We start from the raw sequence: 144,179 nt of genomic DNA on the forward strand, positions 1-144,179 counted from the left end.
TGTGTTCGGATTCAGCGGGTTAGAAAATGGATGGATGGATGGATAGTTAAGATCCTAGCAGCTGCATTCTGCACTAGTTGCAATCGATTGATGTCTTTTTTGGGTAGTCCTGAGAGGAGTGCGTTACAGTAATCTAGTTGACTGAAAACAAAAGCGTGAAGTAAATTCTCAGCATCTTACAATGTTATAAGAGGTCTAACTTTTGTTGTATTTCTTAAGTGAAAAAATGCTATTCTAGTAATCTAATTAATAGGTGATTTAAAATTCAGGTCAGAGTCAATAGTTACCCCTAAATTCTTTGCCTCTGTCTTGACTTTAATCCAAATGCATCAAGTTTATTTCTAATAACCTCATTATATCCATTATTGACAATCACCAAAATTTCTGTTTTCTCTTATTTTGTTTGTGAAAATTACTACTCATCCATTCAGAAACACAAGAAAGACATTGTGTCAATGAATCATCAGGCGCTATTGATAAATACAGTTGTATCTCTTTAGAGTAAATGTATCCAGTAACTCTTAAACAGGACATTATGTGATGACAGTGCAAAGCCAAACAGCGCTAAATTGTCATCTCCTGCTGGTGCAACGAATAATCCAGACACATATCTTTAGGTTCCCTTGAATGCGGGCATGACTGGCTTCAACATAAAACCAAACTTGTCATACCAGGCGTTTCGTGGGCACATCCAGCACGGTTCAGGTCTCACAACGTTTATCCCTTAAAAACATGTAGGAACGCATAGCTTCCGTAATAGATTTCACAGTAAAAACTAAGCACTTAATTAAGAGGAGTCATGTTGGTCAACACAAGGAAAGAGTTTATTTATTTCAGGGATGAAGTTCTTTAGAGTGAACGTGGCCATTATCTCTTACAAAATACAGCATGTGATGAGTGGCCAATGCCACACAACACTAAATGGTCTCCTCCTGCTGGTACAATGAAAGAGCCAGACACATGTCTTTAGGATGCCTTGAATGCAGTAATGACTGGCTTCGAAATAAAAATAAACACATCTTGCCCGGTGTTTCATGGACACTTCAAGCCTAAATAAAATAGCAATTGAGACAAACGTTTCAAGTCTCACTTAATTTATCCCTTAGAAATGTCTAGAAACGCACAACATCCATAATAGACTTGACAGGTAAAACTAAGCACTTAACCAAGAGGAGACATGTTGATCAACACAAGGAATGGGTTCATATACCTCTGGATTCAAGCTATTTAGAATGAACGCGGCCATTAACTCTTAAACTGGAAAGTAAGTGACGAATAGCCAAAGCCACACAGCCCTAAATGGTCTCCTCCTGTTGATACATTAAAACAGCCAGACATGTATCTTGATTTTCACTTGAATGAAGTCATGACTGGATTCAAAATAAAACCAAATGCATCATTCCCGGTGTTTTGTGGGCCGTTGTAGACTCGCGTTTCAACTCTCACAGCACTTATTCCTTAAACACTTCTAGGATAGCTTCGCTTCTCAATTCAACTGCACAGTTAAAACTAAGCATTTAATTGAGAGGAGATGTGTTGCTCAACAGCAGGAATGGGCTTGTTTAGCTCTGGATTCTGGCTCTTTAAAGTAAACGTGGACATTAATGCTTAAACAGGATGGCATGTGATGGGAGTGCAAAACAAAATAGCCCCCTATAGTCACATCCTGCTGGAGAACCAAAACAACCACAAGCATATCTTTGGGTTTGATTAAAGCAGGCATGACTGGCTTCAAAATAAAACAAAAAGTGTCATCCCCGCTGTCTTGTGGGCCATTCTAGACTCCGTAAAATAGCAATGGACACTCACGTTTCAACTCTCACAGCACTTATCCCTTAAACACTTCTAGGATGGCTCTGCTTCTGTAATCGACTTCACAGTTAAAACTAAGCGTTTAATTGAGAGGAGATGTGTTGGTAAACTGCAGGAATGGGTTAATTTAACTCTGGGTTCTGGATGTTTAGAGTAAATGCGGACATTAATGCTTAAAACAGGACGGCATGTGACGGGAGTGCAAAACAAAATAGCCCAATATAGTCTCATCCTGCTGGTGAACCAAAACAGCCTCAAACCTATCTTTGGGTTCGATTTAATGCAGGCATCACTGGCTTCAAAATAAAACCAAACGCGTCATCCCCGGTGTTTTGTGGGCCATTCTAGACTCAGAGAAACAGCTTTTGACAGTCGCGTTTCAAGTGTCACAGCACTTATCCCTTAAACACTTCTAGGAAGGCTCAACTTCTGTAATCGACTTCACAGTTAAAACAATGCATTTAATTGAGAGACGATGTGTTGGTCAACAGCAGGAATGGGTTCGTTTAGCTCTGGGTTCTAGCTGTTTAGAGTAAACGCGGACATTATTGCTTGAATCAAGACGGCATATGAATGGAGTGCAAAATAAAATAGCCCTATATAGTCTCATCCTGCTGGAAAACCTAAACAGCCAAAAACCTATCTTTGGGTTTGATTTGAAGCAGGCATAACTGGCTTCAAAATAAAACCAAACGCGTCATCCCCGCTGTCTTGTGGGCCATTGTAGACTCTGTGAAATAGCAATGGACACTCGCATTTCTACTCTCACAGAACTTATCACTTAAACACTTCTAGGATGACTCCGCTTCTGTAATCAACTTCACAGTTAAAACTAAGCATTTAATTGAGAGGAGATGTATTGATCAAAAGCAGGAATGGGTTCGTTTAGCTCTGGGTTCTGTCTCTTTAGAGTAAATGCGGACATTAATGCTTTAAACAGGACGGCATGTTATGGGAGTGTAAAACAAAATAGCCCTATATAGTCACATCCTGCTGTTGAACCGAAAAAGGAACAAACCTGTCTTTGGGTTCAATTTAACTCAGGCATGACTGGCTTCAAAATAAAACCAAACGCGTCATCCCCACTGTTTTGTGGGCCATTCTAGACTCGGCGAAATAGCAATAGACATTTCGCATTTGAAGTCTCACAGCACTTATCCCTTAAACACTTCTAGGAAGGCTTCGCTTTTGTAATCGACTTCACAGTTAAAACTAAGCCTTTACTTGAGAGGAGATGTGTGTGCTCAACAGCAGGGATGACTCCAATGTTCGCTTGGTATTGCCTTGAGACCATCATTTCTAAAGGGTCTTGGTCCAGTTGCTAAATTAAATTATGATTTCAATTCGCTCCAGAGTTAAATAAAAAAAACTCTTTAAACAAACAAGAGTATGATAACACCTTAAATAAATTATGTCGTATGCTTTGCTTTTTTTGACTATTCCAGTAACCTACTCAAAAGGAAGCATCTTCTTCTCATTAATCCATGCTGGCTCTTATTTACCATACCATAATAGTACCATACAGGTACTATTTTCGTTTATTTCTTAATTTGATTTCCATAATCTTACATGTTATAGAAGCAGAACTTATTTGTCTGTAATAACTAGGATCCATTTAATCTCTTGTCTTGTAGAATAGCATTAGATTTAGATAAATTTCAGTTATTTGGTACATCTCCTGTCTGAATTGACTGCTCAGATATTCTTAATAAAAGTTTATAAATTATGTCTTTTCATTTCTTTCAGTACAATTGGTTTTATTAGTCTGAGATCCCTTAAGATATCTAGATTAACAGGAAAGACTGGGAATGCAGTGATGCAGCCAGTGCCCCACACCAAGCTAACAACAACAATTAGGTGACAGCACAAAATTGCATCACTGTCCTCTAGTGGCAGCCTACTCTGGCCAGATAGTAGGAAACATGTTTCTCTGACCTGACACTCACAAACTATTAGAGTGTGCCTCCTAGTATCACTCCCTGAATCCTGTCACCAAAAATGTAAGTATAAGGTCTGTTAGCATTCGATCTTCTCCTTCTGACTTCTGAAAACATTTAACATAACGTAACATAACATGCTCACTATGCTTAATCCAAATAATAATAATAATAATTATTATTATTATTATTAGTTTTCAAGGTCACCATAGCCTATGAATGCAACACTGTGCAAGATAGATAGATAGACCGTAGCCAGCTCTGGAAAGAGCACCAGTCCATCACAGATCATGCTCACACATTGCCGAGTTGAAATCACCAGGTAATTTGCTCTGAGCATTACCTTTGAACTGAACAAAAAGGATTTGTGAGGGGACAGTACTCTGCCGAAAGTGAAAACATTCACTACATTATTCAGCCACAACATTAAAACCATTAAAACCACCTACCCAATATTGTGTAGGTCCCCCCCTTGGGCCACCAAAACACCTCTGGCCCATTGAGGCATGGACTCCATAATACCACTGAAGGTGTCCTGTAGCATCTGGCAATGATAGGAGCAGATACTTTAAGTTCTGCAAGCTGCGAGGTTGGGCCTCCATGGATTGAACTTGTTTTTCCAGCACATCCCACTGATACTCAAGATTTGAGGAATTTGGAGGCCAAGTCAACACCTTGAACTCTTTGTCATGTTCCTCACATCATTCCTAAACAATGTTTACAGTGTGGCTGTGTGTATGATCCTGCAAAAAGAGGCCACTGCCATTAGGAGAGATGAAAATCTGAAGTGGAGCTCCGTTGCAGCGGCTTTATTTTTTCTCTTACTTCTTATTATCCTGAGGTATCCTGTATTTACACAAACCCGAGGATTTTCTACTACAGTATATAAACATAAGTTACAAGAAAGGGGGTCAGAAAGAAACGGAATAGAAACTTAAAGCTACACCCAAGTCTAGACAGGCATCAAGCCCAAATGCAAGGTCCGGCCTTTCAGAGACTGACCTGGAACAGGCAGGCAAAAGCACAGACTTCCCAGGACCCCACTCCACTGCATCATCTCCAGTCGAGAGCAAAAATGGGAGCGAAGGTGCAAGTGATGCAGGTCATGATAGCTCGCCAATTCCAGATAATCAATTGAAACTAGAAATGGCCTTGCAGTCCGCGCTTTCATCTACTCCTCGCGAGCCAGAGGCATCGGCTGTAACTGGGGTTGCCACTTCACCCGCAGAGCATGGAAGTCAAAACGATTTGCCCGAACTGAAGGAAATGATCGCAACATTGGCCACGGCCATAAGTGAGCTCAAGAAAGACATTCAGAAAAATATAAAGAAAGAAATAAATGGCTTGCTCAAGACAAATGAGAAGCTGTGGTTGGAGATGCAAGAGGTGCGGCAGGATAATAAAGACTTGGAAAAACGTATATTTAATCGTTTTGATGCAACCTTTAAAAGTATGCTGGGAAAAATTGAGGAACACATTCAGGAAAATGCGTCTAAACTGAGAGAACTTGCTGAACAGCTGGAAGACGTTAAGCAGACATTCACGAATCGAATTGAAACAGCGGAACATTTTGCATCTACCGCTGATGGAAAAGCTACAGCTGTGAATTCCGAATGCAAAAAACTCGGAGACAGACTTGCAACTCTGGAAGATGGATGCAGAAGGAATAATATTAGAATCGAAGGTCTACCTGAGAATCATGAAAGTCCAAACGCAGTGAAACTCGTAGCTGAACTATTCTCAAAAATAATTGGAGAGGACTTTAAATCAGATACCGAGATAGCAGCAGCTTATCGCATACGTGGATCAAATACCTCTAAACCTAGGACTGTAATTGTCCGCTTCAAAAGATTACAATTTAATTTTAATGTAATGGCACTTCTCAGACAGAAACAAGAGATTCTTCTTCTTCTTTCGGCTGCTCCAGATAGGGGTTGCCACAGCACATCATCTTCTTCCATATTTTTCTGTCCTCTGCATCTTGATCTGTTACACCCATGATCTGCATGTCCTCTCTCACCACATCCATAAACCTTATGCTTAGGCCTTCCTCTTTTCCTCTTCCCTGGCAGCTCTATCCTTAGCATTCTTCTCCCAATATACCCAGCATCTCCCCTCTGCACATGTCCAAACCAACGCAATCTCGCCTCTTTGAATTTGTCTCCGAACATTCCAACTTGAGCTGACCCTCTAATGTACTCATTTCTAATCCTATCCATCCTCGTCACACCCAGTGCAAATCTTAACATCATTAACTCTGTCTAGCTCCAGCTCTGTCTCCTGCTTTCTGGTCAGTGCCACCGTCTCCAACCCATATAACATATCTGGTCTCACTACCGTCCTTTTACTCTTGCCGATACCCATCTGTTGCAAATCACTCCTGACACTCTTCTCCACCCATTCTATTCTGCCTGTACTCTCTTTTTCAACTCTCTTCCACAATCCCTATTACTCTGTACTGTTGATCCCAAGTATTTAAACTCATCCACCTTCGCCAACTGTACTCCCTGCATCCTCACCATTCCACTGACCTCCCTCTCATTTACACACATATATTCTGTATTGTTCCTACTGAGCTTCATACCCTTCCTCTCTAGAGCATATCTTCACCTCTCCAGGGTCTCCTCAACCTGCTCCCTACTTTCGCTACAGATCACAATGTCATCAGCAAACATCATAGTCCAAGGGGACTCCTGTCTAATCTCGTCTGTGAACCTGTCCATCACCATTGCAAATAAGAAAGGGCTCAGAGCCGATCCCTGATGTATTCCCACCTCCAAATTGAATGCATCTGTCACTCCTACCGCAGACCTCACCACTGTCACACTTCGCTCGTACATATCCTGTACAACTCTTACGTGCTTCTCTGCCACTCCCGACTTCCTCATACAATAGCACAGCTCCTCTTGAGGCACCCTGTCATATGCTTTCTCCAGGTCCACAAAGACGCAATGCAACTCCTTCTGGCCTTCTCTAAACTTCTCCATCAACACCCTCAGAGCAAACATTGCATCTGTGGTGCTCTTTCTTGGCATGAAACCATACTGCTGCTCAATAATCATCACCTCACTTCTTAATCTAGCTTCCACTACTCTTTCCCATAACTTCATACTATGGCTCAACAATTTTATTCACCTGTAGTTATTGCAGTCCTGCACATCCCCCTTATTCTTAAATATTGGCACCAGTACGCTTCTCCACTCCTCAGGCATCCTCTCACTTTCCAAGATTCCATTAAACAATCTTAAAAACTCCACTGCCATCTCTCCTAAACACCTCCATGCTTCCATAGGTATGTCATCTGGACCAACGGCCTTTCCATTTTTCATCCTCTTCATAGCTGTCCTTACTTCCACCTTGCTAATCCGTTGCACTTCCTGATTCACTATCTCCACATCATCCAACCTCTTCTCTCTCTCTCATTCTCTTCATTCATCAGCCTCTCAAAGTACTCTTTCCATCTGCTCAACACACTCTCCTCGCTTGTGAGTATGTTTCCATCTTTATCCTTCATCACCCTAACCTGCTTTCCCAGCTCGGTCCCTCCGTCTAGCTAATCAGTACAGGTCCTTTTCTCCCTCCTTGGTGTCCAACCTCTCATACAACTCATCATATGCCTTTTCTTTAGTCTTTGCTACCTCTCTCTTCACCTTGCGCCTTATCTCCTTGTACTCTTGTCTACTTTCTGCATTTCTCTGACTATCCCACGTCTTCTTTGCCATCCTCTTCCTCTGTATACTCTCCTGTATTTCCTCATTCCACCACCAAGTTTCCTTTTCCTCCTTCCAGATGTCATGCCAAGCACCCTTCTTGCTGTCACCCTTATTACATCTGCTGTAGTTTCCCAGCTGTCTGGTAACTCTTCACTGCCACCCAGTGCATGTCTCACCCTAAACTCAAACTTGCAGTCTTTCTTTTTCAACTTCCACCATTTGATCCTTGGCTCTGCCCTCACTCTCTTCCTCTTCTTGATCTCCAACGTCATCCTACAGACCACCATCCTATGCTGCTTAACTACAATTTCCCCTGCCACCACTTTGCAGTCTTCAATCTCCTTCAGATCAACTCTTCTGCATAGGATGTAATCTACCTGTATGCATCTCCCTCCACTCTTGTACGTAACCTTATGTTCCTCCCTCTTCTTAAAATACGTAAACAAGAGATTATATTTGAAAATAACCACATTCGTATTTTCCTTGATTACTCACCCTCAACAGCTGCCAAACGTGCAGCTTTTTACAACATTAAACAGCGGTTATGGAAAGCCGATATCAGATACAGCCTCTTGTATCCTGCCAAACTGAAAGTGCATATTCAAGACAAATATTACATCTTCTCCACCAAGGAAGAAGCAGAAAAGGAGTTAAGAAAGCTTATCCCGACACTTTTTTGAAATACGATAGTGAGTCACATCCTGTTATGTCATGTCAAGAAGATATTACCTGCTGTCTGATCCGCTTGCAACAATACGGGTACCATAATTATACATCCTTTTCTCTTCTCGGACACTTTTTGTTTATGTTGTAATTACAGTTATAGGCGTACGTGTAGAAAAAAAATACGTATTTTTTATTTTAGTAATCTTTTTTTTTTCTTTTTACTATTCTAAAGGAGACTGTTTAACATTATACCCTTGGTTTATTGTTATTGTTATTATTGCAGTAGGGTTCACTATGCTTATCTTGGGCCACTTTTTAACACCATTCCCTGGGTTTACTGTCTTGATATTTCAAGACTGTTGAAGACTATATTTTCTGCTTATAGTATTTAGACTTTATCGGCAATAGATATCTCTACTTTGTAATCCTCAAACGCCACTGCTGGGGGGCTTGTTTTGTTTTGGACGTGCTCTGTCTCTAGGTTTGTCAGAGGACTGGGACTTTGTGAAGTGGGGTCCAGCTTCACGTGGGGAGGCAAAATGGGGGGCTGGGGGAATAAGAGGGGGAGAGAAAGAGAGCAAGCTATATCTAATCTATCATTTTAATCCTTATAATTATAACTACCAACATAACAATAGGCTGCATGGCAATAACTTGTGGGAAAATTGGAAATTAAGGTTAAAGCGGTGTCACTTCCAGTTAAGACTGCAAAATGACATCAAAAATTCAGAATCAATGTGTCCATGATGGGACAGTTAACTTTCTCAGTTGGAATGTTAAAGGCCTGAATCACGAATTAAAGAGAAAGAAAGTATTCTCTCACCTAACAGGTCTAAATGCTAAAATAGTATTTTTACATGAGACCTACTTACTAAGCAAGGATCATTTCCGGCTGCAAAAAGACTGGACTGGCCAAATGTTCCATTCCAGCTTTACAAAGAAAACTAGAGGTGTGGGAATTCTCATACATAGAACAGTCTCATTTGTAGCATTGTCATGGGCAATTTATTTAACCGTAAAGTGATTTTGATAAATGTTTAGGCACCCAATGTCGATGATAGGGAATTCATGCAAAACGTATTTGCATCCATTCCCAATGTGAACACTCATAAAATTATAATGGCTGGGGACTTTAATTGTGTTTTAAATCCACTCTTAGATAGGTCTCCTGTCACAGGGGGGATGAAATCTAACAATTCAATGATAATTACACAGTTTTTAACTGACGCCTGGAGGTTTCTAAACCCAAACTCAAGAAAATATTCCTTCTTCTCACCAGTGCATCATTGCTACTCAAGAATTGATTATTTCTTTATAGATAATAATTTCTTGCCTACTATTAAATCTTGCAAGTACAACGTTATTGTTATTTCTGACCATGCCCCTCTGATCTTGGAGCTAAAATCATTATGCCCCACACACTCATCTCGCAGATGGCGTCTTAACCCACTTCTATTAGCAGATGAGAACTGTACAGAATTTATATCAAAACAAATTAGTTTCTTCCTAGAGACAAATACATCCTCAGAGATCTCTGCAGGAATACTCTGGGAAACTTTAAAGGCTTTCTTAAGAGGACAGATTATTTCATATCTTTCCCATAGAAATAAATTAGAAACCAAGAAGGTATCAGAGCTAACCAGCGAAATTACTAGAATAAATCAAGAACATTTCAAGTGTCCCAGTGAGGCTCTTCATAGGAAAAGGCAGGCTCTGCATTCAGAACTCAACCTCTTAACAACCAAAGAAGCTGAACAACTCATTTTCAAATCAAGACATCATTACAATGAACACGGAGAGAAAGCTAATAAGCTCTTAGCTCAACAAATCCACAAGCAAGAAGTTCGCAATACAATCCCAGTAATCTCCAACATGAACGAAGATAAAATCATTGACCATAAAAATATAATTCACACATTTAGAGACTACCATAAATCCTTATATTCTACTGAGTTTAAAGAAGACAACACACAATCTAATGCATTTCTGGTTACATTACAGAATACCACAAATAGATACTTTTAGTGCAGAGGAACTGAATAAACCTCTGGCGCTATCAGAATTACTAGATGCTATAAAGTCACTTCAGAGCTGGAAAGCAGTAGGCCCTGATGGCTACCCTGTCGAATTTTATAAGAAATTCTCCACTCAGCTAGCTCCCCTCTTATTAGCAACATTTACAGAAGCTAGAGACAATCAAATTCTACCTCAAACCTTTCGCCAAGCATTAATCACCATCTTTCCTAAACAAAATAAGGACTTATTACAATGTGCATCATACAGACCAATTTCTCTTCTGAATAATGATGTTAAGATACTCTCCAAAGTCCTCGCTAGAAGGATGGAGAAAGTGCTGCCTTTGGTAATATCACAAGATCAAACTGGATTTATTAAAGGCAGATACTTAGCTTCCAATCTTCGACACCTGTTTAATGTAATATATTCATCTGCAAAGTCAAACACCCTGAAGATATTATTATCGTTGGTTGCAGAAAAAGCATTGGATATGATTGAATGGAACTACCTTTTCACTACATTAGAGGAATTTGGGTTTGGCCCGAACATTTGTGCATGGATCAAACTACTGTATACCAATCCAGAAGCTTCAGTTTGTATTAACAACATTTGTTCAGACTACTTTAAACTAGAACGTGGTACCAGACAAGGATGCCCCTTGTCACCACTGCTATTAGCAATCGCCATTGAACCACTGGAAGTTCACTGTCGAAATGCTTATCAGATAAAGGGGATTATCAGAGAAGGACTTGAACAGAAAATGTCTCTATATGCAGATGATATGGTACTGTATATATCAGATCCACAAAATTCTGTGCCTGCAGTCTTAACAGCACTTACAGATTTTCAAAAGATCTCTGGTCTCAGAGTTAATTTGAATGAAAGTGTGCTCTTTCCAGTGAATTCTCAAGCATACAATATTAGATTGGACACCCTACCTTTTATTATTACATATCAGTTTAAATACCTAGGGGTAAATATCACAAGTAAACATAAAGCTCTTTATCAACAAAATTTCGCCGTATGTATGTAAAAAATTAAGCAAGACTTGCATAGATGGTCAACCCTTCATCTCACTCTAGCTGGAATAATTAACATTGTTAAGATTAATAGCCGAGTGTGAAGCGGCTGGGATGAGAATCAGCACCTCCAAATCCGAGACCATGGTCCTCAGCCGGAAAAGGGTGGAGTGCCCTCTCAGGGTTGGTAGCGAGATCCTGCCCCAAGTGGAGGAGTTCAAGTATCTCGGGATCTTGTTCACGAGTGAGGGAAGAATGGAGCGTGAGATCGACAGGCGGATCGGTGCGGCATCCGTAGTAATGCGGGCGCTGCATCGGTCTGTCGTGGTGAAAAAGGAGCTGAGCCGCAAGGCGAAGCTCTCAATTTACCAGTCGATCTATGTTCCTACCCTCACCTATGGTCATGAACTATGGGTAGTGACCGAAAGAACGAGATCGCGAATACAAGTGGCTGAAATGAGTTTCCTCCGCAGGGTGTCTGGGCTTTCCCTTAAAGATAGGGTGAGAAGCTCAGTCATCCGGGAGGGGCTCAGAGTAGAGCCGCTGCTCCTCCGCATCGAGAGGAGTCAGATGAGGTGGCTCGGGCATCTGATCAGGATGCCTCCTGGACGCCTCCCTGGTGAGGTGTTCCGGGCACGTCCAACCGGGAGGAGGCCCCAGGGAAGACCCAGGACACGTTGGAGGGACTATGTCTCTCGACTGGCCTGGGAACGCCTTGGGATTCTCCCGGAAGAGCTAGAAGAAGTGGCCGGGGAGAGGGAAGTCTGGGCATCTCTGCTCAAGCTGCTGCCCCCGCGACCCGACCTCGGATAAGCGGGAGACAATGGATGGATGGATGGATGAAGATTAATATCCTTCCTAAGCTTCTCTTTTTATTTCAAAACATTCCAATATACATCAATAAGTCATTTTTTAAGCAACTAGATTCAACCATAACCTCATTTATTTGGAACTTAAAACATCCACGTACCCAAAGAGCGACCCTACAAAGACCTAAGGCAGAAGGTGGTATGGCTCTTCCTAACTTTCAGTTTTATTACTCGGCAGCAAACTTACAAGCTATAAAAATCTGGACACAAATAGATGAACATACACAGGCTTGGTCCGCAATAGAAATAAAATCCTGCAGTACTTCTTTATATTCCCTGCTTTGTGCCCCAATAAATTCAAGTTATCGCCAATATACTAATAACCCAATTGTGCTTCACTCACTCAGAATATGGAACCAATGTAGAAAGCATTTTAAGATGGAGAATCTTTTATCTGTGGCACCTCTGCATGAGAACCACCTTTTTCAACCCTTGCAAACATATGCAGTTTTTAATATCTGGAAAACATTTGTGATTAAATTGCTTAGAGATCTTTATATAGACAACATCTTTGCATCCTTTGAACAATTATATTCCAAATTTAACTTTCCAGCAACACATTTCTTTCACTATCTTCAAATTAGAAACTTTGTTAAACAGAACCTGCCCGATTTTCCTTATCTCCCACCTTCCTCTATGCTGGAAAAAATATTTCTAAGTTTTGAGGACTCAGAGAGCATTTCTGCAATATATAAAATTATTGTTCACTCAACACATCAGAAAAGGAGTGGAAGGTATCAATGCAGAGAATTCACTTGAGCTCCATATGCACAAAGCATATAATTATTCAACTGAAAATTATATATCGAGCACATCTGTCTCGCTTAAAACTGTCCAAAATGTTTCCAGGGCAAGATCCAACTTGTGAAAGCTGCAATCAACTTCCAGCCTCCCTAGGTCACATGTTTTGAGCCTGCACCAAATTAACATCATTCTGGACAAAAATCTTTTAAGTGTCTTTCAGACAGCCTTGGTGTCACAATCCCTCCTAATCCATTAACAGGTGTGTTTGGTGTTCTTCCAGATGGGCTTAAAGTGGAGAAGGACAAACAAACTGTGATTACCTTTACTTCACTATTGGCACGTAGACTTATCTTGCTCAGCTGGAAGAATCCTAACTCTCCTCTGTTAAGTCAGAGGGTTACTGATGTTTTATACTATTTGAAATTGATAAAATCAAATTCTCAGTTAGAGGATCTATGCAGAGCGTTTTCAAAACCTGGCAGGATCTAATCAATAATATTTTAGAATAAGCTCTTAAAGCACTGAGGAAGTAGATTCTCTTCCCATTTCTTTTTCTTCTCCATTTATCTTTATCAGCCTATTAAACTCATCAGTTTATTTATTTTTACTAGCTTTAAGTTTTGCTCCATTGGCCTTGCTCTCTTTCTCAGGGGTGGGGGTTGATTTGTTTTCAATCCTATTTTTTGTAAAAATGTATCTATTTGTATGGAATGATGACAATAAAAATCAATAAAATTAAAAACAAATAAAAATAAAAAAGGAATACCTTTTCCAAGAAGGGGTGCACGTGGTCTGCAACTATCTTTAGATAGATGGTATATGTCAAAGTAACATCCACATGAATGCAAGGTCCCAAGGTTTCCAAGCAGAATATTGCCCAGAGCATCACACTGCCTCCACCGACTTGCCTTCTGCACAAAGTGCATGATGCTGCCATCAATTCCGCAGGTAAACGATACACATGCTCCTGGCCATCCACATGATCTAAAAGAAAATGTGATTCATCAGACAAAGCTACCTTCTAATTGCTCCATAGTTGAGTTCTGACATTCACTTGCTCATTGTGGGTGCTTTTGGCAGTGAACAGGGGTCAGCATTGGGCACTTTGATGGTCTGCCACTATACAGATTCATATGCAGCAACCTGTATTGCACTGTGTGTGCTGATATCTTTTTCTCATGGCCAGCATTAAGTTTATCAGCAATTTGTGCTGCAGTAGCTCTTCTGTGGGACTGGATCAGATGGGCTAGCATTTGCTCCCCATGCGCATCACTGACCCTTGGGAACTCCATTGCTCGTCTACCAGTTGTCCTTCGTTGGACCATTTTTGGTAGGTACTAACCACTGCATACTGAGGACACTCCACAAGACCTGCTGTTTTAGAGATGCTCTGACCCAGTCATCTAGCCATCTGTTTGTCCCTTTTCAAAGTCACTCAGATCCTCTTTTTTTCCTATTCCCAACACATTTTCTTTAAGGACAGACTGTTCAGTTGCTGTCTAATATATCCCGTCTTGTGGTAGGTGCCATTACAACGAGATAATCAATGTTGTTTTCTTTAAAATGCAAACTGAACGGAATGGTCAGACAGAAACAAGGGTCAAAACACTAATATCTTGATCTAATACTTGTTCTGAGGGGGAACAAACTTGAAGTTGTAGTTGACAGCTTGGTCAAAAACTTAATTAATCTCCAGATTTCATTCAGTGATTTTTTTATTCTTTCATTAATTTGTAAACAAAATATCCTTTAATATGAGGCTTTGTCTTAAATAATCAGTAACCATGACATCACAACTAAAACAGTCTATGATTCATGTCCCAAACAGCATAAGTGCCAAAGCAGCCAGCACACAAAATAGAGGCATTTGTGACTATCACAAATTAAAACACTAAAATAACACAAAAAGGACACAACACCCCAATCCTGGCATCAACCAGGTTGGGTGGCTCACCCACTTGCCCATTTCTCCAGCATGTCCCCCTTCCTCTCCTTCCATTTCTCTCTCTCTGTAGATCTTACCCATTAAGGTTTCATCCCAACACTCCAGGCCAAGCATTCAATTCACTCCAAGGTCAAAGGTGAAAATAGGATCACCAGACTAGACTGCTCTCTAGTGTCCTGTGGTGTCCCCTCATTTGCTTTTATATGGTCTGGTCTCTAAAACAATTCACCCACTTCTTATTCCACTAAAGGTGTAACTTGATCTACTTCCACTACATTGCTGTGGACCACCCTTGGCATTCAGGTAACAGACTGCTGGCCTCCTGCTGATTTCTACTGATCTCAGCCTTGGGTGACAAAAATGGCTTAAACCCTTTAGGCAGCAACCCAGCTGCCACCTGTTGGCCAGAAAGTCTTATGGCTTTTTGTAAGCCATCTCTGGCTACTGTTTCACTCCGAGAAATTAGTCAGAAGCCCCAGCATCTCCTGAGTCACCCATCTTCTGGTATCCTAAGGACTTGTTTCCATGCAGAATGTCACTCTGTCCCTGAAATTCCTACACATTTCATGTGTAATGCACCATGCAGGACAGGATTAGCCGCTGTCTTCCCATATTTATGCATATGAGTTGCTGTTTCATTGTCAGTCTGTGGTCTGTCTTTTACTCACTTTTGTAAGGTTTTGTGCATGACTGTCTTTCAATAACTAATAATGGGACTCTAGTAACCAAGCGCTCTACACATATTCATATTTATTGTGGCCCACAGGGATAACTCAGAATGATGCTTAGAAACACCAAAGTTGAAACAAAATTGTATTTTATTGACAGAAGCTGAGTGTTCTATTAACAGCAAGTAACATATATGTTTATTTAAAATAAAAAATAAAAAAAAACTAAGCCCCACGTGAACCTCTTCAAATCACTTCAGACCTCTGGCCTGTTTTTTCTCCTCCTTGCAAACTGAGCCAGTGTCTACTTCTCTCTCCCAATTCCAAGATCACCTGCCTGAGGAGTTTGAGCTTATTTTAAAAAGGGACCTTGGAAGACTCCCAGGGTACTAACCAACCAGCCAGGAAATACTTCTGGGTTAAAGCAATGCCCTTGGGAGACACGTGACTATCCTCTAAAAGGAGCAGGTGCCCAAAACCGTGGTCTGACTATAGCGGAAGCACCCTGCTGCTTCCAACAGGCCCAGAAGACTAAACACTGACCTAATGTCCTCCTCCAGCAACCGTCAGGGCTCCATCTGGGGTCTGGCCTCCTCCAACCACTGGACAACCTTTTGGTATCTCATTTGGTCAAAGGTTGGACCAACTCTTCGATGGTTTTTTAACAACCTTTCCAGGCAGCAGTTCATGCCAACCCCTGAACAGGATGAAAAAACACTTGTAGTGTGTCTCACCTTTTAACTTAAATATACATACAGATATATATAAATGTATCTTGTAAATGCATACAATACTTGTATATACACTAGATAGTGTCACACACGTGTGATTGGGAGGCAGCTAAAGCTTACCAAGGAGGCAAGCTACACTTGAGTAAGTGTAATACTACATCAGATCAGGGGGTGGCGGAGTGTGCTGACTGTCTCTCTCAGTTCCTTGCAGACCATTCCTGAGAAATCGCGCCATGTTCTAGCGCCTCTGATAACGTCATTTTTAGTTCTGGCACCTCTGACAACGGTACTTCCAGTTCTGGTGCCTCTGATGACGTCACGTCCAGTCCCCGAAGACGACACTTCCGGTTCTGGAATAGACATCATTTCCTCTACCAGCCCTTAAAACTGCCATCTTACCTCCACGTAGGCACTTCTGTTTTGAACTGAGTCTTGTAAACAACTTAATCATTTTTCAATCTTTTGCAGCCAGGATCATAATATATGGGTGGCTGCCCCAAACCTTTTTTTGACTGTCTGGAGTCTTTTTGTGACAATAGATAGATAGATAGATAGATAGATAGATAGATAGATAGATAGATAGATAGATAGATAGATAGATAGATAGATAGATAGATAGATAGATAGATAGATAGTGACTAATAACAGACAAATAGAACTTTATTTATAAGCTCACTAAATATTTAAAGAAATAAATAATTTTATTATATTACAGCAAACACATCAGAATGACTAAAAGAAAGCAAAGCTTCTGATTTGGCAGTCACAGTCACACTGAGGCATTATGCAGGCATAATGTCATTGTTATATAGGAGCCTCAGTGGCATTTCTTGACACACTTCTGCTGAACAATTTGTTGCCTGAAAGCACTTAGTGTTAGTGTGTCAGAGAGAGGACATGCAGCATTGTTCATAATGGCTCTAGAAATTATACCATTAATTTAAAATCTGCCCATTTTAATTATGGGCTGGAGGAAAAGTGCAGCAGATAGAGTTGATATTGTAACTTGGTTCAAATCTCAGGCCTGAATGTTGATCTGGTGGAGTTCACTCTTCTCTAAATATTTGTATGGTGTTCATTGGGGTGATCCAGTTTTCTTAGTTATTATCCGAGGATGGACTAAAAAATGAGGACACAAACAACAAGTTTTGGTGCAAAAGTTCATAGTACATTTATTAAAGGCAAAGCAAACAGTGTACAAAGAGTGGTGCAGTTCTAATTTGTCTAATATGTAATCCATAAAATAGTGTGGCGATGATAAAAAAACAATAAATAAATAGATCCATTAAATAGTTAAAACCAGGAGAAAAATCAGTGACAGGACTGGTTCTTTTCTTTTGCTTCTCTAAGTGCACTTTATCGCCTGTCTCCCCTGCTTAACCAACAAGCATATTGAGCAGGGCTGAGATGCTGCCAAACAAGATCACCTTCCAGCTCTTGTCCCAATTACCTATATTGGTCATAACTGGGATGCATGAAGCCCGACTCCACCAACCTGCTGTCTGCTATTGATGTCTGCAGGTCTTCATGCCCACAATTGCTCCTGCGCTCAGTAGAGGTGAACTGCCCCTCGAGCACCGTTCCTCTCACTCCCCATGGGGCCTCCTGAACGCTTTGCATCCTCTCCTCAGGACTTGATCAAACACCCAGTTCTGTTCTCGATCTGATCTATTCAGACGTTTTACATTTTTGTGTGAGTAGAGGGAACTCAACAATCTGTGGAGCATTAATGAGGAATGGATGAGCTGATTTGCCTTGAACACGTGCAAACCATTCTCCACTAAGCACTCTGTGGTTCTCCACTTAACTCAGACACACCTATCATCATGAGCTGTGTGCTGTTCAATTTTAAACAACATCTTGCACCTTAACTAATTGGCCATAGACCCGGACACACTTTACCACATACAACACCACCAGCATGTTTGAGAATGTCATGTTGTGAGTCACCATAAAAGTTAAAGACCAATAAATGTGCATTAAATAATTATGGTATGCCACTGCAAATGAAAAAAAATCATTAAAATTGTTGCCATGATATGTTTATAATTTTCAAGCTGCCTTTTAATTGGGCATACAGTAATTTCCAAAAGTACAGATAGTAAGTTATTTGTTTGAAGGTGAATAATGATTAAACGTGAGAAAACACCTAACAATGTGATACTTTAAAAGCATTGCCCTGTTTGTATTTCATTCTTTGCAGGCACTGTCCTGTTTACTTACCTGTTTGTTCTCCGAGTGCACACAAGGATTAGCTGCGTGTTGTCAGGCTTGGGGTGGTGCGTGTTTCCATTCAGAAGGGCACTCGAGTGTAGACCCATGTCTACTGCTCATCATACTTCTTCCCGATGTTCTTCTGGTGCGACCATGGTGTTTAGGAAATTAAGTGTGCATAGGAAGTAACTGGGGTATGGCAGATGCCGGCTGCAAACAAGACAGGCTTGATGCGGCATACTGAGGATGGTCGGCTAATATTAACGAAGAGGAGATGTCCATTTTTAAATTTCAGTTCAACATCATAAATATATTGGCCAATGAATGTAACATACATACAGATTGACGTGAGAAGTTATAAGGTCTGAGAATATAGTGGGTGTTACGGCCTTTCAGCAGACTTTATATTGGAAATGAAAGGTGCCAGCATTGACTTCAGTGACATAAAGACACAAGGTGTGGTTTGAAATCACTAAATAAAAAGTATAGTTCATAGTCGAGACAAAGAACCCTAAACATATTGGAAATTAATTCTCAGAATTGTCCACTTTATTTGATCTTGTTTGTGTTGTATTACTTTAACATTAGGAAGAATCATATCAAAGGCCAGAGAAATTTTAAATGATCGACATTCCACTAAACATGTTCAAAGCCTTCTAAGCAGTATTGAGATAGTGTTATAGTAAATCGATAATAACAGACCTGGGAAATTAAGGACCCATTGGATAAAAGATGAAAACAGAGAAATAAACCTTTTTTATGTGTATGCTGGGGTGTATAAACAATGACAAAACTTTCCAGAGTGAAGGTACTAATACAGTCTACTGTATCAACTAAGATTTAGAACATAATGTTTCTGGCCTGTGCCATAGCAATGGATTGTGCAGATTGTGCAAAGCACAAGGGCCTACGAGCTTGGGGGGACCATTCGAGGTCATATAGATTTTTTTAAAAGTTTTAATAACTTAAATTACTTGCACAGTTCATTGCATTAATAATTCCGACTTTCAGTAACATATTTCCACCATCACCAGGCAAGTCCAGTCCAATCCATGATGATATGATGTATCTGGCAGGCCTACAGTTTACACAAATTTAACTTCAGGAGTTCGGAGGCTCTGAGCCTTACAGAGAAATGCCCAAATTTGGTGACCTCATAGCAGACATGAACAGAAGACGTTTTGAAGGACGTAAAATGAATAATGTAAATATACATTATTATCATAAATTATTGTTACTTTTGTACTTTGTTACTTTTGTACATTTTTTGAAGTTCAAACTTGTAAAAGGCATATTATAGCAATTCTGTTGTTAAGTTATGGTCACTGTTAGTCGGCAAATGCCAAATATTTCAAAAATTTGACACTTTTATTCTCTCACCATATGACGCCATGTCGGCTAGTAGCAGTGGATCCAGCAAACATTATAAGAGTGGTGCTACTAAACATAAGGCATGCCTGCAACAGGATTGAAAAATGCAAAGCTTACCAAGATTTCTACCTTTCTGAAAACTGAGCAAGGGCCAGCAGTAGTAACTGAGAATGCTGAGGCTTTTGAATCGTCGCAACGGCCGCAAGTAGATTATGCGGACAGTGCAGTGAGTGAGATTGTTGTAACTATTGAGTCTGGAAGTAGTGGTACAATGGCTTCAGATCAGGTGCTATCTGCTGAAACTGTTAGAAATGGAAAAACTGCTAAAGACAAACAAGCAACATATATGACAAAGCAATTTCCTACTGACAAGGTACATTTCTTGGAACCATTGACATCTGACTTTATGATGTCCATTTTCTCAGAAGTTGTGTAAAACAGGTCGATTGTGTAGTAGTATCCTGTCAGCCGGTGTTGTTGTTTTAATTTGTCACAAATTGAAATTGCTTCATTTGTGAAAAGTCAATAATTTTAAACAGATGTTACGTTGCCTTCTTGGAAAAGCAGTAGTTTATAACAATGTGGATAATTCTGATCTATGTGTTGTATATCTTTTTATTTTGAGCATGATCCAAAAGAATGTGATTGCTTTGATAGTAATATGATTAATGTGTCAAAAGAGCATAAAGCATCAAACAGGTTCAGTACCATATCAATAAAACATATAAAATATATTGTGAAATCCATAAAGGATAAAATTTTCAGGTTTTAGGAGCCATGGTTTAGGTGTAGTTGTTAATTTTAGAATACTGCTGATGGACAAAATACAGTGAGAACAGCAGTGACTGGGAAGTAAAAATGTCTACATTTTAAAGATGAGCTCAAGACACTTGTTTTGTTTCTGTACTCATTGTTGTAACCTTTTTTGTAGAACGTTGTGCTTATTTATGTTGGATCTAGTTGTGACAAATTTTATTATTATCAGAGACAATATGCTTACAGTGCTTAGTTTCTATTGATTTGTTTTGCTTTTCCAAGTTGTATATAAAAATACACTTGTCAATTTTTATAGTAGAGTGGTATGTTCACGAAGCATACCTATGGCCATTCAGCACTTTCAGAATGTTTTAACTTCAACCCGTGTCTCAGAAAAATGTTGATCAGCACATCTTCAGTCTTTGTTGTTTGTGATTCAGTTTTAAAGTTGAAAATGTAAATATTTTAAACAAATTTAAGTTTCACATTTATTTATATGAAAAATTAACATTTTTATTTTTAGTATATCTTAAAATGAGACAGCATGGTGGCTTAATATTTAGTCTCACTGCCTTGCGGATCTGGGAACCTTAGATTTATTCAGTGTATTGGTAAAATCCTCATATACTTCCTGATTCTACTTTTGTAGCAAGCATGAAACCATGTATCTCAATCTATTGTTTTGAATTGGGGTTATGAAAAATGTGCTTGTTAATATATGAGAAAATACAAATATTTTAAAATGTCATATATTCAGGCAAACATTACTTTCACTTTCACATCAGTATTATAAAGTTCTAGACTTCTTTGTTATGCACTATTCATTAAAGAATCATACAAATCTTGACCATATTTATTCTAAGCAAAAACATTGCCTCCTGTTGCTCTTGCTTTAGTAGCTATTAGTTAAAATGTTAAATATGGCTGTTACCTGGAAATTATGGCTATTTATTAATCTGTGCAGCTTCTTTAAGTTTACTGCAGACTGTTGCATCTTTGACTGTGCTTCTTTTCCTAATGGCAAGTGAATAATAGAAAATAATACATATAGTAGAAGATTATGAGCATTTCAGTAGATTTCACTGGTCAACAAGCATTTTGCTACTTTGATTCTTTCATCTGTACTTTAACAAATTGCACTTGCTGACTCCAAATCTGAAAACCGTTTTCACCAAGCACGTCCCATTTTTTAGTCATGATGTTCCAGGTCTTGGACAACTAGGGTGACTGGACAGTAAAGGCAATGTGTTTCAGCATTTAAGAAATAAGTTTGGTCTCCAGAAAAGTGAAGCCAAAATTAAGGAAGGTGTTTTTGTTGGTCCTGAAATACGTGAACTGATGCTTGTCAATGAGTTTAAAAGGAAACTGAAGCCAACTGAATCAGCACCCTCATTCATGAAGGTTGTCCAGAATTTTCTTGACAGTCACAGAGCAGAGAATTATACTGAGCTTGTGGAGAATATGCTGAAAGTATATTAGCTTACGGGACCCAGAATGTCACTGAAGATGCATTTTTTACATTCTCATCTCGACTTTTTTCCACCAAATCTAAGCGATGTCAGAGAGGAGCATGGGGAAAGATTTCATCAAGATATAAAGGTGATGGAAAACTGATATTGGGAAAAATTCACTCCAAGCCTGATGGGTGACTACTGTTGGTTCTTGCAAAGAGAGACGGATGTGCAGTACAAGCACAAAAGCGAGTGCCTCCAAAATTTTTGGGCATGCTAATCTCACTTTTATATTGAGGTAAATTGACATAGATATGCTTTAACGTGTCTCTGGTATCATCTTCTGGTTTGTTTTCAGAATAAACACATCAAAAAAATTTTGGTGGGACATATTCCAAATTCCAGATATCGTGTTGATATATTATATTGATATTCAAAAGTTTTCAAATATTCAGATGTGTATTTCAAAAACCTGACGTGCTGGCTTAATTCAGATTTCATATATGAAATCAGTGTAATAAACTTAATAAAGAGATGCTCTGAAGTTCCCAGAAGCAAACAAATAATATTTTTTTGTAGACCAGTGATTTTCCAGTGTCTTCTTTGCTCCTTTGCATTTTTCATTTTATGACTCCTAAGGGTATAAAAATCTCAGTGATTTTTTTTAATCATAGCTAAAGCAACTGCCTTATGCAATCTTTGTGTAGCACAATTTTCGTCCTGAAAGTCATAGAGGATAGGAAAGCACTGGCATATTTTTACAGTGGGTCAGTTTAATATCTCTATCCAAATATATAATTGGGTGGCATGGTGGCGCAGTGGGTAGCGCTGCTGCCTCGCAGTTAGGAGACTCGGGTCCCAGGTCCTCCCTGCATGGAGTTTGCATGTTCTCCCCGTGTCTGCGTGGGTTTCCTCCGGGTACTCCGGTTTCCTCCCACAGTCCAAAGACATGCAGGTTAGGTGGATTGGCATTTCTAAATTGTCCCTAGTATGTGCTTGGTGTGTGTGTGTGTGTGCGTGTGTGTGTGTGTGTGTGTGTGTGTGTGCGTGCGCGCACCCTGCGGTGGGCTGGCGCCCTGCCTGGGGTTTAATTCCTGCCTTGCACCCTGTGTTGGCTGGGATTGGCTCCAGCAGACCCCCGTGACCCTGTAGTTAGGATATAGCAGATTGGATAATGGATAGATGGAAATATATAATTTAAGAAACCAAAATGCAGGCCTCAAAGCAACAACAACATTTATTTCTATAGCAAATTTTCATAACAACAATGTAGCTCAAAGTGCTTTACAAGATGACAAAGAGGATTAATAAAGTATCTATCTATCTATCTATCTATCTATCTATCTATCTATCTATCTATCTATCTATCTATCTATCTATCTATCTATCTATCTATCTATCTATCTATCTATCTATCTATCTATCTATCTATCTATCTAAGAGAATGTTACAAGTGAAGAAAACAATTAACGTGTTTAAGACAATAATATTAAAGAATAAGCAACAACAAAACAAAGTAAGGTCAAATGGCCGGTTGGACAGAAAGAAGAAAAAAAAAAAAAAACTTTGGTTAGGTTGGAGAAAAAAACAAAATCTGCTGGGATTCCAAGGCCAAAAGGTTGTCCAGCCCCCACTGGCCATTCTACCTAACAGAAATGTTCCTAAATCAGTATTCTTTGTTTTCATACTTCACAAGATAGGATTTGATGAAGTTGGTTTCATGGACAGATGAGATGCTCACTTTCATTCTATCATCTCAAAAGTCAGCATGGTGCCTTGATAGGTGGTTGTGGCACAGATCTCCACCACAGAAGAACCAGAAAAGACAGCAGAGAATAGTGGGGATTAGTCCAAATTACAGATCCCTGATGAATATGATTATTCTGTACCCTTGTAGTGTATAAGGAATACAACTGAAATGTTTCTACAAATAAGCCATATTAAAATAATAGATTTTTTACCAGTTTTTTAAAATGCCCCACAGTATTAGCCTGTGAATTTCTATACTCTAATAACCAATCTCAATGCACGTAGAAAATCTAGGCAATACGGCATAAACACCAATAATTTAATTAAAATTACTACTTTAGATGAACAATGTATTAAAACTATAAAAACAGACTATAGGTTAAACAAAAAATACACACAGAGCGGCGCTAATAAAAATAACTTAGTTCCTTTTCCAAATATCAATAACACACAGAGTATTCATCTCTGCCCCTCCAAAACATTAAATATGGCACTATTAAATGTTAGAGCTTTAACTAACAAGACGTTTTTTATCAACGATCTTATTAGTGATAGAAAAATTGATTTTATTGCACTAAGTGAAACGTGGCTTGGCTCTGATGGCGCGGCTATTTTAATCGAATCTGCACCTCCGGATTGCAGATTTACTCGTGCGGATCGCCGAGGAAAAAGAGGCGGTGGCCTAGCAAACATTTACTCAAGCCGGTTAAAGTGTAAAGATGTCAGTTTTGGTAAATTTAAGTCCTTTGAGTATCTCACCGTTGTTTTTCATGGAGATTCTCACGTTCTAGTATTATCCGTGTATAGACCTCCTAAATTTAACGCGTCTTTCTTTGAGGAATTCTCTGACTTAATGTCAATTTTTATTATGAACTATGGCACACTCTTAATAGTTGGCGACTTTAATTTTCATATAGATAATCAGTGTGTGACCAAAAAGTGAAATTATTTATGAACCTCCTGGAGTCTTTTGATTTGAGACAACTCTTTAATCAGCCTACACATAAAGCAGGTCATACGTTAGACTTAGTGATTACTAAAGGACTAAAAGTTGATATAAAGCAGGTCATTGATATTGGTCTATCAGACCATTTTCTTCTACTTTTTAATATAGAAATAATGATAGGAAACACTCATGAGAAGCATATTGTTAAAAAACGCTTCTTTGACTCATCAGCAGCTTTAAAACTTACAAACATTCTAAGCAATCAGTCCGTTTATAGTGCCAACTATAATAGCGAGGATAATGTAAATAGTAAGGTGGAAAGATTTAATACTAAAGTGAGAGCTGCTGTTGACATAGTTACACCTGAAAAGACAGTTAAAAAATCTTCTAGCATTGTTATACCATGGAAGGCCCAAAGAGTGTCTGATTTAAAGAGAACATGCCGTAGAGCTGAGCGTAAATGGAGGAAGACTAAACTAACTATCCACTATGAAATATTAAAAGTTAAAATAACAAATACAATAACACAGTCCGTCTTGAGAGGCACTGCTATTTCTCTAAGATTATAAATAACAATGCTAGTAATCCCAGAGTTTTATTCTCGACGATTGATCGTCTGCTAAACCCAGGTAACTCAAAGGAATGCCTCCTAAGTACTTCCAGTAAAACCTGTGAGGCTATTGCTGTATTTTTCAATCAAAAAATTAATGATATTAGAAATAACATAGTATATCTCCCCAACACTAAGGATCCTCCTAAACCCCAGTATTCCATTATAAACAAATTAAACTCTTTCACCAGGATAGATTTACCTGATTTACATAAAATAATTTCTCAATTGAAACCCTCCACCTGCGTCCTTGACCCAATACCAACAAATTTTTTCAAAGAAGTATCGGGTGTGCTAATCGATAATATTCTTGACATAGTAAATTCGTCATTAGATACGGGGGTCTTCCCAGACTGTCTTAAGACTGCTGTAGTTAAACCCCTACCTAAGAAAAATAATCTTGACCCCTCTGCTCTTGAAAATTTTAAACCCATCTCTAACCTGCCTTTCTTAAATAAAATTTTACACTGTCCATCCTGGTGCTTGGGATGATTTATGTTTGCATCACAGATTATGTTATTTGTTTAGGGTTTTCTTGTAGTACGTAATTTGTATATTTTGTATTTTTATTCTAGTTTATTGGATCATATTCTAATTCAAAGCTTTCTGTTTTCTGTATTTATCTTTATTTAGTTTTTAATGTGGGTATTACTAGGTTTCCAATGTTTCATATGCCCTGTTATTCATTTTAAACTTTTGTGAAGAGTTTTGAGCATGGAAAAGGTGCTATATAAATAAAATGTATTATTATTATTGTTATTATTAATTATATACTGCTCAAAAAAATTTAAGGAACACTTTTTAATCAGAGAATATCATCAAGTCACTGAAACCTCTGGAATATTAATCTGGTCAGTTAAGTAGCAGAGGGAGTTGTTAATCAGTTTCAGCTGCTTTGGTGTTAATGAAATTAACAACAGGTGCACTAGAGGGGCAACAATGAGATGACCCCCAAAACAGGAATGGTTTAACAGGTGGAGGCCACTAATATTTTCCCTCCTCATCCTTTCCAGGCCTTTAATGACCTCTTGGGCACAGCCATCAGCAGTGTGTCTGTTTTCGGAGAGAGTGTTGACCTTGTTGAGAGGTTTACTTACCTTGGCAGTGATATTCATGTCTCTGGTGACTCTTCCTATGAAGTCAGTAGATGGATTGGGAGAGCATGGGGGGTCATGAGGTCGTTGGAAAGGGGTGTGTGGCACTCCCGATATCTATGCAAAAGGACGAAGGTCCATGTCTTTAGAGTCCTGGGGCTTCCTGTCTTGCTATATGGTTGCGAGACATGGATGCTATCCAGTGACCTGAGATGAAGACTGGACTCCTTTGGTACTGTGTCTCTCTGGAAAATCCTTGGGTACCGTTGGTTTGACTTTGTGTCGAATGAGCGATTGCTCATGGAGTCCAGAATGAGGCACATTACCTGCATTGTAAGGAAGCGTCAGTTATGGCACTACGGCCATGTGGCGCATTTGCCAGAGGGTGATCCGGCTCGTAAGATCCTCATTATTGGGGACCCGAGTGGCTGGACCAGGCCAAGAGGTCACCCACGTAATACCTGGCTGTGGCAGATAGAGGGTGTGGACGAAATACTCAGACTGAAAGCAGGCAAAATAAAGTTTTATTACACACGGAGTCACAGAAAGTAAAGATTCAAACGGAGCTCAGCCTGTCGCAGCAGCTCTTCATTTGAACCTCGAACAATAGCTAAGGGGAGCTTTAAATACCCCTCTATCTTATGATTCTGTAAATGATGTAATATCTGAACCAGACATTATCTAAGTTCCCCTTAAAACAGGACAGGCGCCATACACGTACCCCTGAAATCTTGTGATCTTTCTTGTCTCCTGAGTCATTTTACTTTGAGGAAGTTAAGCAATGGGTAACATTTTTTTGTCAGTTCAATAAATCAAGCTTCCCTAAATGTTAGAGCTACAAGCATCTGTTATAAAATAAACACACAGGATACATGGTGCCGGGGAGAACATTCTTCTTCTACAAGGGTAATTTCCAGAGGGTGGGACTGGACGCGTGTCTGCTTGGGGGGTTGCAAACCAGGATCCCGAGTTGTTTTGTCGTGTAGTGGGTGCGGCAACGCACTGTACCAGTGCATGCTCCCCAACTTGACTTGACTTGACTTGATCCTTTCTGACTGTTTTCTCACTAGTTTTGCGTTTAACTACAGTCAGTGTCACTACTGGTAGCATGAGGCGATGCCTGGACCCTACAGAGGTTGCACAGGTAGTCCAGCTTCTCCAGGATAGCACATCAATACGTACCATTTCCAGAAGGTTTGCTGTGTCTCCCAGCACAGTGTCAAGGGCATGGAGGAGATTCCAGGAGACAGGCAGCTACTCTAGGAGAGGTGGACAGGACCGTAGAAGGTCCTTAACCCATCAGCAGGACCGGAAACTGCTCCTTTGAGCAAGGAGGAACAGGATGAGCACTGCCAGAGCCCTACAAAATGACCTCCAGCAGGCCACTGGTGTGAATGTCTCTGACCAAACAATGAGAAACAGACTTCACAAGGTTGGCCTGAGGGCCCGACGTCCTCTACTAGGCCCTGTGCTCACTTTGATTTTCAAGGTGTCTTTGAATTCAGCACTCTGTAGGTTGATGATTTTCATTTCCATCAAACAATGTGACATCCTTTCGTTGCTAACACATTACCTAGTCCATATCAGTATAGATATCCAGAATGATTTTTTCCCATTGAGATCTGATGTGTTTTCAAAGTGTTCCTTTAATTTTTTTGAGCAGTTTATTAATGAGTTTATGCCAAGTCGTGAAAAAATTTAGAACAGATTCTTAGAAATGAACTTAGATTTTTTCCAATTTGAAATAATGCAGAAAATCACTTTACCGCTAAGCTATAGATGTAGGACTAAAATTCTTCCAATCCCAGTCCATTTTCACAGTTTTATTTATTCTGGTATTACTCCAAATATTACTGTTAATGCATTAGTAGTTATTTTAAATACAAGGCTGTCTGAGAAATTTAGAAATGTTTTTGTGTAAAATTCTCTAATTGTAGAACATTCCCTGAAAATGTGGGGTACTGATGCAGGAACTTGATTGTCCACAGTTTGGATCTTACCCTGGGTACATTTTAGATGAGATAAAGGAGAGTGATTGATGAATAATTAATAAATGAAATACTTGGTACTTATTAAACTAGAATGTATTTTATGATTGGTCAAAATCTTTTCCTTTACTAAAATGTTAATAGACAGACCTCTTTCCTTTAATTCCTTTATATCATTAACGGTTAATTTCCTTAATTCTTTTTTAGCTGTAACCTGTAGATGCTGTCTAAATCCTCCTTATCCAGACTAACCATTTTTTCCTCAGGGATGGATATAGGTGAAAGATAAGGAAAGAAGAGTATCTTGCTTTTAGCAACTTTTCTAATTTGTATATAAAAATAGTCCCTGGAGGCTTACATTTAAAGCTTAATACTTGAAGTAAATGAATGTAGACACAAATGAATACTAGCTGACAGCTAACCACACAGTGATGCCCATCATGGCCCCTTGGTGTTAGAGGTACATACCTAATTAATGTAGCCATTCAACAAATCTCCACTGGACTCATGCATGACCATTACTCATTCCCAGGCAATATCTTCTTTCATCAGTACAGACAATAGAGTTAAATTCCACCCTCCAATCATTCCATCTGGGAAATGAGTGCTCAGAGCTCTATTTAATGAAGACCATTACAAATGGTCAAAGTGGATGCTTTTGGTGCAATAGTAGGTCTGGTGCTTGCCACTGTGATCATTCAGTTTGCCACAGGCTCCATTTTGATTCCCTGTTCTTGATGTGCATCCATACATCTGGGCTGGGGTAACCTAAACATTGCATCATCAGCAAAACCAATGCGCACTAGTCACCTGTCCAAATTGTTCAACATCTTGAGGGAAGTACCATCCTACTTTTGTTAAGGTCTTAAATTTGACTTTGCTCAAACTCTGTTAATTGCATTCACAGTACATGTTGACATCTGCCAGACAAGAAAAACAATTCACAGAATAATGCATGGCACATGGTAGCACAAGTGACTGTTTCCTTAATGCTGTGAGTGCCACCTATTGAGAGCAGTGGTGTGACTCTCACAATACCCTGTAGCAATGGATGGGGTGCCCTACTGACTCTGGGACTTTGACCACAATAACATCTGCCTTGTCTTTACCATATTGCATTTGAATATTCCAAACTGTATTTCCTGTGGGTGTTCTTGATTCACTTTCCACCAGTGTTTATTGGGTTGCAATGATCCTAGGAGCTATAGGGGTTGAGGGGGCATTGTGGTCTGATAGTTTCTGTATTTTAGATTGATAAAATTTTGGAGTTTGCCCACAAGTGACATCAAACAAAAAATAAAAGGGTGCTCTTGCTCACAAGAAAAGCTCAATGAACCTGGAAGAAATAAAAGCTTTATGTCAGATACAGGACAGGCAAAAGACAATGAAAGGAGTTGAAAGGGAGATGTTATCAAGAATAAGCAGGCAAATTGCTTATATTTCTAAGCAAGATCCCCAGCATAGGTTAAGGTAAGCCTTCTAGGTAGTATTTTGTTTTGTGTGTGTGTTTCGTACATAATGTTAATTCTTTATTTATAACAACTCTAAGTTAAGGTGGCAGATACAGGTTGACAGCTGTCACTGAATTTAAAAGTCACATTCACAGTGTCCTGTGAAGAGCAACTGTGCAAATGTAGTACATGATGTGTATAGGCAAATACAAACCAGATCACTCTTCAGGATAGTATAGACTGAACAAGAAATGTGAAGTATTTGTTGATACTTCATTTAGTCTACATATCAGAAAATGTAGCTGAAGTAATAATAAAGGTGCCTCTCTTAACATTTCAGTAGCAAATCCAGGCTGAAGTTTAAAAGAGTTCCAGGCAGACATGGAGCGTTCAATATTGAAGGCTGGGAGGGCATTGTTTGAGCTGCATCTAAGATGACAAGCAGTTAGAGGGCTGAACTAGAGAAATCAGTGTTCTTTCTAAAAGTAATGACTGCTCAAAAGTGCAGGAACACCAGAGAACTCTAGTCCAGGCAGTTTGGAAAAATTAGAACTGTCCCCTACCCTGGAAGTAATTCTATTATTTGACTGAAAGTGGCTCCAGCATGGAGTTTAAAAACTCTTTGAATTTAGGGGCTCAATGAGTACAGTGTATGGAAGTGAACTGGAACAAGGGCTAGCCTGGTGGGAGAAGGAAACATCACGTTATACAGAGAGAGAGAGAGAGAGAGAGAGAGAGAGAGAGAGAGAGACAGACAGACAGACAGACAGAACAGACAGACTGGAACTCAGATAAGTTAGTGATGTATGCTGTGGTTAGCAAATGGGTGGGCAGCCAAAGCAGCATTATTCATTAATTCTGTTTGGTCTTCCTTTGTTTGTTCCTATGTTGTATTTGGTGTTTAATACATATATACTTTTGGCATCACTTATAGGCTACAACAGTGGCTCTGCTTTTTTATGCTTGATAGACATGCATAGACAGATAGGGAAAGTTATTATAGACAGATGCAAAGTGATTACAGAGGAATGTACTCGACGCCAATCCATGTGCACATTATAGATAACTGGATAGATAGACATTGTGATTACAAATCGAAAGTGATTACATATAGATATACAGTATTAGATGCTGCTACAGGCACACAGTACCCAATCACTCAGGCTGGTCTAGTTTGTTAGGATTTATTTCAGGTAATTCAAGTGTGTGCTTATGCTGCCATCTGACGATAATTTTTTGAAGTACAGATGTATTTGGAATGTTTTAATGCTTCTAAACGTGGCATATCCCGTCCATCCATCCATCCATTTTCCAACCCGGGGGTCTGCTGGAGCCAATCCCAGCCAACACAGGGCACAAGGCAGGGAACCAATCCTGGGCAGGGTGCCAACCCACCGCAGGACACACACAAACACACCCACACACCAAGCACACACTAGGGCCAATTTAGAATCGCCAATCCACCTAACCTGCATGTCTGTGGACTGTGGGAGGAAACCGGAGCACCCGGAGGAAACCCACGCAGACACGGGGAGAACATGCAAACTCCACGCAGGGAGGACCCGGGAAGCGAACCCGGGTCCCCAGGTCTCCCAACTGCGAGGCAGCAGCGCTACCCACTGCGCCACCGTGCCGCCCGCATATCCCGTCGTTTTTATTATTAAATCGAAAGAGGTCTGATTCATATTATTGATAAACAGGAATGAGAAACATTCTAAATTCAGAAACTAACCGAGTCCATTTATTTATGTATTATTATAATATTTGTGTAATCCGAAGTCTGTCTCGAACACACTATGGGCAAGTTATGAACCAACTCCTGACGGGGTGGCAGTTCATCGTAGGGCTCAATACAAAAACACCAACATCAGGGCCGTTCTTAGGCATGGGCGAGCAGGGCAGTTGCCCGGGGCCCTGAGACAAAAAGGGCCTCATCATTCGAGGGCTTTTTTTTTTTTTTTTTTTTAAGATCGACGCAAGCTACATATCTGTACTACGAAGTTTAATGCTAAGCTTACTGCCCTTTCCTGGGGCAAGGACGCTGCAACAGGGAGCTGGGGCTTGGGGCGTTCGCAATGGCCATGGCCCTGCGCAGGTGCAGGCAGAGCCCTATTATGACACGCCTCCACAAAAGGCAATAAATAGAGTGCTCTCGTCAGAGGAGACCATTCCGTTCCAGACCACGGTTGCATCGTAAGCGTGGGCACGGACTTCTCCCGTGTTTTTCTGTCGTGTATAACGCTTTCTTCCCTTTTTCGCCTTGGCATTGGCCTTATCTCACTACGCTCGTAACTGTGTCTTATTCACGTTAGCAGTTTCGCACATACCATATTAATATGAAACGCAGTTATCCATCTGGTGCTGCTAAACGAAAGAAAAAGGCAGACGATGTAGCCTTTATTGAGACACAAAAAGGAGCTTTGCTGAAATTTGTCGTGGCCAAAAAGGTGCATTATCCTACTGATTCCTTTCAAAACCAACCAGCAGTAAGCAACAAGCAACACTCATATCACATCCAACAAGAAAATGAGCAGCCATATGATGATGTTCAGCCAGCAGTTGCTGAAAGTGAAAATGACGAGACAATCATTGAAAATGATGTTCGCTGTGTTGACTGGAACGATCCAAGTATGTGGCCCTCATCCCTCACTGATTCAGAGCAAACCTTCTTGGTCAAAAAGGGTCCTTTTAGAGATGTTCTTGCAAAACATGCAGCAAACGAAGAAAGTCGTCATTTTTCTAACAGTTTGTACTCAAGAAAACTAAAGAATGAGGAAGTTTCGTACATGGTTAGTTTATTCAAAACACAAAAATTCACAATTTTGTTTTTGTTGCAAACTTTTCTCTGACACTAAAATTAAGTTGACTAGTGCCGATGGAAATAGCGACTGGAAACATATACATAATATTCTCTCCAAGCCTAAATCTTCTACAAAACACATGATTGCTATTAAGTCTTGGTATGAACTTGCGGTCAGGCTGAACAAAGGAGAAACAATTGATAAGCAAAGTCAGCAGATAATGGAGCAGGAGTGTGAGCATTGGAACAATGTACTACAAAGAATCCTTTCCATTGTGCAGTTTCTTGCGGAAAGAAACATGGCATTTTGCGGCACAAGCAATCACTTATGGGAGCATAACAATGGTAATTTTTTTAGGCCTTGTTGAATTACTAGCGCGATTCGATCCATGCTTAAAAGAGCACTTACACCGGATCAAAAATTCTGAGATACACGACCACTATCTGGGTAACCATATCCAAAATGAGCTTATTCATATAATGGGAAATGCTGTTTTGAAAAAAATAGTGGCAGATGTGCAAAGTGCCAAATATTTCTCGATAATTTTGACTGTACTCCCGACGCCGGTCATCATGAACAGATGACAATGATAATCAAAACCATTATGTAGGAGTCACACCTGTGGAAATTCAGGAATGTTTTGTCGGCTTTTTGCCCGTGGAAAGCAGCACGGGTCAAAGTCTCGCTGAAGCGTGTCTAACTAAACTCAAGGAATTGGAGCTGTGTCTGCAAAATTGCAGGGGCCAAGGGTACAACAATGGCTCTAATATGAAAGGCTGGAATAGCGGAGTTCAGAAACGCTTGCCAGATCTAAATCTGAAGGCATTTTACGCCCTGTGTGGTTGCCACAGTGCAAATCTTGTTCTTTGTGACATGGCAAAATCATCAAAAACGGCCATGACGCTTTTTGGTATATTACACCAGATTTACACACTTTTTGGTGCTTCCACACAGCAGTGGCAAATTCTGAAAAACCACGTGACAAATTTTACTGTAAAGCCCATCTCGGACACTCACTGGGAGTGTTGTGTAGATTCGGTTAAGGTTGTGCAATTCCAAGTTGCATCAATTTACGATGCATTGATAGACATTTCTGAAAGCTCAAACGACCCAAAGGCTAGAACTGAAGCAACCGCGTTAGCCAAACAACTAAAAAGTTATCCGTTCTTGGTATCACTCGTTATCTGGTACGATCTTCTGTCACAGATCAACGTGGTAAGCAAAATACTGCAAACAAAGGACATACAGTTTGACGTTGCTTTGAAGAGCATTGAAAAGACAATTGACTTTTTGAAATCCTACAAGGAAACTGGGTTTTCTGGCTCTCAGGTTACAGCTTAAGAATTAGCTGAAGAATTGGAAATGAATCCACAAGAAATTAGCTTACCTGCACCAGAAAGCTTACACAGAAGAAGAATGCGCAGACAATTTGAGTCAAATTTTGACTATGAAGTGCAAGATCAACCAATACTTGATCCAAAGGATAAATATCGCATTGAGTTTTTTAATGTATTGCTTGACCAAGCAATATCGTCAATGACTGAGTGCTTTGACCAAATGAAAGGTCATTATGATTACTTTGGTTTTCTTTATAATTATGAGAGAATAAAATGACTAAGTGATACGAATTTGATTAAATCCTGTCAGGATCTCAATGCGATATTAACAGATGAAACGACTGGTTCCGATATTGATGCTCAGGACTTATTCTCTGAATTACGTATTTTGGCAAATGTGGTGCCTCCTAATGCTTCTGCTCTTGAAACATTGCAGTTTATATACCAAAACAGCTTGCAAGATTCTGTTCCAAATGTCGCAATTGCGCTACGTATCGCCTTGACCATACCAGTTACTGTCGCTGCTGGGGAACTCTGCGATCGTGCACTACATTAGTGTTATTGTGTACAATAGAAAAGCACTATAGCAATGCAGTTAATATTTGAAGTCGCTTTAAAAGGAGCACCAGAGCGTTTATTGGAGAGTGAGGCTGTGCGATCGCACTCGTGCAAAGAGTCCACTGTAAAGGCATTATAAAACACCAATACTTGTCAGTACTGCAAACCTAAAACCACATTTGACGAAGAATTAAGCGAATTAGTTTACCTGTTCATTTTGTGCCACTTCTCGAATTTCAGCATTAGGGCAGACAGTGTGGTAGTAATTAGCACTAATGTCCACGTACTGTGAATCTAGCTGCCCAAGTGGAAACCACCCTTCCTAATGTTTAAATTAGACTGTAATTAGACAGACTTTAAAATAAACACATCTGTTAATGAAACATATTGATACAGGTCACCACGAGGGGGTTCCAGGTAGTTGATGATTAAGACATTCATTTATTAATTACAATCGAACTAATTCCAATATTGGGATACTGGTAACAGGGACCCATGGCAGCAACCAATACAGGACAACTAACTTAACTTTTATTCCCTGTGACAGATTGCTCAAGCAGATCAAATATCCCTCAGTAAGGGACAGTACTGTATATAGCAGACTATCATTTATCTATTCTGTGATAATCATCCAAATCATCTCACAAACACAATGTATATTCCTGATCTTTTTTCATTTTATTAAAAAAAATGAATGCTTTGAAATAATATTTTTTTGATACACTATTCAGCTCATCTTGATTTCTAATTATGCAAGATGTCAAGCTGTTTGGGGTTCTCAGAATATTTGGCCCTCTAAACCCGAAAAACCTTAATTATTTGGCCATTTTCAAATCATATTTTGTGCAGGAAGCTACATCCTTACAATAAAGAGTAAACCAATAGGTGTCTTAAGCAAAAATGATCAGAAGGAGTTGAAGTTGTGCATGCCACATCAACCAATTTTTATACTGTATATATTTAGCCTATTTGCAAAGGATCAGTGAGAAAATATTATGAAAGTAAGGTGAACGTGTGGAGTTTACACAACCTAGAAATAACACATGACTGGAAATTTTAAAAGCATTGTGAGTAGTAGGTTGAGTATAGAAGTGTATACTGACAATTGAAAAATTTTCAGTTCCATGGCCAATTTGTCACTTTTGCCTTTTTTCCCTAGACAGTATTCTACCATGAGGCCATTTTCTTAGTAGACGTTTGCTCTTTAAGTAAATGGGCCTTGCAAAGTGAAGGGCAGCAGTACTGTATGGAATTTTATACAATGTGCTGTCTTTAGAGAATCTGGGAAGACCCCACTATCTAATGGAGGAGTGTACTACATCAAGTGCACTATCAATGAGCATATCAGAAACTTCTTTAAAAAAGCATGCTGGGACTAAATCAACACAGGGCGCAAGGCAGGAAACAAACCCTGGGCAGGGCGCCAGCCCACCGCAGTGCACACACGGGACAATTTAGAATTGCCAATGCACCTAACCTTCATGTCTTTGGACTGTGGGAGGAAACCCACGCAGACATGGGGAGAACATGCAAACTCCACGCAGGGAGGACCCGGGAAGTGAACCCGGGTCTCCTAACTGCAAGATCAGCAGCACTACCACTGTGCCACCATGACACACCTTATAGCTAATGAAAATCCAAAATTCAGTATCCCAGAAAATTAGAATATTGTGAAAAAGTTCAATGCTATAGACTCATGGTGTCACACTCCACTCAGCTAATTAACCCAAACCACATGCAAATGTGCCCTGAGCCTTTAAATGGTCTCTCAGTCTGGTTCAGTAGGCCACACAATCATGGGGAAGACTACTGACTTGACAGTTGTTCTGAAGACAGTCATTGGCACCCTCCAGTTGAGTGGAAGGAAAAAATATGGCAGAATAAGGTGCACAAGCAACAAGGATAACCGCAGACTTGAGAGGATTATGAAGCACAGCCCATTCAAGAATTTGTTTGCAATGAATGATCTAAAATGGTGTAAAGGTAAGCAGTAAATTGCCAGATGTTAACATTTCAGGAAACAACTAATGGGTTATATCCTACAGGTGGTTTACAGCAAATAAAGTAAATTTAGCCTTGCAAGTTGAAGCAAACAATTTGCACAGGTGTACCAACTTCTTTTGATTACTTAAAACCCTCTGTCTGTCTTAACGCAGAGTTGGATCAGACTGTGTTACTATACTGCGGTGGGTTGGCACCCTGCCCAGGATTGGTTCCTGCCTTGTGCCCTGTGTTGGCTGGGATTGGCTCCAGCAGACCCCCGTGACCCTGTGTTTGGATTCAGCGGGTTGGAAAATGGATGGATGGATGGATGGATGTGTTACTATACCCTGTGAAGTAAAATATGGACAATATTACACTGGCAAATAAAAAATAAGTCAAGGAATCATTAAGTGTACAAAATATTATTAGGGTATAATAGGGTTCCATTCTATTCAAGGGCAGACTCATGCACACACCCACACTGACATTGAGCAAATTTAGTGTCACTATTTAACCTAAAATTCATGATGTGGGAGCAACATCAAATTTCCTGAGCAGTAAAGTCCATGCAGATACAAGTGCCTCGAGAGACACCAAACAGATAGTGCCCTATGTAAGATAAAAATAAAGATAGACTGATGAATCAAAGTAATTTTTTCTAAAGACAAAAACTTACACTGCTGGGTGCTGTGAATGCAGAAATATCTGTGTTGGAAGCAGGACCAGATTTTCCTATAGGCTAACTAGGCTTCAGCCTAGGGCCTCAAGATCAAGAGGGGCCTACATTCAAATTGTTAGCAAAATTTTATTATCTCTCATGTAATTTACAAACTTAAAAATGGAAGGTGAAAGGGCCTCATAAGTGGAATAGCCTAGGGCCTCTTTTCATATAAATCCGGCCCTGGTTGGAAGTCTTAAGAAGAACATATTTACAACATTAAAAAAATGTGGACAGGAACAGGACATTCAGCCCAACAAAACTCACCAGTTTTATCCACCTAATGTCTCCAAAATAATATCATTTTCAGATTTGAAGGTCCCTAATATCCTGGTCTCTACCACATGAATTGAAAATTTATTTTATGGGTCTATTGTTCTCAGTGTGAAGAAAACATTTCTAACATTTGCACAACATTTAACCATAACAATTTTTCAACTGTGTCCCTGTGTTCTTGTTGAACTCATTTTAAAGTAACTGCCATGATTCACTATACTAATTCCTTTCATAATTTTGATCAATGATGCCACCCTTAATCTCTATCTGCTTAAATTTAAGAGTTTAACTCCTTCAGTCTTTCCTCATGGCTCATACCTCCCAGTCCCTGAATCAGTTTAGTTGATCTTCTCTGGACTTCTTCTAGGACTGCTATGTCTTTTTTTGTAGTTTGGGAACCAAAGCAACAAGAAGTACACCAGGTGAGGACTCATCATTGTGTTATGAAACTTAAACGTTGCCTCCTTTGACTTGTACATATTATGGTATATAAACTAAATTTCTATCAAGCTTCTTAATGGCTTTGGTACATTGTCTAGATGTTGAAGGTGACTAGTCCATTGTGACTTCCAGGTCATCATCCAAAGAGGTACTTCCAAGTTTCAGACCTCCCACTGTGGATTCACATCTAGCATTTCTAGTTCCTATGTATAATACCTTAAATTTACTTACATTGAATTTCATCTGCTACAAATCTGCCCAAGCCTGTATTTTGTACAGTCCCTCTGTAATGAGTTAGCTGATTCTAGATTATCTGCCATTCTACGTAAGTTGATAACCTCTGAAAATGTAACTAGTTTGTTATTTATATTCCTGTCTAGATCATGGATATACAGTGTATTAAAAAGCAGGATCCTTAGCACTGACCCCTGAGAAACACCACATTTAACATCAACCAATTCTGATAACCCTTTGGTTCCTGTGTGTTAGCCAATTTAGCACCATCTATGCTCCACACCCTGAATATCCACTTGTTTTAGTTTTATGTCCAACCTCTCATGTGGGACACTACCAAGTGCTCATTAAAAATCAAGATGACTAATATCACTAATAGCACCTCTCGTACTATATCTTTTTCTAGCTTCCTCATAGAGTTCCAGATTATTGGTAAAACATGACCTACCTCGCCTGAACCCATACTGCCTCTTCAGTAAAACTCCTGTTCTTCCCATGTGCAATTCAATATTTCCCTTGGTAATTCTTTCCATTTATTTGCCCCTAATGAAAATTAACCTTACTGGTATATAGTTATTTGAATGTACCCCATCAGAGGATAATATTTGCTATTATCCAGTCCTTAGGAATTTCATCCAGTACACAGTTACTTTTACTGTGTCAAAGGTTTATTACAGTGTATATACATTGACAAATCTCCTCAAGTACTCAAGGATAACCTTTATCTGGCCCTGGTGATTTATTTGACTTCAGCCTGCTTAATCTAATCAGCAATCAGTAGTTCTGCCTCTGTAATTTCTAAATTATTAGCTACCTACATAATAATCTCTATTAATTCTGAGAGGTTATCCAACCCAGGGATGCACAAACCAGTATGTTTCTTTGTGCAGGTCCCAAGCCCGGATAAATGGTGAGGGTTACGTCAGGAAGGCAATCCGGTGTAAAATTTTGCCAAATCAATATGCGGACAAAGATGATCTGCTGTAGCAACCCCTAACGAGAGCAGCCGAAAGAAGAAGAATTCTGAGAGGTTATCCACTTCCTCAAATTGAAAGTTTTTAGTATTCACTATTTCACTGTGTATTTTAATTTCCTTACTATTCCTGATATACTTCAGATCCTCCTTTACTGTTTTCTTTAATTTCTCACTGCTTCCAAATTTTGGAATAAACTTGTTTCTCGTCATATGTAAAACATTTTTAAACCTGTTTCACTGCTCTTAGACTAATTTTACACTTAGAAGCTTAGTTTATTATTTTTAGGCTAGCTTCATCTGTTCAGTTTTATTTTATTTTATTTGTAACAGTTTTGTTCTTTGCTTCTCTGCTCTGCCAAAACAATGGGAATCTTTCACTATATAAAGCGATTAAACATCAGTCTGTTCAGAATCCATGCCTTTGCCTAGGCGTAATGTCATCTGGCATCCACAAGAGGGTGGCAATGTCTAATAAACAAAAGAAAGTGACCAGTGATAGAAAGTGTACCATGTGGCGTACATTCATGTGTCACATTGTCTGGTGTCCACAACAGCGCTGGAAGAAAGTCAGCAAGAAGCAAAAAGAAAGAGTGGTGTAAGAGGAAAAAAATGCAACAAGACGTACAAAGACAGAGGGATGTAAGCAGGGCTTTTTTTGTGATGGTATGTGCCAGTACAGTGTTCCGGCACCTTCGCTGCAACAACTGGTCGTGATGTCGACTAGTAGATATTAAATGATTCTATAATCAATTGTGCCTTGTCCAAATTTGTTTATTTTTACCCATCGCTATGTGTTCTATGTTAACTGGTTCTTGTACATACTACATTTGTCCATACTGCTTTATAACCTTGTTGGTCTTTTTATTGTTTTATTAAAATGCTGTTCTTCCTTAATAATTTCAAGGTGACATCACTGGACTGCAATTGTTGTTTATGTTGCGGTGCTGTCAGCAGTCAAAGTGTAATAGTAATTTAATAATACCGCCTACCTTTTTCTTTATAATAAACAGCACTGGATGTAAGACATATCCAGAAATAGAATTACCATTGTACCATTAAGCCAATTTTAATAATTTGGCATTTTGCTGTGCTAGTTGTATTATATTATAGTCACTTGACTATAGTGGTTCAATCACCTTTATGCCCTGAATTCTGTTTTGGTCATTACAAAATACTAAATTAAATCTGAACAGGCTTCCCCTCTCGTTAATGTTTTAGCATACTGTATTGGAAAACAGTCACCGATTATGTCTAAAAATGTCTTCTCTTGTACTCCACTATTTGTTAAATTAGCTCAGCTAACATCTGGGTAATTAAAGCACTCCATGACTATAATAACTATCTCTGAAATTGAATTTTTAATATTATTAAAATGATGCACATTGAACTGTCCACATTGGGAAGTCTACAACACACTCCTAAAATAAGATATCTATCTCTAATGCTTTCTAGTTGAATCTAGATGTCCTCACTTAAGAACTGGCTGATTATCCAGTTGGAGAAGACTTGCATTTGAATTCTGTTTTACATAAATGATAACCTCCTGCCCATTCTTCCTTGTCTATCCTTACTAAAAGAGATGTAACCATCTATGTTATACTCATCTTGGTATAACATTTAGCACATTTATTAATGATTTTGTTTTTTTTTTCTTCTTTTTAACCAAGTTTAATTTTGTTCTTGTCCCATTTTGTCCATTATTTATATGACATGGTAGAATATGTCATGTGATCACGATCATCACGTCAATGATGTCTCTAGGGGTGATGGTATAAATAAGGCAGTGATTTCTTTTTGCATTATCCCTGAGTGAATTCATGTCTTGATAACTCTTGTTAGTGATAGTTAGCTTCTATTTTAAGTATTATTAGGTTTTGTTTTTGGTTTTTGAACTTCTTTTCATCCTTGACTTTTGATTCTCATTTTGTCCTTGTGTTTTGTTTGTCTGGTACTATTCAGTTCCCTCAGCTCTGACCTTACTTTCCCTGACTAAGATTTTTGCCTCATGTTTGTCATCTACATTGGTTATGTTCTCTCATCTCACAATAATTCTCTGACAACTCATGTCTCATAACACTTTGGTTTGGAGGGCTTTTACACTTTTCTAGTTCAGCAAGTCAAAGGTAATTTGTATATCTGATAGTGTAAATGGTATCATAGCGTGATATAAGGCAGAGACCATAGAGAATGTATGATTTGTCCTAAAACTAAAGAGTGAGGGGTATAAAATCTAAATTCATACCAAAATTATGGAATGATATCTTCAAGAAACAGTTCTCTATTATTCAGCACTTAAGAACAATGCATAATAAACCAATATAATTTTGAAGCCCATGTAACAGAATTTTCTGGTCAATTATATCATCAATTGTGCTTATGTCTAAAGGTTTAAGTATAATATTGAAATACCAGTAACGGCGGACTGCACGATAATGTGCAGTGAATACACTTGACTTATAGTTTTCATACTCTTTCTCTGTATGTTTAGCATTCGTTTGCTCACTTGCTGCTGCTTCCTGAGCAGTTCGTTTTCTCCACACTAGCGGCCCGCTTCTTCTCTTCTTCCATCGGCATCTTTTTGTGTTAAAACTGATTAAGTCCGTTTTTGTGTTGCAATTACTTAGTACATTTTTCTTAAAGATGAGGTAAGACCTGCTTGGATTGTGCCACAGGTTTATAATTAAAAGACATTAATATTTGGATAGAGCAGTGTCCACGAATGGGACAAGCCTAAAACACACTCAATTCCTTGTTTGAAGTCACCAGCATTAAGAATTATTCAACAAAAAGACATTGGTACAGAGTAAATCATTTCTGTTGCTGAGTCAGCCAGGATGACATAACTTACTTTCCCAGGCAGTGGCATGGACTAATTCAGTCCACATTGGAGAGTCTTTTGTATTTTCTTATGTTATAGACATAGGCAGGCATGAGATCTTTTTCTTTTTTGGGCATTTCTTAAGTTTGCAGCTTGTCTGAAAGGAAGTTGAGATGGGCAAGTACACAGGTCTGTGTTGATAATCAACGTCTCTTCAGTTTAGCTTAACAATTCATTTAAAATTTATATTAATAAGCCAGAGACCAAATCTTGGCATTACTAATAAATAACATCAGTTAATTACATTAACACCATTAATAATTCTAAATAAAATTTAAAAAGAGAAATGAAAGCAATGCTGCAACTAAATGTTTTGGTGCTACATTGTGTACCCTTGATATCAAGTTAATAAAATTAAGTAAAATTTTAAATCTGCTGGGTGAAAAATGTACCATTTTCATTGCTTTTAGACACATTTACAAGGAATTCATAAATTTCTTTTAACATATATTTTTATGTCTTCCTTGTTAAAATATATATTGTTACTATTTTAGCCATTATTTTGTCTTTTAATGCTATATTTGGATAATTTAAACATGTATAGTTTGATACAAAATGTCTTGCTGATTGATCAATTGTTTGTAATGTTTGTGTGGCTCTCTGCACTTTGACCTACTTTTTGTATGAAAATGTGCTATATAAATAAATGTTGTTGTTGTTGTTCTTCTGTCTCAATGTGAGAATTTATATTCAAAAGAAGATCTATTCTTTTTTTAATCCATAACACATCACGTAGAAGATGTAAGCGCTGATGCTTGTGCACTAGATTTTTCAAACTATTTGCACATCAGCTGGAGTGGGGTTGTCTCTGTTCCTGTCTCTATGTGTTTTTAGTTGGGCCTCCCCTTCTGCTTTTCCGATGGAGGCATTTTTGGCTGGAACATGCTCAAGCTCCCTATGAAATCCAACAGCCTTGGGTACAAGCAGGAGAAGGCTGCTTGAGTAAGTCTGCTAACCTGTCATTAAGGAGAGTGGAAGCTTCCATCCACACATGCCATAAGTGGAAGGCAAAGGATACAACACTGAGATGTGATGAGGATAATCCAGACTTGCTGCACTGACCCTGGCTGGAGCAAACCTCAAAAATTCTGGTCAAAAGCCACCAAGAAGAAATGAAAGGCCATGGTTATGGGCAAAGTCACCAGACTAGAGCAGGTAGGTTTTCGAATAAAGGTAGTATTCAAGAAGCCATAGTAAATACTCTAGACACATCAGCTAAGCAGAAATCTGGAGGACACCACAATCCAGACTAAGTTTTTTGATCAGGACAATCAATGGCACCCTCCCATGCTCCTCAGGAATCTGCCTCAGTGTTTTGGAAATGAAATAGGCTTTAGTAGTTGGGTGCTGGGGATTTGCGAGAAAAATAGTGGTTCAGATAGTTCATGTTGCTGGCGCAATGTTCTCAAACATACAGATAATGACAAAAGAGCTAGGAGAGGAGGCAGAGGAAGTTAGCTACTGGTTTTGGCTTCAAAAGAGTGATAGTTTTTGAGGAATAACACCACTGAAAGGGCAGCTGCAGGCGGTTCCAGGGAAATATTCCCAGTGTGCCATTGCCCTCCAACCACCCCACCCTTTTACTGAGAGATGTATTGGAGTATGTCGTGAAACATCTGTGAAAGGCAGTCTCCAGCTGACAGCTCTGAAGCTGACCCAGTGGCACCGGATGAGGTGTAACAGGAAGAAGTGTCTAAGCAGGAAGTAAAATCTTAACTACACAATAGATTGTGTAAGTAAGGCTAGAGTCTCATACTTTGTTGTTTCAAGTAATGTAATCTGTGGCAGATCTCCAGTGTAAGCTCATTTTTGTTGGTGGCTTAACTCTAAGACCCATAGCAGTTCACCAGCTACTGTACCAAACCCCAAAGTATTTTAAACAGTTGTTTAATGAAATGTCTCTCTTTCTTAATTTTAATTAACTCACATACTTTAAAGAGTAAGTTCTATTCTTTTAAATAATTTTTTTTCCTTCCCATGGGCTCACCACCTATGGGAGGGGCCAAGGAGGTCGGGTGCAGTATGAGTTGGGTGGTGGCTGAAGGCGGGGACCATGGCAGACCGATCCTCGGCTACAGAAACTGGCTCTTGGGACATGAAATGTCACCTCTCTGAAGGGGAAGGAGCCTGAGCTAGTGCGCGAGGTCAAGAGGTTCCGGCTAGATATAGTCGGGCTCACCTCGACGCACAGCTTGGACTCTGGAACCAATCTCCTTGAGAGGGGCCAGACTCTCTACCACTCTGGAGTTACCCCCGGTGAGAGTCGCTGAGCGGGTGTGGGCATACTTATTGCCCCCCGACTTGGAGCCTGTTCATTGGGGTATACCCTGGTGGACAGAGGGTAGCCTCCCTCCGCCTTCGGGGGGGGGGACAGGTCCTAACTGTTGTTTGTGCGTAAGCTCCGAACAGCAGTTTGGAGTACCCACCCTTTTTGGAGCCCCTGTAGGGGGTGCTATAGGGCATACCTTCTGGAGACTCCCTTGTTCTGCTGGGAGACTTCAATGCTCACGTGGGCAATGACAGTGAGACCAGGAAGGGCATGATTGGGAAGAATGGCCCCCCCGATCTGAACCCGAGCGGTGTTTTGTTATTGGACTTCTGTGCTTATGACGGATTGTCCATAACAAACACCATGTTCAAGCATAGGGGTGTTCATATGTGCACTAGGCACCAGGACACCCTAGGCCTCAGTTCGATGATCAACTTTGTGGTTGTGTTGTCGGACCTGCGGCCACATGTCTTGGACACTCGGGTGAAGAGAGGGTTGGAGCTGTCAACTGATCACCACCTGGTGGTGAGTAGGTTTCGATGGTGGGGGTGGATGGCAGTCAGGCCTGGTAGGCCCAAACGTGTTGTGAGGGTCTGCTGGGAATGTCTGGCAGAGTCCCCTGTCAGAAGAAGCTTCAACTCCCACCTCCGGCAGACCTTCGACCACATCCTGAGGGAGGTGGGGGACATTGAGTCCAAATGGGCCATGTTCCGTGCCTCTATTGTTGAGGCGGCTGACCGGAGCTGTGGCTGTAAGGTGGTTGGTGCCTGTCGTGGCGGCAATCCCCGAACCCGTTGGTGGACACCGGCGGTGATGGATGCCATCAAGCTGAAGAAGGAGTCCTACAGGACCTTTTTGTCCTGTGGGACTCTGGAGGCAGCTGATATGTACCGGCAGGCCAAGCGGAATGCGGCTTTGGTGGTTGCTGAGGCAAAAACTCGGGAGTGGGAGGAGTTTGGGGAGGCCATGGAGAACGGCTTTTGGATGGCTTCGAGGAGATTCTGGTCCACCATCCGGCGTCTCATGAGGGGGAAGCAGTGCAGTGTCAACACCATATATGGTGGGGATGGTGCGCTGCTGACCTCGACTCGGGACATTGTGGGTCAGTGGGGGGAGTACTTCGAAGACCTCCTCAATCCCACTAACATGCCTTCCAATGAGGAAGCAAAGCCTGAGGACTCGGAGGTGGGCTCCCCCATCTCTGGGACTGAGGTCACTGAGGTGGTCAAAAAACTCCTTGGTGGCAGAGCCCCAGGGGTGGATGAGATACGCCCGGAGTTCCTCAAGGCTCTGGATGTTCTAGGACTGTCTTGGTTGACACGCCTCTGCAACATCGCATGGACATCAGGGACAGTGCCTCTGGATTGGCAGACTGGGGTAAAAAGGGGGACCAGAGGGTGTGTTCCAACTACAGAGGGATCACATTCCTCAGCCTCCCTGGAAAAGTCAATTCGGGAGTCCTGGAGAGAAGGATCCGTCGTATAGTCGAACCTCGGATTCAGGAGGAACAGTGTGGTTTTCGTCCTGGTCGTGGAACAGTGGACCAGCTCTACACCCTTAGTAGGGTCCTGGAGGGTGCATGAGAGTTTGCCCAACCAGTCTACATGTGTTTTGTGGACTTGGAAAAGGCGTTCAACCATGTCCCTCAGGGAATCCTGTGGGGGGTACTCCGAGAGTATGGGGTACTGGACCCCCTGATAAGGGCTGTTCGGTCCCTGTACGATCGGTGTCAGAGCTTGGTCTGCATTGCCGGCAGTAAGTCAAACCCATTTCCAGTGAGAGTTGGACTCCGCCAGGGCTGCCCTTTGTCACTGATTCTGTTCATAACTTTTATGGACAGAATTTCTAGGCGCAGCCAGGGCATTGAAGGGGTCCTGTTTGGTGGATTCAGGATTGGGTCACTGCTTTTTGCAGATGATGTTGTCCTGTTTGCTTCATCAGGCCGTGATCTTCAGCTCTCTCTGGATCGGTTCACAGCTGAGTGTCAAGCGGCTGGGATGGGAATCAGCTCCTCCAAATCCGAGACCATGGTCCTCAGCCGAAAAAGGGTGGAATGCCCTCTCAGGGTTGGGAGTGAAATCCTCCCCAAGTGGAAGAGTTCAAGTATCTTGGGATCTTGTTCACGAGTGAGGGAAGAATAGAGCGGGAGATCGACGGGCGTATCAGTGCGGCATCCGCAGTGATGCGGGCTCTGCATCGGTCTGTCGTGGTGAAAAAGGAGCTGAGTCGCAAGGCAAAGCTCTCAATTTACCAGTCGATCTACGTTCCTACCCTCACCTATGGTCATGAGCTATGGGTAGTGACCGAAAGAATGAGATCGCGAATACAAGCGGCTGAAATGAGTTTCTTCCGTAGGTTGTCTGGGCTTTTCCTTAAAGATAGGGTGAGAAGCTCAGTCATCTGGGAGGGGCTCAGAGTAGAGCTGCTGCTCCTCTGCATCGAGAGGAGTCAGATGAGGTGGCTCGGGCATCTGATCAGGATGCCTCCTGGACGCCTCCCTGGTGAGGTGTTCCGGGCACGTCTAACCGGGAGGATGCCCCGGGGAAGACCCAGGACACGCTGGAGGGACTATGTCTCTCGGCTGGCCTGGGAACGCCTAGGGATTCTCCTGGAAGAGCAAGAAGAAGTGGCCGGAGGGAGGGAAGTCTGGGCATCTATTCTCAAGCTGCTGCCCCTGCGACCCGATCTCGGATAAGCGGAAGAGGATGGATGAATGGATTATTTTTTTCTCACAATTGTGGCATATAATTATTAACTGCAGAAACTTTATTTTTTAAATTTAACCCTTTTTTCATAAACAAACAAAAAAGCACACACACACCCCACCACCTCATGGATTAAAACAACATTCAAAAGGCTAACAGAACAAAATTTTAAACTTATTACTTCAACTTTAAATCAGTAAATGTTTCTGCATGTTCCTCAAGTTTTGCCCACATATTATGAAAGTGTGTGTCCATATTGTTTTTGAAAAAAATATAACAACTTGTTAGACTCCAATCACATTTTTTTTAAAAAAGTTCAGTTTCTCACTACAGTTCATTCCTTCTTTACATACATGATGGTCATCCCCCATCCAGGGTTTGGATACCACCAGCTAGTTTTGAGAATCATGAAGTGGTAATTGTACTTTGTTAACGACGGCAACTATAGACATTTCATGTTTCAATTTTAATTTCACATCCTGGTATACACTTTTCCAAATAATTTTAGATTAAAGGAAACGTAATGCTAAGCAACTATAGGCATGTAATTAACTTTGATATTCTAGTAGTAGCTGTTACATAAAACTCTGAACCATTACATGTACTATTGTTTATGTGAAAACACCCCCACACCAGTTGCTTTGAAATGAGAGGTAAATGCATATACATCCTTCAGGAAGGATAGTGCCAATATTACATGATACAAGCTAAATTATTTATAGCTTCGTTGTTTTGTCATTAACAGTTTTTTGAAATGCAGGAGGCAGATTTTCTGAAACTGAAACATAGCCTACTTCATCGATGACATATTCAGTAAATTGTTCTATTGGCTGCAGTTATAAGCTACTGAAAAAAGTTTTCTTTTTCTTTTTTTTTAGTAATAACAGCTTCACTTAAACACACACATTTCTGGGGAAAATGATTATATCGCCACCATTTGTGAAAAAAATAACTGACTTTAAAAATACTGATTATATGAGAGGAGCATTGAAACTAAGAGAATTCCATTCAACTCTTAGTTTTCCTAGTCCTTTAAATCTGCAGCCATCCCATCTCCAGAATGCAATGCAGTAAAATTGTTTGGGTGATGACGGAAAATGTTTAGCATGACCTGGTTGAAAATCAGCTGTTGCAATTAGTATGAGACATGATGCTCAAAAGTTGGAGAAGCTGCTGTGAAGCTATTATCAGGTCTTTCCGTCTCCTTTTAATTTTACTATTGCATCAATGCTTGCAACACAAGGATCAGTTTAAATCTGGGAGAGGGAAGTCTGGGCATCTCTGCTCAAGCTGCTGCCCCCGCGACCCGACCTCGGATAAGCGGGAGACAATGGACGGATGGATGTGTCAGTCAATTGTTCTTTACACATTTTCTGTACCACTCACTGTGACCCTATTTGAAAGTTAAATCACAACAGGATTCTCGCAGGCACATACAACAAGCTGCACCGCTCTATAATTATTGATGTGTCAGACGCATCTGACAGTGGAAAGTATGTGCGTACATTGGCCTGTGTGGGGTGTATGTGTGTGGCAGATTGTTCACCCTCCTCTAGGCCATGAGTGACACTGGTACCTCTGTAATGGAAATATTAAAAGCTGCCCCAGCTCTTTTCTTATCCTAAATAGATGACAGAGGATTAGCTTATGTAATGACTGCCTTTGACAATCATCATTAAATAACAGCCACCTCCATACAAACACGCCACATTATTTTGAGCTCAAAAAGGCCTCTCAGTCTTTGGGGAAACTCCTCTTTCTTCATTGCCTAATCTACTCTCTTACATCCCACACTGGCACACCCACAATTAAAACTCTTTCACTCTCTGTACATGGACCATGATGAAGATGAGGATGTTAACTTTGCAAAGTGGATGAGCAGTTTCTGGGGGCACAGCCTTTCAGAAGACACGGACAAGGATCGTCGAACAAGCAGAAAAAGGCAGTCCAGATCTTTCTGTGAGAGGCGAGCATCTCTGCCATGTCCGGTAAGAAAATCTTAAAAATCTACTTGAGGTTACTAGTGGGGGATTTTATAAGTGAACCATCTTAAAAGGTGGTTAGGTGGGAAATACCCTCAGCAGACGCCCCTTTTGTGCTAAAGTTAAAAAGTTACTTTTGAAGCTTTTTTATGTTCATGTCATATTTGCAGTCCACGACAGGCCATTTCACAAACCCTGTTAGCATGTGTACAGCTTAGATTTGCCACAACACAGAGACATAGCATTTAGGTGAGAACTGCACCCATCATTTGTGACTCTTCAATGTAGTGTCTCATTTACATACTGCATACCATGTCAAATATTTACATTTCAAGTGAAAAATCAACATATTGTGTTATACCACAAATGTTAATGCAAATCCACAAGTCTTTCTGTTATAGGAATGTTCCTCTCTCTGGCACTAACACTGAGTACTTTCAGGCAACAGATTATTTAGCAGAAGTGTGTCAAGAAATAGTACTAGGGCTACTTTTTACCAACAGCAATACATTAGCATTATGTCTCACTGTGATTGTAGCTGCTAAATTAGAAGTTTTCTTTCTTTTTAATTTTCTTACTTTATAGTCATTCTGGTATGTGTTCAGACCAAACTTTGGGTGTGTATTTATTTATTAACTTTTACATCTATCTATCTATCTATCTATCTATCTATCTATCTATCTATCTATCTATCTATCTATCTATCTATCTATCTATCTATCTATCTATCTATCTATCTATCTATCTATCTATCTATCTATCTATCTATCTATCTATCTATCTATCTATCTATCTATCTATCTATCTATCTATCTATCTATCTATCTATCTATCTGGCAGTACCCCCAAAGACATGCTAGTCAGGTAAATTAGTGATTAAAAATCCACCCTTGTGAGTGTGTATGTGAGTGGGCCAATGTGATGGATTGGTGTCCTGCCCAAGGCTTCTTCTTGCCTTGCATCCAGTGTTGCCAAAACAGATTCCACCTCCCTGTGACTCTAAATTGGATTAAGTGAGTTTGAGAATGTTATGTTATACCTTCAAAATATATGGATGCTACCAGAGATATTGAGGATTTGATTGTCTAAACGATATTAGCTCTAGTCTGGTTTATTCAGCTATGTGGTTAATCTAGAACTGCCCTGGATATTTGGGTACTTGTTTCAGTGCTTGTCCATCTAGTTGAGTGAATGCCACAAAATTAGCCTAACTATTTAGGCGATTCCACCCATGGCTAATTAGACCATTAAATTAGCAGAAAGTATAATGGCTTAACTGTTGGTATGCTTAGCTAAGTAACAGCTAACCACTTTAGTTACTGATGTAATGATACCTGCTCAGTGATGGACTGATCTCTTGTATGTGGTGGGTCCTGCCTTCTGACCCTGTGTTGCTGGGAATGAGCACAGCCTGCTCAAGACCCTGAATTGGATGAGCAAGAGATGTAGAAAATGCATGCATTTAACATAAGGGTTTGCTTTTTTTTGTGGAGAACATTTGCTGCAAGCTAGTTTGAGCATTTGGATGATTGATTCACACTTTATAACTGGATAGATGAATGGACATAATTTTAGCATGAGAATCAGATTAGTTCTGACTTTTATTAGTGACTAACATAATGTTAATTCTGAATACTTAGCTGGCTGGCACAGTGCTGGGCTGAACAGTTGATGACAATTTTCCTGAGATTAGTAGTATTAGCTTCATATTGATTAAACTTTTGACATGCATTATTTTTTTAACCCTTTGTGTGACACTGGTTGTCAGGATATCTGACCCTATAAGTATCATTAGGGCAAATCCTTTTCATCTTAACTGTGCAGAATGGGTGGTAAAATATAACTGGAAAAAATATCATTTTTTAAATGGTGGAGGGGTCTAAGTGAGTGGATAAGCAGGTTTGGAGACCTGCATGGCAACATGTCCAAGTATGTATCTCTCGGGTTTTACAAATTTATAAATTAGTGATGTTCTATTCTGAATACATAGCAACAAACACCTATAAGTGTATTACATTATGTTTTTGCATCTGTGGATCTGATGATTTAAAAGTGGACCCAACAGGAGCAAGAAAGTGGCAGAAGTGAAGTTTTTACTCTGGTAAAACACTCGTTCATTGTTTAGGTGTAAATTAATAAAAATGTTTTTATATTTTAATAGAATAAAATACGGATTTACAGCTCAATGTGTGGCTTAATGGTTAATTACAAATGTAATAGGTCATATTTTCAAAAACCAAAAAGGCAAACTGCAATAAATATCCTTGAACATTCCAAAACTCAAGTTCTTCAGTTCTATTGTGGTAAATAATGTTCAGAAAGAGAATGTCTATAGCCCATGAAATAGTGACCACAATCTCACACTCTATGTCAATGTGATGACTTGCCAATAATAATAATAATAATAATAATAATAATATATATTTTTAGAAAATCCCTGTTTGTAAAGTATAAATAATGACATTGGGACTATGGAGGATTATCCATGCTAAATTAAACGTAATCCATCATGTAAAATACTCTGAAATGCAAAGCATATTGTACTAAGCATTTTATTGTGTCATTTTTTTGTGTCATAATTAATAAGAAAAAATGAAATGATTAATTGTTTTTCTATAGGACACGCATATTAATGCCTTGGATTTCTTTCCACAATTGTTAATCATGCTAAAATTGAAAAAATAATCAAAACACCAATCACCATCAAGAGGTGAGGCAGTGGGGTCAATAAGCATTCCAATCTTTTCTCAATCAGTATGAAAGCATACATGATCTAAAATAAATAAATAAATAATATCTCATACCCCATACCGTGTTATTAGCAAAAAGATGAGCTCTTGATAAGTTAAGACTACTGACTCCACCAGTAGATGGTCTTATTGTGGAGCTGCTGCTGGTTTTGAGTGTTCACAATAATCTACAGCTACCATCCTGTTATATATTTGTTTAAAATTATGTTTCAGATAAATCTGAGTTATTATTTTTTATGTTCTGTTTTTTTGTTGCTGATTTTATATGTGATTTTGAAATAGTTTGTTATACCATTAAATATTCTGATGTTCCTTGCTCTTTGCAAACATGTGGGAAACATTGATGTTCACCAATCTTGAGGTCTTCCTTGGCCTATTTAAACTGAGTACCAAGGCCTAGAAGTGGGAAACATTTGTTTAAGTTCTGCGTGGGCTTTCTGCTCCTGGATTCTGCTTTCTGAACTGTGATTTGGACTTGTTTATTTTAGGAATGCCTTTTAGGCAACTCATTTGTGTTTCTTTCCTTGATTTGTGTTTTACTTTGTATTTTAAAAATTTTGTCAATAAATCTTCATTTTATAAAGATTCTTTATTGCCCCTTTTGTGCATAAGCCAGAGGTTGACAGGGACCCTCCTCCTTGTTGGGGCATTTGCTTTTATTTTGAGGTATTTATAGTTGTTTTGCCAGCTCCTCTTTATTCGTCCTATACTAGCTGGAGCAAGCAGAGTGCCTTGGGACCTGGCTGAAGTCAAGGTTGCCTCTTCTGGGCAGACCAAGCAGGATTCAGGTCTGCTGCCTAGCTTCTTTTTGGAGGTCTCACTTTATTTTTGCCTTGGAGGAAGCTCCCTTCATAACACATTCACTGCTGCTTGGCATGGTAGATAAACAAAAGCAGTTGTGGTCATTTTACTTTTCAGCATCAACATCCATGAAATGTTTAGCAAAGTGCAGAAGAATAAGAAATAACACATCACCATCCCCCAAGATCTAATGTAAGTATATCACCATGCTCAAGACTCCAAGAGAGACCCCTGCTCCACCCCCTTTATACATTCTAAAGGAAGCATATCTCTGTTCTTGAAACTACACTGCACTATTAAGATATCAGACTTAAATAGAGAGTACTTGTGCATCTTCATTTCAAACACTAAGACAAACTCATGCTTGGTGAACACATTAACACAAAATGTTTGCTATATTCAGTAATTAAAAGTTAAAATAGATAACTAGCCAAACCTCTACAATTTGTCTGTATTGACAATTACCAACAAGCTACTTACAGTAAGCTAACATTAAACCTTTTATTTGAGACCAGAATTACACGTCTTACTGTTTCATTGGGAATACCATTTGTCACTTCTGTAAAGGCCTCTTGCAGCACTTTGCTGATTGGTCATTAGATTTCATTTGTCATATAATTTCATTTAACTTTAACATGATTAACATACGGCAATGGAAAGAAATTCAATGTGTGGACAATAAGTGAAATATAAAGACTTTGTTTTGGTTTTAATTAAAGCATGTTAAGTGCAAAATGTAACAGACATGAATGAAGATACATTTTCTTTTGAATTTCACATTGACATGAGTATTGCGTGTATTGAAAAGAAATAAATTAAAGATTTTTGTTCTTTTTAATAATGACATGAAAAAATCATGTTGAAATTCAGTGTAGAACACAAATATTCATTGCATGTCAGTCTGCTTTAGGTAGATTGGATTTAATTTTGTCATGGATAATTCTCAATACAGGACATTCTATTACTGATTTTTTTGGAATAACAGCATTTTGATTAGAAAAGGCTAATTTGTCCAATAGGACATTATTAGGCCTGTAAAAATGTCATTTATTAAAAATGTATTTATTCCAATACTCCATTCAGTTTTCAATGTCATGGGAATGGGAAGTTGAAACCTGTTCTGGCAGAATTGGGTACAAGGCAAGAATTAACCATGGATGAGGCTTTAGTCTGTCACAAATCACATTGACATATTGAGACACACATACACACTCTCCCACAATATGTAGTAACCACTAGGAAAAGTCACTAAAACATAGAGAGAATGTGCGTGCTAAATGCAAGTGGGAACCAGGGCCTGCCCTTCCATTTACGCAAACTAGGTGGTCAACCAGGGCAGCAAAATTTGGGGGGGTTATCATTTTTGTAACAAATCCAGACTCTGTCTTACAAACATCCTGATTCAATACAACTGTCCAGTTCCCATTTAACCAATTACATGTATATTGTTTTATATAATTTTCACACCCTAGCGATGTTTGGTCTTAAAGTACTACACTAGCCTATTTTGGGTTGTCTGCCAAATCCTAAAATGGACCGTACTGAGCTTTTCAGAGGTTTTATTTTTTTTCTGGAGCAGATTTGTAGTTTTAGTTTTGTTTTCATGGGGATGGAGTAATGAGCAAAATCCTAGGCAACAACAAGATAATAATAACAATAATGTTCCTCAAACTGACATAGCATAGGGCACCAAGATGAGTGCAAAATAAAATTGAATGACCATAGCAGCAACAGGACTGCAGCTCTTGAACGCATCACTAAAGGTTGATTTAATTCAAACTATAATCACCTTCCAAATTGGCTTACATTAAAACTGTCATTAAAACTTGGCACAAATTATTCTCCTTTGTTAACCACCATCTAGGATATTCTTAATTTTTGAAGTAGCGAAACTGTGTTAACTGTTCTTGACCACTTCTAAAGAAAAGTAGTTTAAGCAAAGGAGAGAGAGAAAGAAAGAGAGCCCAGAAGCAGAAAGGATGGACTTCTGAAGTAGGCAATATAAATGGATAAATTGTGCTATCTTGTAGATGGGACACAAAACCTGTACATTGGGACCCAGAAGGATTTATTTTATTTCTTTGCATTCACCCTTGGTGTATATAGCGATGCTTGTCTCATTTTATACTTTTAGCCTTCTTCATTTCATCCTGGGTGATTAAAGTGATTTCAAAACATTCCCTCCTGTTTCAGTAATCCATACAGTAAATGGAGTGGGAGGTGGTGGGAAGTTTGATTTGGGCAGAAGTGTATTGAAGATCATTCTAAAACAATGGGGATAATGGAGACAGGTTGGAGTACAGGAGCTTTGTGGAGGACTTCATCTTGTGATGCAGGGAGAACCATTGGCACCTAAAACATTAGCAAGATAAAAGTGTTGGTAGTGGACTTCCGGAGTGCCAACGAGCCTCTGAGACCAGTCACCATTTAGAGTGAGGACACAGAATGGTGCAGAACTACAAGTACCTGGAGTTTCATATGATGCTGTTATGATGGAAACCAGGACATCAGTGAGCCCCAAACCCCGAAACATGCTCACACAGAGAGTTTCAGGTTCAAATAATGGATGGTTTATTCACCAATTTCTCCACAAATTAACATAAGCACAAAGACGGATTGTCTCTCTCCACAAAACACAATACTTCTTCCGAATTCCTCTCATCACTGCACTTCCCTTCTCCTCCAGTCAAGTGTTGTCTTATATTCTCCCAGCTCTGACTCTCCTGGACAAGGGAGTGCGGCCCCTTTAATTAAAGACCCAGTAGTTCCAGTGCCAGGGCCTTCCTGGAAGACCACATCATGGAAGACCTGTCCTGGGGTGTGAACACAGCTGAGCTGGTGAAGAAGGCTCAGCAGAGACTTTATTTCCTGAGAGTCCACAGGAAAAATAACATCCCCCAAAAACTGCTGGTGTCCTTCTATCGCTACTCTATTGAGAGTATCCTGTGCTACTGCCTATGTGTGTGGTTTTCCAGCTGCACAACAGCGCAGAGGAAAATACTTTAGCTGATTGTAAAGACTGCCCAGCAGGTCATCAGCTGCTCTTTACCCTTTCTGGATGAACTGCACAGCTCTCACTGCCTCAGGAAAGCAGAAAACATCTTAAAAGACTCCTCACACTCCGCTCATGACATGTTCCAACTGTTGCCAATCAGGCAAAAGATATAGGAGCATCAAAACAAAGACTAATAGACTGAAAAACAGTTTCTACCCTGTTGCTATTAGGGCACTGAATGCCACCTTATCACCTCCAATGCAACAGTGCAATAGATGACATCTTGTGCAGTAGAGTTCATGTGCAATTAAGGTCTTATGTTGAATGTTTGTGTTCTACCTTATTTGTTCTTATCCTTTCTTATCCTTTTGTAATTATATTTATTTATATTTTGACACCACAGGGACTGCACCGAATTTCGTTGTATTTGTTACAATGACAATAAAGATATTCTGATTCACTGCTAGATGGAAGTACTTCCGGGTCATATGGAAGTCCCACTTATTAGGGAGCTCATCTCCCTAAAGCTCCCCCTTGTGGCACCCATGGTCCCCAGCAGGGCTGTGTTGCCAGACTACATCTCCCAGCATTCCGTACTTTTCCAAAATGGACACCAATATGGAGGGCTGCTGCCATCTAGCGTTGTGGGGGAATAACACATCCACTACCGTGTTTTCTGGTGGGCTGTCCATCCATCCACTCCAGCCATCACTTCTGGGCCTGGCTCCTTCCTTTCCTCTGGTCAGGAAGCCCATCTGTCTCCTCAGAGCCTCCTGTCCGGGTAAGGAACCATCCCCTTCCCTGGTCAGGATGCCTGTCCAACTCCTGTGGCATTTACACTGTATAAGAAGGGCTAGAGCAGACTGGACTTACTGAGGAGATTCAGGTCTATTGTTTAATACAACAAGCTTTGGAAATGATTTACCAGTCCATAATGGCCAGTGTATTGTTCTGTGCTTTAGTTCAAAAGACACAAAATGCCTAAAGAAACTTATGAAGAAAGCATGCTCTATCACTAGGCTAAACCTGGACACACTGAAAGCCATTGTGGAAAACAGAATGGTGACAAACTTGGATACCATCAGAAAAACATCCACTTCATTCCTTTACAGTGTGCTAAGAAGCACCTTAGGGAAAGTTTTCTACCCACTGCTATCAGGCTATTCAGTGGTCCCTCCAGATATCCCAAACTAAATGCTTATATTCCTTATTATTATTATTATATTGCTTATTCTATTTATTTATTAATTTAGTGATTGTATTATTTGTACTGTAAGTCTGTATTTTTTTTATGTTACTGCTGCTGTATGTATCTAAATTTCACTTTGGGATTAATGTATGTTAATCTAATCTAATGTTCATTAAACTAAGACAATGAAGCCATGCTCATTTTGTGTGGTATGTGAGGAAAATATAATATGTCAAAGTCAGTCCTATTAACAGCTGAGCTCTCTGAGTGATCCAACTGCATGATAAGAAAGATATCTAATAGCATTTGTCATCTTAGACAGAAACATCAACCTCAGATAAAATAAAGCAGTTGACAGAATGACATTTTAAGTGCTACTATGATGTGTGAATTAAAGTTCAGGCTGCTATGAAGAAGGAATTAATGGCTATGGAAGAGGACGATTCAACACATAAAGCCTATTTTCTCTTTACAGGAAAGGCATTCTTAGTCTCTGTAGTTATAGCTATAGGTAATCAGCTGCAGGGATAGATTTTTTGGGGGCTGTGAGGTCCCAAACTCAAATACTGGGTGCCAAGGAATAACTGGATTAGTGGGAGCAAAACTGATAAAGTGATCTCTCACAAAACAAAGCCGTCTCCCATGATTTTTTATTTTTTAAAACATTAGCAGTGCCATCCAGCCTTTCTCCCCGAAAAGCTGTTGGTGTCAGTGACATATTTTATAGAGTTCTCTTTTTATAGTTTCAGAGCAAGAAGCAATACTTAAGCAAGGTTCCATGCATTCAATGTTCAAATTGTACTCTTCAATAAATATTGTGGTGGACGGCCAAGACCCATGCCAAGTCGGGACACCCCTTTGACACTAGATCTGGGGGAGCAGCCATGGGATCCACGCTACGTCCCCGGAACACTTGGTAGCAGCCCCGCTGGGTTGCATCGGGGCCACTATCCTGGAGCACCGGAGCTCATCCCTGTTGGGCTCCGTGGCCAGCACCAGGGGAAGCCGCAAGGCTTCCTGAGCCAGTGTGGGTGGTAATGCAGTCACACCCAGAAGTACAGCCTAATTTATGTTAATTGCCACCTAAAGCACTTCCGGGTGGGCTATAAAGGGAACCTGCGGCCACTACTCAGGGCGGAGGAGGACAAAGCTGCCTGAGAGGAGTAGTGGAGGAAGAAGAGTGTGTTGGTGTTTTTGTTTGGTGTGTTTTGGGGACTGTGTAGGGCCTGTGGGACACAGGGAAGACGTGCCACACAGCTGAAGACAAAATAAATCTTTATTTTAATTTTCACCTGTGCCTCTGGTGTCAGTCTGTGTTGGGTCGGCGCCAACCAAGCGCTTCTGCCACAATATGTAATCCCTGTTTTGAAACAGGTGCTACACTGATCCCTCCATGTGTTTGGTTGCATTGAGTCACAATTATATCATTAATGTGACATCATCTTCCTAATCTATATTCTCTTTGCCCACATCAAACTCTTCTTAAGGTAAGCACACCCAGTGAATGTATATTTTAAAAAGGTCATGGACAGGAGCACTGGAAACAGAAATAAAACTAGTTATTGGGAAACCTGGGCTCCTCAACAACATTAGGAAACAAAACAACAGAAGATTATACCTGCATCTTAGAAAATAGGAGCCTGTGGGAATCCAGAGCATATCAACACCATTAGGAAATAATTAAAGAAAAGACTAGAATCGAGTTGAAGAAAATTGGCGCATGTGTGACAAATTTACAAGTTTTGTTTCCTTTATAGAATCATTCTTGTCATCTTCAAGACTGAAGTATTGGCTTTGTGTCAGCATAAAACAGAACTGTCATTTATTTCTTGCAACAAGATGCTATTACAATATTTGAAGGGGTAAGGTTAAAATTGTTTTACCTGCATGTGATGAGGGAATGGTCATTACAGATTTTCATACTAGTATACAAACATGTTAAAAAAACTCATGCTCCTAGTAATGGGGTAAAGATTTCTTGGGAATTTACATTTCACATCCCAGAATAAAGTGTTCAATGAAGCTGAGCAAGCAGGATCAAGTAGTTAGAAGACAAGGTTAATTTGGTGACAGGGTGTATGTATAAGGTAAGAGGTTACATCAGGAGTGCGGTGAAAGGTGAAACAGCATGGTACCTTCAGGAATACTCCAGTGAACTCTTGTCCACCGATCCCAGTAATGCCTTTAAATTCAGAGTGACAAATGAGGATGAGCAGGTCTAGTGCATATAAATCTGGCCAGGGATGGATACATTCTGCTCTTAACTAGCAAGTTAGGAAGATCTTGACTGGAGACATTAATTTGCATCTTCTTGAACACAAGTTGGTAAGCCACTGCACAAGCCACTCTAAAACCTTAGATCAGGATTTTACTAAGCTTATCTGAATTATTTTGCCTGTTTTTTCAGAGAACCAGAAATTATGATCAGATTAATTAATTAATCAGTCTCTAAAGTGATGAAAATGCAGCTGAGTAGCAAGATGAGTGTTTCATATTTGTTAGTTTTTAAGTAATCATTCAAAGAGAGTTGGCCACCAGAGGGCACTCACTTCCCCTTCAAATCTTCTGTAATGCTGTGTGACGTCTGAAAGACAAATTGTGCCGAGTGGAAGAAAAAATGAGTTGCGAAAAGTTAAGGGAAATGCCAAAGGAGAAGTCATGTGGGCCAGATCAGTATTAGCAAATTAAGCATGGGAATAAAAGAAAATGAGCAAATTTATGAGCAGCATTATTATATTTTTTCCTCAAACAGGGAAGCAAAAACCACAAACAAATTCTTGACCAAAATAATACGTATAATTAAATTAATTTATTACATTACATTTATCAAAATGCAAAATGCAAATGCAAAATTTAACATTTAGAATTTAAAAAATTATATAATTACAAACATAGCAAAGAATATAATACAACCAAATCGACTCAGAGTCCAAAAAATTCACAAATACTTAAAATCCAGAGTCAAAATCCAGAAAAATGCAAAACACTGAAGTCAAAAGACTGAGTTTTTTCCCTAGCTTGTATTTATCCTCTATTTTTCTGCTGTTATTTTATTTTATAATTGTTATTTTCACATTTTATGTAATTTATGTTATTTTTGCCTATGATTTAGTAATTATATACTGTTATTTTAAGTTGGCTGCTCTTCTGTGTACTTTGTGGGTGGAGGTTTGGGAAGCGAAGCCACCATGATGTCACTGCAGCACTGAAGTGTAGAGGAGTCCATTGGGAGTATTTTTTTCATGTGGATTTACTGGTTCTTCTAATATGTTTTGCCCTGTCTTTGGATTTTTGGTATTTAATCATTTATGTGGATTTAGTCACTTTAGATTGCCTTTCTGCTCTTTCAAGTTGCCACAGTTTGATGGTTATCTTCTTAAATATTTTGGGACATGTCTTGTATTTTGAACATTTAAAGCCAGTTCCACTTATAGTATTTGGCCGGTGTTGGCATATGTCAGCAGGTAATGGCTGATTTAAGGTGCGCCTCTTCTGAGTAGGTTAGGAAAGGTCCAGGTTTAAATAGTGGACATTTTGGAAGCCTCACACATCCTTTTGCCATATTCCTGACTTTGTATTGTGAGAACTGTAAACCTTAATATAAAGGGAGAACTACAAAAATGGAGCAAAAGAACACTTTTACACAAAGCAGACTAATGTCACTGGAAAATGGCTGTGTTAGCTGGTGCCTTAAATAGCCCTAATGACCACAGGTCCTTTCCCGTTGAACAAAAAATGCAATATAGGCTAAAGGATTGGGAGAAAAAGCATCATGAGAAAGAGATTGACAAAATTACACTAGCATTAACAACACTTACTGAACCTATAAAAACTATATGAAGAGAAACAAAATGGCAGCTTTATTTAATTCTTAACAAGTGTGTCTCGCATCATGAAATGGAGTCCTTTGCTATATGATCTGAAATATGAACAACTGGGGCGGAGTGGTGTCTCTGAGGCTAAGGATCTGTGCCGGGATCTCGAAGGTTGCCGGTTCAAATCCCCATCACTGCCAAAAGAGATCCTACTCTGTAAGGCCCTTAACCTGTAATTGCTCCAGGAGCGCTGTACAATGGCTGACCCGGCGCTCTGACCCAAGGGGTATGCGAAAACTAACAAATTCCTAATACAAGAAATTGTATAAGGCGAAATAAAGAACAAAAAAAAACTGCTAGGAAGACGTAAACACTGAAAATGAGAAAGCCTAGAGTCTTACATTTTGGAAAAGAAGTGTGAGAACTATTCCTGTTTTCCGATGTGGGATTTAGTAATGAAATCTAGTAAGAAATAAGATATCTGTCTGAAATATGTATGGATAGGCACCTGAGGAATATTCTTGCGTCTTTAAATGTCTAACAATTCAGTCTCGCAAACCAAAAAAAAAAAATAAAAGTTATGTTTTCCTTAAGTCCACTGGATCTTGGATCTTTAAGGGAGTAGAACATATTAAGTGCCACACAAGTCAAGGAGTCTAAACAATGGGGATACCAGAATCTTAGTTACATAGAGCAGAGGCCATTTGGACTGACAACAAGAATAGGAAATTATTCTCTCTGAAGTCGACTGAATCTTGGAGTTAGTGTAGAACTGGATCAACAAGCATCTGCAAAGGAAAAAAGTTAAAAATTATTTCCATGCTGAAAAAGAAAGAAAGTAAAAGACACATTGATTCAACTGTATAATCTTTATTAGGCCTTTATTCCTATCACCACTTGAAACACTGCCTGTCTTTCTTCCTAAGTTTCATTGCTTCTGGCCATAGGGACTTTTTTAAACCCCAGCATATGACCACTTACTAGATCACTTCTGATCCCTCTGGAATCACCCCCAGGTCAGGCCTGACTTCTACTTGGACCAAGAACACTAAGCTAGCGTTTCACCTACTGCTTACTGATGCTCCTCCAAACCCCACATAATACTGGCCTTTAAGAACCAGAACACTTCAGCGATCCCTTTCTTATGGGAGTAAGCATCTTTATTTTTGTTTTTAGTTACTGAGGATTAGTTGTTTGCTTGTTAACATGCCAGTAGTTGTCATCTAAGGTGGAGAAAAAAACTGAGAGAATCACCTTTATAATAACTGAGCACATGAAAACTTCAGGATTTAAATTAATGCAAATGCCTTTCCTTCAAAGCAAAGTTTCAGTAAATTTGTTTTCCATTTTACGCCGAGTACAACACCTGGTATGCAAAGCAAGTTCCATGGATTCTGGGGCCCTTTAGACTTACTGTGTGAACCACAGTAACTGGTAATGCAAGGTCTAGCAAACAGATGGGCAATATAAAATCTACTGGTAATGCTGACTTCATCGGAAGGTTCAACATCCACCAGGACTCTCTACCAATTCTCAAACCTTTTGGGGTGTTAAGGTTGCCCTAAGCAATTCCAATCCATGAAGCCATAACAGAGCCTAACAAAACATTCTCATGCTAACTTAATCAAATTCAGGCTGCAGCGGGCTGAAGCCTACCCTTCAATTAGTTTCATAAATAGAGTATAAAAAAACAATTAAGTTATAGAGTAAAAAAACAACACATAATAGAATATAAAAAGCCAGAATCAGGGGAAAAAAATCATAAATACAGGTGGCACTGTGCCCCACAGTAAGGAGATTAGGGTTCACATCCTGGGTGCATCGTGAATGGAGGTTGCATGCTCTTCCTGTGTTTGTGTGGGTTTACTCTTGGTGCTCCAGTTTCCTTTCAGTCCAAAGACGTGCATCTTAGGTGGATTGACAATGCTAAATTAGCCCTTGTGTGTTTGTTGGTGTGTGTGTATGTGTGCAAGTGTGGTCCTGAATGGATTGATGTCCTGTCTGGGGGATTGTTTCTGCCTTGTACTCAGTGATTGCTGGGGTGGGTTCCAGTCCCCTGTGGACCTACTCAGGATTATGCTGGCTTAGATAATGGTATGGTATGTCATAAATGCTAGAGTCCTAAGTACAGAAGCAAACTTAACTAGTCATGAAGCCTCTGTTCATGCAAAAAATATATATTTTTGGAAAATGTGGAAACAGATAAGAGTGTCCATTATCATCAAAGATTTTTGTGATTACTATAGAATTCCATGTTCTCCATCTGCGGAAGAAATAAAATGAATCATTCAAGAAGGACTTCAGAAAATATCTATTAATGTCAAGGTCATGCAAAAAGACAGATTCCCTTTGGGGATTAACAAAATATATCAAAATAAAAAATGAAAAAATAAAAAAATCACATGGCGTTCTACATCTCAGACTTATTGTATATTTAGCTTTGCCATCAGTATTAAATTTGCTTTAAGATTTTCATAAGTGTGCTATTTCAAGAGAATTCTCTTGTATACCAGACCAAGTCAAATCACTTCTCAATGACTGTGTCAGAACAGTTCAAATACCTGAGAATTACATTACTATTACAAGAAAACAAAAAGATCTTGTTTTGTTATGTTATCAGAACTAACCTTTTAGGTTGTTTTCTTAATAGGAAGAATAGGAAGAAATGTCAAAAGCAGCTATTTAACTGTTAACTGTATCCTCTTAGGGCGGCACGGTGGCACAGTGGTAGCACTGCTTCCTCACAGTAAGGAGGCCTGGGTTCGCTTCCCGGGTCCTCCCTGCATGGAGTTTGCATGTTCTCCCTGTGTCTGCGTGGGTTTCTTCCGGATGCTCCGGTTTCCTCCCACAGTCCAAAGACATGCAGGTTAGGTGCACTGGCGATCCTAAATTGTCCCTAGTGTGTGCTTGGTGTGTATGTGTGTGTGTGTGTGTGTGTGTGTGTCCTGTGGTGAGTTGGCACCCTGCCCGGGATTTGTTTCTGCCTTGTGCCCTGCGCTGACTGGGTCTGGCTCCAGCAGACCCCCGTGACCCTGTGTTAGGATATAGCGGGTTGGACGATGACTAACTGACTGACTGTATCCTCTTACTTGTAGCAATGGCTGTATTGTACCTGCAAATTCAACTGTAGGGACCTCTAATGGCAGATGAACTGGGTTGAAGTAAAAGTTTGGAAATTAAAACAGCCCAAGTCAGCAAGATATCTGCCATCAGAGGTCCCTACAGTTGAATATGCAGGTACAATACAGCCATTGCTACAAGTAAGAGGATACAGTCAGTCAGTCAGTCATTGTACAACCCGCTAATTACCATTAATTTTCCAGAAATGCAGTGGTTCACTATTTATTAAATATATGGAACCAAATCAAGATAGCTTTTACGTTGGAGGAAATTTATTCTGGTACCCCTATAACAAATTTCATCCTTTTTTAACCTACGTAGTATTCAATCTACGGAAGTCACTAGCTCTCATAACATTTACAGTCACCTATCTATATGGACAATGTATTTACATGCTTTAAACTATTACATATCTACACATGTAAAGGAAATTATCCTTTAATTTTCTTAGGGGACAATGGGAAATTAATCATTCAATAAAAAAAATTCAGAAAAGGAATTCACAATATACACACAATAATTCAACTGAAAACTATTAATCATTCACATACTGAACATGTTGTCTAAAATTGCCTAATATGTTCCCAAGACAAAATCCATTCTATGAATGATGCCATCAAGCACTACATTTCCAAGTTACATGTTTTGGGAATGTTCTTCACTAAAAACATTTTTTGCAACAATGTTTGTATGTCTCTCAGATAGCCTTGGTTTTTAAATCATTCTTTATACTTTAGAAGCAATATTTAGCAGTAACATCGGATGGGTTGACACAATGCAATAAAAAAATCCACACTATACTGTTAAAATAAAGGTTCCATAGCAGTTCTTCAGAACAATGCCATAGCGGAATAATTTTTTTGGTTCCAGTCATTTTTTTGGTTCCCAAAAGACACATCCACATAAATGTCCTAGAAAGAACATTTTCTAAATTTCGATCTATTGCAGGGTTACAGTACATAAACAAGAACAGATGGTAAGAGATTTATGAAATTCCCATTGATCATGATTTTTAAAGGACTGTTGCTGCATACAATAACACGGGCTAAGTCCTGATTTTCCTAATCTTTTTGTGTAGTGCTAAGTCGCCTACCATACATTAAATATTTCATTTTTTCTACATATTTGGATTTTTTTCAAATCACAAAGAACTAATTTATATGCAAAGGACCCTTCCCAGAAAATGGTGGTTTGTCAAGCAGTAGTCCTGCGAGGAACCAGTAAAAAATCATAAAGTGCCATTAAAGAACCATTATTTTTAAGAGTGTACTCGCACAAGGACTTAGTTTCCTGAATTGGAAGATTCCTTATCCTTATTATATAACTCACTTTCAAAGTGATTTTCTATGTAATTGAAAAATGGAGAGAATCTAATTTCTTTACAAGGATCTCTTCTCATTTTTTTCAGAATTTGGCAGGGGCTCTTTAATGTAATTTTAAAGTAACTATACCAGGTCTGAGCTAAACGTCCTTGTTTTATTGACTGTTTTATTCCATGTATTGAACCACTTTAGATGGGATTCTCTTGTCATAAAGATCTTTGAATCTTATAGGGCGGTGCTTTCTGGTATTGGAATGCATTACTGTACTTGGTGTATTATTTTCTGTTTTCTGATTGGATTGCATTTCATTATTGCATTTTGTACTTTAAGAGAAGAAGAAGAACAATGATAAAGCAAAGAGGTTAAGCCAGGCTCCCTTTTTTATTTGTGTTAATTGACTTCACCATATTAAATGTTACTAAGCACTAATGGGGAAAATGGGGACCAACGTAGAACCATATGTGAAATGGAAGATTAGGAATGTAATCCAAATCTATTTCCAATTATATATTTGCCCAAATCTATATGCAACAGGAAAGAAGACACATTTTCAAAAGCCTACACTGTATCAGTAGATAGTGGACACTTAAGTCAGCTTTTTATTTTTACTTCATTTCTTTTAGATATCTCTGAATTAAATTCTTCTAGAAAAGGTTTCTATGTTACGAATATGATCATTTTTTTTTAACAAGTAACAAAAAGAAGCTAAAATTAAAACAGAAAGTACTCTGTTTGGTCTTTCAATAACAAAAACAACACAATTGGGATGGCTCCCATGAGAATAAACAGGTCTTGATGAGCCTGACGTCACAGTCAACAAAGGAAGCAGAGAACATACTGTATGTCATACCTAGTTCCAGCCCCACTCCAAGTCTATTTGATAGCCATGCTTCATTTCCATGTTCTGAGGTTTACTTATCATTATCATCTTTGACTCCAACATGAGATGAGAATATAATATGGTAGTTATAAAAGAATATATGAAATTCCATTAACTTCCTCTTGTGTTAGGGTCTGCACCGACCCGTTTTAAATTTTAAATGCATACAAGAATCACATAAATTTGTTTATTGCATCAAGGCTTTTTGACTTTGTCAGGAGCCTCTATTTCAACAAAATAAAGCAAAAAAAAATATTTTTACTAAATTATGAAATGCTCTAGTTGAAATTATGACCTTTGTGTTGTTAGGGTCGGTTTCGACCCAGTTATGATAATACGATGATAAAGCAATAATTAGAGCCAAAACTGAAATCCTAAGTGCACTGTCAGCTGACACACTGACAACCAGCTCCTCTCCTAATCATGTGAACTTTCTCATTTTGCGTGGCTTTCCAGTATACCTGCACAAAAACAAAACAAACAAAGACGGGCATGTCCAGACATGTGAGGTGAATTCACTCATTTGAGTGGCCATTTGACTTGCAGAGTGCACATTTACAATTTGCAGCATGCAAAAATGAGAAGAAGATTTACAGTGAGCCAAGTTCTGGATCATATTTTTGGTGAAAATGAAGGAGAGGACACAGAGCAGCATAGCGAATCAGATAAGCAGGTTTCTGAGGAGGAAGACAATGTGGAGTATCATCCAGAAGACACAGACACATCTGATGAGTCAGATGAGGAGGTCACTGGTGCTGAAGCTGCTCCTGCTGAAAGATTCAAGTCCAAAAATGGTAAGATCTTTTGGAGCTCAGTACCTCATGATGTACATGGCAGGGCAGCTGCTGCAAATGTCATCAAAATGACCCCTGGAATCACAAGGTTTGCTCTGACCAGAGTCAGTGACATCAAAACATGTTTTGAGCTATTTATGCCATTGTCACTAAAAAGAATCATCGTTACTATGACGAACCTTGAAGGAAAAAAAGTCCATGGTGACATGTGGAGAGACATTGATAAGGAATACCTGGATGCTTTCATTGGTGTTCTTCTTCTTGCTGGAGTGTACAGATCCTGCAATGAGGCCACTGATAGTCTATGGGACGCATCAACAGGCAGAAATATTTTCCGGGCAATAATGTCACTTCAGACATTTCAAATGATATCAAGAGTCCTCAGATTTGACAACAGAGAGACCAGAGTGAGATCTGACAAGCTTGGTCCCATCAGGGATGTCTGGGAGAGATGGGTGCAGCTCCTTCCGCTGATGTTCAACCCAGGGCCAGAGGTGACAGTGGATGAACGTCTTGTCCCTTTTCGAGGAAAATGCCACTTCCGGCAATACATACCCAGTAAGCCAGGGAAATACGGCATAAAAATCCGGGCAGCCTGTGATGCAAGAACCAGCTATGTCTGGAATCTACAGATTTACACAGGCAAAGATGCGTGTGGCATCCCTGAGAAAAACCAAGGAAAACGTGTGGCCCTCGATATGACCACTGGACCGCAGGGTCACAATATCACTTGTGACAATTTTTTTACCAGCTATGACCTCGGACAAGAACTTCTCAAGAGGAAACTTACCATGGTGGGAACAGTGAAGAAAAATAAACCTGAGTTGCCCACTGAAATCTTGCAGGTGAAGGGCAGGGCTCCACTTTCCTCAAAGTTTGCTTTTACAGACACCACCACTGTTGGGAAATTCCCTTGTCAAGCCACACATTAGGCGAAGGGAATGGGTGCCCCGAGACCCAGACGCTGCAGCCTTTGTCAGACAGCTGCAGAGCTCACCCAGCACTCCATCCTCACCATCAGCAACACAGAGAGAATCTGCATCAGCATCCTCCTCAGCCAGCCCTGCCTCAACACCAACCGAAACAGCCCCAACCCCAGTCAGGCCGCCTGATTCGAAAAGAAAGAGGTGTCAGGTCTGCCCAAGCAGTAAGGACAGAAAGACAAATGTATTGTGTTTCAACTGCAAGAAATATCTCTGCAAAGAACACTCAAAAAGTGTCACTTTTTGCTACACATGCCTCTAAACACACACATACACAAGCATGTTCTTGCACACAGAGGTTTTTACTCTGATTTAGCTTTGTATTAGTTTTGGAACTTGTAATTGATTTCTATTTGTTTGATTTTCTTGATTGGTTTTTGTTTATTTGACCATGCAAATATATATTTTGTGTCATGACCTGTTCTGCTTTTCATTTTTTTCAGTTTATATTAAAGTTCTATTGCTGAAAAAAATATTGTTTTGCCTTTTCTTGATGTAAATATCTATGGGTCGAAATTGACCCGTAACACCATAGATGTCACTTTAGTTATTAATATTAAAATGAAAAAATAAATAAAACAAATTTATTTAAGAGATGTGTTCTATACCCCTCAGTATTAGTCAGGTAACACAAGAACCTTTTATTTATTAATATGATTCTCTTGAGGTTCATTTTACTATTTTTTAAAATTGAAATCAAAGGGGTATACTGACAAAAAAAGGTCCAGAGGCCCACACCAAAAATATTTAAACCAACATTTTCATGGATAAGGAAGCCTAACAAGGTAACCAAGAGATGAGAAACAAATTGGATGATAGCTTATTGTTTTTAGTGTATTTTATAGTTGATTTAATACATGGGTCAAACCCGACGATAACAGATGATAACAGAAAGCTAACACAAGAGGAAGGTTAAATTCACGTGTGGGTTCCTTGAAAACACTAATAAATACATAGAAAGAAAAAGACACATAGCTTACCTGGACAAGATGTCCAAGAATTTACATTGTTAAATTTATAAACTTTCAAATCAAATAAAGTTTGCTTCTCTATTCTATGAAAAAAGGCATGCTTTATATTGTTCTATCTTAATGAAGAAATGGCAGACTAAAAAAAATTCTGAACTAGGAGAGTTAAAGTTAAATTGAAAAAATGAAGAGGGGTGAAAAAATCAAAGAATCAAAAGAAAACAGGCTGCCAAAAACTCAATACATAAATCGAAAATCTGTGTCAGAAAATCACATGTTAAAGTCCCAACTGCTTTAAAAAATTTTAATTCTAACTAACACACATATTTGCTTTCACTTTCAGTCTAAAAAAATTCAACAAATAGCATAACATCATCTTACATAAAGTCAGCACACTGACATCACACAATATGATTTTAGGTCATCACCTCGTGCCAACGGGGGTCCCTCATATGTTGGTACCCATAATTGAAAACTGAAACCAAAATGGTGTTGTGTAAAACAATATAAAAGTAATACATAAAATTAAAAAGGTCTAAATGATTTTAGAATCAGAAAATAATCCCAGAATTACAAAAAAACAACCTTTTCAATGAAAAAATCATGACATATGTGATTTTAATCAGATGAGTATTTTTCTTAATTCAGTGCTGAGATCACAAATGAAAGAGCATCTTACAATGGCATTAAGCACCAACTACTGTATTATGCTATGGCCATATATTATGTGTCCAGCTAAACTTCAAATGATAATAATATGAAAAGATAAAACATGCCTACTTTACAATACAAAACTTGCTAACTGAACAAAGTATGAATGGCAATGTAGGGATAGGTCTTTAACATTTTTTTTGTGGCAGAAAGGCAAAGAAAATTAACTAATTTATTTATTTTTGTCAGTTTATTTGTGTCTTTGTGGCTAACAAAATGCTACTGATGTCATAGATAATAGAGCTGTCAATATCAAACAAATTAACTGTACAATATTGATCACTGCTGTTGATTTTGTAACTATTTTCATTATGAGAGGAGCCCAGAATCATTGTGAGACGAAGTTTGAGTGAGAGATGATTGCCAGGCAATGCAAGAGTGAAAAAAGGTCAAGAACTGGTAAAGGCAAAAACAGAAACCAGATGATAGATGTTTAAAGGACAAAACAAAAGGAAGTCAGAACTAACAAACACCTGAAGGACTCTACTTTTCTACTAATTATATATCCATGTTATGGAAGCTTGTATTGATTCATTTTTGCTTATTACTTATTCGTTATTATTGTTGCCTAATTTAATTTGTTCTTTTCCTTGTGACAGTTTCCTTGACATCTTGTAAAGCACTTTTAGCTCCATTTTATGAATGGAAATGTGCTATAAAAATAGAAATAAATGTTGTTGTTGTTGTTGAAGCAAACCTCTTTGAAATGAACTAACGTTAAGATTCTTTTTTAAGTTATTCATCTACCAAAAGGTGGCAAACATGACCATGGCAAGCCTTTTTATACCAGAAGGTGTGTCATAAACAGCAGCAGTCATAATCACGTGAACCACGGAGAAAAGTAAAGAACATGGGAAGTAGCTGTATATAAAATGGTGACATGGTAAACAATCAACATGATGAAATAAATTAACTAGTCCAGTCTGCTTTGAAAATACAAAATTAAAGTAAAACTAGAATCCATAAAGTCATCAAATTAACGTTATAATATTCAAATAAACATAAACATACAGTAGGTGCATAATCATTAATTAATAATCTGATTCATATTATTTACAGTGTGTAAAAGGAGACACAACAATACGAAAGGGTTGGAACATCACCCTGGTGACCCCATATAAGTGAAGGTTTGCATAAAAAGCATGTAACAAGTTGTAGAAATAATTTTCCAGATGTGAGTTCAAAACAGAACTAACTCAAAGATGCCTGAACTGGTTTCCACCAGGTGGCAGTGAGAAAAATCATCACAGTAAGAAAGCAATGTCTGGTTTTTGCTGTGTTGTGAGTTGAGGGAAGATAGATTTTAAAGATAAAAATTCTTTGCTTTCCAAAATATGGTAACAGCGACACAGAAGATGGTAAGTGAGACCATCATGCGTTGTTACAATGGAGTATATGTGATTTTTCTATTGACTATGCAAGAAATAGATGAGGAAAACCACAATAAAGACATTTGCATGTATGCAATTAAGATTGATGATTTCAAACCATTCATCAAACTTCGAGGCACACAGGTTGGCCCTGTTGGAGCTCTCACTGCAGCTTGCCATCACATTTTCATAAGTAACAATGATGCTGACGTCACATACCAAAACTTGAACACACATGCCACCTAAATTTTAGTTGCAGCCATGATGTATGCGCATCAGTGTTCTGAGCATGAAATATAAACTGGCCCTAACATATCTTTGAAGGTATCTGCCACAACTCTGTTGATAGCACCTAAAGGAGAGAAGACAAAAAAAATCTTATGTTTTCATACAAAAATAAATTAAAAAGCAGAGGGGCAACAGAATTACCAGCAATTAATCACATCTCCAAATCAGAAGTAGAAAATGGTAGATTATCTAACTACCAAACTCTACAAAAAAGACTGGATTCACAAATTTGAATGTAATTTATTGAGTATGAGAGAAATGGAGTAATTATTATTTATACAACATCATTCTTACTATACTCATGGAGGAAGGCTTAATAGGATGCCAGCATGGCAACAATGTTATCAAAAACAAAACTATTCAACATAGATTAACAATGTATATAAAGAATATTATAAAATGCTTTACTTAATAAAATGTAAATAAAATTATGCTTTATTTAAAGATTTTTTCAAATATAATTGAAATGTATAAATGGCTGGAAAAATCTTTAATTTTTATAGATTTGCAAATGAAAAGGTGTAGACCTAGACAACTGTCCATTAGAATTTTTGTAATGAAAAATGCTAATGTTATGTATTTTCATCAAAGAAAGGAAGGAAAAATCCCTACCTAATACACTACATCAAGTGGATTTCACCAAGGAAAATAAAAACTAGAATTAGTATTCTATAGACAAAATTTCTCAGTAAACTCTGATGTTAAGATTCTGGCTAAAATTCTTGAAATAGGTAGGGACATTTCTTCCTTGTGATATATCTGGATTTTTTTAAAGCAGGCAGTGACCCTATCCTAAAACATAGATACTTTTATTCCAGTATTCTTTGTTATGTAGACCCACTCAAATATGCTTCACCTCTGCTCCGGTTCTCTTATTCTTGCACTAACCTACCCTGGAAGGAGACATAGCCTGAAGTCATGACATACTAGCAGCTGGGTCTATGGATCCATCTTCACCTAATACTGACTGCTACTGTACTTCACTTCTCCTATTAGAGGATGTCTCCTCTTTTCCCTATACCCTAGATGGCAAGATAGAGCAAATAATAAAGAGTATATCACAAACTTTATTCACTCATTATATGTTTAACATTCCTAGTATGACAAAAACATAAGTAAAATGGCAGGTAATAAATCTGGCAAAATCACATTGTTCAGGGTAGAAGGGAAAAATGCAGACAAAATAAACAGCACACAAAGATGTAAAACAAGAAAAGAATACACTATTTCTTAATGATCCTTCTCAGCTCACGGTTAGTCAACAAACTGACTGCCTCCTTCCAGTTTTGTAGCACTGATTCCTGGAAGGGAATGATGTAAACTTGGAAGTGACGTCACTTGCCTTCCATTCAAGGTTTCTCTGAACAGTGGATGGAAAGAGAGATTGTGTTAACAAGAGCACCCCCACTCTACTCGGGGTGGTAGTGCTTACATAGAGCCTTGAGGATGCATCTTAAACACATGCGCCTGACACTATATATATATATTGTAAGAGATTAGACAGACCATATTAAAGAGTTGGGGCACCACCCGGAGACCATGTATAATTGAAAAGCAGGGAGCTGTGGGTAATTACAATCACCAGAGCTCTTAAGCTGTCCCCAGTGCGCACACTTGTGATATGATATATATATATATATATATATATATATATATATATATATATATATATATATATATATATATATGTTGCATAGTTTATTGTCAAATAATGCAAAGAGTACATGACACGTGTTTCACCCTTATTTAGGCTCATCAGGCGTACACACTCACTGCACCCCTCGGACATCAGCGGCAAAGCCTCTTTATGTTGCACCACGGCATGTGGTTCATTTATTTGACAGCCTGGAGATCAGGGTAATTACATTCATAGCATTCGTAGTCTGAATCACAATCTGATTGTATGGGTGGTTACCTACCAGGTAACGCTTGTGGTTGGTCTGCAACTCGGCAAACATCCGCCACAATGCCCCCTCAGTTGCGAGAAGCAGACAGACCAACCACAAGCGTTACCTGGTAGGTAACCACCCATACAATCAGATTGTGATTCAGACTAAGAATGCTATGAATATACAGTATATATATATATATATATATATATATATATATATATATATATATATATATATATATATATTTATATATTGTCATGGGTGGCTGGGTGCCATACCCAGCCGTGATGCCTGGAAGGACCGGGAGAGTGATTGTACCTACCCCGGGGGGCATTTACTGGATCCTAGAGCCCTGGAAGCCAGCACTTCCGCCACACCAGGAAGTGACAGTGGAGGGTCATCAAGGGGCACCTGGAGCATATCTGGGGAAGTATAAAAGGAGCCACCTTCCAACAATCGAGGAGCTGGTGTTGGGAGGAAGAAAGCAAGGCTTTGGAGAGTGGAGAGAAGGCGGCCCGTAGAGGACCAGTGAGAAGCCCGAGAGAGTGGAGTTTAGTGCTGGAGCACTGTGTGCTGTGCGGGACTGTGTTGAACATTGTAAATAAATTGTGTGTGGTGGACTTGAGAACGGTGTCTGTCTGTCTGTGGTCAGGCAGGATTTCACATGTACAGTACAGGGTGGGCCATAAGTTTCCATACATAGGAAAATAAACATTTTTTTATGAAAAAACATTTTTATTTATATAATATGCTCTACATGACTGCCATTGTTTTGAAAATACATTTCAATACGTGTCCGCCACTGCTGATGAACACGTATTAACACAGCTGGAGTTATGCTTATAATGGTGCTGGTGATACATTCCCTAAGATGATTTATGTTTCTTATCTTTTCCTGATACACCATGGCGTTCAAATGCCCCAAAAGATAAAAATCAAGTGGGGTGAGATCTGGGGATCTGGGAGGTCACTCCACAGGACCATGGCAACCAATCCAAGCATCCAGAAATTGCTGATCTAACCATTGACGCATGTGAATACCATAATGAGATGGAGCTCCATCTTGCTGGAAGTATACTGGGAAGTTACCATCCTCGTTTAGCAGGGATGGAAAAAGATACTTTTCGGCATTAAGATTTCCATCGACAAAAATTGGTCCAATAATTCTGTCACCCCCATATCCCAGCCCACACCATCAATTTACCGGCACCTTACATCTTCGTCGGACTCATCCAGTGAGGGTTAACATTACTCCAATAACGTATGTTTTACTGATTAACCTCTCCATTGACGTAAACATTTGCTTCATCAGTAAACAAGATCTTGGTTGAAATGTTTGCATCCTCGTTCAATTTGCTCATTCACAGAATTCCATCCATCTATCCAGGTCGTCTTCACTCATATGCTGTGCCATATGCAATTCGTATGGATGCCATTTATTTGCTTTCAAAATGCGCCTGATACTCAATCTGCTGACACCACTTTCTGCAGACAACCATCGTGTATTTTTTGTGGGACTCCGTGTAACCGCTGAGAGTATCGTAGCTGTTGTGTCTTCATTGGTGGCTGTACATCTTCGACCACATCTTGGCTGATCTGTAACACTTCCAGTGTTTTGAAACTTTCTAATGAGTTTTGCCACAGTGTTGTGTGTAATGTTTGTTCCATGTTTTCTGTTAAATTTGATTGCAACCATGCGACTGCTTCCTGAACCAGCCATCAGTATGATTTCAATTCGTTGCTCTTTATTCAAATGCATTTTTTAGGGTATCTGAAATATAAAAAATAAAATGTTAAAAACCATATGTATGGAAACTTATGGCCCATCCATCCATTGTCCAACCCGCTGAATCCGAACACAGGGTCACAGGAGTCTGCTGGAGCCAATCCCAGCCAACACGGGGCACAAGGCAGGAACCAGTCCCAGGCAGGGTGCCAACCCACCACAGGACACACACACACCCACACACCAAGTACACACTAGGGCCAATTTAGAATCACCAATCCACCTAACCTGCACTTCTTTGTACTGTGGGAGGAAACTGGATCGCCTGGAGGAAACCTACACAGACACGGGAAGAACATGCAAACTCCACGCAGGGAGGACCCGGGAAGCGAAACCAGGTCTCCTAACTGCGAGGAAGCAGTGCTACCACTGCGCCACCGTGCCGCCCAACTTATGGCCCACCCTGACTAATCATGTCTTACATTAGCAAAATATTTGTCTTTTTCAGAGAACTTTAATATGCATTATATTCACAAATCATTCTCTGAAAATTGTAGTTTGTATATTTAGAGGCCATAGATAAAAAATAAAAATGTTCAGAGATCCAGTGAGAGGCTTGGAATTACCTAACTTTCAGTTCTATTACTGGGTTCTGTACAATTTATATGGTCTAAGAAGGTAATTAATTTTCAAGCACTTCATTACCCATTGAGAATAAATCCTGCAGTAAACCCTTCTTGTATACAGTATTTTGTTCTGTGCCTCAGTTGCCTTTAATTACTGCAAGCTATGTAGTAATATGGTGACTCAATGCTCTCTTAAAATATTGACAAGAACAAGAGTCACTAGAAGGTTGTGATGTTTCTCTTGTGAAATGAACAGCCTTGACACACACAAAAGGGTTTGGGGCAGCCATCCATATATTGTCCCATGGCTGCAAAAGAGTTTTGAAATAGTACTCATGTGTACTGTTTTGAGTCCTGAACTGAACTAAGGAGTTGAGAAAAGATGGTGGCTTTATAAGCCGAAAGGCAGAAGTGATGTCATCTGGCTGACACCGGAAGTGACGTCATTCTGGGGGCCGGAACTGGAAGTGACGTCAATCTGGGCGCTGGAACTGGAAGTGATGTTGAATCAGGCAGGTTTTTTTTTCTTTTAAAGTAGTTACCTTCGTTAGATTCAAAGCACTCAGAAGTCCTCCTCTCCAGGACCCTGCAGCATGATAGTAAAGCTACTTAGACTTAATTTTAGATTCTGCATGTTCCAAGAAGTTGAACACAACAGTGCTGTCTTAGATTATTTCCTTATTTTACCCCCACAAGAGCCCATAGAAGGGAAGCCTTTAATTCAGCTCTCTCAACAGCTAAACAGAGAGACCCTAAGCCACAGGTGTCGAATTCCAGGCCTGGAGGGCCTAAGTGGCTGCCGGTTTTCATTCTAACCCTTTTCTTAATCAGTGACCAGTTTTCACTGCTAATTCACTTTTTTCCCTTCATTTTAATAGCCTTGTTTTTAAGGATCCAGTACTCTGAATTGATTTGTTTCCTCATTAAATGACAGACAAACAGAAATGAGATGTGAAATGAGCCAACAGATGACCAGCTAAACTGGGGCTTCAAACTCCAACCAGTTTCTTAATGAGAAGCCAATGCTTGCTGTTAATTAAACCTGTTATTTAATTATTCTTTCTGCCACAGCAGACATTTCTAAAACTGATGATTTTATGTTTTTTTCTAAGAACACCATCAAGATGTTTTGATGACCTGAGAGATCAGCCTTACTGAGACCTCCACCTTTCTCTGTTTTCAGATATTGTGTAATGGCCACAGGTGAGCTGGTTATGTGGCCGCTTGTTTCATGTCTCATTATTGTTTGGCCGCTAATTAAGGAAAAAGAAACAACTAAGGGGCCTGAGTCAAGTTAATTAAAAGAAGTAATTAGCAGTAAAAACTGGTCACTAATTAAGAAGATGATTAGAATGAAAACCTGCAGCCACTGCGGCCCTCCAGGACTGGAGTTCGACACCCCTGCTAAGCCATTGTTTCTCTACCCTGCATGGTTGAATCACATCACATTTACAATTCTCTGAGTCTGCAGTTAATGCCATTGATGAATATATTTACACTGGAACATTATGTTAATTTGATACGTTTACATTTATATGTGTTAAAATTTTAATGTGTACATTATTTAGACTCTTTTTAATTCTTTAGATACTCACTTTCTATTTCTGTATGTAATCCATTTTATATTAATCTTATGATTTATTTAGTGGCTTCCATATTATAATATAAGCTATTTGGCTTGTCTTTTAGCTTTTCATTGGATTACAGTTATTGGTTGGGGCGGTCTGTTTGGGCTTCATCTCTGTGGTGGCTATTTTCCCATAATGTCAAGAACACAGTAAAAGGCTGAACGCTAAATATAATTTGAAATTTATTGATATGGTATATGAAATAGGTGTGTGTGTAAGGGGGCAAGTTAGAGTAGGGTTTGCCTCAAAGGTAAGGATGTGAGTTGTGGCACGTGGCTGGGGGTGGCACCCAGCCGGGACGCCCAGGAAGACAGGAGGAGGGCTCATTCCTCCTCCAGACCGTGAGGGGTGTCCGCCCTGGTTGTGTTGGGGGCCACGGGTACAGGGCTTGGAAGCCCAACCCTGTAGGGGCCATTGGCCACCGCCAGGTGGCATCCCCCTGCCTGAAGGACCCGGGCCCCCAGCACTTCTGCCACACCAGGAAGTGCTGGGAGGAAGAAGACTGGGGACACCCGGAGGGCTTCCGGGAGCACAGCCGGCACTTCCGCCACACAGGGGAGTGTCTGCAGAGAAGTGTCGGGAAAGCACCTGGAGCCCATCCGGGCATGTATAAAAGGGGCCACCTCCCTACAAACGATGACTGGAGTTGGGCGAGGAGTGGACAAGGTTCTGAGTGAAGGAGAGTGGAGGTGGCCTGAAGGAAGCAGGCACTGGAAGAGAGGCCTGGACTTTGGGGAGATTGGTGCTGGAAGCACTGGGGTTGTGCACTTATGGACAATGTAAATATGGATAATAAACGTGTGGTGGACTTTAAAATGGTGTCCGTCTGTCTGTGTCCGGGCTACTTCTCACAGAGTGAGTGTGGAATGTGCCCTGGGGATGTCATTTTCCTCTTTTAGTTTTGCTATTGGACTCTTTAATCCAATATCCAAGTGCAATTTACTCATCATTAAATTATGTTATTGTTTAAAATTTATTTCATGGAATGGACATGGCCTCAACATGTCTCCAGTTTCTGCAGCTTGAGTATGATAGTACTGTACATGCAGACTCAAAGCACCTGAAGCTCTACTTTACATAGAATTAATTTCATAAAATGTCTGTGGTATGTTGCTTACATATTTTACATTGCACTTAAATAGACATTTCCCTCTTGTGAAATAAACTTAGTTAAAGATACAGAATTTGAATAGAATTTGGAAAATTCATATTTTCTGCAACTACTTTGGATAATCTCACATTACCATTTTTTTTCTTCAGTTGCCAAAAATCTCAAACACAGATTGATTATATTTTTATTTTTGATTATTAATATTAAACTAAAATGATTTCAGTGGCTGTTTCTGACGGCAGGTATAATATTGCTAAATTTAGCTTCCTTTTCTTAGTTGTATTTATGCTTCAAAATGGAGACCTGACACTGCCTTATTGAATAACAAACACTTTTGCTCTCAGTTTAATGCTGCCTCTGCAGCTGGTCCAATCCTCACATCCTATGGGAGATTAGTAAAATACACATCAAAAACAACTTGCTTGTTTTTGCACCTAATGTAATGAGAATTTTTAAAAATCAGAACTAATGGGTCTGCATTTGCATGATCTTATCATAAAGTAGGTGTGTCAGATGCAAATCTAAAGTTAATGCTCTGAGTTTCAAGTGTAAAGAGTATGTAAGTTATTATACACAAGCAGCACCAACACCTCAACACCAGCCAGTCTTTTTTTCAATGTGCAGAAATTAAACCTCTTAAATAAAAGAAAATACAACACATGAAAATTGCACAAAACAAAAAAGATAATGCTGAAAAAATGCAGTAAAATCCTTGTTTTATTCCACTTCACCTTCTGTGCAAGCTGATGAATCTTTGGATACTACTGTATCATTCATACCTGGTCTGAAATCACTATGCCCATCAAATAAGGATACAAATGACCTTGATGCATCCAATATTACTCAGCTGCTTGCATCTCTAATAATGTATAAATGATGCATACGCACAAAAATGTTGTTTACTCCCATTTCCACGCACACTTTGAGATGTATAAAAACTAAACTTGGCCTAAAGCCACACACATTTTCACAGCAGCCTCACTCCGTGCGTTTTGCAAATTGGCGGCACCCAGGGTCAAAGCAGTGCTACTGTTTCTGTGTGGTCTCCCTTTTTTCAGATTTGCATCAAGTACACCAAAATTAATTGCATAACATTTACAAATTTAATTAATTTAATAATAATCATTCAGTAACAATATAATGGTACATGGAATGGCCAAACTACTCCAACTACCATAGCTGCTTTAGTGTTGTGAGAAGACATCGCAAATGGAAGAGTTAGAAGAGAGCACATATTTAGAGATAATGATGACTGGCTTCTAAGTTGATTTTGATTTTTAGGAGCTATCCTCTTGGGGATGTGCGCTGAACTGGTGCTGACTTTACAAAGACAGGCTTTGAGGAATTGTGCTCTACCTGATCCTTTGCAAGTTCTGTTCACCTTTGGGTTTTTGGCCACAGGAGATTTTCAACGTGATCTTGCTGACCAATCAGGTATTTCACAAACATCACTGAATCGAACCATGCCAGCTGTATAGGATGATATTATCCACTTGTCATCCAGATACATAAGATTTCCTTTCACTGTGGCTGAACTGGGAAACATCAAAGCGCAATTTGCAAAAACGTCTGGTTTTCCAGAGGTGTGTGAGCAGCTAGTGCCTGAAAATGTGCCCGGCACAGTAACACCATCATTGCACCCTCAGCACAAGCATCAGCTTTTGTAATATTGTCTGAAACAGTATAAACGTTTTTATTTTGGACACTGTGCGACTTTTTGAAATTGAACTCTCAAGTGTGTAAACCATGCTGTATCTCTCCATAACTTCCTTTTATTGCTTATACTACTGCTTAAGCCAATAAATAGTACATTTTTCCTTGCCTCCACTGTGCTTTTGCTGAAATTCTTTTCTCCATGTGCTTTTGTCATTGTCTTTTAACAAAGCACCGAACAGAAGGTGCTATTTATATTGATTTGCATATTCAGGCCCTAGTGTGTGCTTGGTGTGTGGGTGTGTTTGTGTGTGTCCTGCGGTGGGTTGGCACCCTGCCCAGGATTGGTTCCTGCCTTGTGCCCTGTGTTGGCTGGGATTGGCTCCAGCAGACCCCCGTGACCCTGTGTTCGGATTCAGCGGGTTGGAAAATGGATGGATGGATGGATATTCAAATATGTAGAATTTTGGGAGGAGTTGGGGTGCACTTGCATTAAATTTCATGTTCATTGGGATTTATAGAGGTGAGTTGTGTGAAAATTGGCATATGTACAATTTTATGAATCTGGATTTTTTTGTGTGTACACACATTTCCAGTTTTGTCCTTACACCATGTTTTAGTGTGAATTCTATGCACAGCATTTATAAATGAGGCCAGAGGTCTTGGTAGTAGTCAGCCTGAGCTGCTAGTTTACTCTTTATATCAGCTTGGTGCCATTCCATGTCTCATAACTCAGATGATATGCTTTTGTATTCTAATAATTCACCATCTGACATCTTCTCCATTCTATTCAGAAGTTTTTTTAATAGATTTAGTTAAATTATAGGTTATGGGATTGTCTACATCAGTGTTAATCCTTGGTAAAACCTCTGCAAGTCAACCGACCTTCTCATTAATATTGTCATTGAATTGCCAAAATATTTTTAAAGAATTTAAAAACACTCTAAATTTATGGACCACTTACACCTCTTCTTCTAAACACGTTTCATCTACAGTATTAAGATAAATATAGCTCCCAGTTTTAACTTTACTAGCTTAATGATTCTTTTCCATGCCTCCTTTATCTTACTGGAAGAGAAAGTTCTTTAACTTTTAAATTTATCTGCGAGGGTAGAAAGCCATTTGTCAAATTTACCATTCTAGCCTGTTCCAGAGTTAATACTGGGTTTTATTTTCCATATTTCTAGTTATATCATTGTCAACCCATTCTTTTTTTGGATTTACCCATACTTTTAACCCAGGTAAATTCCCACTAAATCTTCTCTGGAGGCCATTATTGTTTACAACCTCTCCACAAGATACTGTAAATTTTCTTTTGGTCCCATCATATCTTACATTACACTGATTTTGCGGTTGGTTAAAGAAGAATGTGAAATACTTGGAGTCCACTGTTTAGTAATTTCCTTCTTTGTATATTGGTGCCTAGATTATTATTAATTTATTAGTATATTAACATTGGCAACACTGATTTTTTTTAAAATTCCACTACAGATCTACCCCTGTCCCAAGTTTTGTATTCTTGCTTACTCTTTTTACTTTACCTCCAGGAATGCTTTGATTTAAAAGCTGTAGGTGTCTGTGTGTTATTATAACCTCCACACCATTCAATGCACTGTCCTCTTTCCTTTTCTTCCCCCGTAAAGGTCCCCGTAAATGATCATTACATACCAATGGAAGTGTTAAATTAAAAACATGCCCACTGGCTATGCTTTACAACATTTAAACTGTTCGCAATAAGTTTATCTCAGAAATGTTATTGTCATTTTTTTCAGAAATGGTTCATTGGACATGTTGTGGTTTTGCATTGATTTTTAAAACATTTTACCCTATTCACTTTTTTCTGTACATTCCACAACCTTTTTTTTGTGTACACTTCTGATTCCTTCTCATCCCATTATCAGGACTGGTTGATTTTCTTAAATTTGCTTACAGTAGCTGCTGAACTTCTAATTTTCATTGGAGGAGAGAAAAGCAAAACCATAGTCTCCTCAGGTTCCAGAAAAAAGCCCCTGGGTCTTGCAATCCTTAGAAACAGGCAAATGTAAGTCTATCTGACACTAGCAACTTGACTACACTTTCTTTTACCTGGTCATTTTATAATACACTGCTTTCTATGATACTGGAAGAATATGTTGAGTGTCAGATTTTTTTCCTGATTCCACTAATACTATTGTCTCCTATCTACTCTGAGATCTTGTTTTGGGATAAGGAGAGTGTAACTTGCTCAAACAAAGCTAAGTGCCATCACATGGCACAGAAGAAAAAGAAAATCTGTTTATGAATAGTGATGTTCTAATTACATGCAATACTACTACTACTACTCCTAGTACTACTACTAATAATAATAAAATCGCAGTTACACCATATTCAATTATAAGGTGAGACTGAAAACTGTGAATTATTTAATTAAAGGATGGTTAAAAGACAGTTACTGACACGTTTCTTACATTTAATTCTATAATCCTTTTTTCCAGTATCTTGGACTGGGAACTTCTACCAAATGCCTGATGCTGCCAGAATAGGCTTCAGCTTGTGTGGGTTCAATAATGAATGGATAGATGACCAGACATTACTTAACAGAAAATAAAAAGATAAATGCACTAAATGTGTTTTTACCTTTCAATAAGCCACCCAAACCAGCTTTATAAATGGGATTATTTGGTCTAATGTTACATTAAGCAATTTGGATGAATATTGTCAGACTGAAAGGGGTCATTTTCTACTTGATTTTAGGTCTTGTAATTAAGTTCTTTATGTCAATAAATAAAGTCAGTGGGGAATGATTATACACATTATTGTCATTGCCATATTGTTGAGAACTTGTGCAAATACCCTGAGCCCAAATTCAGTGAAACGTGTAACAGAAAACAAAACTAAATTGAATTTGGGTACATAGATAATCTATGTTGGAGTTTTTTATTTTTTTGCACTGCACAGTAACAGTCATTACTGGACAGCCTGACAAAGGCCTTCAAGTTACCAATGTCTTTATTTAAGTTAGATTATCCCCAAAAAGTTTGAGTCTGAGGGTATGATCACAGTAAATCCAATAGGTTCACCTCCTCCATGGTCAGTATATAATTGCTCTGGATAAACAGTCATGACAGAAGCACTGGGTTTATTGACCTGGTGTGATGTGCCTAATTTTCCTACCTGTGATATCTGTTGATGGGTTAAGGATGCCAGCTAAAGGTTTATTATATATGGCCCTGCCATCTCAGCATTAATTAGGTAGGAAACACCACCCACTTGTACTTTAGGTAGAGTTGCCAGCTCTGGAAGTGAAACTGCACTGAGGTACTCCTTGGGCAGATTAGTCAGATCAGTTCTTCCTAGATTAGAAACATTCCTAGTCCAGTTGCACTATAGTTGAACTTGCATTTTAGATACAATTTCATGGGAAAAGCGTACAGTACTTACATTTCAGTGAGAATGGCTAGCTCAGCTAAAGAAAGAGCAGAAAATCTTTCCAGATACACCTACACCAATTATGTACTGGGACACAATCAGAGAGACTGGGAGATATAAGAAAGAAACACCTTCCAGTTACATCTATTGTCTTGCCCACTTAATCAATTTCAGTGTTGTGGCCTGGCAGGATGGTGTACAATGCAGACAGCAACAAAGAAAAATACAGGAATTAATTTACTGGATACTTACAAACACAAACATGCTCCCTTGCATGATTAAATATCATTAGCTTTGAGTTTTGTGCCTTGTGATATGTTTGCTGGTTTTGTAGCACTTGCAGATATTTTTCCTCCAGAGCTAGAGATGTACAAATAGGAGTGGGTGATAAACTTGTTGATATGGTATACAGGATGTAATTCTTCTTACAGAATTGATTTAGAGTAAATCATTTTTTTTCAGTATTCTAAAATTTAATGGAAAACTTGCAAATGCATTTAAACGTAAAATGTGTCCTATCAGAAAACATGCAAATTTGTGCATGCAAAATGAAATGGAAAATGTTAATTTATGTTAGTGCATTATTGTCTTAAAGGTAATGTCTTTGTGTTTTTTCTTGTATGTGCTTTTAATCAGTGGACCAATCCCTTTAAGAATATTTCCCTGAGTCATCTGCATTTTAACCTGATTGTTGAGTTGATGCTGGTTGTGGCCCCCTGTGATTCTCCATTTGATTAAGTGGGCTTGACAATGTTTGTATGTTTTAAGTTAGTTGTTTGAAGTAAGAATAATGGAAAAAAGCCATATATTGTCCTGTTTGCAATGGTGAGAGTGAGACACAGTGAAGCGACATATTGATTGGTTCAACTATTGAGGTGAACATTACAATATTATACCAGCATCTACTGAAACTGACAAAAAATGTTTAATGATGTTATATGAAGTTTGGCCATAATCCCTTCTCCTACATACAAATGTATATATATAAAACTTATTCAATACCTGCAGCACTTAATGTTGATATATAGATAGGTGCCTCTTTTAAGTTTGTTGAAAAGAATTGCATGTCACGTGGTGTCACATTTTCATCACATTTATATTATTTTTGTAGCAAATAACATCTTTCCACAAGTAAACCTACCCCAAGGGGAATGTACTAGCTGCATGCATTTTCTCTCCATGCATTTATAACTACATGCTGTTGTCCCTCGTGCTAAAACACTTTAACCCATATACTGTAGCAGTGGCTGTGCCATCTCTGTGGCAACTAGTTTATGTGGCCTGGTGAAATGGAATCACCCCATTACAAGACACATTGCCAGTGACAACTGTAAAGGAATATTTAGAAAATGCTTCCAGTAAATCTCCAGTCAAAAACATCACTTCATATGGCTTCTGACAACCTAGCTCAGAACAGTAAAAGGTTGCCTTTCTCCTATTCCAGCTTCTTCTGCTTTCTTGTTAGAGGCTTCTCTCTGTAGCATTCATTTCTGGAAAGAGCTATCCTGGGGAATTAATATATTCAAAGCTTCCTAAATATATTCAATGGGGAGGATATTGGAAAAGAACTGAGTGAACCTTGTCCAAATCAGATACATTGAAAACTGCAACTATCTGCAGATCAATAATTCTAAATTTATCCATATTTAGCACAGTGGGAATGATAAAATCTACTTGCTCTGTAACTAATGGCCAAATCAGAGAATCTGTTGTAATCTGGTGATGCATTGAACAGCAGGGCTTTTGTAAAGTGAATTTTAACAATCCAGTCTACAGGTGATGAAGGACAGAAAGGGGTGAACTTTAGAAGTGCTACTTACTTTATAGAAAGACATCCTGAATGCTGCATAAATTCAATTTTCAAAACCTTGTCTAATTTCAAGAATAACTTGAGGGCTTGTGACAGGGCTTAATTCACAACAGTTTGAGTATGACAGCCCATCGTCTACCTCTGCCTAGTAGTCAAATTTTCATTGTCCAGTCTCTTGAAAACAAGCTGGATGACATTAGAAATAGGATTCACTAACAACAGGATATCAGGGACTGTAGCTTTTTTTGTTTTATGGAAACATGGCTGACACCTTACAGTATGTGCTGGAGTATTCATTTACCATATGCACTGAACCACCATTGTTGACAAGCGTAGAGAATAAGGGATATGTTACAAGATGAATAACAACTGGTGTGATCCAAGGAATATTATAACCCATTCTCACTTCTGCTCACCAAACAGGAGTATTTGAAAAACATGTGTTGACCTTTCTACTGTTCCCACAGTCGTTATTTCTCCTGTTTATTTGCTACGACAGGTGGACACAAGAGGGGCTCTGAATGATTTACATGATATGCTCAGTGGTCACTAAAACAAACATCCAGAAGCCACCAACATTGTGGATGGAGATTTTAACAAGGCTTACCTGAAACGGGTGATCTTTATCAACACATCTCATGCGCCGTCAGAGGCAATAAAAAAATTGTGGATCATTGCTACAGTCTGCTAAGGGAGGTGATCTAAAGTCACCTATTTGCCAGTCCTTCTCCTACTGGAATAAGAAACTAGTTTATTGAGAAGTCCATCCATCCATCCTCTTCCGCTTATACGGGATTGGGTCGCGGGGGCAGCAGCTTGAACAGAGATGCCCAGACTTCCCTTTCCCTGGCCACTTCTACTAGCTCTTCTGGGGGAATCCTGAGGCGTTCCCAGGTCAGCCAAAAGACATAGTCCTTCCAGCGTGTCCTGGGTCTTCCCTGGGGCCTTCTCCCAGTTGGACGTGCCCAGAACACCTCACCAGGGAGGCTTCCAGGAGGCATCCTGATCAGATGCCTGAGCCACCTCATCTGACTCCCCTAGATGCGGAGGAGCAGTGGCTCTACTCTGAGCTACTCCTGGATGACCGAGCTTCTCACCCTATCTTTTCTCTTTTTATTGAGAAGTTCTGGTGATAAAGCAGGTCAGGCGCTGGATGGGCAAATCAGATTCCACATTTCAGGATGCTGACTGTGAAATGTTCTTGTCAAGCTGTGCTAACATCAATGAGTTTGTGGAGGTAACAGTGAATTTCAACAATACATCGGTGGACAACATTATCCATGCCATGAATTTTAGGTCCTTTCATTATTAAGAAACCATGGACAGATATATCTGAATAGAATGCATTGAAGACTCGGTCTGCAGCTTATAATTTGGGTCTCATGTCAGATGACATAGGTGGGTACAAAATTGTGTCTTATAATGTCAGGAAGGGGATAAAGACTGCATAGAAGTGCAACAGGGCCAGAGTGGAGTTACAATTCTGGCTTGGTGACTTTAGATGTATGAGGCATTGTGATGTCAGTTGATCCTGGTCTACCGCATGAACTAAATACCTTCTGTGTGCGCTTTGATTTTAGCATTAATCAGCTGGCCTCAGTGGTGCTGGAAGGCTTCCCTGCAATCTCCACCATTTTGGAGAGGAAACTTTGAATCAATGAGCATGATATTAGGAGAGTTCTGAGGAGAGTGAAGAACAGGAAAGAAACCAGATCAAGTGGTCTTCCAGGACAAGTGCTGAGTGAATTGCAGACCAACTCACACCATTATCTACCACTATGTTCAATGACTCCTGTGCCTTGTGTACTGTCCTGTCTTGTTTAAAAAAAAAAAATCATTATCCCTGTATCTAAGTCCAGCAATCCCTCTTGATCCAATGATTGTCATCCAGTATCTCTGACATCTGTAGTGAAGAAGCGTTTTGAAAGGCCTGTTAAAGACTACTGTATATTTGTGCATCACTATCCAACACTTTAGATCCTCTACAGTTTGCTTATCACTTGAATCAGGCAACTACTGATGCCATAACAGAGGTACAATAAATCACCTAGACAGCAGGTGTGAGAACTATGTGAGACTGCTGCTCATAGATTATAGCTTAGTGTTCAACAACAGAGTGCCCTATATTCTGATTGCTACACTCCACAGCCTGGAACTTGGCACTTCCATCTGCTTCTGGATATTGTATTTTCTCACTGGAAGACCACAGGTGGTGAAGGTGGGCAGAATCATTTTAACACCCTCATTCTCAAAAGATGTGCACCTCAGGGGCGTGTCCTTTATCCTTTGCTGTGCACCATCTACACTTATGACTGCACAGCTATACAGCTCTAACTCCACTGTGAAGTTTCATAGGAAAGGACAGCAGCTATTAGTGCCTTGAGCATGGGAAATATAATATATAAAAGTTATTATTATATTATTATTATTACCTGTATGAAGTGGTCAACATTGTTCAGGGGCAGCAGCCCAGTCATTTAGACCTGAATATCAGCAAGGCAAAGGTGATGGTCATGGATGGTTTGAAAGAGGAATTACACCCCCTCATCACCAACAGTGCACCTGTAGAGAGAGTAAACAATTTTAAGTACCTCAGGTTTCATATTGCCGATGACTTGACTTGGACTATACTGTACGTACAGATTCTGTTATCAGTAAAGCCAGAGACTTTACCACCTTAGGCTGTTGAAGAAGTTTAAACCTCCCCATATTCTAAAGACTTTTACTCTGGAACCATTGAGAGCACCTTCACTGAGTGCATCAGTACCTGTTATGGGACCTACACTATCCAGGTATGAAAATCTCTACAGAGGGTTACAGGTCTAACTGAGAGCATCATTAGGACTACACTTCCCATTCTATATGATATCTTCATCAGGCAGTGCTTGGTCAAGTCCCTCAGGATATTCAGGGACTCCAGTCATCTGAATAATAATCTGTTTAAGCTGCTGAAGTCAGGCAGATGACTCTGCAGCCTAAAAATCTTGGACTCAAAGATGCTGTAGGTGCTTCTGGCCATATGCCATCAGATTGTTAAACAAACATCATTATTAGATTTTTGTATTGCTATTGTTGTAATAGATTATTCTACTATTACTATGTTGTATTTTACTATTGCTATATTGTATTCTGGTATTGTGTTAGTATTAACTTATTCTTTTCTTTAGGCTCAGTCTTGGATCTATTAAAAAAAGAGAGAATTCAATGCATCTTATACTCATATGATTTTGCATGTGACAAATAAAAACCTTGAACCTTGAATTGATGCCACTGAGGCACCCACATAGCATGTCAATACCTGATATGCAATCTTCATAAAGAGTAGGGTGTCATTCCTATTCCAGTGAAACATAAGGTCATGTTTGTAAATCAGTCATCAGTGGCAACATGTAGATATTGAACAGAACTGAAATAAACCATGGATCATTTAAGGTTCTACCATGGTTCTCATGGTATCTGTGACCAAAATTTTTAATGTCTTGTGTTGTTTTTATTGTATCACTTAGTTTGTACATTTGATTCAATAAATGTTTTCACAATGTTGAATATCACAGGGCACACACATTTGCTCACACTTACACTGGGTCAATTTAAAGTCCCTAATTAAACTACAGTATTCTGCACATCTTTGGTGTATGGAATGAAACCAAAATGCCCAGAAGAAAATCCATACAAACACAGGGAGAACAACAGGCAGTGATTGGGCACAAGATCGGAACCAAACACTCATTAGCCATTAGGAAGTCACACTGTCTACTGTACCATCATACTGCTCACAACTCAATTCTAATGTATTATATAAATATTTTAAGTGGAGACCACAGATGTCAGGAAATGAAAACACTAGTGATTCCAGAGAAAATACATCTCAGGGAGCCCATTAATTAGAAAAAGGCAATTGATGGATTTGCTCCTTCTTGAACATTCTGTGATTCATGGAATGTAGTCTATTGTTTATGATTTTAGTAGAAGAATTTTCTATTAGGTATTTCTATTAATCTATATAAATAAAACCGTTATAGCCCCTGTCTGTTTTTTCAATTTTTTGTTTGACGTTATTTATCCATTTTACACTCTAAGGACATCATTTCATCCATCAAATCACATCTTGTCTGTTTGTTTTTTTGGTCAATCATACAAAATGGCTCAACTGATTTTCAGAAAATTTTGTATATAGGCTGCTGCTGGTCCAATATAAAATATAGGCATTTAAAAAATTTAATTGGAGAGGGGGTTGTAATGGGTAAGTGGACTGAAAAACTGTGTATTATTTTAAAATGGTTGAGTTAATCTCAGTGAAATTTTACTTATACAATAAAATTGAACCAACTTAAAATCCAAGCTACACAGCAATTAAGAAATTTCATTAGGAAGGGTAAAGGCACAGGACAAAAATGCATAACTACAAAATGGCTGAGACAAAATTCTTGAAATTTTGCATGCATATTACAGCTTAGAATCTAGACGTTTAGGTACAGACACCTGTCTCACAGACGTAGGGGGCACAAAACCAAAGCCAAAAGGATTCAGCTGATGGAAGAAAATTTGGCATATTTTTAAGTTTGACTGTACTTTCATTGAAGGATACAATCTATGTCAGTGGTTCTACACAAACATTATCATGTGATAAGGTCGGGGACCAACAGACAAATCACTCACCACTCAAAATCCGCTTTGTTTTCTTTCACTAAATGTTGTATTTACATTATTGTTTATGCAACTTAAAAACAGCCTTCATGAATTTCATTGGGATATCATAATGGGAGGTCCAAAACCACAAAAAGCAGACATAACTTTAAAACATTTGAGTGGCTGCTAATGAAATTTTGCATGTATATCACATTCAACCAAACTTAACATATGGAGTTTATGGAGTTTCAAAAGTTTCATCATGAATAGGTGTTCAATAGTAGGAGCAACACAAAGTTAAAAATCAATTCAGTAAATGAATGGAAAGAAATCATGTTCATGGTTTCAGCCAAGTAATACATTACAACATGTATAGAATCCAATATAGACAAAAAGAACAAATTCTCAACTCATGAGAGCAGAATCATTGATAGCAGAAAGGAAGTGTAGAAGATGGATGGAAAAATGGCATTTTGCCAGCAATGATAAAGGGGTCAACATAATGAAAAAATTGGTCCACATAAATATTTACTATCTTACCATAACCTATCATACAAATGTACCCGGCCAATGCCAGATACTTCACTAATTTGCTATACAATAAATCATCCTCGTCCTAAATTTTTAAAAATAACGGTTCTTTAATAGCATTTTATGGTTCTTTACCTGGTTGTGTGGTTCCTCATAGATCCATTGCTTGACAAAGCACCATTTAATTCTAGGACTTTTTTTTTGCATATAAAGGTGGTTCTTTGTGCTTTGAAATGTAGGCAAAACCTGAAATTCTCAATGTATGGTAGGCCGTCTAGCAGAAAATTAACAGGTTAAGTTAACAATAATAATAATTCATATAGCGCTTTTCTCAGTACTCAAAGCGCTATCCACACAGGGAGGAACCGGAAAGCGAACCCACAATCTTCCACAGTCTCCTTACTACCACTGCGCCACCTGTGAGGACAGTTAACCTGGACGTGGGCTGTGTTATTGTGTGCAGCAAGAGTCCTTTTAAAATTAAGATCCATTGGGATTTCACAGATCTGTTACAATCGATTCATGGTTATTTAGTCTATAGAGCCTGTTACAGATCTAAAGGTTTTTTTCTGGAACATTCATGTGGATGGGTCTTTTAGGAACTAAAAATGGTTTCCCTGTGACATAGCTCTCTAGAAACGCCCCGGCCCCTTTATTTTTATGAGTGTACCGACTGCCATACACGCACCATTGTTAATTAGGATTCTCTCTTTTTCTTAAAGATTGAACTATGAATCAGTTTAAACTGAAAGGACTTTTATATGATGTCTCAGGAAGTAAATCATGATCCACTATTTCATATGCCAATCAGTTAGACAGTTTAATACAACTTTCCATTCATGAGCATTCTAAAATTGTTTAATCCAGATTTGGGGATTTAAGTAGTCACAACCAATTTTGGCCACACCAATTTTATGTCAGGTAAGAACTTGAACATGAGGACAATACTGCATATGTTAATCAAAGTCTCCTTAGGGTTTTCAGTCTTTTGTTAATATCTGGAATGATATTGACACAAATTTGCATAAACACTGTTGTCACATTTCACATTCAGGGTATCTGTGGGTCTGATGGCCTGCAATCTTTTTTTTGCAAGTTAAATCTGCCATTGTTAGGTAAATGCAAATGACTTAAAGAAAGCTACTCAAAAATATGCAGATATGCCATTTGTACTTCTGAGGAAGAACAAACAATGATGAATTTCTGCTAGTGGCCTGAGCAAGAGATGGAGTTTAAATGCTTTTGATGAGCATCTTGAGTTGTTTGGCAGGCTTTTGATGTTCTATTTCCATTTACTGCGCCTTCAGTCTCTATTGTTGGAAAATATAAATACAGATTAGAGGATCAAAGAGTATGCTGATCAAGGTAGCAATGTAACAAATAAACCATTATAGCTTTGCTTAAACAGTTCATTCAGACCCACACTAATCTAATGGAAAATCCTGTTAGTAGCATCTGTTAAGCATTGTCTATGTGAGTTTTTCTCTGGGTACTCTAGTTCTTCTTCCACATCCAAGAGACATGTAGATTAGGGCGATTGGGTTCTCCATGATGGCTCTGTTTGGGTGTAAGTGTAAGTGTGTGCTGTGATGGACAGGCAAATCGTGCAGTGTTAATTGCTGCCAAAATTGTCTTTGGCACTTTGTGAGCCTGCATTGGATAAGCCGGTTATAAGATTGATTAATGAGTAAATTACATATGTTGCCACTGCTAGGCCCTGTGATCAATTGACACCCTATCAAAGGCTATTTATTTACAAAGTACTAGGATAAAAAAGATGTTGAACTAGGGGAAACCTAGAGAAAGAAGAAACTCTGGTGGCTGGCCACTGTTGTCCTGAAGTGTAAACTGGTCATCGAAACGAGGTATAAGGACAATCTACCCTCAGATGATCTGACTCTCACTGGTATTTTTTTTCATCTGTTGATCTCACACACAGTGGAGGGAACGCTGGTGCATTCATGTTGCTACTGCTCTTCCCTGTTAACAACACTTTTCGTTAAAATTTGTATTGAACCTTGCATGTTTTGCACTTCTTTTACTTTCCCTTACTGTATGTATAGTTCATGGATGCAATTGTTTACTTTTTAACTGAATTTTGGAATTATTTGTATTTGTTTTTTTTGTGGTTCAGTGGGCGAAACTTTCTTTTGATTTCCTGCTCCTGCATGATACTTGATTTCTGAACATCTCTCTTTGAATTGCTGAAATCTAAGAACTGGGAGTGTTCTGTCTTCTTAATTAAATAGGATATATTGGATTGCTGCTGATGCTTCTATACGTGTTTCAACTGGAGAAATGATCTGATGTTCATACCCACCGGGCTTGTGGCACTAAGGTGATTACGCATGTAATTCCCACGGTTATATGTATATGGTTATATGTTAGAACCTCTGAATTGTGGTAATTATCTTCATGCACATCTTATAATATCTCCTACTTTTTAAATGGATAAATCCTCCAGTGGCATCAGTCTATGCTTCTACTGGATTTTTTGCTGTATTGCTATTGTCACTCATTTGTACCACCCTATCCCATCTGTCTCATCTTCTCTGCTGTACTGTGATGCTTAAGTGTTCTCTACTGTTGTCAGATACAATATTGGCTTTCTACTATGCTAAAATATTCTCATGATAAACTCCTGCATATTAAACAGTTTGTCCAGAACAAATGGTCAGACTGGAATGTCCTTATAGACACTGGCATTGTGCAGTGCCCAAAATATGTACGTAACAGGTCGGGTTGCTGCCACTTTCGGGCTGTGAATGGAAAGTTCATTGGCAGCATTTGCTCTGGAATAGAGCATCCTACTCATGGCTATGGAAATAAGAGTGTCAGTGCCAAATTTGCATTATGCTAAAATAAACGGTTATGGATCTGTACACAACAAACTCTCATTATCTAATATTGTATTGTTTAACACAAGATCTCTTAATGGCAAAACATTGGTGCTATCAGAATTCATTATAGACTTCAAGCTTTATATGCTACGCTTAACAGAATCTTGGCAAACAACAAATGAATTTACATTTCTTATGGAGACGACACCATCTGGATATATTTATTTCACAGAGGTTCTCAGATCAAGACAAGGAGTGAGGGTTCACTGTAATTATTAGATTTGAGTTAAACATCAAAAGAATCACTATTGATGGTTCATTCTCTTTCGAGTGTCTGGCTCTTAAACTAATAACGAAATTTTGTCCTATCTTACTTGTTGTTCTCTATCACCCCCAACATACAATGAGTCTTTCTTATCTGATTTGACTGAATTATTAACCCAATTCTTGAGCGTGTTGTGGCCTCCCAACTCACCAATTACTTAACTTCTAATAAACTGATGGAACCCTTTCAGACTGGTTTCAGAGCACAGCACAGCTGTAAAACTGCTCCGCTTCAGGTAACTAATGATTTGCTTATGTCAGCAGACTCTGGACAAACCAGGATATTATTGCTGTTAGACCTCAGCGCAGCATATGACACTGTCAGACATGACATTCTACTGTCCAGAATGAAGAACATTTTGGGTATCTCTGGCACTGCCCTCTGATGGTTTAAGTCTTATTTGACTGAAAGAGAAGAGTTTGTGAGTGTTGGCAACAGTAGATTAGCACCAGTCACACAAGGTGTTCCTTAAGGCTCTGTCCTCTGCTCTTCTGTATCTATATGCTTCCTCTTGGCCATATTATTCATAACTTTGGACACTGGATTATCATTTTTATGCAGTTGATACTAAACTATATTTCAGTGTTAAAATCAAAACGTCATCAGGGCTCTTTTAGCTCATAGCTTGCCTCAGTAAATTTAAAATCTGGATGGAGCATGACTCTTTAAAATTAAACTCCAACAAACTGAACTCCTGCAAATTGGTTGTAGAAAGCAGCCCAGACACAGGAAGGTAGGCATGATTTTATCACCCAACACATGTTTATTTACAGCTATTTACAATATTGAAGTACACACAAACCCAGTGCCGCAGCACCAATCACCCCCAAGTCCAAGTTTCTTCACAATGCCTTTCTCTGTCTTCTGACCACCTCCACTCCTCTCCTCCGAGCTCCATCCTCTTCCACCTGACTCCAGCCATCAAATGGAGGGAGACAGCCCGTTTTATACACACCTGGATGTGCTCCAGGTGCATCCCGATTAGCTTCCGCCGGCACTCCCAAGTGTGGCAGAAGTACTGGTTGCGCACCTGGAAGCACTCCAGGTGTCCCTGGTCTTTGTCCCCCCAGCACTTCTGGGTGCTGAGGGCCAGGGATCCTTAGGCATTGGGGTGCCCCCTGGCGCTGACCACGGGCCCCTATAGGGTTGAGCTTCTAAGCTCTGTTCCCGTGGTCCCCAAAGCCACCAGGGTGGTCACCCCCTCATGGTCTGGAGGAGGCATAAGCCCTCCTCCGGTCCACCTGGGTGTCCTGGCTGGGTACCACCCCCAGCCACTCGCCACATGGTACTAAAACACAACATAAGAAAATGATCTCCTTTTCAATTACATTTGTCATCAGACCTTCTGCTAATGCAAGGAATCTTGATGTCATTTTTGATTCCTCTCTTTCTTATTCCGCTCACATAAACCACATTAAGAAACTTTCCCACTTTCACCTCCATAACATATCCCATGTTTGCTAATTCCTCTCCATTTCTAATGCTGAGAAACTTGTCCATGCTTTTATCACATCCCATATCAATTATTGTAACTCCTTACTGGTATGGGTCCTTTCAAATACTATATCACAGCTCCAGTTGATTCAAAACACTGCTGCAAGAGTCCTAAAATAGACCAGCAATAGCAAACACATAACACCCATCCTGCTTCACCTCCACTGGCTCTCTGTGACTTACAGAGTTGAATATAAAATTCTAATATTAGTCTACAAAGCTTTACATGTCCTTGCACCAGACTACATCAGTGACCTTCTCCATCACTATGCTCCTGTTTGCCCCCACTAAGGTCCTCTGATTCTGGCAATCTTGCTATGCTTTACATTAACCTGCACTCTATGGGTGACAAAGCTTTCAGCTGTATAGTGCCCAGACTTTGGAATGACCTCCCTAAATTAATTAGATCAACTGACTCTATTCATTCTTTTAAAAAACCACATAAAACTTACCTGTTCAGGAAGGCTTTAACTTAACCTGTCTTTCTGCCCCTTCTTTTAGTTCACCTCTATGTCCAGATGCTAGGGATAATTTCTGTGTGTTATATCACATGTTTTGTTATTTGTTCTGGCTTTTCTTCTAGGATTGAATTTAGTAGTTTACTCTGGTTTATTGTGTTTTATTCTGTTTAATGCCTTGTATAGCCTGTATTTATCTGTTTTAGCGTTCTATGCAGAAGATATTTGTTTACAATATTACATGTACCCTGCTGATACTTCTGAGGCTCTGTGAAGTGCCTTGAGCGTGGGAAAGGTACTATATGAATAAAATGCATGTAAATGACACGGGGGGTCAGTGGAATGGTGAGGATTCAAGGAGTAGAGCTGGTGGATGAGTTTAAATACTTGGGATCAACAGTACAGAGTAATGGGGATTGTGGAAGAGAGGTGAAAAAGAGAGTGCAGGCAGAATAGAATGGGTGGAGAAGAGTGTCAGGAGTAATTTGTGACAGACAGATATCAGCAAGAGTGAAAGGGAAGGTCTACAGGACGATAGTGAGACCAGCTATGTTATATGGGTTGGAGACGGTGGCACTGATCAGAAAGCAGGAGACAGAGCTGGAGGTAGCAGACTTAAAGATGCTAAGATTTGTACTGGGTGTGACGAGGATGGATAGGATTAGAAATGAGTACATTAGAGGGTCAGCTCAAGTTGGAGGGTTGGAAGACAAAGTCAGAGAGGCGAGATTGTGTTTGTTTGGACATGTCCAGAGGAGAGATGCTGAGTATATTGGGAGAAGGATGTTAAGGATAAAGCTGTCAGGTAAGAGGAAAAGAGGAAGGCCTAAGAGAAGGTTTATGGATGTGGTGAGAGAGGACATACAGGTGCTGGGTGTCACACAGCAAGATGCTTTGGAAAGAAAGATTTGGAAGAAGATGATCTGCTGTGGCGACTCCTAACAGGAGCAGCCGAAAGAAGAAGAGGAAGATTATTATTATTATTATTATTATTATTATTATTATTAAACTTTACCTGGGTGAGAAGCCTAGGTCACTGGTGTGGAATTGTAGCATGAAATATTAAATGTCCCGCAAGTCACCTTTGCTAATCTCAGCTGGTATTGTAGGATAACAGAATGCCAGGTAAAGCCATCTGATACTGATTCTCATCAAATCCCAGATAAGGTGTTGGTTCATATGGATAGCAGGATGGTGACCATGAAAATTAGAACCTGTTAAGAGAGCTGAATCCATCAGCTCTGAAAATGGATGGTGCCTGTCAATCTGTCACCATCAGTGGTGGGCTCAAAGGTTGGATAGCGCTTTGAGTACTGAGAAAATCGCTATATAAATGTAAAGAATTATTATTATTTATTATTAAAGTCTTGAGGAGCAGGAAGGAAGGCCATCAGTGGTGGGTGCTAAAGCCCATGGCAAAGACCTAGGTGGAGCTTCTGTGGCTTCTGATCTTAGTAGTCAAAGCAAATGTTCAAAAGAATTCTTTGAATGCTCAAGTGGAGCAAGACTACAAGTGAACAGCAATTGAACATGGGTCAGTTGGTCAGTCCTAAGAGTGGATACCTTCCTTCCTGAATGCACTGGTAATTCTTATTTTCCTTTTCCTTTAGTAAAAATAGCTACTCTCCAGTTAGTGTATCAACCTTGCTGTGTGATTTTGCTTTGGAAAAACAGCATTTGAATTCAATCCAATATCTTGCAGTACTATAGAATGATAGTGAATCTTCATCATGTGAAAATTTTAAATTAGGATAGCTTTAACACTCAAAATGTATATCTATAAGAAACATTTTATATATTTTTACACTTTGGAATCAGGACAGATGGACATATAACGAATAACAGGTAGCAGGGAATGAGTCAAATGAAGCAGCAACATTAACAAGATTCTAGTCTTGTCCCAGAACTTCTTTTAATGGTGCAGTTATAATAGACTTACAAGAGTATGTTTTATAATGTAGAACTGTTATTTTAAACTCTTTGTAAGTTCTAAGTTCCTTGACAGTCTTAACTAACTTAAGACAAGTTTAGGCAATAGATTCAAGTGCATCTTTTCTAACTTTATGGCTCAGTATTATGCCTAACAGTGAACACAGGCATTTGTACACAGGAGAACAAGTAAAAGATGGATTAGGAGATGAGAGAAAAAAGGACAATGAAACAGAGCAAGGGCTGTTAGCAAGAGACTGCCGATCTGAATGTCTTGCCAAAAATTAATCAAAAACTCAAAGTGAAAATCATAAAGAAAATGAATAAAAAGTCGATACATAAAACCTGGAACAAAATAAGAGCAAAGTGAGTTGATTTTATTTTTATTTCAGTGCTTGGATAACCTGGCTACCGCACAGCCAGGTTTTATTGGTGTGTTTCACCAAAGTAACATGCTCACAGCTGACCTGCAACAGAAAGCAAAACAAATTCACCTGAGAATGCAAAAATAATGTCTGTTCTAGAAATAAAATAACCCAGAGAGATATACAAATCCTGCGATGGGTTGGCACCCTGCCCAGGATTGTTCCCTGCCTTGTGCCCTGTGTTGGCTGGGATTGGCTCCAGCAGACCCCCGTGACCCTGTGTTCGGATTCAGCGGGTTGGACAATGGATGGATGGATGGATGGATATACAAATCATGAGAGTCAGGTACAAGTGCATAAAAGGTATACTGTACTTGTAGGTGCAAATGGTGCATATATGAAACGCTGCTTGCTTCCCCACTTCCATCTGCTGGTGAATGAATTCTCTACCAGCTCCCTTACCGTCATCAGTGTTTTTTTAAGCTTGTACTCTGTTATCTGTTAATTATATATTAAACATATATTCATTAACTCTTAGCTATTAATATTACCTAGGATTTCATCAGACAATTCCAAATACTTACCAGTAACATTGATAATTTTCCTGTTAGTCTGGTAGTAGTAGTCAGATAGCTTTCTAAAATGGTTTAATATTAAACAACTTTCTTATACTGTGTAATTTTATCAGTTCATGCACATTAAACTTTTTAGTTCTTTTTTAAGATTTTATGTTAAAACGTCACGTGTTATCATTAAACTATATTATGCAAATAGTAGCTAAATTTTACTTTATAAATTCCTGTTTTGAGGGGACCTGGTTTATCTAAAACTTATTTCTAAAAGAGGAAAATGTATGTGGGTAGTCATGATCTGAACGTGCTTCCAGTGGCACTGGAAACCTTAAAGAAACAAACAATCAAAGGCATGGGGGGCTTGGAGTCAGAATAATGAATGAGCATGAGATGGGCATAGAGGAGCCAACAAGTGAGACAGAGAAAGAAAGAATGTTTAGGAGGTGAGAAGGGAGCATTAGAGTAGGCCTAGAGGATCAGAAGATTTATTATTTTTATTGTTACTTTGTGTTCTCCTTTACCTCCTCTATTTGTACATATCATTTATTTAATAAATTTGTCTTTGTTCTGCCCTCTCATTATCTATTTTGCCTCTTTCTGGGTTTGAGGAAAGCTTTGTAATATCCTTTTTGATCCACAGAATGAGTACACTTGAACTCAGTCTCCTTGGGCCAGTGAGTGAGCATACCACGCGCTAAGCAAAAAATTAAGCTGTTCAGAATTCATTGTAGGGTTTACCCTCTGCCCACTGAAAACAACAACAACAACAACAATTATTTCTATAGCACCTTTTCATACAACAATGTACTTCAAAGTGCTTTACAAGATGACAAAGAGAAAGTTACAAGAAAAGAAAAACAATTAAGATAAGGAAATAATATCAAAGAATAAGTAACAACAAAATAAGGTAAGGTCTAATGGCTGGGACAATAGAAAAAAACAGAAAAAAAATTCCTGTTAGGCTGAAGAAAAAACAAAATCTGCAGGGGTTCCAAAGCTAAAAGATCACCCAGCCCCCATGGGGCAAAGTTATGAGTTGTAGTGTATTATCGTGGCGCTTATACTAACTGCTTTGTAAGTATTTAATTGTTTTTGAAATATATACAGCCAAACATTTTGAAACAACTATTGTGGAAAATGTCTTACTTAATGTTTTGAAATATGTGTGTGAAAAGAATTGTGTTAGAAAAGTGTTAAAGCTTTTTCTTTGACTTTCATGTTAACTTAAAACAAACAGCTGTCAGAGATGTTTGTTTCGCTTTTTAAATGAAGTGACTTTAAAGAGTAGGCATCAAGTATATCACTCAAATGATTTTTGCATTCTGCAGCCCCAGGCTTGCTAAAATGCCAGTGGGCCAAACGCCTAGAATAGTTCAAGGTGCAAGCAACTGAAGGCTTCACTGAGCAACACCAAAATTGGTAACCCTACTCTGCCAATGTTCTAACTGCAACAAGTCTTTACCTTTTTTGTAATATAAGCTTGTGAAAAGGACTTTGAAATGAACTTTGCTATGAATGGTGTTATAAAACCTATAAAGATTAATGGAGTCTGTCATAATTGATTTATACTGTGCTCATATCTACTTTCTACAAATCCTGCAGTCACATTAACCACAATCTGATATTTTTATACTGGTTGTTCTCAAACTTGTGAAAACATGTGGCTGTAAGCTTTTGCTCCAACTAGCTTCTGCTTTCAGTTGAACTCCTAGCCTAACTGAGCAAGGTTTGGTGTCATTGTAAAAATAACTAAACTAGGTTTTGTACATTTTTTGGAATGTACCAAATATTTATATATGTTACATTAAGATACTTTGGTGAGTGTTTAACTTGGTTTTTAAGATTAACATCATCGTCATGCTTTACCATGTGTTCTGTTAATTTAATCCATGATTTTCCAATGAGCACATTAGTGCGTCTGATGCTGAAGTAGCTGCAGCCTTTCAGCATCCAGTGTCACTTGCCTAGTTGTCTGCTCTGCTTGTTATTTATTGTCATTAATAGTAAGGGGAGAAACTACAAAGTAAAAACACCAATTAATAGAAAAACAACCAAAGAGACTAAAACATTTAAAGTAACAGCAAAAATACAAATATTCTTAAATGTCTTACAAATGTAAAAATTGCACTACCTTGCGTTTCTGAATGCAGAATTAGAAAAGATTAAAAAAAGACCAGCAAATTAAATGAGGTCAATTAGAAGTGAAATGACTCACTGATTAGTTTAGATTCAATAGTACTTTATTAATCCCCAAGATGAAATTCAAAAGTGTGAAACTTGTCAGAACAAAAACCTGCAACAATATGTGGTCCCCAGGACTGAGCATGTGAGTTATGGTTATGTATTGTACAACTCAAAAGGTTTCAAAACTATGTTTTAACTGTGCTTTATCTTCTGTTTTATCTCTGAGTGCATTCCTGTTAACAGGCTTTGGGGAAGAACCATTTTAGCAAAACTCTTATGACTTACTCTACTAAAGTTTTATTACTTAATAGGTGATCTTTGAACAAGTACAAATATAACAGGACAAAGTTCAAATGTCATTATTGCATGTTGTAACCTGATAAATCACATCTTTTAAACTTCATACAAAGAACTTTATTTCATACTGATTCTCCTACTTTAGGCTTCTTGGACTTTTCATGGATATCCTGCTTAGAAACAGATTTCAGAGAGAAATAGGAAATAGCCAGGAAATGTAGGAAAGTAATAGAAGCAGGCCAAAAAATGGTTGTCTTAGAGCAAGCAGTAGTCAGAATATCAAGAGTGACAGACAGAAGCAAAATCAAGGGCAGAAACACAAAACCTGACCTGAAGTTGAAATAACTAAGCAAACAGGTCTTTACATAACCTAGATTTATTTGAGCCTAACTAATACTAATTATTGTCATTTGTTTAATTGGGAATCCAACAGGTTGGAAGCCAGAAACTGCTCTCTCTTAGAGTGTGGAGCATGAACCTCCTCTGAGTTACCTTGAAGGGGGGAGTACAGGGATGCATCTCAACTTTCATAAACAGTTGACTGTTGACTTATGTTGCTTAATGGATTAATCGGCTCTCCGCCTCAGCCATGCAAAGATTATCACAGAATTTCAGTGACCAAACCAAAGAGAAAACAAAATGTAATTAACAGAATCAATATAGAAATATTAACAAACAAGAAATGCAAGTCTAATTTATTAACAAATGAATTATAAAGCTGCGGTGGGCTGGCACCCTGCCCGGGGTTTGTTTCCTGCCTTGCGCCCTGTGTTGGCTGGGATTGGCTCTAGCAGACCCCCGTGACCCTGTAGTTAGGATATAGTGGGTTGGATAATGGATGGATGGACAGATGAATTATAGAGGTTTTTAGAAATCTAAAACTCAGATCCATAGTAGGGGGCTGTTGAAGAATATTAAGTGTCTGTATACCATCATGATAAATCTTGTGTAAATGTGTTTCAGCGTCTCTCAACCAAATACTGGGAAAATCAGTTTTGAATATAAGTGAATGATCTGACACTGATATAATATCTAATTGTTAGTACTGCACTGTGTACAGTGGGTGAAGCAGTTGAAAATATTTTTGTAATATATTTGGTACATGGAAAAAAACTCCTTTACAGTCCTGTTTTAAATTAAAGCCATTTTACATTATGTATTCTCTTTTGCTTAACTAGTTAAACCTACTTTTTTATTTTGCAGCTATATAGAATACAGGTCAATGAGGCAAAGCTACTTTAAATTTGATAGTTGAGGTTGATTTTTATTCAGCAACAATATCTCTCTTATTCAACTATTTGTAATGTATGCCAGGCACAACTTTCAGTGATGAATCTGAACCGAAGACACTCAGCTTCCACATCTGCATCATCTGTCTATCTGAGGGGATACAAGGAAGGTGGTGAAGATAAAGAGGCTAGGTGCCACATGAGAGCACGGAGATCCTCTTCATCAGAAGAAAGTCACCATAAAGCTTCAATACCAGAGAACCGCGTGAGCACCATCCACAAACTCACAGAGTCCTTTGAGAAGAAGTTACATTTCAGGACTCGGAAAACTGTATCTTTGGTAAGTAACGTTGACTGGCTTTATGCAGAGCTCTTCCTCCCTTGTCCTGTCACTAAATGTATTATGAAGATTTTGCTCAATCTCTACTTTAGAAAAAGCAAGGTGACCTACTGCCCATGTATTTGTTTGGTGAATGTAGACAGGTTTGCAATGAAGGCTGTTTGCTTCCTGGCCCTCTCTCTCCTCTGCCTCCTATGCCATACTACTCTTCATAGTGTGATGAACTTCTTCCTCCAGATGTTGTGGAGCCTTGCTAATGAGGACATGTCCTTCTCCCTCTCCTTTTACTACTTCCTGAGGGATCTCAACAACAAATTTAGTTGACTAATCTTTACCCTCTGATGATTTGCTCCTTCTGTGTCTTTGGACACACAGCTCCTCCGCAATAAACCTCTCAGTAGCAATGCAGGTGATAATTATTATAATGGACTGGAGTTGCTGTTCTATATCACCAAGATTGTACCTTCAAGGACCCCTCAGATATCAAGTAAGGAAATAGAATTAAGACGTTTTGTGCCTTTTTATATAGGAGAGAAAAAGATTAAATCAAGCTAATGTAGATGTATGTATGTTATGTGTTGTTTGCTATTGTTTTTTGTCTGTATGTACATGCATATATCTATCTTATGTTATCCTTATGCTATGAGTAAACTATTATTTTGTTTATTGCAACAAGCGTATTTGAATCATTTGTTGAAAAAGAGTCAAGTGCTGAAGCATGAAGAGAGATAGTGAAAGATTTTTTGTGTACACTTGTACTATAAATTAAACATATCTCTTCATAGGTGTACTAGCTGGGTCATGAAGCAAAGATGTCCCATATCTTATTGTTACATCTTATGGAAGAAAACTTCAGTGTGTTTAGGTATCATTGGTCACACAAAGAATCTGAAGAAAAGGTATGAGAATGAAGACATGTGAAAATGAATTCTAGGAACATTCAGACGAAGAGTTAAACATAGATAGATTGAAAAAATGGTTTAAAGCTTTATCATAGCAGTTGGACCTTCATCTGAGCAATGTTTCCACAATAATTAAGAAATAGAGTCTGTCTCTCACCAGTATTAGAAAGGATATTATGAAAATGTATTATCTGACCAAGAAGGAGGTTTGTGATGGAAGCCATTGAAAGGCCAACAATCACCTTTTAAGATGTACAGACTTCATAGGCTGAGAAGGGAGTAAAAAATTGCATTATTCAGATACATCTTTAGCTCTTCATAAAACTGTCCTGGAAGTGGAAGTGGCAATAAATAATCCATTACTCAAAAATAATCATCTAAAGCAGGGCTATTCAATTACAAATTCAGTTGGGTCAAATTTTCAGATCAAGAAATTTAGTCAGGCCAGACATTTTCAGCGGCTGCTAAGCAGCAGGTAATAACAAATTTCAAACTAACAGAAATAAATGTATTTAAAAACAAGTAATGTTTAGTTGTTTTTTCCCTTTTAAAGTTGGTCACATCTGACAAAGGCATGTCAAAAATGTATAAAAAAACAATAAAAAGCTATAACTGAACAGAAGCTTAGGTAGTAGCAATACTTTTTTCCACTTTTGAAATAAAGAAATTAACATTTTTGTCATATCTGACCTAGGCACATTTCAAAGTGCATGAAAACAAAATAATGCACGATATTAGCAATAAGATTTGTTTCCCTTTTGAAATAAAATAAACATTTTGCTCACATCTGACCCAAGCACATCTTAAAGTGCATAAAATAAAAAAAGTGCACAGTATTAGCTATAACATTTGTTCCCCTTTTGAAATAAAATAAATATCTTGGTCATATAATAATAACAATTCTTTATATTTACATAGCGTTTTTCTCACTACTTAAAACACTATGTGCCCCACACAGGATGTGAACCCAAGATATTTTAATGGGACGCAGCAGTGCTAAGATTGCACCACTGCCTATATATATAATCCAGTTACATCACAAAGTGCATTTAACAGAATAAAAATAAAATATCAGCACTATCAGTGCGCAAACCCTTAGCAAGTGATAACAGTAAATAACACACATGAATACAACATCTACGGCATACTGAGGGAACATAGGTTAGGTGTAAATTATCATATGTGTGTTGATATTGTGACATGTCTCATTACTGCATGGGCTGTGTGGAGTGGGGTCTTGGGAGAAAGCATTTTGTGTGGGCTCAGGGCACCTCCCTAGAGAGAGCTGAGTGACAGGATCAGGGTGACAAGGGAGTGAATGGTAAAAGAGCAGGAAGAGATTGCCCTAAAAAAGAGGCTCCTTTGATAGGTTGTTATAGGTTGTGACTATTACCACCACTTGTAGACACAGAACAACACACTGCATTGTGGGCTGAATGTTGCTAGGCTATGTGGAGTATTGCATTCATGGTCTGTACCACTATAGGAATATATTATGTTGGAATTTCTGAAGGCTAGCAAAATGTGTTTTTCTTGTTTTTTTCTGCATTTCTGAAGGGACCATTGATTGGGCCACTCTGAGGTTGCTTCTGGGCCGTATGTGACCTGTGGGCCACCATTTGAGTAGGCCAACCCTAAAGGCTTGTTTGGTAGTCAGGGTGTACATGACTCAGTTCATTTTTGAGAAAGGTTTTTTGGTGCAAACACTGTCAATATCTAAAAAACACAATTCCACCAGTCAATGCAGCATCATGATGTGGGTGTGCATCAACGGAAAACTAAGCAATTTGTTAGAGATGAGTGGCCACAACAACATTAGTGACAAGGTTATCCATGAATAGTACTGAGAAAATTCCTACCGTGGCCTTATCAAAATCTGTGATTCATGGGCACATTTTCGAACCCAGTTATCTTGACAAATGTTGTGGGGAGCTGGTGTCTGTCCTTTTTAAGCACTGAACTCAAAATGGTAACTAACCCTGCCTGAGAGTGTGGGTGTGCATTATGAGTGAGCCTGTCTGTTCTCTTTTTGTATTGCAAGCTCGATAAAGCAGATTATTAATGCGAATAGATGAATTATAGACAAGAGGTGACCATACTGACTTACGTTTTGTTGTCTGATGTCTACTTTTATCGTAAATGTGTGTTAACACAGATTCTACCACAGGAAGTCAATGAATTACATCATAATTTAGATCCATCCATCCATCCAGTCCTTCTCCTACTGGAATAAGAAACTAGTTTATTGAGAAGTCCATCCATCCATTCTCTTCCGCTTATACAGGATTGGGTCGCGGGGGCAGCAGCTTGAGCAGAGACGCCCAGACTTCCCTCTCCCCGGCCACTTCTTCTAGCTCTTCCGGGGGAATCCCGAGGCGTTCCCAGGCCAGCCAGGAGACATTGTCCCTCCAGCGTGTCCTGGCTCTTCCCCGGGGTCTCCTCCCGGTTAGATGTGCCCGAAACACCTCACCAGGGAGGCGTCCAGGAGGCATCCTGATCAGATGCCCGAGCCACTTCATCTGACTCCTCTCAATGCGGAGGAGCAGTGGCTCTACTCTGAGCTCTTCCCAGATGACTGAGCTTCTCACCCTATCTTTAAGGGAAAGCCCAGACACCCTGCGGAGGAAACTCATTTCAGCCGCTTGTATTCGTGATCTCATTCTTTCGGTCACTACCCATAGCTCATGACCATAGGTGAGAGTAGGAACGTAGATCGACTGGTAAATTGACCTTTTTCACCACGACAGACCGATGCAGAGCCCGCATTACTGCGGACACCGCACCGATCCATATGTCGATCTCAGACTCCATTCTTCCCTCACTCGTGAACAAGACCCAGAGATACTTGAACTCCTCCACTTGGGGCAGGATCTTGCCCCCAATCCTGAGAGGGCACTCCACCCTTTTCCGGCTGAGGACCATGGTCTTGGATTTGGAGGTGCTGATTCCCATCCGAGCCGCTTCACACTCAGCTGCGAACCGATCCAGAGAGAGCTGAAGATCACGGCCTGGTGAAGCAAACAGGACAATATCATCTACAAAAAGCAGTGACCCAATCCTGAGTCCACCAAACCGGATCCCCTCAACGCCCTGGCTGCGCCTAGAAATTCTGTCCATAAAAGTTATGAACAGAATCGGTGACAAAGGGCAGCCCTGGCGGAGTCCAACTCTCAATAATTTAGATACATTGGCTGTAGAGAAAAGCCAAGCAAAATGACACCTTTTATTGGCTAACTAAAAAGATTACAATATGCAAGCTTTCGAGGCAACTCAGGCCCCTTCTTCAGGCAAGATGTAATCATCATTACATCTTGCCTGAAGAAGGGGTCTGAGTTGCCTCGAAAGCTTGCATATTGTAATCTTTTTAGTTAGCCAATAAAAGGTGTCATTTTGCTTGGCTTTTCTCTACATTCATAATGGCTAACACAGTACAACACCCTAGTACTAGATACATTGGCTTAAATATACAAATGAAAATCCTGCAAAACAGTCAGGCTTCCACTTCTAGAAAGAGGTTTGCAGGAAAGTGAGCATTATAGATTTGTTATTTTACTTTCCCTCTAATTAATCATTACTCTTGAGGGAAAAAAAAGTATAACCTAGCTAAATCATATAGCTGACATTTGCCTTTTCCCTAATCTTTTGTATTCAATTAACCACTCTCTCTTGTTCTTAAGGAAGAAGATGAGGATCCTTGCGTGATCTGTCATGATGGTCTTAATGCAGGGAGGGTCCAGGAGTTGCATTGCATGCATAAGTTTCACAAAGAGGTAATAAATCCCAAAAACAAGCACTACCAATATTAGAATAATGGCCTGCTTTTCTTTGTTTGTTGTCTGTTTTATGCTAATGAACTGTATAACCTTAATACCTTGAGTAAGATTTAAACAGTAAGTTTATTTTATGGATGCTTTGTTAAGAAAAACTGGTGAAAAATGTCAACAAAAATGACTGCTGGTCTTCTGTTAACCAGGAAGACATCCATCAAGCTGGTCCTTCTGTATCAACTGTGTAATGTGGGCAGCACTGCTGATACTGAAGCTTTTACGATGGCACCCTGACCTTTCTAGTATTGGCTGACCGATCATCCTGGATTTCTTTTAATATATTTGTGTGTATTCTGTGTTGTTTCCTTAAAAAATGCCAGGCAGCCAATTTCTACCTATTTATAATAAGTAGATGTTAAAACCCAAGATCATAAACTGCTGTATAGCTGCTTGAATAAAATGTCAGCTCTGTCCTTTTGTAAATATTGTGTGCTTAAATTACATTGCTTTGTGTAGATGTAATAAAATTGTAATAACCTAAATAACCTGCAGATGAAATAAGTTTTAATTTCAATCCTTTACAAAATCCTTACACCATGCTTAGATAACAACAGATTCAGGAATAAGAATAAGAATTGTTCGTGACTGTGTTTAGAACCCAAAAAAACAGGCTGCTTTATTAAGACCCACTTCAATGTTCCATTAGAAAACACAAAAAAAGCAAATAGCACTGCTTTGTTTATTTGGGCAGCAATTCTGGAATTCAAATTAAGTAAGGTGTCAGAGTACCGATGAGAAACTTTATGCCTGTTGTGACATGCATTAGGAGCTTATAGAATGAACCCAAAGAAGGCATAGGAAGCAACATTAAAATGGAAACTGTAATCTGTTAATGCAAATAAATACACAAAGTTTTGTAAATGCTGAAAGACATCACACAAACAAATAAAGAAAACCTGATCATCTGATGACCATGCAAATATGACAAACGGGGTAGCAGGCCTGATTACACATGACAAAGAACCTACCTCCCTTTGCTCTCACATAAACCTCATTTGTCTTTCTTTCCCCAGCCAGGCAAGCCCTTGTCACTCTTTCAATGACTTCAAGCTCTCAAGAGCAACTACCTCAAAGAGCTTTCAAGATTCTTTCTGAGGCCCAATCCTAAATCTCTTGTATAATTAGACACATCTTAAAAGACCACCAATCCTTTTAGAACTCCTCTGGCAACCCAAGAGTCCTTACGGTACTCAACCTCATCCTACATTAAAAGGCTAGGCAGTCCTGCATAGACCTGACTATTACAGTTGGTAATAGGTGAAAACACATATGCCAATGCACCTCCCTGGACATGGGGGCCAGTTATTCTTTCCACGATTGTTTTTCCATTATAACATCCTCCCATTAACAGTTGCTTATGTGGAATCGTCCATTATTAATCAAACACACCTTGCTCTGTGAAGGTATATTTGCATTAGCTATGCTAACCATCTAAGATGTGTTGAAATCAAAGTCATCAATGTAGACCTCAGCATTAACTTTTGCAGCGCACCATGCAATGCCTATGTCTCTGTTATATGCCATTTGGTACGGGATTCTTAAAAGCAGTGTTAGTGTCTGTGATGAGTCACGACAAATGCAATGCATTTTATTATTAAAAATGTTTGTGATGCACCTTTTTTAGGAATGACAGAGACATAGCAGCTGGATAGACATACAGGCAGGTACACAGACTCTTAATCTTTTATTAAGTTGGATTGATGTCCCATACATAATAACTACTGACATGCTATTGTTATTCTTACAGTCAGGGTTACCTTTACACTGGGAATTGCATCTCATTTTTTACATTTGAATTTGTCATGTTTAAATGGGAATATCGTGCAGAACTTTCATGCTTTTGCTGCTTATAGTTTGTCAGTGCTCCTTGCAATTCGCACTCTTCTCGAGGAGATCCAGAATATATCAAATTTTATCTAGTATATACAAATTGCTCTACTGAACCAGGATTTACTGGGATCACCTTTAATGCCTCACAGTAGGTTAAGATAAAGAGTTAGTGTTCAGGATTTAAAAGTATGAAGTAACATGTATTGCTGCATGATGACCAATCAGTTACCATGCTAAAAATAGTCTGCAACCTAATATGATGGCCTATAATGACCAAATAATGACCAAAATGTCATTCTACTTCTTAATGAGAAACTTTGGCAGTGTTTTGGAAACTTTGCTGAACAACAGTGTAAAAGGATTTGTAAAAGCAAACACACTAAGCAGGTACTAACAAAGCATGAAAGCCCAACCCCGTAAACAATGGGGACCTAATAAAGTCAGTGTTTTTACAAGTGATCCCTCTGTCGCTAAATGTCCACACTCATTGACAGCATTTTTGGTCTAGTCAGGCCAAGATGCCAAAACCTCAGGAGACCATTACTTTCAGCACAATTTAAGTACTAATGGTAGCATTGTGTACTGAATTGATGTTAACTCTAACAATTTTGTCAATAAATAAAAGAGGTTTATTATGCTTTCAATGAAAGCTGGAATTGATCTGGATTGTTAATGTACTACATGATTTCCGTTATATTTGAGTTCTTAATCTGTGAACAGTCCAAAATATAACAATAATAATTTCCTCTTATCTCTTGCTCTACTGGGAGAAGCTGTGGATGGCATCATTGTCAACAAATTTCAATGGTGGAGTTTCAAACTAAACCCAATGGTTTTCTTGTTAAATTATGTTGTTATTACTCCTCATTTGCCTTTCTATGATTATGAGCTCACTAGGCATGCAAGCAAAAGACATGGTTACCGATTTGATATCACTGGTTTTTGGCAGATCAATGTAAAAACTTGAACAAGAAAGGGAGACTCCTGAACACAGCTAACATAAGCCAAATCTGCAGTTTGTTACTAACACACAACACTGGAGCATGCAGGTTATTTTTACAATATGTTCACATTAAATGGGAAAGAAAATGAGCCCAATTATAGTGCTTAGAATTAGGCAGGGATGCTGGTCTTTAACGTCATTCTGTGAGGTTCCCTGGGTAGTCTTGGCTGGGTTAAGGAGTTCAGAATACATACTTGCACTCTGGTCAAACACAATATCTCTTTTATAGAAAAAGAAGAGGAATAGCATTTTATACTAGTTTAAGCTGGAGTGATTGGAAATGCAATTGGCCTAATGAATTAGCACTAATTTTATTATGAGAATAATACAAATAAGGACTTATTAACATCACTCAATACAAGAAGTTTAGCTGGCCCAGTCCATGATAAATGATGCATTTTCAGTCTAGAACTTTAATCTAAATGCAGGAACATCACCTAATACAAATGTATTCAAAAAAGTGAGACTACAGTTCCCAGTACCCAAAATGTTATTTGTGACATGGTTACTCAAAGACGTCCTTCTCAATAGATAGATAGATAGATAGATAGATAGATAGATAGATAGATAGATAGATAGATAGATAGATAGATAGATAGATAGATAGATAGATAGATAGATAGATAGATAGATAGATAGATAGATAGATAGAATGGACTTATCCCAAAATGCTTGCTACATGTTACTAATTAATGCAACTTTTATTTCCAACAGATAGTGTATACAACTGACATTTTCATCTAGTAAAAAATCCAAAATAGTAAAATATGATAAGAAATGAAAAATAATTAAATACAAAGAACTACTCCGATTAAAACCCGTTGACTGTCACAATTTATGGTGTGACTGCAAGGGTCTCAAGCTCAGATCCTGTGAGCCCAAGGTGCCCTCTTTATATGTTAATGGAATTTACTATTAATGTATATGTTTATTACTGCTCTCATTTTGCTACATTAATGTGGGATGATTACCAGAATGTTTAAAAGACATGAATGAGATTAGAACTCTTTCCATTGTTCTTTTTTATGTCCTATTTGTTTTCCATTTACATTTTATTAAGTTACAGTGTTGGTTTGCCTGTGCCTCATTTATATGAAGTGTGTGTGTGTTTGCATTTTTGGTTGACACTGATACCTTTATCCAAGGCGACTTACAACATTTATGATACAATTGGTTACATTTCTTTTGGTTTTCCAATTGGAGCACAGGCAGGCCAAGTGACTTCCTCAGGGTCACACAGTGTCACTACCTCACTACCTCAGGGTTTGATTGCTAATGTTTGCAATATTGGGCTATTCAAAATGAAAGAGCAGATTTCAAAAATTCATTTCAAACAAACTGTATAAGACAGAAACATTCCGTACGTATTACAAAATATATTCCAAAAGAAGGCAAGTCACAATCCTTAACCCTGAAAATGCCCAACAAAGTGTAATAGAAATCAGGTCATATTATATGGATAGTTGTGCAGTTCTTAATTTTTATTTTTTGTAGATGAAGTAGCTCTCTTCATTATTAATATTGCCATTCATAGTGAGAAAGGTACATTTTCCCCAGGCCTTTTAATAAAGACATCTTATTCCTCTTAAAGGTTTGAAAAAAATCTGATATATCAAGCTGTAATTTCATCATAGTTGAAGATACATATACCACAATACCATTTTGGGATGTCTTCTTCAAAAGACTCTACTAAACATAGGTTAAAATGCCATCCCCAGCTTTTAGTGTGGGATAATTATTTAAAACAAAATTCAAAGATAGTCCTAACAGTGCCAATCACATGGATCCATTATGAGCACTGAGGCAGTGCAAGTACATGTGTTGTAGCATTTATATCTCGCACATATATGTGTCTGAACAATTCTGATGCTCTTTGTTTCCAAGGTTTACTGTTATACTGTTTTTTTTCAAAATGTTTTGTTCTGATCTGTACCTTGCAAAATGTATCCTAGTTAATTGTAATCTTCAGTTACCACCTTGCTATGAAACCCTGTATGCAAAGCACAACCTGTAAGATGTTGTAGTATGAAAGAAACATTAAACAGTATGTTATGAGTCAATAAAAAGCATAGCAGTCTGTTTCAAACATCTGGAACTTCTTCTTATTGGCCTTTCTTTTTAAATAATGGATCAGGCCATGTAGGTACTGTGTGTTACACTACACTGAAATCAATTTGGTGATTGTGACTAGGGAAGGGAAAACAAATTTAAATAAAACCTTCTCATTCTAATGCATCTGAAGTGCCTCAACTCTTCAAAAACATTTAAGCTCTTTTAGCTGATATCACCACTGACAACATTAAATATGTCTCTGTATATTTTACTTTCCTTTTTCTTTAACAATTCTGAAAAGAATTTTTAAAATAAAAAGTTAATAGGATATGTCAGGGACTATTTTATTAATTTCTTTAGAATTAATAAATTCAGATATTATTGAGAATTCTGTGGCAACAGTAAAAATGTATTATAACTGTATGCAAACTCAGCATTTCAGAAAATAGTTTAAGACTTTCAAGTCCAAAGCCTGACCCCTGAAAACCTAAGAAGGAAATAATCTGTTGTCTGGAAGTAAAGTGGTAAGCAATGGGGACTAAATACAGTGTGTTGAAAGAACTCATGGATATATATTATGAATGGCTTCTAGAAAAAGAAGACAAGTTCTGCAAGTCTGCCGAAACCCAAACCTTAACCCTTACAGAAAATTAAAATTTTCAATTACAAAAGAAAAACTGGTTTTGTCTTAATGTTTCTCTGGTACATCTTTCATTTTATTTCATACGCCATTTTACCATGAAACATAAGATAACATAAGGTTGAGAAATGACTGGAGGAGAATATTTATTTCTTGCTGTTACAATCACTGTCAATAGGAAAGACGCTTAATCTGTGCTTTGAGGTACAGTATTTCATGGTATACATGCCAATGTATATAAGTTAAAGTGGTACAGATAAAACAATGCTAAACATATACCTCAGTCTCAACAAACAAGAAGAAAAAATAGATCAGCTTTGGTTTTTGGGAGATTTTGGTGAAAGATGTCTCCTTTCTGAGTATGGGCTTATCCCTTTACAGTATTTACTACATTCTGTTTCACAGCAAAGCAACCATACAAGAGCAACATTTATGAAAGAAGATGCTTCAAAAGGTTTTGGAAAATGTACTCTTCACCTTTAACTACAAATATGATATCTCTATGGTTTCTCTATGTTAAAATAAAGTAGATTCTTTTAAATTTATTAGCACAGACACATGATTTTCTGTACTCTGTTGACTGCTACAGTGAATATGGAGAGATGTAAAATAAAATCAGGTGATCCCATTGCCACCATGTATGTCATGAACACCTTAAGAGACCCAGCTTGGTCACTCTTCTGCTAGGTATGCCAGCCTGAGGCAGAGCCATGAAAAGTCTGTTTCCCAGTTGTATTAACAACTGCGTTTCTCTTTGTTTTAGTGCATTGAGAAGTGGCTGAGGAAGAAACAGACTTGTCCAACATGTCGGGTTCAAGTGGTAATTCCAGAACCATTCTCTTGGTCCTTAGCCAGGATGAAATTCCCATGACGCATGGCAAGACTTATGATCCTGAAATCCCTCTGGTGTTGCCTGTCCAGTGCTCTCAGTGGGACCAATAATTAAGAAGCAGGAGGTGTGTCTGTTAACACTGTGTTGATCTCAGCTTAGCCAGTGTCTGTATCACTCTGGCATTTTTTTTTTGATAATCTCATCCTTATTGACAGGATCTGTTGTATTCTGATGCAGGAGCCTTAAATCATACCTGTGTGAAAAAGGGCTACTAATAAAGACTTAACCCATCTCCCAGTAGTAAAGTATCACTGCATTGTGGCATTGTAGCAGACATCTAGGTTGTCTTTGACTGTGTCTAATTAAAACCTAGAAATTTACTTTAATCTGTGTTACTTCGTTTATTTTTCCATCTTATTAATGTCTTTCATTTAATGTACTATTTTTGTATTCAATGAGAATTTTGTCATGAATCATTAGAAAGCACATACAAAAGGAGAAAACATCTCCTTATGATCTATCATCTTGTGCTTCTAACATGTTGCTACGATCCTATAATTTATAAGGTGTGCAATATTATCTAATTTTACTCCTTCAATTAATCATATTGCTCTCACCCTTTATAATATTAAATCAATAATATGCTTCTATCATACATGAAAGATAAGTAGTGGGAAAAAAACTAATAAGTTGGATATATGGAATTAAATTCAGAAGCCATTTTCTCTAGAACTAAGTAGGATGCCCTTTTTCCACCAGAAAAACTTAAATTCTTTGATGCATAGATTCATTGAGCTGTTATTAGCATTCAGTAAGGATTCTGACCCACACTGGTTCAGTTGCATCACACAGGTCTCATTTTTCCAGCCACTTATTCATACTGCAAGTCTCAAAGCTCTCATCAACCTGGGGGTTTTGGCCATAGAACTGATGTCAACTGGACGATCTTTGAATATTGCACTCTGTGTTGCAAAGTCTAGATACTGTAGTGTGTGAAAATCCCAGGAGAGCAGCTGGTTCTGAGATGCTGGAACCACCACATTCTGCAACAACAATCATACTACAGTCTGCCATAATCATTAAGATCATACATTTTCATCATTCCATTGTTCACACAAACAAAAACTAAACCTACTGAACATATCTGCATACCGTAGATATTAATTTGCACCTTTATGATTGGATGTTTAGAGTAACATTTGCATTAACACACAGGTGGATGTAATAAAGGGGCCACTAAGTATTACATTCATTGTCTTACAATACTAAATCATGGAAACGAAATCCTGAGTCAGAGACCTGTCACCATAGATATTTCTCATCTTGTGATCACCACTTTCTGTTCGGTCACTTATTTTAATTTTTTAATCTTGCAACTACTTCAAGTATTACTATTTTCTTAAACTGTCATTTTCTTTATTGTTTGTCCAGTTTAACCATTTCTTTTACTTTTCGTATCCAATTTATAGATAATATTTACATTTTTCCAAAATAGTACATAGTGGTAACAAGATACCAAGTCTATCTATCTATCTATCTATCTATCTATCTATCTATCTATCTATCTATCTATCTATCTATCTATCTATCTATCTATCTATCTATCTATCTATCTATCTATCGTCTGTTGTGCTCATCTAATCCAGGATCGTAGGGTTAGGGTGTCCATCCATCCATCCATCCATTTTCCAACCCATCCATCCATCCATTTTCCAACCCGCTGAATCCAAACACAGGGTCACGGGGGTCTGCTGGAGCCATTCCCAGCCAACACAGGGCACAAGGCAGGAACCAATCCTGGGCAGGGTGCCAACCCACCACAGGGTTAGGGTGTCTTTTGTAGCTATATTGGGTACAAAACAGGTACTCAACCTAGACTGAACGCTAGTCCATTGCAGGACACCATTTGCATAAACCAAGCTAATTTGAAATTGAAAATATTGTCTTTAGGATGTGGAGTGAACTCTGGCCTACCCAGACAAAAATCTGCCCAGATGGAGAGAGCATGCAAATTCCACACTGTTAACTGGGTGTATGATTAGCACCCAGGGCACTGCATTCCTGAAACAGCAGCTCTGACCATACATTAAAGTAAATTAGATTATAATGTGTCATTGTAAAGACCTCTGATATTTAAAGAAGTTGACTTTCAATTTGGGGGGGTGCATGATGGTGCAAAGGTAGTAGTGCTGCCTCGAATGAAGGAAAACAGGGTTCACATCCTGGGTCCTCCCTGTGTGGAGTTTGCATGTCCTCGCTGAGTCTTTGGGGTTTCCTCTGGGTGCTCTGGTTTCCTCCCACAGTCGAAAGGCATGCAGGTTGGGTGAATTGGCAACACAAAATTAAATACAAAATAAATAAATACAAAATAACAGAATTACCATATAGCAAAATATAGTTTACACTTTCTTAGTACATTGTAAAAAATTAAAATTGAGGCTGTGATGGATGATATGGGTGGAAAAGCATGTCAGCCAGGATCCAGGTTGGGTGAATTGGCGATCCTAAATTGGCTCTATGTGTGTGGTTAATGTGTGTATGTGTTCCCCCTGTGAGGGACTGATGCCCTACCCAGGGTTTGTTCCTGCCTTGCTCCCTATGCTAGCTGGGATAGGCTACAGCAGACCCCCTTAATCTTGTTCAGAACTAAGCAGGTTAGAAAATGACTGACTCACTTTATATTATTGACTTATATAATAGTTTATATTATGACCATACTTCTCTGTGCTTGTGTCTAACAATCTCAGAGTTAGTCTGCCAAGCACTGCCATTAGAAACAGTTCTGCTTCTTGAAAAAATATTTGTTTTTAAGGTAAATACATGGGTGAATGAAAGACAACATTGTCATAATTTCATGTAGGTTCCAGATACAGCCTAAAGGAGAAACTGGGGACTTTACTGTAAAGGCCACAGTCTGTAATCAATCATATTAAAAGGCAATGCAAAACAGGATGAGTCAATAGAGAGTCAAGAAAATGAGCACAACTTTGAAAGCAAGAGAGGCGCAAGACAGGTGAATTTTGAGAGTTTGGAGGTAAAACTGAGAAAACACCCAGAAATGAATACTGGTAAAATTAACACAACTCACTTTCAATAAAATGTAAGTAATCCCTTGACTAATAAAACTCCCAAAATATCTCAATTTTTTTTAGAGGCCAAGGAAAAGGCAATAAAAATGTAGAATAAATTCATGACAACTTTGCCCAAAAACTAGAGTTTCTCCAGCTAAGACAGAATGTAGTACCAAAAGTTTTAGGCTCAATAAGCATTGTGAATATTTATAAACAAGAAAGTTGCATGGAACAGCAGGACAACTTTGCACTGTAAATGATTTGGTCAACCATATTAGAGATCTGTAGTGGCTTTCCAGTACCTATGATTCTGTTGTAAAATGTATTATGTAAATGTATTATTTTTCTTTTTCAGTCAGTTATGGACAATCACACAAATGTCAACATGCTAACTGTAACTGCTGAATACTGATGTCTGATACACAGAGAGCTAGGAAAGATTCTTTGTTTTTAAATTAATTTCTAGGGCTGTCTTACAACATTTATCATTTAGAAGAATAACCCTATATTTTCAAGTACGTTTTGAATTCAGTATGATAACTGCTCTTAATCCTCAATACAATCTTTTCTGCCATATGCCCATGATTCTAAAAGCACAGTAGTGCAGGAGTTAACACAGGAAGCCTGTGGCTTAGACATCATTTGGTGTAGCAGAAAATGGATTGAATTAGATAATCACATTAGGGAATAGACTGAAGCATCAGTGCCAGGCCAAGGACCATCATACTACATGCAACAGAGGAGCTGTTATTCTTAGGTGTGCCTTTAAATGTCACTCTTTTAATTTTTAAATCCCTCTGTTATTCTATTGCATAATTATACTGGAGCCAAAAGGGAACTGATCCTTTTTCAGATCCCACCTGATAATCTCTGCTAGTAGTCTCTAAAAAGTCAGCTTTATATTTTTATTGCTTTTTAATATTGTTGGTTGAGCTGTCATAATTAATACCTTCAAAAGTCTTTAACATTTTCTCACATGTGCAAAAGTAACATCATTAGAGAAAGCAAAAGCCAAAGGGAAGGGAGTTGTATACTACTGTTGTCACTGCCATCACACAGATATAATAAAGTATCTGAATGTACTCAAGGTCCATCTTTCTTTCTTTTACAAGATAATGCAGCAAAATAGCATATCTATATATGTTTAAATGGTTAATTAAATCCCAGAGTTAAATCAAAAGGTAAATCTGATTAGCATGACAAATGTTGAAAGGCTGCTTTTCACATGCAGTATCTATAAATGTACCTGAATATACCATGTTTCCCAAGAAGAGAAAACAGTTTACTGTCGATCAGGACAATAATATATGACAAAAAGGCAGGTGTAACTCTATGGGTTTGTAATGCCATAATATTGTCTTGTCACCTCTTACCATTCTGACAGATGCTGGCAGTACACATAATATATTTTTTTCACCTTATGGACATTACATTACATTTGTCTCTATTTCAAAAGGGCTCACAGTTGTATTAAAAAATTTGCAACCTTTAGAAAGCCATTGGGACATAGACTAAGTAACCAAGGTGTGTGGCGGACAGTAGGAATGTGGGGATATTTAAAGCTCAATTTGATGATATTTTGGAGAAACAAAGTGAATAGAATTGGAGAGATTATTCAGCTCAATGGCTTGGTCTCATCCATATTGTTCTAAGGATTTACAGTACCTTCAGAATTTCAAAAAAGGTACCTCTCTTCAAAGTGATCCTTGTTACCGAAAAATGTTTTGAAATAAATATTCACCTAAAAAGATTTTGAAATCCACAATTATTATATTTTTGTATTACACACTTCACTTAGTACAGACTCTGAGAAGGTTCTAGTTACAATACAATGACAGAAATAATCTTTATTTTAATACTGTAAAGAGAATAAGAACTACCACAAAAGCATTTCATGACATTACTAATAGACAGCATTTAGTGGCTTCTCTGCAAATACTCAGTTAACTTACAAGGAATACACAGGTAACATTCCAAGAGCAGATAATCCTGCTAAACCTAGCGAGAAACTGACAGGAGCAAAAACGACAAGTTAAGCTAAGACTCATCTACACGGAAGAAACAAACAGAGTGCAGCTGGTCAGCCTGAAGAGAAGACTGAACGTGACCGTACACTCCTGCAAATGCCAGCATCTTTGATCTTCACTGCCAACATGGCAAATCAGTTGAAGATGGACTCTAAATGTAAGTTCTATTGGTTCTCCACCTATTGAAGGCATCTTTAACCTGTTGTGTTGGAGTAGTAAAAGTGATGTAATGGTTTGCCTGAAATGGGAAAACAAAGTAACAGCAGTTAAAAAATGAACTTCACCTCCATCATTCACCATCTGTTCTACCCTACCAAAACCAGCAAGGTGCTGTCAAGGCTTGTGTGTGTAACAATGAAAAATAAAGGTCTGCAGCCTACTAAACACAAAATGCAAAATGCTCAGCCACAAACCAAACAGGCAGATCTGCTTCTCTTAACAGGAATGTTTGTATACCCAGTATGTTTTCTGAACCTGCTGTATTCATTACAGAGTCTATGTTATTGCTTATTGCAGTATATAAGAGTAAATTAAATTCAGAGTAACTCAGGAATGCAAACGCTCAAAGGGTAAAGGTAAGTGGAATCATCATACCATTTTCTCAGAAAAAAATAGTTCAGGGAGCCCTTTTACTGGGAGATTCTTTAAAAATTTTCATAAACAACAATCTGCCTGTTTTGGCTTCAATAGAGAGCAGGAAGTATGTTTCACCCACAGCATGCAATGTTCACAATAAACCACTTATCACGTATTCTGAATTGCATATATTATAGACATCTCCCGGAGAGAAGAATGGTCATTTGGGGTTTAGACATGTTCCATCATTCAGTTTATGTTTTGACATGCCACTCTTCTTTACACATTCAAATGATTTCTAGATGTTCATAACATCGTCATGTCCGCCCAATGGGCTTTGGATTTCGAGTAATGACTTGTATTAATTCCCTATTTGGAATAATCTTGCTGCTACGAAAAAAAGAGAGATTAAAATAGATACTAGAACAATCATACACGGAATATCATGAAAACATCCATTTTATGCAGTGTTAATTGATAATTATTGCATCTTCTAACTGAACTGAAGATAATTAAATGGTAAAACATCTGTTCTCTAGCCTGGTGTAGCTAATCTGAATAATCCTTTTTTTTGGCTAGTTGTTCTGCTCTTGCCTCATGTTCAATTGTAAAGCAGAGTACATACGGTAAATAAAAACACAACACTTTACTAAGTTGAAGTTAATGAGGCAGCCTTCCTAAAGCATCAAAAAATCATTACTATATGTAAATAGAAATGATTAACTTGAATGACTTGCCATTTCTAGTGCATTTTCTGTGTTAACCTTGAAGTATAATATTAATTAACTCTAAATCAATTACTTTCAAATAAATGCACTCTATAAATTAATTAAGTAAATAAATGAGCACACTACAGCAAACTGATTCAAAAGCAAAATCAATAAAATTCTATGTCAAAAAGCATCATTATCGACAAGTCCAATGCCCTTTGCTCTTCACACAAATTTCAGTTTGAAAAAAGAAAAAAATTGCATTATTACAATGGTAGAATACAAAAATGGTTTTGCTAGTAAACAGCAGCAAAATTCAGATAACACTTTTATTTTGATTCTTGTGATTGATCTTCATTTGACCTTGCTGCTGCTTATGCTTTGCTCTGGAAAATTTCATCAAATATTGATTACTTTATTTAATGGCTCGGTATTGCGTAGCTTCCATTTGACTCCCTCATAAAGCTGCACCGTAATCATGCAGAAAATGTTATTGATTTGTCTTCTAAAATGTTTCCCTTAATAGTATACTGAGAGTGTCCAGAGTGCTTTATCGTTTTTTAACATTATATAGTAAACATCACCTAAATTAGCTGCTGACTGAAGGTGACCATATAGTAGCAAGTCTGTGTCAACATGCTGATTCAAATATTTTGAAGTCACTTCTTCTGCCAAACTATACATTTTAAAAAACACTCTTGGTCATCTTTGATTGGCAGACAGAGAGGCCTCGTGAATAAATGGTTGCATAACCCTGTCAGTTCTATCTTCAGCTAACTGTTAGATCTTGAGTAAGTCACCTAACCTGCTTGTAAAATTATACAGTGCATCCGGAAAGTATTCACAGCGCATCACTTTTTCCACATTTTGTTATGTTACATCCTTATTCCAAAATGAATTAAATTCATTTTTTTCCTCAGAATTCTACACACAACACCCCATAATGACAACATGAAAAAAGTTTACTTGAGATTTTTGCAAATTTATTAAAAATAAAAAAACTGAGAAATCACATGTACATAAGTATTCACAACCTATCCTTGGCCAGTTTCGCCCATTCCTCTGTGCAGCACCTCTCAAGCTCCATCAGGTTGGATGGGAAGCGTCGGTGCACAGCCTGTCTGGGCTCTGGCTGGGCCACTCAAGGACATTCACAGAGTTGTCTTGAAGCCACTCCTTTGATATCTTGGCTGTGTGCTTAGGGTCATTGTCCTGCTGAAAGATGAACCGTCTCCCCAGTCTGAGGTCAAGAGCGCTCTGGAGCAGGTTTTCATCCAGGATGTCTCTGTACATTGCTGCAGTCATCTTTCCCTTTATCCTGACTAGTCTCCCAGTTCCTGCCGCTGAAATGCATCCCCACAGCATGATGCTGCCACCACCATGTTTCACTGTAGGGATGGTATTGGCCTGGTGATGAGCGGTGCCTGGTTTCCTCCAAACGTGACGCCTGGCATTCACACCAAAGAGTTCAATCTTTGTCTCATCAGACCAGAGAATTTTCTTTCTCATGCTCTGAGAGTCCTTCAGGTGCCTTTTGGCAAATTCCAGGCGGGCTGCCATGTGTCTTTTACTAAGGAGTGCCTTCCGTCTGGCCACTCTACCATACAGGCCTGATTGGTGGATTGCTGCAGAGATGGTTGTCCTTCTGGAAGTTTTTCATCTCTCCGCAGTGGACCTCTGGAGCTCTGACAGAGTGACCATCGGGTTCTTGGTCACCTCCCTGACTAAGGCCCTTCTCCCCCGATTGCTCAGTTTAGATGGCCGGCTAGCTCTAGGAAGAGTCCTGGTGGTTTCGAACTTCTTCCACTTACAGATGATGGAGGCCACTGTGCTCATTGGGAACTTCAAAGCAGCAGAAATTTTTCTGTAACCTTCCCCAGATTTGTGCCTCGAGACAATCCTGTCTCGGAGGTCTACAGACAATTCCTTTGACTTCATGCTTGGTTTGTGCTCTGACATGAACTGTCAACTGTGGGATCTTATATAGAGAGGTGTGTGTCTTTCCAAATCATTTCAAATCAACTGAATTTACCACAGGTGGACTCCAATGAAGCTGCAGAAACATTTCAAGGATGATCAGGGGAAACAAGATGCACCTGAGCTCAATTTTGAGCTTCTTGGCAAAGGCTGTGAATACTTATGTACATGTGCTTTCTCAATTTTTTTATTTTTAATAAATTTGCAAAAATATCAAGTACACTTTTTTCACATTGTCATTATGGGGTGTTGTGTGTAGAATTCTGAGGAAAAAAATGAATTTAATCCATTTTGGAATAAGGCTGTAACATAACAAAATGTGCAAAAAGTGATGCGCTGTGAATACTTTCCGGATGCACTGTATGTGGAAACAACTGATACAGGTCTTCATACTTGTTAAGTATCCTCAAATTGGGTTCACTGTTAAAAGATGCAGCAAAAAATTAAGATTTTTGGATTGTCGGTTATTTATTATGTCCATACTACATTATTTCTTAATTATTAATATATTGATTTTCAAATTTTCTTATCTTTATCAGGACCATAAACTCAAATAGTCAGGCAGCTTGAAAGTTGTACAATCCTTTTCAAACCAAGTCCAACTTTGCAGAATATTTTGATAAGTTAAATTGAAATTGAAATTGAAAGCCTACAGTTAGGTCCATAAATATTTGGACAGAGACAACTTTTTTCTAATTTTGGTTCTGTACATTACTACAATGAATTTTAAATGAAACAACTCAGATGCAGTTGAAGTGCAGACTTTCAGCTTTAATTCAGTGGGGTGAACAAAACGATTGCATTAAAATGTGAGGCAACTAAAGCATTTTTTTAACACAATCCCTTCATTTCAGGGGCTCAAAAGTAATTGGACAAATTATATAACTGGAAATAAAATGTTCATTTCTAATACTTGGTTGAAACCCCTTTGCTGGCAATGACAGCCTGAAGTCTTGAACTCATGGACATCACCAGATGCTGGGTTTCCTCCTTTTTAATGCTCTGCCAGGCCTTTAAGGCAGCGGCTTTCAGTTGCTGTTTGTTTGTGGGCGTTTCTGTCCGAAGTTTTGTCTTCAACAAGTGAAATGCATGCTCATTGGGTTAAGATCAGGTGACTGACTTGGCCATTCAAGAATTTTCCACTTCTTTGCTTTAATAAACTCCTGGGTTGCTTTGGCTGTATGTTTTGGGCCATTGTCCATCTGTATCATGAAATGCCGCCCAATCAGTTTGACTGCATTTAGCTGGATTTGAGCAGACAGTGTGTCTCTGAACACCTCAGAAGTCATTCGGCTGCTTCTGTCCTGTGTCACATCATCAATAAACACTAGTGTCCCATTGCCACTGGCAGCCATGCATGTCCAAGCCATCACACTGCCTCCACCGTATTTTACAGATGATGTGGTATGCTTTGGATAATGAGTTGTTCCACGCCTTCTCCATACTTTTTTCTTGCCATCATTCTGGTAGAGGTTGATCTTGGTTTCATCTGTCCAAAGAATGTTTTTCCAGAACTCTGCTGGCTTTTTTAGATGTTCTTTAGCAAAGTCCAATCTAGCCTTTCTATTCTTGAGGCTTATGAGTGGCTTGCACCTTGTAGTGCACCCTCTGTATTTACTTTAATGCAGTCTTCTCCTTATGGTAGACTTGGATATTGATACGCCTACCCCCTGGAGAGTGTTGTTCACTTGGTTGGCTGTTGTGAAGGGGTTTCTCTTCACCATGGAAATGATTCTGCGATCATCCACCACTGTTGTCTTCTGTGGATGTCCAGGTCTTTTTGCGTTGCTGAGTTCAACAGTGCTTGCTTTCTTTCTCAGGATGTACCAAACTGTAGATTATGCCACTCGTAATATTGTAGCAATTTCTCGGATGGGTTTTTTTCTGTTTTCGCAGCTTAAGGATGGCTTCTTTCACCTGCATGGAGAGCTCCTTTGACCACATGTTGTCTGTTCACAGCAAAATCTTCCACATGCAAGCACCACACCTCAAATCAACTCCAGGCCTTTTATCTGCTTAATTGATAATGACATAACGATGGACTTGCCCACACCTGCCCGTGAAATAGCCTTTGAGTCAATTGTCCAATTACGTTTGAGCCCCTGAAATGAAGGGATTGTGTTAAAAAATGCTTTAGTTGCCTCACATTTTTATGCAATCGTTTTGTTCACCCCACTGAATTAAAGCTGAAAGTCTACACTTCAAATGCATCTGAGTTGTTTCATTTAAAATTCGTTGTGGTAATGTACAGAACCAAAATTAGAAAAAAATTGTCTCTGTCCAAATATTTATGGACCTAACCGTATATTCTAATATGGAATACTAGGGGTCTTCAACTCCTGCTTGCTTTGCTCGCCAACCCCCCTTCCTGCACTACACGCCAGAAATTTCTTGTCTTAGCCGCTCACATATGTGGATTTCACTTTCACCAAACAACAAAACTTTTAATTCTTGTGGATAGGCCTCTTCATTGGGAAGAAACATTACTTTTCCCTGATGGCAACACAAATTAGATGATCTACAAGTCTCCGACTTAAAGTTTAAAGCCAAACAATATCTACATACTTCTGTCATATCACCTATGTCAATATATTCAATCTCTTTTCGCTTTTACCTTTTCGTCAATATCGCATTGAATTTTGATTCCATGTTTGGAATTACATCGTGACAACTCAACGTATAACTGCCCGTGAGTGAATATTGTTTCTTTCTCTCTACACGAACTGTGTCTGACAATAGCATTCACACAAATGAGAAATGATTGAACGATATGCGTGGTTATAAATGTTTTAGAAGTGGGAAGGACTTTTCCCAATCTCTTTGCCTAAAGTCTTATCTTGTGGAGCTTAAATTTTTCTCTCGCAGGATTTCACTTTTACCAAACAACAAATCTTTTAATTCTTGCAGATATGCCTCTTCATTGGGAAGAAACACTACTTTTCCCTGATGGCAACACAAATTAGACAATCTACAAGTCTCGGACTTAAAGTTTAAATCCGAACAATATATTCAATCTCTTTTCGCTGTTCTGTTTTTTTCCAACTAATAATTTCCATTTGTTTGCACGAATGCAATCTTTACTATCATTTTTTGAGACTTCGAATTTTCGTACTTCCATTACCTCTAACCTGCTCTGCATGTGTATCTCGCCGTTTTTGAATTCTTTACGACGTTCTACTTTGTCATCTACTCTTTGTCTTTTATTTCCGGCCCCGGGCATGGTTAAATCTCTTGTCTCTCAGGACATGAAAGTGTCTCTCTGAGAAAGTCACATCTCGTCTTTCTTCCCAAGAGTTGTTTAATATAATAGAGAGATATGGTCTGACATGCAAGCTGCAGGAACGGTTGTTGGGCTATGGAAGGGCAGGTAAAAGGAAGGAAGATGGTGTTGTACAGTCCATTACAGATTCCCTTTTGTTTCCCTCAGCCCAGAGGACTAATACAGTGATGAACATTGACAACAATTCAGGCCCCACAATCCTGGCCCCATCCATTCCAAACCCATGGACAATTTAAGAGATGAGAAGACTGGAAGCCCATTGTAATTTTCAACCAAGTATCTTTTGAGGAGAATGCAACCTGTGAGTAGCAAGACAATACCAAGAATATATTGTTTGGACCTCTGGTCCCATATTTGTATTGTTTAGCACCCGATTGGAGCTAAATTCTGTTGTAAATTAAAGGGGAACTACCAAGCACCCCACACTTCTAATGCTGTCTCTTCATTGTTCTCTACAATATATATAAATGAAATGGATATGTGTATATGTATTTTAATTGTTTCTTTTAGCTTATATTGTACAACACTTTGGTTCAGTTTACACTGTTTTAAATGTGGTTTATAAATAAAGTTTGACTTGACTTCACTAGACTATACATAATAACAGACCATCAGGGTGTTTAGTTATAGTTTTTCCATTTAAATGAGCACATAGTGTGTTCTATGCGATCTGGTAGCTAATCAGTAGAGTATAAGTCCAGTGATCCTAAGGATTTCAGACCAGGTGCTCTTACTTCACACATCTTGAAGACCTTTAACAGGCTGGTCCTAAAACAGCTACGACCCCTACTTTCAAAACATCTGGATCCTCTGCAGTTTGTCAACCAGGCACATACAGGTGTGGAGGATGCTCTGATCTACATCCTCCACAGAGCCTACTCCAACTTGGAGTGACTAACAGACAGCAGTTTGTGAGGCTGAGGGACTGTGTGTCAGAAATGATGGTGTGTAAAACTGGAGCACCTCAGGCAACTGTCATCTCTCTTCCTGTTTACCCTCTACACAACAGAGTTTCAGCACAATACCAGCGCTTGCCATCTACAGAACTTTTCAGATAACTCGTCCATTATAAGCTATATTAATAATGGAGATGAGTTACCGTGCAAGAAAGTCGTGGAGTTCAACAATCTGCAACTTAATATCAGCAAGACAAAAGAACTGGTGGTGGACTTCTGACATGCCATGAAGCCTCTAAGACCAGTCACCATTCAAGAGGAAGATGTGGAAGTGGTGCACAGCCACAGTACTTGGAGGTTCACATAAACAACAAGCTGCACTGGTGCTGTACCAGAAGGACCAGAGCAGACGGTACTTGCTGAGGAGACTCAGGTGTTTTGATGGGTGAAGCAAGCTGCTGGAAATGTTCCACTAGTCCACAGTAGCCAGTGTAGTGCTCTACACTATAGTCTCCTGGAAAGCAACCTGAGAACAAAAGAAGCACAATGCCTGAACAAACCTATCAAGAAAGCCCGCTCCACTTTTAGTGACAGGCTCATTCTACCACATTGTGTGAAGATGTGCATCGGGAATCTACTCACTACTATCAGCCAATTCAATGCTTCCACCCAATGTACCAGTCAAGTTTATTTTTATTAATTAATTGATTGATTGATTGATTGATTGGTTGGTTGGATGTATTATCTGTCCTGTGAGTCTATATTCTTATTTTTTATGTTTCTGCTGCTGTATGCATTTGAATTTCCCCATGGGATTACTAAAGTTTATTTAATCTAATCTATTAACCTTTCTTTGTGATCCAGACTTAGACCGAGGTTCATGAAAATATGGAAATAATATTACCAACACTATTATGATTTCTAAGACACTTTAGAATATCATGCAAACAAAAACATTTAAACTAACAAGCAATATTCTGATAAGAAAACCATGTATACAGAACCATAAAGAGTTAAAAACCTAACCCATTTTTCATTATAATACTAGATCACAGGAAAAGACCTCTGGGATTTCACAATGTTTTATCTGTTTAAATATGGAACAAACCTCAGTCATCTTTTGTACAGAATCAACACCTCATCTCTTAATAGGTCTCATTGTGAGCACTTATGTGTAGCTTCACTAGGAGTTATCTTATTAGCTCTCTTGTAAGTGAGCTGGGAGCAGGCAGCTAGTTCTCAGTGTATGTTACAGCAGAATTGCTCTTTTTTCTTCCATGATACATGAGCTGTTGTGCCAAACTTGAGCTGTTGTCTTTTTCATTGGCACTTGGAATTAAACTAACACTTCGACCAAAATGAGAGTTTATCTGTGGGACTTACAGCACCCTTCTTCTAGTAAGCTACATCTGGATCCTCTATCTAAAAAGGAACTGTCAATCACAGTCGAATAACACTTGTGCTGGTATATTAAGGCTTGGTCTTGAACCTTTTGTTACTTTAGTCTATTAGAAAAATGACTAAAATTCAACTTTGCCAGCCCTTAAGGAACAAACCTCTGCACCAATTATCAACAGAAAACATTGGCCCTCTATGTAGCCACTATGAGCAATAATTAAAACATAAGAACACACAATAAATATTATTCTCAGAAATCCAGGAAAAGGATCACATGATGACAGAAGAAATATAAGAGAGAGGTAAAAAAAAGAAAGAAGTGGCTAAACCATTGGTGTAGCTGCCTAGGGGGTTGCCAACCAGGATCCTGAGCTGTTTCATTGTGTGGTAGCTGTGGCAATATGCTGTACCAGTGAATGCTCCCCAACCTGACCTGACCTAATATATATATGTGTGTGTGTATTGTCATGCACGAGTGCATGGGGAGCGGCTTAAAGACCCGACGCGTACCACGACAAGTCGTGCCAGGGGACAACGGCGGGGTACTAGCCTCTGTTTTTATGTTCCCCTGAAAAGAACGAAGCAAAGCTGCCATAACCATTCCAGAAAAACTACTGATTCCACCTATTTCCGGGTTCCTTTCTTACCTCTGGTCCCCTCCTGATGACGTCATCTACCCATCTATCACCACGGCTTCCCCAACATCATTATACATCACTTCTGGTCCCCCCTTATAAATTGTCTGCCCAGCCATTTTGTTTTTGTCTGTTGTACATGGTTTTGAAAACACTGACGAACTTTACTTTACAGTATACAGGGCCTAAAAAACCCCAAACCTTAATGATTGTGTCATGCCTTTTTATTTCAGTATATATATATATATATATATATATATATATATATATATATATATATATATATATAGATAGATAGATAGATAGATAGATAGATAGATAGATAGATAGATAGATAGATAGATAGATAGATAGATAGATAGATAGATAGATAGATAGATAGTGGCAAGCAGCTGGGGGTGGTACCCAGACAAGACGCCCAGAAGGACTGGAGGAGGGATTATGCCTCCTCCAGACCATGAGGGGGTGACCGCCCTGGTGGGTTTGGGGACCACAGGAACAGAGCTTAGAAGCTCAACCCTATAGGGGCCCGTGGTCACCGCCAGGGGGCACCCCGAAGCCTGAGAAGCCCTGGCCCTCAGCACTTCCGCCACACCCAGAAGTTCTGGGGGGGAAGAAGACCAGGGACACTCGGAGTGCTTCCGGGTGCACAGCTCGCACTTCTGCCACACCGGGGAGTGCCAGCAGGCACTCATTGGGAGGCACTTGGAGCACATCCGGGTGGGGATAAAAGGGGCCGCCTCCCTCCATTCGAGGAGAGGAGTGGAGGCGGTCAGGAAGAGAGAGAAAGGCATTGAGAGAGGCCTGGATGGAGGGTGTTTGGTACAGGGTACTGGGTTGTGCTGTGTCAATTGTAAATAATAATTGTAAATAAACGTGTGTGGTGCATTTAAACAATGTCTACCTGTCTGTGTCCGGGCTGTTCCCCACAATATATATATATATAGTAGAGTCTCGCTTATCCAACCTTCATTATCTAACATTCTGTATTATCCGACGTCCTACTGCAAAAAAAAAACCAAAAAAAAACCGCATCAATCAGCAACAAGAACTGCAAATTGCAAGCGTGAGAGTAGTCTATTTTTTGTTGCTAAGTTCATTTTTTCAGTTAAATTTTTCTGTTGTTTTGTTGTAAGACATGATTACAGTGGATTATGTGGCTGGCCCTATCTGGCGTGCGTGTCTCTCACACGCGCGTGTGTGTGTGCATGTGCATGTGCGCGCATGCGTGTGTGTGTGCGTGCGTCTGTCTCTCTCTCGCGCGTGCGTGCGTGCATGTGTGTGCGTGCGTCTCTCTCTTGCGTGTGTGTGCGTGCGTGCGTCTCTCTCGCGCGTGTGTGTGTGTGTGTGCGTGCGTGCGTGCGTGCATCTCTCTCGCGTGTATGTGTGTCTCTCTCACACGTGTGTGTGCGTGCGTGTGTCTCTCTTTCTCTCGCACGCGTGTGTGCGTGCGTGTGTCTCTCTTTCTCTTGCGCAGGTGTGTGTGTGCGTGTGTCTCTCTTTCTCTCGCGCGTGTGCATGTGTCTGTCTGTGTCTCTCTCTCGCGCTCTCTCTCTAACGCTGTACAGGGAATGCACAGGGAGAGACTGAACACGTGCGGAAATCATTGGCGCGCACAACCCGAAAGGGAAACTGGCTTGTTCCTATACCGAGTGTGTGGTCAGGCACAGAGGCAAAAGTTTGGCGAACTTTTTGGTCATAACCTGATTTGTATGTGTTCAGAGATGTTCGTGAACTGAGGTTCCACTGTATTAGGCTCGTAATGTGTAAAATTATAACATAGTTTGACGTTTAATAGGCTTTTTCTTAACACCTCCCATTATTAGACATTTTCGCTTATCCGACATTCTGCCGGCCTGTTTATGTTGGATAAGCGAGACTCTACTATATATATATATATATATATATATATTATAAAAGGAAATCTTGAGACGAGACTATTGGCTAGAGATTTTTTCAAGTCCCGCGAGATGAGACTATTGCCAAAAGATTTTTTCAAGTCCCGCCCTCCTCTCAACCATTTTCAACCATGCCCACAGTCATCTCACCTCTCATTTGTGTGAATATTTTTGTCAGACACAGTTTCTGCGCTCTCAGCTCTTAAATTTTTAAGTTTTACTCACTTTAAGTTTCCAATAAAAGAAGACTTATTATGTCCAAATCTTATTGAAGAATTTCATCCCGAAGGGTTATCAACAGAAGAAATGAGTACTTAGGCAATCCTAGCACCGAGAAACGATGAAGTCAAATGAACTAACGCGAAAATTGTCAATCGGTTACACAGCAAATTGGTTAAATGCGTATCAATAGACTATGCTTTCAAACAATTCTGACATGTAAAATTTTAACAGGCGACAAGAAAGGTAATGTAGTACATCTTCTATGGATAATATTAGACACCAAAGGAGATCTTGATATGCAATTCGTATTAATACGTCTACAGTTTCCAGTTAGAATAGCTTTTGCTATGACAATTAACAAATCACCTGGACAAACAATTGAAAACATTGGATTATTTATTAGAGAGAAAGAAACGATATTCACTCATGGGCAGTTATACATTGGCTTGCTACGATGTAAGTCCAAACACGGAATCAAAATTCAATGGGATATTGATGAAAAGTTAATTCAAAATATTGCTTTTACTGAAGTTTTACAGTAAAAGTGTAAGTTTAAAAAGTATCTGCGTGTTAATTTTCAAAGCCAAACAGAACGTAAATGTATAACGCAACAAATGACTCTAATGCAACATGAAACATAATTTTCTTTCAATTTATTACGTTTTACTATTTTTTACTATGGTTAAATACTCGCTGTAATGTAAAATAGTTAGTTCTATTATGCATATGTAACAATTCCCATGAAAATAACAATCTTTTTAAATTGTACATCTGCTTCTCCATATGTGAGTGACAGATCCATGAAGTGGCTAACACATAGCGCCCGTCCGGGGGTTGGCAAGGAAATATATATATATAATGATGCATGAGACACTGTTCTGCACCCAAGAGAAGATGCTGAGTCCAAAGGCTTCAAGAAAACCAACTGAATTTTTTTTCAAAACAGGAACAGTCAGGGTATGTATTCAAATGGGAGATACCCCTTAAAATACAAACAGACACAGCAAATGACCAGGGATGGGGCCAGGACAGTGGCCGGATTATAATGTTCCCTGCATCACCCATCAGGCGACAAAAGTGTAACATGGGGAGGCTGTGAATTTGCAAAGGACAAGGAACACTCAACAGATGTGTGCAGGACCCATTTGTAGCATCAGATGTAGTATCTGATCCTGAAGGGAGATATGTGATTGTCATGGGCAACTTATTTAACTGTAAAGTGATTTTGATAAATGTTTATGCACCCAATGTCGATGATAGGGAATTCATGCAAAATGTATTTGTATCTATTCCCAATGTGAACACTCATAAAATTATAATGGCTGGAGACTTTAATTGTGTTTTAAATCCACTCTTTGATAGGTCTCCTGTCACGGGGGGATGACATCTAACACTGCAAAGACAATTACACAGTTTTTAACTGTCCACAACTTATCAGACCACTGGAGGTTTCTAAACCCAAACTCAAGAACATATTCCTTCTACTCACCAGTGCATCATTGCTACTCAAGAATTGATTATTTCTTTATAGATAATAATTTCTTGCCTGCGATTAAATCTTGCAAATATGACGCTATTGTTATTTCTGACCATGCCCCTCTGATCTTGGAGCTGAAATCATTATGCCCCACAGACTAATCTCACAGATGGCGTCTTAACCCACTTCTATTAGCAGATGAGAACGGTACAGAATTTATATCAAAACAAATCAGTTTCTTCCTAGAGACAAAAACATCCTCAGAGGTCTCTACAGGAATACTCTGGGAAACTCTAAAGGCCTTCTTAAGAGGATAGATTATTTTATATTTTTCCCACAGAAATAAATTAGAAACCAAGAAGGTATCTGAGCTAACCAGCGAAATTACTAGAATAGATCAAGAACATGCCAGGTGTCCAAGTGAAGCTCTTCATAGGAAAAGACAGGCTCTGCATTCAGAGCTCAACCTCTTAAACAACCAAAGAAGCTGAACAACTCATTTTTAAATCAAGACATCATTACTATGAACATGGAGAGAAAGCTAATAAGCTCTTAGCTCAACAAATCCACAAGCAAGAAGTTCGCAATACAATCTCAGCAATCACCAACATGAATGGAGACAAAATCATTGGCCATAAAATATAATGCACACATTTAGAGACTACTATAAATCCTTATATTCTACTGAGTTCAAAGAAGACAACACACAATCTAATACATTTCTGGATACATTACAGATACTACAAATTGATACTTTTATTGCAGAGGAATTGGATAAACCTCTGGCGCTATCAGAATCACTAGATGCTATAAAGTCACTTCAGAGTGGGAAAGCAGCAGGCCCTGATGGCTTCCCTGTCAAATTTTATAAGAAATTCTCCACTCAGCTAGCTCCCCTCTTATTAGCAACATTTACAGATGCTAGAGACAATCAAATTCTACCTCAAACTTTTCGCCAAGCATTAATCACCGCCTTTCTTAAACAAAACAAGGACTTATTACAATGTGCATCATTCAGATCACTTCTGAATAATGATGTTCAGATACTTTCCAAAGTCCTAGCTAGAAGGATGGAGAAAGTGCTGCCTTCGGTAATATCAAAAGATCAAGCTGGATTTATTAAAGGCAGACACTTAGCTTCCAATCTTCGACGCCTGTTTAATGTAATATATTCACCTGCAAAGACAAACACCCCGGAGATATTATTATCGTTGGATGCAGAAAAAGCATTTGATATGATTGAATGGAACTACCTTTTCACTACATTAGAGAAATTTGGGTTTCATCCAAATATTTGTGCATGGATCACTCTACTGTATACCAATCCAGAAGTTTCAGTTTGTATTAACAACATTTGCTCAGACTACTTTAAACTAGAATGTGGTACCAGACAAGGATGCCCCTTGTTACCACTGCTACTTGCAATCGCCATTGAACCACTGGCAGTTCAATGTTGAAATGTTTATCAGATAAAGGGGATTATCAGAGAAGGACTGGAACAGAAAATTTCTCTATATGCAGATGATATGGTTTTGTATATAACAGACCCACAAAATACTGTACCTTTGTCTTAATAGCACTTACAGAATTTCAAAAGATCTCTGGTCTTAGAATTATTTTGAATAAAAGTGTGCTCTTTCCAGTGAATTCTCAAGCATACAATATTAGATTGGACACCTTCCCTTTTATTATTGCAGATCAGTTTAAATACCTAGTGGTAAATATCACAAGTAAACATAAATCTCTTTTTCAACAAAATTTTGCTGTCTGTATGGAAAAAATTAAGCAAGACTTGCATAGATGGTCAACCCTCCAACTCACTCTAGTTGGAAGAATTAATGTTGTTAAGAAGAATATCCTTCCTAAGCTTCTTTTTTTATTTCAAAACATTCCAATATACTGTACATCAATAAATCATTCTTTAAGCAATTAGATTCAATCATAACCTAATTTATTTGGAACCTAAAACATCCACATATCCAAAGAGCGACCCTACAAAGACCTAAGACAGAAGGTGGCATGGCTCTACCTAACTTTCAGTTTTACTACTGGACAGCAAACATACAAGCTATAAAAACCGGGACACAAATAGATGAACATACACAGGCTTGGTCCACAACAGAAATAAAATCCTGCAGTACTTCTTTATATTCCCTGCTTTGTGCCCCAATAAATGCAAGATATCGCCAATATACTAACAACCCAATTGTGCTTCACTCACTCAGAATATGGAACCAATGTAGAAAGCATTTTAAGATGGAGAATCTTTTATCTGTGGCACCTCTGCATGAGAACCACCTTTTTCAACCCTCGCAAACATATGCAGTTTTTAATATCTGGAAAACATTTGGGATTAAATTGCTTACAGATCTTTATATAGACAACATCTTTGCATCCTATGAACAATTACATTCCAAATTTAATTTTCCAGCAACACATTTCTTTCACTCTCTTCAAATTAGAAACCTTGTCAAACAGAACCTGTCCGATTTTCCCCATCTTCCACCTTCCTCTATGCTGGAAAAAATATTGCTCAGTCTCGAGGACTCAGACAGCATTTCTGCAATATATAAAAATATTTTACAGTCCCTCCCTTTCAAAGATCCAATAGTACAATGGGAAAAGGATCTCTCACTCAACATATCAGAAAAGGAGTGGAAGGTAGCAATGCAGAGAATTCTTTCGAGCTCCATATGCACAAAGCATACAATTATTCAGCTCAAAATGATATATCGAGCACATCTGTCTTGCTTGAAATTGTCCAAAATGTTTCCAGGGCAAAATACAACCGTGAATGCTGCAATCAAGCTCCAGCCTCACTGGGTCACATGTTTTGGGCCTGCACCAAATTAACATCATTCTGGACAAAAATTTTTAAGTGCCTTTCAGACAGTCTTGGTGTCACAATCCCTCCTAGCCCATTAACAGCTGTGTTTGGTGTAGTTCCAGATGGGCTTAAAGTGGAGAAGGACAAACAAACTGTGATTGCCTTCACTACACTATTGGCACGCAGACTTATTTTGCTAAACTGGAAGAATCCCAACTCTCCTCTTTTAAGTCACTGGGTAACTGATGTTTTATATTATTTGAAATTGGAAAAAATCAAATTCTCACTTAGAGGATCTGTGCAGAAACCTGGCAGGATCTAATCAATAACATTTTAGAATAAGCTCTTAAAGCACTGAGGAAGTAGATTCTCTCCCCATTTCTTTTTCTTCTCCATTTATCTGTATTCACCTATTAAATTCTTCAGTTTATTCATTTTTACTATTTTTAAGTTTTAGTCCATTGGCCATGCCCTCTTTCTCAGGGGTGGGGGCTGATTTGTTTCCAATCCTATTTTTTTGTAAAAATTAATCTATTTGTATGGAATGATTACAATAAAATCAATAAAATTAAAAAAAAAAAAAAGATTTGTGCAGGACCATTGGGGAGGGTTTCAAAAGAGTTAAAAAACCTCACTATATATAAGTGGATGCGCCTTCTCTTGAGTGTCTTCCTGTACAGCATTCATCTCATGCTTTTTCATTATTATCACCTCCTGTTTGGTTCTATACTTGCTGTCTTTGAAGGCAATTCTCTCTGTGTGGCTCTCACTTGTGCTTCTTTCACTTGCACTTGCCAAACTTACAAATTCGGTTGTTGAGAGAGACAGGTCACACAGACCTTTATGTTTTATTATATAAATATATACATACTGTATATATATATATATATATATATATATATATATATATATATATATATATATATATATATATATATATATGTATATATATGTATATATATATATATATGTATAGATAGATAGATAGATAGATGTGTGTTGTATGCTGTGTTTTTGCTTTTGTGTGTATCTTTTGTTGGTATTTGTATTTTCAACTACTCAAGTGGGAATTTTGTTGTACTGAGTACACATGATAATAAACTTGAATTAAAGCCAAAAAGAAATTATTTTAGTGAAGAACATGTAAGCATAATTATTATTTTCTCACTCCCAGTTGTGTGTAATCAAGTCTGCTGTAATTCCTAGTTTAATTATTTGAATGCCATTTGGTGTCTGTAGTTTTCATAAAGAATGCCCTGCAGCTGGGAAGAAATCACCAAGAACTGGACTTCATATTTGCTGAGTTCAATATGCTAAAAGAAAAACAAAGAAACACACTTGCTAGCTCACAGGTTCTACCTATAATCTCAGATGGTCAGGAATTGAATTGTGCCAATTGTTATACCATTGCACTAGTGAGTCCTGGGTAATAACCTCTGAGACCACTCCCATTTACAACAGACCACCACAGCATGGCAATGAAGCCACAATATGTCAGCACTGGTGAAAAACAAAATGTCAGAAAAGAAGTAAACAAAAAATGTTCACTTTAAAACTAACTAGAAATGATGTTTTACCTCAAAAAGACGGGAAAAAATTCAATAAAATACTAATCATAACAAACCAAGTATTTTTTTACAGCAATTGCAAAGTTATGCTTTCATTTTACCTTTTGAACGGTAGGAGGCATCTCAAATCACAAACTACAGATACAACTGACCATAACACAAGGTATAGTCCAAAAAGACTGTTTTATTACTGTTTTTGTTGACCTTCTTGTCCTCCTCCGCTCACCTGGCTGAGGTGAAGGACTACATTTCAAAAGGCATCTGGGAGTACTTCTGAGATGTCAGTACTGTTTCCAGGAAGCTATTCCATGTCATGTAGAACAACTGCATAGCAGTGGAGCATGCTTCCACCCAGCGTACTGGGGAATTACAAGGCCTCAGATCCCAGTCTCCTTCCACCTTATTTGCCAACTAACCAGGAAAGGGAATAACAACCAGTCAGTCATTTTCAAACCTGCTTAGCCCTGAACAGGGTCACATGGGTCTGCTGAAGCCTATCCCAGCTATGATAGGGCACAAAGCAGGAAATAACCCTGGACCGGGCACCAGTCTATTGCAGGGCAAACACACACATACATTAACCACACACCAGGGTCAATTAAAGATCGCCAAGTCACCAAACCTGGATCCTGGCTGGGATGCTCTTCCACCCACATCATCCATCACAGCCTCAATTTTAACTTTTTACAATGTACTCAGAAAGTGTAAACTATATTTAGCTAAATGGTAATTCTGTTCTGTTGGATTTATTTATTCTTTGGCAAACATAGGGGTCTTAGCCAATATATTACCAGAACTGCAATAGCCTCTGTATATTATACAGTGGTACCAATAATTGTCTTTGAGTTTTGTTTTGTAAGATTAAAAGCATTAGCAGCGTGAAAATGTTCGGATGTGGTGTTTACTACATCATTCCTTGAATTGGTGTGTGTGAGATAACAGAATTTCAGGATGTTCTCAAACCTACAGAGCCTTCTGGTAACAAAATCAACTAATTACTTTTTAAAGGTTTATGACTTGCTTCATAATGTATGTCCAATAATGACACCTAAAGCTATTGCTATTATTTACAAAGTGTTGACTATTAGGCATATACGGATTACTTAATCACTTAAGAAGTGTCAGTGAGACTTTTTTTAATAGGGTTTCATTAAATTTTTAACACCAGTTACTTAAAATTATGTTTCAGAGTTCTGTAGCTAGTAATATTTCAATTTTCATGTTCATGTTACAAATCTCTTAAATGTTTAAGCATAAACAATTGTAAGGAATCCATAAATGAAACAATATAATTCACCTGATGTGACAGTGGCCCACCATTTGCTTATGAAATGTCCATCTGGTGACATGCTTTCTCTCAACCAAACATGCTATTGAACAGTTATTAAAATGTTCAATTATGACATTGTGGTAACATTGAGATTTAAATATTATAACATCAAAAACACAGTACAGTTTTACATATTTGTTGAGAAAGCAATGGTTCTTACAAAGCAGTAAAATCAGTCAGTTTCATACTGTGTCCAAATATTTCTCCTTGCTGCTGTTTTGTATGCAGGTTGATTGTAATTATTAGGAAACATGACAAATTAAAGTTTAACAATCAATTACAGATAAAAAGTTATGTGTTATTTATGCTATCTAGAACAGTTACTATAGTGTTTTGCTGTCTTCGGCAATTGTAATGTACATTCTGTGCTTTAGTCCCCTGTCCAGCGTGAAGGTGGGCCATTTGCCTATGAAAACGTAATAGTAGAGTACACTCAGTGCTCTTACTGCTGCACCCATGAGACTTCTTTTAGGCTTGCATAAGAAGTCACTTGAAACATATGAACCAGAAGCCCTTCAGTTCCAAATGCATCTCCTTTATAATTGAAGTCAAATGTTACATACCAGTGGATAAGTCTAATTACATTACAGTGAGGGCTCAGTCACACACATACACAAACTCACATGAGTGGATGGCCCAGGGATCAAGTCCAATGCTCAGCTCTTATTCAAAGAGAACATTGACAGGAAATTAAGTTCAAGTTTATCGTCATGTGTACATAGTACTTCTATGCTTTCTCAGAATAGTGACTTTGATATACCAATAAAAAGGAAAACACACTCACATAAGAAAAACATCAATAAATAGCATATACACAATGGAACATAGACAGAGCCCCTTTACCTGATCAGGAGGCCCTAATAATGGAAGACCAGGGAGGGAGTGATATCTCCTTTCGATGCCAGGACACAGAGCTGGAAAGATATTACAGTGGCTACATCAGGAGTGGCATCCTAACAACCACTGAGTGGCACCCAGGGTTGACTCAGGAAGGTCAGCACAGTGGCTGATTGCCTCCTATGAGCAGGATTGACTCCCTTATACACTGGGTGACAGCATCTTGTCTAGCAAGCCTTAGTATGGATGCCTGTGGGGCAGCATGGGAGTTGTGGTCTCATGGTCCTGCCATGTCATGTTATGTGGGGGCTACCATGGGGACTTCTTGGATAATGATGATACTTGTACAACGACCAAGGTGGTCCTGCCTGACCCAGAAGTGCTTCCCAGGGACAATAGATTAAAAACCAGAAATACTCCTGGGTCCAGAGTTAAATGAGAACTCTCCACTCAGCTCAGAAAGAGTTAGAGCCAGATGTGGAGGAAAGAGTGGAGATGGAGAAAAAGAAAAGGAAGATAAAGAAGAGAAAGTGTTATGCTCTACAATGAACAGAAGAAGCATGTATGAAGGTATTGTTCAAATTAAAAGCAATTTAGTTGAACTGGGACTGATGTGTTATAATTGTGCCTGGGCTCAGTGGTGCCCCCTATATGACTCTCTCTCTCAATCTTTCTCTCCGTATATATATATATATATATATATATATATATATATATATATATATATATATATATATATATATATATATATATATATTATATATATATATATATATATATATATATATATATATATATATATATATATATATATATATATATATATGTATATATATATATATATATATATATATATATATATATATATATATATATATGTATGTGCATGGTGCCTATAAAAGTATTCCCCCTTGAAATTTGTCACATTTATTTTAATAATATACAACACTGAATCAGTGTTCAGTGCATTTAATTTGGCTTTTCTGAAATTGATCAACATATAAAGACTCTTTAATGTCAAAGTGAAAACAGATCTCTGCAAAGTGATCTAAATTAATCATAAATGTGAAACACAAAATAATTGATCCTATAAGGGGATGCTACCACCCAGCATACTGAGGGAACACAAGGTCACAGAGAGGAAGTCTCTCTTTTTCCTTCCATTATAATGGCCTCCCAGCCTGGTAAGGAATCTCTGCACATCCTGGCTGGGATACTCCTCCAAACCTGTCACCTATGACTTTATATACTGTATATTTACAAGACCCCAGATGATATTTGGTATTATGACTAACCTTTCAGTAATCTTATGACCTGTGGATCGTAACTGGTCTAAACGTGCTGGTACAAATGTTAATGATCCTGTACCATTTTCAAAAAAGGAGGAGGGAGAAAAGCAATTTTGCAGGATGCCCCGGGTCTTTAATAAGACTTTTTGCCTTTCTAAGGCATCGTAACTATGAAATTGTACAGTGATGACTGAGAATTAGTACACTTTTTGGCATTGCTTCCCTCACAGACCTTGGGTCAGTTTGGTCTGGTGCTTGACCTTGTGGGCTTTGACTAGTAAGCTCTGGTTTCCCTGCTCGTCCCAAAGCTGGGTAAATGAATGTGCGAGTATGAATGTATACAGGTGTGTGCTCTGTGATGCCATCCCATCCAGGGCTGATTTCTGTCTTTTCCCTAATTTTCCTGGGATAGTCCTTGAAAAACAAATGGATGTTTGAAATTATTAGAAGTTCTTTATTTCTTGGATCTAAAAATAAATTAGTATGATGCCAGTGTAACCCTTCAGTGCCTAAAGAGTTAAAACACAAGAACAGCTACCACTCACTATTTCACAGAAAGTGATTTTATCTGTCTGCACTACAATAACAGAAATATTTTTTTCTGTACAGTATCTAGAAGGTACCTTGGGTGTTATTCACTATGGCAAGGTGCTATCAATTGTAAAATAAAGATATTTGTTTCTGCAATCTGGTATCTTCTTGAATTATAATAAATAACCTCATTTTGTTACTGTGTTCATTTTTTTATTAAACCTCACCTTAAGAGCTGAACTACAAAATTAATCTCAGTGTTGGATGGATAATGGACATAAAGCAGTGTCTAACTGTATGAATGCATCACATGAGGTCCTAAGCAATTCATAAAACAGCCACATACCATTTGTATAACATACCGTACTTTTCATAATACACTCCGGCCTTCTTGTGGCTGTTACACAAATGTCTAAATAAACTGTTCAAGAGTTACAGGTTCACATTCCAACTGTGTGGAACTTTAATATTCTAATATGTATGTGACTTCCTCTGGGTTGTCAAGTTTTCTGCCCCATCCAAAAATCATGAATTTTAAATTAAATAAGTGACTCTGTGTAACCATGGCATTGTGTGAGTTGGATGGCTGCCCTTTCTAGGATGGGTTACTGCCCTGCACCTGAGGTTGTGGGAATAGCTTTGCACAGAGCCCTTACTGGTTTAAGTACATTCCAAAAATGAATAAACAAAAGAACTTGTTATACATAAAACTAATTGGTTGAAATTACTGTACCCTAAATGCTGTTTAGGAAGAAATTATATATCAAGTATAAAAATTCAGAAATGCCAGCCCTTTTTCTTTGACACATGCCATATTGCATTATATCATAATCCACTGTGCCCCATTATGGTGGATTCCTGCCGGATTCAGTGGTATCCTGAACACGCCTCTGCTCACTCAGAAGAATCTGAAACTGAATACTCAACATCACTCATCTTCAGTTGCAAAAACATATGTGAAAAAAATGGAGAAGGATTGTTCTTGGTTTGCTTCCATTATGTTTAATTTCTTAACTATGAAATTTAATAGTCTGTTTGACTCTTGCTCTTGATCCAAAACTTCACTGGCTGTGGAACTGCATAAGGCTGTGGTCATGTCCCAGTCATGATTTCAGCTATGAAGTATGTGTAATAGGATGAAGTAGTACATACACTCTTAGAAATAATGGTTCAGTAATAGCACTTTCCTGGGTTGCATGGTTCCTTGTAGAATCATTCCTTGATAAAGAACCATTTAATTCTAGCATGGGTTCCTTGCATATGATAGTGGTTCTTTAGGCTTTGAAATGGTCCTAATATGTGGAATCTTTCATGTATAGTAGGTGATCTAGCAGGATAATAACAGATCAAAATATCCTGAACTTAGCCAGTGTACTGTAATTACATGCAGCAAGAGTCCTTATAAAAACAAGAGCACATTGGTATTTCACAAATCTGTTATCATCTATTCATGGCTATTTATGGAACCAGTTATTGATCTAAATAAAAAGTCCTTTCCGGAACCTTCATGTGGGTAGTTCTAATAGAAACCAAAAATAATTACCCTATGGCATCGCTCTGAAGAGACACTCTTGCCCCCTTTATTTTTAAGAGTATAGAACATGGCCTTTAAACTACAGACCTTCATGAAGCACTGTGCAAAGTATATTAACAAAACTGTAAGAAACGGATGTCTTGTGTAGCATAGGAGTGCCTACAATGTATGAAGAACAACAAAAACAACTTTGCAACTTAGTCATTTCCTATATGTCTAACATGTGTGTATTCTGGAAGAAAAAATAAACGTAGGGGTCACATAGTCATTTAAACCGCATCCATCTTAAAATTATAAAAGGGTTAATAAATGTCAGAAACCTGCTCAGGCATTTCAGGAAACCAGATAAAGGTCAAGTGAACAACAAAGACAGGAGCAGGTTGACACCAAATGTATGGCTAAGAGATCAGCAAATATCCTGTAAATAATAAATGTGGACAGTTGTCACATACTCAGAGATTTAAAGGGTAATATCTAAACAAAGAGATACTGAAGAACAAGGACATAATGGAGAAAGACTTTTATGTGGGCTAACTGTGCTCTATGCTAAACACGTCATGTCTTTAAACCAATCAGAGCATGATAGGTAAGCATTAATCAACACTTTTATGTAAATTCAGTTATCAATAAGCATGAACTTCTGCTTTTATTCCGTTATCATTATGTAACAGACTATAGTGAAGGATGCTCCCTCTTCAGCATGGTGCTACATGAGAATAAATGGCACAATGAACAGCTTTTCTCCTGCCTAATTACTAACTCAAAAGGTTTATTTTTATTTTATCAGACTTGCCTTGTTAGAGGATAAGTTTCTTTCTTTAATTAAGATATTGATCTCTACCATGGTGTACATCCGTCACTTACATTTGATATATTTGTACAGCTAAATATATGGCAAGGGATCTTACATAGGCAGGTTAAGGCCATCTTCTACCAGTGTTTTTATACTTAAAGGAATACTCTGCCCAAAAATGTTATATGTTTATAAAAATGTTACTTACCCCCTGTGGTTTGTAGTGATGGTTGAGGAAAATTTTTAATCTCATGTTTTAATGCAGAACAGAGCTAACAAATGTTATGCTTTTTTGGAAATGAGCAATGATCAATGGTGGACAACAGCAAATAATATCAAAATATCCAAACCACAATGGGTAAGTAACATATTAAAAAAAAAAGATCATTTTTGGGAGGAGTACTAAAGGGGAAGCAAACACTGATATGGTAGAAGAGGTAGTAAATCAGCACACCAAGATAAGGAGGACCAGTGGCCATAACTTAAATAAGAGGTTGGCATAGTCTACAGGAAATTGTCTGTTTTTGTATTTTTCTTTTGCTTTTTGTTTCTTTCCTCAAATTCTGTTTAGGCTTACACAGCAAATGTTACAGTGTTAAATCAACTATGAGGGAGTAAAATTCAACACTATGCCGGTGTTTATTTTGTCCCAATCTTTACAGAGTTAATTTAACACTTTCAAAAGTGTAAGTTATTCAACTCTGAAAGAGAGTCAAGTACCTACTCAATAAAGAGATGAATTTAACTACATTGAAAAGTAACACTGGTGTACAGTGTTACATTTGATCATAATAGACAGTAAAATTAACTCATTCCTTTCTTACACTGTTGTAGAGTAGTAATGGCTCTTTGTGAAATCTACCACCAAGAACTGTTATTTAATACACTGCTGGCATTAAATGCCAATACTAACCATAGTTGTTTTATGGAGTATAAAATATTTTACAGCCTTATAAGTGGCACAATTCAGTAAATAAGGCAATTGATTTTTAAATATTTTATTTAAAATGCTTGCAGTATTACATGATGAGGCACAGTGGAGTTGATCAAATAAGGTGACAGTATGGCACAATATACATGTTTCCATCTGAATTATAAGAAAACTGCTTGTCAAAAGGCCCGTAGTGAAACAGTTTCTTAACACTGAGAACAGAAAATAGACTTGCTCTTTCCTCAACACAAAAAGCACTAAAATGATCATCAAAAGACACAGTGACCACTTCAGAAAGTAAAAGATATGCCTGGGCTTCTTTTACAATGACAGTGACTATTTTCTTAAACAACGGCATTTCAGACTCATTTCCACAGCACACAAACATGTCAACATGATACTTAGTACCAAACATTTTCACCCAATTTGTTGTACAAATATCACAGCAAGGAGTCAAATGAAGTTCTTCTATTATCATCTCACACCCTTCCAGATTACATACCATGTCAGTTTTAATCGGGCCATGCTGAAATCTCTCAAATTTTACATTTTCCCAATAAAAGGCCATATGCGATTGATGTGTATTGGCTAGATTTTTGGTGATATTTTTAAAGTTTTTATTTGATCTTTTAAAAACGCTGTGTTTTGCCTCAAATCTCATACACCACATGTGTAAGATGGGTCCTATTTTTCTCATACAACGAAGATAATGAACTAAAAAGTGGTGTTCGGGCAGCAACTTTTTATGAGGAAAATTGTTTTAAAAAGTCTATGATGATCTGAAATTAAGTGCTTAAGATGATATGTCATGCCTTCTGTTACTCGAGGAGAAAAAACAATATTCACTATTTGTATCAAAAGTAAAATTAAGTGCCATAAAGGACTGGTCCTTTCAAAAAGATCCCCAAAAATAAGTGGGGTGTTACGCAACAGGCACCAAGCTTGACTTGCATTTAATCCAAGATCTTTGCTGTCATCCAATTTTAAGAAACTTGGACGATTTTTTCTTTCAAGGTATCCGTAATTGAAACACTGAATTCGTTCACAAAAATCAGTCAGAGAAATTACCTTCTCATTCACCAAATATTGATAAAGAAGTTTCAACTCGTACTGTGCCACGCCTTCCAAAATGTCATGCATTATATCTAGGGATGCACCGATACCGAAACGGGTATCTGGTATCGGCCTCGATACCACATTTTCTAAAGTACTCGTACTCGTTAAAAGTCCCCCGATACCGGGGACCGATACCACGGTCTGAGAAATGTCTATGTTTGAGCGGCGTGTAAGGGGTTAATCACAGGCGCCGAGTGCCCGCCCCCAGGCCCCGGCTGCAACTCAGAGT

At 38.6% G+C, this 144,179-nt stretch overlaps 1 protein-coding gene across 2 annotated transcripts; it reads left to right on the forward strand.

Moving 5' to 3' along the window:
- The first annotated feature begins 48,518 nt into the window (after nucleotides 1-48,518).
- LOC114651140 (leukemia NUP98 fusion partner 1-like) lies at nucleotides 48,519-113,309 on the forward strand. 2 transcript variants are annotated; one of them, XM_051927203.1, is made up of 4 exons: nucleotides 48,519-48,914; nucleotides 101,687-101,941; nucleotides 106,521-106,613; nucleotides 112,959-113,309. In XM_051927203.1, exons 1-4 carry the CDS (start codon nucleotides 48,759-48,761, stop codon nucleotides 113,064-113,066), a joined length of 612 nt encoding a protein of 203 aa, XP_051783163.1. In that variant the 5' UTR covers nucleotides 48,519-48,758; the 3' UTR covers nucleotides 113,067-113,309. The 2 variants fall into 2 exon arrangements, with proteins under 2 accessions (XP_051783163.1, XP_051783164.1); XM_051927204.1 differs by lacking the exon at nucleotides 112,959-113,309 and adding an exon at nucleotides 106,817-107,310 and having other exon boundaries at nucleotides 48,532-48,914.
- The last annotated feature ends 30,870 nt before the right edge of the window (nucleotides 113,310-144,179 follow it).

This window comes from Erpetoichthys calabaricus, chromosome 4, assembly GCF_900747795.2.
Source record: "Erpetoichthys calabaricus chromosome 4, fErpCal1.3, whole genome shotgun sequence".
NCBI classification, from domain to species: Eukaryota; Metazoa; Chordata; class Cladistia; order Polypteriformes; family Polypteridae; genus Erpetoichthys; species Erpetoichthys calabaricus.

Bases quoted from the DNA above. Each gene is read 5' to 3' on its own strand.
- LOC114651140 (XM_051927203.1), top strand. From the start codon at position 48,759: ATGGACCATGATGAAGATGAGGATGTTAACTTTGCAAAGTGGATGAGC. The intron at 48,915-101,686 runs GTAAGAAAATCT...AATGTATGCCAG, and splicing joins GAGCATCTCTGCCATGTCCG to GCACAACTTTCAGTGATGAA. The intron at 101,942-106,520 runs GTAAGTAACGTT...CTTGTTCTTAAG, and splicing joins CTCGGAAAACTGTATCTTTG to GAAGAAGATGAGGATCCTTG.